Source organism: Leptonotus elevatus, chromosome 15, assembly GCF_054856555.1.
Source record: "Leptonotus elevatus isolate MCC_2025b chromosome 15, RoL_Lele_1.0, whole genome shotgun sequence".
Taxonomy (NCBI): domain Eukaryota; kingdom Metazoa; phylum Chordata; class Actinopteri; order Syngnathiformes; family Syngnathidae; genus Leptonotus; species Leptonotus elevatus.
This window is the reverse complement of record NC_141253.1, coordinates 6,296,493-6,404,865: the sequence shown is the minus strand read 5'-3', so window position 1 is coordinate 6,404,865 and position 108,373 is coordinate 6,296,493. Positions and strand designations below refer to the sequence as shown.

Genomic DNA, 108,373 nt, shown 5'->3' with positions numbered 1-108,373 from the left:
GGCCCAAAGGCTGCTTGCTGCGTGGCCATATGGCACACTTAACAAAGAGGGAGAAACAAGATGTGAGGGGGCATTTGAGGTTGAGCTCACATTTCAACAGAAAGTGAAGTTATGCTTGTTAAAATGACCGCAACATGATATGCTTCATTACTTTCATTTTTGAGGCGTATTTTCACACTGCTGGTTGATGGTTGCCATTAAAATAAATAAATGAAAACATTTAAAAGCATTACAATAGCAACATTAGCATGTCGACGCTTTCTTAAAATAATCGCCTAGGTAATTTTTTTTAAGGAAACACAATTTTTTTTTAATTGTAAAATAATGAGATGATTTATGCAAAAAAATATTTTTTGTAAAAAATTATTTAGGCAATTATTTTTACGAAGGGGACGATATGCTGTGATGCTTTTATGTAGAAGAAACAATATGACATATTTTAGAATATATGGATTCCGCCCATTTATTTACTAATTTCATGGCATTTCATAAAGTTGTCGTTAGTCCGAGATCACGATAGAAACACCTCGAGACTGATGAGTTGTGTAGAAAACTTTTTTTTTTTTTTTTACTGTTTTGAGAAATGTCAGCATATCTGGATCATGCTGGTCTTGACACTTTTAACAAAGAGACGGTATGTTCACGCTGGGTTGCAATAAACCTGTACATATTAAACGGTCGCCAGTATTGATCCCACACGTTTTCACTCCAGACAGAAGTGCTGTCCCAACACATCTTTGCCAACGCTCAGCAGCTGCGTGGCAGTTTCAAACTCCAGTGGGATGCCCTTGGTCGATCTCTTCTTCAAGTCTCGCTCCATTAGCTGAGTGGACAGAGAACAATTATTGTGCTGTGCACATGCCTACAAGGATCAAGATGTCACTTCAAATGGAAATAGACGATCTTTTTTTTTTTTGGCGGGGGACACTGTATGAAACAAATATCACCATGTATGGTGGTAGATGTCTTTACTCCAACACATACCGCCTACAGAGCAGACATTTTTTACAAGTTTTTTGGGGGAAAAAAAAGTGTTGCTAGATTACCATAATTCTATATATATATATAACTAATACCACCATGTGAAATGGTAGACATCATTACCACGGCACACGCTGCCTACAGAGCAGACATGCCATCTGTAAAGCTATAGTTTTGAAAAAGTAAATTTAAAAAAATTACACATTATGAAATGCATTACAAGCATTGTCAGTCACCCCTAAGCAATGCCTTGTACTTTCTAGCTGAGTACATGAAAAGGCTCCACAAAAGACTGCGTTTTTGAAATTCATGCATTCCTTAACACTTGATTATTCTTATATTAACTCATTCACTGCCATTGACGTCAAAAAATCATTTGAACTATTTCTATTAGTTTAACATTTTTCCCCCCACTTTTGTTAAGAGTATGAAAACGTAGAAACGTTTTTTTTAATGTACATTTAGAACAGATATAAAATGTATGATTAATCGTGAGTTAACTATTGAAGTCATGTGATTAATAACAATTCAAAATTAGCAGTGTCGGGCAATTAAAATCGTAATTAATTGCATGACTTCATGAGTTAACTCACAATTAATCACAACTTTTATATCTGCTCTAAATGTACAACAAAAAAAATCTAAAAAACTAATAGAAATAGTTCAAATGATTTTTTTACGTCTATAACTGTCAATGGCAGTGAATGAGTTAAAGAGATGACATAAAAAAATAAAAATAAAAATTATTCTTACATTAAAAAGTAGTTGTATTGGTTAACAGGTAGACACTCAAATGGAAACAGGTTTTGAAAAGCCACATCACCTCAAATGTTGTTATCTCAAGCGCCTCACTTATGTCGTCCTCCTGCTGTGACAATGGTGTGTTGATTAACAGGGCGGTTTTGGCCACATCTGGATGGTAATGCCTCTGCAGAGTCTGGGAAAATAAAACAGGAGGAACATGACAATTATAACATTCAAAGTAAAAAGAGGGTCATAATGCATTAGTTAAAATAGTCATTTACACACAATAATAAATGTACAGGCAAAAAGTCTTTCTGAACCCAACTGCGACAAACTCCTGCTTATTTTTGTCGGTCGGTGTCGGGAATGTAAGCTTACACACCTTAATTTCCCAAAGGCTACTCTCTAAGGCACGGCACTGAGCGGGGTCGTCTTCATCCATTAGATACGGGTCTTCCAAAGGCTCTGTCATTGCGAAGCACATTTTACACACAGTTAAGAGGCTTCGGTGGGTTTTTCATATGCCGTTCATGTATAAGACGCTACCATCTTCTGCGCTGGGCTTGTGGATGAGGACCCGACAGGACGGGTGGCGGCGGATCAGGTTGTAGATGACGGGCAGCACGATGAGGAGCGCTGTGGGCGGGGCCGTGAGGGCCAATCGGGCCAGGCGTTTGGCAAAAGCAGCCACGAGGTACAACGGCAGGTGGCTGGAGTCGAAATGGATCGAAAATGTTCACGTAAAGTTTCATCGAACAGACTTTCGTCACAGTTATTGGATGGCTTTACCTGGAACTAAGGAAAAGGTTGGCCAAATAGAAAAAGCGGGCTCTGTACTTGACATGGAAAATGGAAGGTTCGAGAAGATTATACAATTTCTTGTAGAAGTCAGGGTAATCTCTGAAACACAACAAAAGCCAAATATGAACTGAAGTGGTTTTCATTTTGTTGCTTTTCTGATGTTTTACAAATTTACTGCGTTATCATTTCAGTACCATTATCGTGGAACTTTATACAGGTTCGAAATACACGCATGTAGTAGACATCATTCTACAATTTGATAACAATACTCACAGGTTGTGTTCATGTATGAGGACAAAAAGTCCATTGAGGGCCAGCAGGCTGATCGCTCCACCTATTCAAAAAAGACATACAGTATGTTTTAGTAGTCTGCCTCAACTTTAGTGGCTTCTAAAACAGCATCAAGTGAAGTTTACCAGCCAAGACACACACTGCTCAGACATGATTATATTGAAAGCAATTTTAATTGCGTTGACGTCACCATGCTGAAAATTATCTGAATTTGTGCAAATGCACAGTTTGGATGTAGCAACATACAGCCGGTCCCCGACTTCGTTCTGCATTTCTGATGCAACAATTTACCGGAAGGTTGTGTGAAAGGGTCTACTTTAAAAAAATGAGCCACTGAAAAAAAAACATACCAACACCATAGGCTGCAGTCAAGAAGTCGATCATCAGTGTGGGTTTGCTCATGTGAGGCAAAATGGCATCATGGAGGATCACCAAGACCTTTTTATACATGCTACTTGGCAACTACAATGTGAAAAGAAACATAAGAGACAGGAAAGTTGAGTCTGGGTCCAAGTTTGTGCAGCGCCACATTTGATGTTACCTTATACTTAAGGAAGCCAAGCCACATCCTCTCGAAGGTACGTTTGTGTTCCTGTGGTGAGAAAATATGATGAACCTCTTGGACAATTACAATCGGGCAAACAATGTTGCAATTTGAGGAGAGCCTACATACAATTAGCTTAGCAGCTTTCCAGTCTTTCTGTTGAGCTGAAACAAGGGCACAAGTCATAATCGGTGGGATTAAAATGAATAATACAATGAAATAGCAAGTCTCACCTTCCTGTTTGACCATGAAGTTGGAAAGCTCAGACTCTTCCCTGGGCATGCTAATGTTGGACATGAGCGTGAAAACGTTGTGTTGATATATAGGCATCACTTCCTGGGGAAGAAAAAAAAACACGATAGATACATTATATTTGTGACGGTCTCGGTGTGACAATGACAGTAACTGTAATAACTGCAAAGTTGTCTTACCCCTTTGCTTCTGTCCATAACTTGGCCCATGTTCTCACGGATGGAGCTCATGACGTAGTAGCGTACATCATCTTGCTCAAGGAATTCTTGGAACCGAGAGATCAACAGAGAGTTGTCCATCGTTCGGGACAGCAGTCCGTCCACTATCGCCTATCCAAAACATGCAATACAAAAAAACTGAGCCACATCACACGGGGTCTTTACTTTATCCTGTTGAATGTCTTAAAAATTACCTGCATCAGTTCCCTGGGGAAACTGTAGTGTTCACTCCAGTCCAAGTCCTCGAGGGGATGCTGTCCTTCTCCCGCTGCAAACTTCATTAGGCAACACAGGGAAGCTTCCTTTGTTTGAACAAATGCTTATCAAAAACATGTCCAATGATTTGGTTCCTCTATATTCCATTTTGAGCCAACTCACCTGGACCGCATGAAGTTCATGACTAAGTTGCTCAAGCATCATCTCCACGCAGTTGTTGTAACGGTGTCTCATGAAGATATGGTATTTGTCTTCAGCATTATATTCACCTAGTAATGAGATGCATAGGAATGTATCAAACATATATATATATATATATATATATATATATATATATATATATATATATATATATATATATATATATATATATATATATATATATATACATATATATATATATATATATATATATATATATATATATATATATATATATATATATATATATATATATATATACATATATATATATATATATATATATATATATATATATATATATATATATATATTAAAATATATTGTACTACCGTACAACTGAACATACACTCACCACTTAGCGCGTCGTCTTCTGCTGGCAGTTTGCCTTTAAAGAGCTCCTTTCGTTCCTGTAGTGTGCAAAATAAATGGCTGCACGCATCGACAGCCTTGACAACATCTTTATCCTTTTCTGACTGCAAAAAAAAAAGACAATAATAACAGTTGAAATGACAGCGTGTTTGTTTGCCTAGCAGGGTGATCTACATACCTGAAGAAACTCAAACACATCGAAAACGTCATTGGCATGTTTTTTGCTCTCAAGTATACAATCGACTCTACTATTTAGGTCAATTTTAGCTGTTTTTACACTTTGTCCTACTGCTTTCGCCAGCTTCACGTTGCGTTTCTGGGAGGGCGCCATGCTTGTGTAGGAAGGAAGAGGGCTGTCCTTCTTCTACGCACGCTACAGAATTGCATACTGCTGCCCCCCATAGGTCATTTGTACAAGCAGCAGTTTGGTGCGAAAGAAATTTATTTACAATTGAAATAAGTAATCGGTTAATGTTAGTGCTTTACTTTCTAAGATAATATGTATGTAGTTTAACAACTGTGTACATTGATCCAAGTATATACAGGTCCATATCAATAAATTAGAACAGGTACAAAAGTTTCAGTAGTTTAATTCAAAAAGAGGGATTCAATAAAGTAAAACATTTAAATTCCTTAATGTTTACATTTAAAATGTTTTATATAATATTCTAATTTACTATTCTACTACTTATAGTGAAGTTTGGGTTCTCAACATCAAAATCACCATCCTGTGTATGTGTAGTGAACCTATGAGTTCTGCATTTTGGACTAACTACTGAAATAAATGAAATCTTCCACTACATTCTTATTTGGCCAGCACCTGTAACCTTCTTATAATTTGCATCTCTAACCTTGATAAATAATCCAGACATCCATTTCCAGCCTACTAATCCACTACAAGGTCCCAGTCGCAGGTTGATGAATAAAATAAATAAAAAATAAGATATTTACATTGCTGGTGTCTGGTCAAAACCTTGTACCCTCCAAAATAAACCCTTTTTAGGAGACCCCAAAAACTTACAATTGACATTTTTAGGAGAGTGACATTGGCATATACAGTATTGTAAATAATCAATTGGCCATGGTGGAATATTCAAATGGCTTTTATTATTTTTGTGTACAGACAAACCATAAACAAAGCCCCAATGAGGAAACCTAAATGTTTAAAAATAAGCACAATGAAATACAAAGTTTATAAGCGGAATATATATTTTTAAATGGAAAAAAAAAAGTCTGTATATTTCTTCTTAATCCGAGTCATTTGCGATATCGGCATCTTCCTGGAAGAGAATAAGCAATAATTAGAAATGACAAATGCAAATGAATATTCCTAAGTATGCTCACAGCTACCTTTTTCTGCATTCCATTGGCTGTGCCATGAAAGTCATGAATGGGCAGCGTGGCCATCCAGTTGCGCATGGAGCCCTCTTGACACTCCGTCTCCACAATGGTGGGATAAATATGAGCCTCCTTGAAGGCCTTAATGCTTTCCTCTTCGCCGTCCCATTCGAGATGCTCGTGAAGCCCGTCTCCTCCGAAGCGTTTGTTATACCTATCGAAGTGGACCCTCTCCAGGACCAAGCCGAGTCCCGGTGCTTTGGGCACGTCCACTTTGCCTTGTTCCCAACTTCGGTCCATGACGTTCTCCCCGGCGTATCCCTTTATGACTGCGATCACAAGACCGATCATCTTCCGGATTTGGTGCATCATAAAGCTTTGGCCTCTCACTTTGATGACGGCAAATTCGTTATTGCTCAGGATAAAAGGCTCTCCGCAGGACATCTCTGTGATGTAGCGACGGGCACTGGGGTCCGTGGGAGCCTTCTGGGACGTGAAGTTGTGGAAGTTGTGAGTTCCTTTGTATCGCGCAAACAGGAGGTTGACCCTCTGAAGCGTCTCCGGATTGAGTCGGAAGGATGCCGTGTCACTCGTGTTGTAGCCTTTATGAGAAAAGGCCACTGTTGGAAGCAGGTAAGAATATGTGCGAGCATCACAGTTGTTTTTTGAATTGAAGCCTTGGGTCACTCGTTTCAGACCTATGGTTGGAGGGCCAAAAAAATAATTACTGTGGTGCCTTAGGTAAGAGTTTATTTCATTGTGCGGCCATGCTCATCACTGAACATAACTAACTCTTCTATGACATTTTGCATTCTTTGTTAGCATTAGCTAAACTGACTTCTCTAAAGATAGCTATGCGGTTACTTTAAATTCACTACCTGTTGTCAAACTACTGCTTGTTGTGAAGTGAGTTGGGTTCACTGCTACCACAAGTGATTGGGAGTATTCTCTATTTAAACACTCAATAAGCACCAGAGCAAAACAATACGTAGACCTTCAAGTCCAATATGGCGGTGTGTAAATGAAAACATTTCTTACTGAGGATTTTGATTTGAGGTGGTAGTTGCTTGTTGATTTTTTCAACGATATCTTCAATCATCCGCAGTTTGAGAGACACCACTTGGCCTGCGGCTGACACACCCTAAACAGTAAACAACATCAAATAATAAAATAGGTCCGGACAGATTAGTATTCCATCACATCAAGAGACACATTAAATTTTGCATTTTGCCTTCCTGCATAAATTTTTGTTTGTCTCTAGATGCTCTGCAATTCGGTGGTGAGCAGTCCAGGATGTATACAGCCTCCCAAAGAAAGTCAACTGGGATATGCTGAATGAGGCCAAATGCTGTTAAAAAAATATATGGATAGAGATAACAGTTTTACCTTATCAGTCCTGGCACATCTTTGGAAAGACATCTTCTTCATTTCATCACCATGATTTTCAGGAATGCAGCCTGATTTGATAAGAGCTGCAACCAGATCATCTTCGATAGTCCTGAACCGAGTATTCCCCGGATTTCGCTAAAGGAAAATGTAAGGAATTAGCAACAACAACAACAAAAATGCTGAAATTTAGGAGTGTTGCTTGGTGATGTACCTGCATTCCATAGTACCCCTTGCCACAGTATGCCATAAGAAGGATCACTTTTTTCTTGGGGTATCTCCTTTCCTCCTCAGTGTTGTCTCCCTCAGATTTGGCCCTTTTTGTGGTTTGAACAACCTCATTTTCCTCATTGGATCTTTTCAAAAGGTTGGCAGTCGGTTCATTATGTGATGCTTCAATCATATTGGAAAGGAATTTAAAAAGACAACCTGGAAGACGATACATTCAACTTTATAGACATGTGAAAATTTATGTTAGACAGTCGTTTTATATGAGTGGGAAATCTTACCGTTTGCTGCTACTACTCGTCTACCGGTAATCAAATCGCACAGCAGTCTGGTTTTAAACATGTCACCTAAGCCATCTGTGGCATATTGTGATTTTGTGGGGAGTCGGGCACAATACAGCCAAAACGTTATGGTTCAAGGTGATGAAGCTAACGCGGAATAGCATAAGATACCGTAACAAAACAAAACAATTTGAGAGCAAATAAATAGCTTTGAACGCGCTGCACAAAAAAACTATTTCTTTGTCCCGCAATTCAAAGTTAAATCGTATATCATATTAATCAATTTAAGAATTATATTATTCGTCGCTAAATTGATGATATCGCCGCCATCCAGGCACACATGTATAATTTCAACTTTGACCCCAGTTGAAGATATCGCGGGATTTGTTTTATCGCGCGACTTGCTGGCGAGAGTATGTAATTTAAAAAAATGTCCACTGGAGTGCAGTAAAAGCGAGTACATAACACTTCTTGAATCCGACTTGTGGCTCTAAAAATGTTTTATAGGGCTCAGACAAAGTTGGGCTGCATCTTGAACTAAATTAGTCATGCATTGTCATGATAAATAAAAGTCTTCGCCGAGCAGTACAGTACATTCAAAACAGAAAGGTGTCGATATTTATGCTCTTTGAGTCATTCTCTCTCTTTTCTGGACTACTGAACTACTGAAAAAAAACATCTAATCTAAAGGAAGACGAGGACCAGCAAAGGAATATTTTCCACATTTTTACATCAGTAACTACAAAAGGCAAAAGTGTTCTGTCTCTTATATTGCTTCCACAAATAACCTAACCTGTCCTCTCTGGCTGATTATGCAGCAAGGTAGTGCAAGTGGGTATTTATGCTGGAACTGAGTTTGATTTGCTCCCTCTGGCGTTATTTGTGATTGAGTGGAAATACATTCGGACAGAACGGAGACCAGAACAAAAACAACATGACAACAGTATATGCACAATAAATGAGTTGGACAGTGAGGGGATGACGGGGGTTGAGGAAGACTGCATACCGTAGTTATACGAACTGCGTAAAGTAATCAGGGTGGTCCCACACCAATCAACTAAATCCCTTAGTCGTTTATCTAGGGAGACATAAATATTGATATTCATTATGTTGTTTACACTAAATGCAATCATTAAAATAATCCTTGAATTTATGTTGTGATATACAAAGGCGGTATTATAATCACCCTTTAATATCAGGAGTTATATAATATTTGTTCTTATTGTGCTGGGAAAAAGTGTGATTACTTATTCCACGCATTTCAGAATTTGAAGATAATTTCTCTTAATTTGTCAACAGATATTAGGTCGTGCGCTGATTGGCTAGTTTTGGGTTTACTTGGGTTTATTTTAGTTTAAACAGAGTACAGCTGTCGAATGGATGGGCAACAAATAATGTAAGTAGCATAGATACGTTGTCTCATTTTTAGGTTGAGAACATCTGCTTAATCCAAAATGTGTTAATGTATATAATCTTTCATTTCAAATGGAACTTTTGCTGTACAGCCTGATGATTGAGGGCAAATGATGTACGCTAATTTGGCCTTCGTCACAATTTACTAATTTAAACATTACCCTTTTACAGCAAATTTTTTAATGTTTATCAATGAAATAAAAAGTGTTTGAACGTCAATAGCTTTGGAAAACAATCGTTTGAGCTGCAGTATTGTAATGTAACTCAAGTATTGTAGTGTTGTTGATTGAAGGGCTGGTGGTACTGTAGTGACATGAGAAGTACATGCTTGTTCATATCATATATTCAACACAGTGTTCATGTTGTGCATAATGCTATGGCTTATAATATATGTGATATATGCCGGTAGTGTTGTTCGTGTGGGGGATTAGCTCAAATGGTAGAGCGCTCGCTTAGCATGCGAGAAGTAGCGGGATCGATGCCCGCATCCTCCAGTTTTTTTTTTTCCCCTCATTCACTCCCAGCCATTTTCACTAAACAATCCCCTTCACTCACGGCTGTTTTACTGGACTTTGACTGATTTTGCAAGGCACACAGAATATTGTGTTCTATTGCTATGAAAACAACAAAAAATGGATTCCTCATTCCACTTTTTTTTTTGAATCAGCTTTATTGAGCCATATAATAAGTACAGAACAGTATACATAAATAAAATTAAACATAATATATTAGTATACTAGTCTATGTACAACAAAGAAAACAAATCAACAACACAAAAAAAAACACAATAATGCCAGTGGTTTCATATACATCCAAATAACTTATTTATTTATTTTTACAAATATTGACAAACTTATTTATTTAGTTTAGTTAGTTTTTGATGTATTTATTTTTATGCCATAAATATTAACTAATTAATAATGAAAAAGACATTTTCATTAACTTACTTCCTAAAAATAATAATAATTCCCATGTCACACAAAACTACTAAAATCTTTCCAGAAAGTCTTAAGTGAGCGCACAGATCCAGAAGAGAGGTTGAACTCTCTCTGGGTGATTTCTACAAAAAGAGCAACTTGTGTCAATGTCCTTTTTGAATTTGGTCATGGTTGGCTGGATAATATAAATCCATCCATTTTCTTAACCGCTTGTCTATTCCTGTATAATTTTAAGAGATTACCAATCTCTGTTTCTAAAATACTGGGGAGAGAAAGAGGACAGAGCAATACAAAAATAATTCCTCACTCCACTCGCATTGCGCTCGAACATTTGAACGATGCTGTAATATGGGGAAGGAAAAAAACTGGAGGATGCGGGCATCGATCCCGCTACTTCTCGCATGCTAAGCGAGCGCTCTACCATCTGAGCTAATCCCCCATGATACACAGATTATGAGGAAGAGGAGGTGCAGTGCGTATCCCTGAACGGTTAGGGTTAGTATTTTTTTATTTTTTGTTGTTCAATACAGTGCTCAAAACATGTTGTAATTGTTATGCGGTATTGTTATGGCTATAGTTCGGTTTAACAACACAGAAAGAAGGCGCTTGGAGGTCGAAAATCCGTGGGCGGAGTCACCTGACGTTGAAGCACGCCTCGAACTGCGCTCTGCATCCATGGAGGCCTTACTCATGCTTAGACCGGTCGCGTAGCATGCGATAGATAGCGGATTCGATGCCTGCATCCTCCATGTAGTCGGTATTTGTGTGCGCGTGTTTGCAGAAAGGTGCTTTACTGAAATTGACTGACAGCGCTCGCATTGCATACGAAAGGCAGCGGAATCCGTAGTCTACAACTACTTTGTTTTTTATTTTCCTATGGTTTTATTTTCCTAGCGGGAAGAATAATGGGGGATTAGCTCAAATGGTAGAGCGCTCGCTTAGCATGCGAGAAGTAGCGGGATCGATGCCCGCATCCTCCAGATTTTTAAATATTTTTTGCAGCATGAGTTTCAACTTTTCACTGGTTAACACAGCCCTCTCAGTTTCGTGGTGGAAGGTTTGAATTCGGGTTCCGACGCCTCGTATAGTGCGCATAGTGCCATCCCTCCGCGACAATAAGCAAAGTGCGCATCTGCACGGTGCATTATGGGTAGCGGCGTGGTGCATTGTGGGTAGGCTAAACTACCATACGGTCAGTGAAAATGAATTGTATCTGGAATGAGCTCTTAATTTCTAACATTTCAACCGCTGGAAAGTTGCGGTTTTTTTTTTATTTAAATTTAATGTATTTTAAACATGGTTCTCTTGTTCTGGTTCTGAAGGTGGAGATGGATTCGATAGCTGTTATGTAGCAGATTATCAAATTAAGAAGAAAATATATAATAAACTATTTGATTGCTTTATTGATTTTAGCGTGTTTGATAGATTAAAGCCAACATTTTAAAGGGGCCCATTAAAAAAAATATAGTAAACAATCTGAATTTAGCGTTTAATAAATTAGTCCGAATTTCAAAGTGCGTCCTTCCATTTCAATGTTAATGGCTGAATTAACGTCAAGGTGGAATGTCACTTTGGTCTCTGTCTTGCCAACGTCACAACAACCAATCGCCACTCCCGCCCACATTTAGTTAGTTACAATAAAATATTAGTAAAAATGTGAGTAGTAAATCACACCTTACATAAATCATTATAGAATTTGTTTTATCATAGGATCAATTCAATTTGGTAGCACAGACAACGTAAATGGAGAGTGAGTTATTTTAATTTTATTGTATCCAAAGGAAATTAAGATGGCGAGTGAAGGAGTTCCGGTTTGAGTAACCAATCAGAGAAGAGACATCCGGTTTGAGTAACCAATCACAGGGTTCCACATGCGGACACCGAACACCGCATTCGACTCACACGAAGGCTGCTGCGGCGGATAAATGCAATTGATAGCGAAGAGGACGGTGGAGATTCCGCAATAATACGCAAAGCAGGCTAGGGCTGAAGCTACAAGACAACCCACATGTTTCAATAATTTGTATGTGTAGGATTTTCTCGCGATCCGTCGTTTATACAGAGAGGCGAAAGTGGTATGAATTATCCGTTGGGAGTTTTCTCGGGTGAGCGAGCAAAGCACGACCGGCGAAATCAAGCCAGAGCCGAATTGTTAGCCTAGCTTTAGCAGCTATCTCTTTTCGTTAGCACCGTTATCGCTAATTCGGCCCCTCAAAAGACACCTGCTCGCTATTTTGGTCTGTGTTGTGTACGCGCAGCACCGCCGTGAAAGGCCGTTTCCCTTTTTTATTTATTTTAAGTTAAACCCCAGTGTAGAAGGAAGGAAGGACCGTGCCAGGTCGAGGTCGCGGGATCAGTAGAGGCAAACGGGTCTCACCGAGTGGCCGTTCACCATGGACAACGCGCACACCAAGACGGTTGAAGAAGTTTACAGCTTTTTCAACGTGAACGAGAGCACCGGCCTGAGCTCGGAGCAAATCAAGAAACAACGGGAACGATACGGACCCAACGGTAAGGATTACGGCTTCTTATAAACGCTTGCCTTGTCACGTAACGTTGTATGGCCCGTGCCGACGGGCTTGTAACGGACGTCATGGTTAACAAACCGAGGGTGACGTCACGACAAAATGAGCGCTGACCTGATTCGCATTATTTTAATTTTTACATCAACAACATCCGAAAGAAGGGCTTAAGCCATGGTTTATTGATCCCCGTCCCAGAATTCTTTTAGACGCATCAATCATCAAAAAATGTTTGAATTATGAAGTAATTATCCAACAGTTTACTGCTAATTGCTAATGTACGGTGATTGACCTCAATTTAACTTGCTTTTTCTCTCTCTGCTTCCTTTTATGATAATGTGCAGAGTTGCCAGCAGAGGAGGGTGAGTACACATTTATCTTTTCAAGTATTGTGTTGAAATAGGGCTTAATTTAAATGGCATTTGTTTTCCTTTTGAAAGGCAAATCTCTTTGGGCGCTGGTGGTTGAGCAATTTGAAGATCTGCTTGTGAGGATCCTTTTATTGGCTGCCTGCATATCCTTTGTAAGTATTACCATTGGATCAATTGATTTAAACCAGAGCTGTTTTGTGGTTACAAATGGCTCTTTTAAAATTATTTTTTTATAGTTATTTTATTTTTGCGTTAAATTATATTATAAAAACTTATTTTTCACGATTTTGTTTTCTAACCAATTTTTGTTTTGATATTTAAGTTTTAAGAAATAATTAAACAAATTACACTTTTTCAAACTGATTTGATTACTGGTTAGGTCAAAGCAGATGTTTGAAAATGTTTTATCTTGATTAGACAGAACAAGCTAATCATTTTGCTTTCATGAAGGGTTACAGAACTGAACAAATAATTGAGAGTCGGAAATCAGATGATTTGTTTAATTGTAAATTACACAGCGGCTCTAAACAATTACTCAATAATTAAAATATTCTGATATTATTTTGATAATGAAGTCGTTTTTCATTACAATTATTTTTGACGCTTCTACAATTGTCTTTTTGTAAATGCAAAGAAAACATTGTTCCGTTTGCCAGGGGGGCGAGGCAACGAAGGCATGGCAAATCTCTCCACTTGACAGTTTTTGCATCAGGCAGCTACCTTTTCTACCCTTTCATGTATATCAGACTCTTCCTTTGCACCCAGAAATAAAGCCCCCCAAATTTCTCTACGGCCACATTCACACTGCAGGACATGTCACTTCAGTTTTTTTTTTGTTTTGTTTAATCTGATCTTTTTACGTTGACATTACATCACATTGCGACAAATACAACTTCTACTATGAATGGAACGTGTCCGTGATCAAACACGCATGCGCACAAAAAAAACAAAGTGCTTATGGAAGAAACATTTATTTATTTTTGGAATCCTGTTTCAGAAATTATTGTTTCCGGTCTTGTAAAAAATGCCAGTACTCGGTGGGTATTTGGAAGAGCGATTAAAAACCTTTGCAATTACACTTAAACTTGTTGACATGTACGTGAGCGTGGAGTCTAGAGAGGACAGAATTCTTCCTAGGACTTAGCAGCCCAATCCAACGATAAAAGTCTGGCTTTAGAGAGCTGAATGTCTGACAACACCAACTACATTTGAGTCACAGACCACAACCTTTTATTAGCAAATATAAATCCTTGTAGAATAAGCGTTGCTGCTGAGTGTACTAGAAAGGACCCAGGTGAAGAGTTTTCCTGCTCGTAATGCAAATCAAACATAACTATGTCTTCCCTGAGCCTGCGTTGTCTCAAAACGTGTGATGTTCATACAATTCGAGTCAGAGATTTTGCACTTGGGAGGGAAAGGCTGTCGTGTTGTAAATCAGTGAGCAGATGAATATATCCACCTCCATGTCATTGAGTTGAACAACCTGTTGACATAAGGGCCATTAAAGACTTAAGTGGCAAATACTTTAGGTACACTTGAGAATTGGTAGACTGATACTGTACAGTGTAAATGGAAAGGCAGCATACTGTCATTGTAATGTTTTAGCCATCACCGACAATTAAAGCATGTTCATTTCATATTGACTTATTCATTTTATAATTTTATATATATATATATATATATATATATATATATATATATATATATATATATATACTTCCTTAGTTTTTATGTGATTATTCTGAACGCAATTTTATTTTGTCACATATGTAGCTTAAACCTGTACTTTAATGAGTTTCCCAAATTATATTTGACTGCCCGTGCTTGAATGAATTGTCGTGGATTTCCTCTGTCGTTAAGTCTTCAAAAGTGGTTACTAATATCAGTCACTGATGTGACACACTATTTTACTTAGCCCAGTTTCCACCACCTGTTTCAAAATAGCTTTATTTTTGTCATTAAGGCAGGGAAGTGACTCATCAAATACTTGAGTTGTAGCCCAGTTAAGATGCTATGACATAATATGTGCCTCGTATTGTGTCAGCCACAGAATGGAAGGAAAATAGATGAGCTGGTTTGCACTGAATCACACTTAAGTAATTGTACTAATTACCAACGTAAGCGCCGCAGTGGCTGCATCTGTATGGGTGGTTTTAATTCCAGTGGTTCTCTTTGAGATTTATTTGTCATTGTCGTTGGCTCATTCACGTATTTGAGTTGCATTTAATGTAGTGCTGTCAAAGTTATAAAGCGTTAACCGAGTAATTAATCAAAAATATCGCATTATCATGTATTAACGCAGATTAATCACACTATTAATTTTGACCTCAGATGATCCTTTAGGTCGACAGTGGATGGTTATGTTAAAAGTAGCACAGGTTGTGTTTGTGCAATAAACATAACTACATGCATTTAATAAATGTTTGTATGAATTTCTGAATATTTGTTCATGTCAAACTGTCATTTTTTCCTCTATTTTAAATTATGCAAGATGACTAGAAAAAAAAAAGAGAAGGAGCGTGTGCAGTGGATCAAATTTTTTGAAGACGTCCTTATAACATTAAATGTTGAAAAAATTGACAAATAACAAATGCTCTTCAAATTTTAAATGTTGATTAAAAAAGCCTTTTTATTAAGTGATTAATCGTGATTATCACAATATTAAAATGTGATTAATCTGATTTAAAAATGTTATTGTTTGACAGCTCTAATTTAATGCAAATGTATTCTCTTGTAGGTGCTGGCCTGGTTTGAAGAGGGAGAAGAAACCGTAACAGCTTTTGTGGAGCCTTTTGTGATCCTGCTTATTCTTATAGCCAATGCTATTGTCGGAGTCTGGCAGGTAAATATACACAATCAAGTCAGACACTAAACAGCAAAGCATCATGTATATGAACAAATGACAGTGATTGCATCTTTCCGAGAACTGTCTGTAGAAAAAAAAATTGTGCGTGTTGCAAGCAAGTGGCAAAATGGCTGCCCCCTGAGATGGATACAATAAAATAAATTAAAATAGATGATTAAATTATACCCTGAAATTTCATTAATATAATATAATCAGTAATTGGTTCAGTTTTCTGAGGGGGGGAAATGACTTGGGCCATTATTTGACTTTTTTCGTTACAGGCTTTGTGTACAGGTGTTTTTATTCACTCCCCTCTTGTAACTCTGTCCCAATTCCCCCATTAGGAGCGAAATGCCGAAAATGCAATTGAAGCCCTGAAGGAATATGAGCCAGAGATGGGAAAAGTGTACCGCCAGGATAGGAAGAGTGTCCAGAGGATCAAGGCAAGGGACATTGTGCCTGGGGACATTGTGGAGGTCGCAGGTAAGATTATGAAAAATAAGCCTCTTGATTCTCTGCAATATTTGAGCATTTTGCTTCGGGATTTATTACTTGATCACTATGGAAATGTGCTTCCTATACAGACATGCACACATGCTGCCTATTCCTCTTCAGCATTTTACTCTCAGAAATGTGACTGTAAATAGAACAGTTATGTAATAGATTAACATGTCCCAAACTCCTGCCTGTCCATCCCACTCCTGCATATTCTTCTTTCCCCTCCACAATTATTGCTCCGTTATTGGAATATGCTGACGTTTTACTGACGGCACCGTTTATCATGTGTGGGTTGGATTGTGATGTTTCCATTAATAAAAATAGGACAAATATTCTCTTGAGGGGCAGGGTGACCCTGTGAAAGGTCATTGAAGGCTGTCGGCCTACGTGCTCGTTCTCCACTCCGGAAAGCATCATGGAACAAAACAAAAAAATAAATAAATCCAGTCTCACTCTCACTTAGACCCCCCATACCGAGTTTGCTGGCTTTTGTAGGAGGGAGATGCAAAGTTTGCTCTCTTAAAGTAAATGATATTTGCATGCTTGTGTTCTTTTTTTGTTTTGGCAGGCAGCCTAGAGATGTTCTCGGTTCTGAACAGACTTGAACGATACACAATTTGTCTTACTCCAGGGCTCAGATCAAAGATAATCTCCTTTGTTCACATGGGGTGAAGAAAGGTCCTCCTTCAGGCCAACACGTTCCCAGAATAAGTCGAGCTAAAAATATGTTACAACATCAAAGTTGGTTTAAGAAAGAATACACAGTGATGGGAATTGCAGTGGGATTCCCCGTCGTTTCACTGGCCGCGGTTGTCATAGCGTCAGCTAATCTAATCATGACACCAATGCAGGAGCAGTGCCTTGTTTGTGTTTCACTGTGCCTCGTCTGTTCAGGGATGACCTCCAAAGTTGTTAGAAGGTAGGCAGGTGGTGAATGATGAAGAGCACCTGACAGTGACCAGTATAGTAACAGGCCATATTTGGTAGTTCTGATGGTACGGTCTTGTTTCACAGTTTTCAGTTCAAGAAGCGCGTATTGGCATTTTACATTGGTGATACTCGAGCAGTGTTTCTTCATTTGATATCTTAATTGGGAAAAACTTCACCCTCCTGTCACTGCTCATGAGAATGTCGGCACATGTGTTGACAAAAATTAGTCCTGCCCCTTCAATCCAGTCGAACATTTGCAGCTGATCAAAATAGTTTTCCCATTTTTGGATGTGTGTTTTGCAAGACTCATCGAGTCTAATTCTTGTTACATCCTCCCTCCTTCTCCCTCCCACTGTCTCCTCTGGGCACTTCAGAGGCTCAAGGGTTTACATGTCCGTCTTCACTGTCCACACAAGAGTCTGTGTTGCCCCAAAGATTAGTTTTATATTGCCCCCTAGCTCATAATGCTACAATATTACTCTTAAGATGGGCAGTTTTTTCCTCCTGAAACAGATCCCTTCATTATGTGAAGAAAAATAGCACAGAGCACTCATTCTGTTTGATCGCAGTCTTGTGAGCAATATCTCTTCAGTATTTTTCTCTCTAGCACTTTCTATGGATGGAACACTATTCTGCATTGGTGTATGTTTACATTTAGGTTTACAAGGGACGGCTGAAGTTTATTGTAGCGAGAGGAATGCATAATGGATTTTAGGCCGGACTCTTCATTAATGGAACTTCAGTCGTACAATGGAGCGAAACAGACTTGGCTGTGCATTTATCTGACAAATTTATATTAATGTGTTCAGGATCAAATGTCTGAATGTTCTGAACTCCTTCCAACCTCACAATGGCAGTATTGTATTGCGCAAAATATGCTTCCTGGTGGAGCTCGGTGTTAATGTAGCTCAACTTCCTATGCTCATTTCATAATATACCTCTTTAGACAGCAAAATAGTTGAGACTATTTACAGTGGCTCTGCTGCTTGTATTCAAGGAGTGAGCTCATTTGTTTGAAGGCGCTTTCACGCAACAATCTGTTCCACACAATCAACTGCATTAACGATCGATGAGTCCATTATTATGCCCATGCATTATTGTTAACTGCAGATGGCTAAAAAATTTGAAAGAATCTCAAGTCTTCACGACTTCCCCCTCATGCTTTGCTTGTTTGCCCACTTTTGCAGTAATAATTGGGCAAAGGTATTTCTATTGCCTGTTGACATGGCAAGGGCCGTATGCATGTATAATCCTGCTAATGAATTTTCTGTGTGTTGTTTTTGTCCGTAGTTGGTGATAAAGTACCTGCAGATATCAGGCTGACCTCCATCAAGTCAACCACATTGAGAGTTGACCAGTCAATTCTAACAGGTAAAACACATTTGTACAGTTGATTGGTTTCTTGGTTTCCTCGCCCAGATTCAAATTGTTCTTGGAGAGCTGTGAGTTCACATAACCTGGTCAAAAGACCCCCCCCCCCCCCCATTTCAAGCTAAATGCTACTTTAAGAAAATGATCTGCCTCCATTTGACGCACAGACTTCATAAGCCATCTGTAGTCAATACATAACAATCAAAATGGAGGATTCGGTTGGCGGACAATTTGGACAGCAATGGAAAATATTGAAAGTGTCGTACAAGGATGGATGCTGCACGTAAGGGGAGTTTTATGTGAACCAAGGCCTTAAATCTCTTGTCCTTCCCAACTGCCTTAATTGGTCGCAAACTCCACTGGGTATTTTTAGTGTTTCAGCTATTTTTCCTCCGCTCTTCTTTTTCCCCATTCAAGGCCACATAGGGTGCGACACTGCCTGTCGCACCCTATCAGAACATGTCCAGACCCCGCTGAGTTGATTACACGCAGTACAGCGACATGATCAGCTACCCTTCCAGCTATCACATATCCCCCCTCTGAAAGGCGCCAGTTGATAGTTGTCATGCCTGCTTAGACAGCTCAAAAGACTTTTCCGCACTCTGCAGCTCTGCCAAAGTGTCAACAAAACATCACATGTGACTAATACGATTCAGTGCCACTAATTCCCCCCCCTCTCTGTGTAGGAGAGTCTGTGTCTGTTATCAAACACACTGACCCAGTGCCAGACCCCCGTGCAGTCAACCAGGACAAGAAGAACATGCTCTTTTCTGTAAGTGACGTATTTTTTCTCAAACATGTACAGTAATACAATGGAACCTCCAAGTGGATGCTCAAATTGTCACCGTTATAATAATATAATATTTGACTGGATTAGCAAGCAATAAGTAATATTTTTAACTAACTCGTACAAGGTGTTAACCTGTAGAATCTGCTTGGTAAAAATACATTGATGTAGTTGATATTTAATTGTCTCTGTCATATTGTATTGAGCAGTCAGACCCCCCCCCCCCTTTTTTTTTTTGGACGTCTTTAAATGCTCATTGTGCACAAATTTACGCTAGATCTGTATTTTTCCAACAATTGTTGGTTGGATTCAATCTTGTACTACTTTTGTTACTTGTTGGGGAAATTAATTTTTAACATATGATATTTTGAGTGTTTTTATGGTCCACAGTAGGGGTTGAATCAACAAGTTGACGAGCCCCAACTAATTACAACTTAACTAAGTGTTAAATTTGTTTATATGTATCAATGGATATTTATGTGAAACTGGCCTGAGGTGCTAAAAGGTTGAGGACCAATCAATCCACTGTGATAAAGTATCAATGATAGATTCAAGTTTCGTTACTTCATAGTCGACTACAAAAGCTCTCACTCAAATGTTAGTCATGACTACGCACTCAGTATAGCCGCCCTTCCACCCAGGAACCTAATGTATATTTTACCTTTCCCTCCAGGGAACCAACATTGCAGCAGGCAAGGCTGTCGGTGTGGTGGTGGCCACAGGTGGAAACACTGAAATCGGTAAAATCCGTGACGAGATGGCTGCCACGGAGCAAGAGCGCACGCCACTGCAGCAAAAGTTGGATGAATTTGGACAGCAACTGTCTAAAGTAATGCACTCGTGTTGTTTTGATTTCATATGAGATATGTGACGATCAAATTTATAATCACGTGCTGCTTTGTTCCAGGTTATTTCACTGATCTGCATCGCCGTGTGGATCATCAACATTGGACATTTCAATGATCCTGTCCACGGAGGCTCTTGGATCCGTGGGGCTGTCTACTACTTTAAGATTGCTGTGGCTCTTGCAGTGGCGGCCATCCCTGAAGGTATGCCGTGCGGTTTTTCTACATTGTATTTAGACCACATGTGCATCGATATAATCATAAAGGCAAGTTTTGTATTAATCTGACACTCTTTTTGTATTGTCCTTCTGTTAATTGAACATCTTCCCACGTTGTTGCTCTTCAGGTTTGCCTGCAGTCATCACCACTTGTCTGGCTTTAGGAACGCGACGCATGGCCAAGAAAAATGCCATTGTCCGCAGTTTGCCCTCTGTGGAGACCCTTGGCTGTACATCTGTCATCTGTTCTGACAAGACTGGCACACTGACGACCAATCAGATGTCTGTGTGTAGGGTAAGAAATGGCCACACACTGGGACGGCATATGGATGTGAAACATTAGTACCTAGGTCAGATCTCCATGTGGAGTGTGTTGTGGTTTATTTTCAAAGTGTAGGCAAAAGAAGAAGAAAAATTTCTCTAAAATAATTTTGTAATGTTGGTGTTAAGAGCCCTGACTCAGTTTTATCAGAACGGTGTTGAAAGAGTCAGAATATTCCAACAACTTGAAGAGAATTTCCTGGAAGATCTATGTGAAAGGTTCAACAAAAGTTGAAACCATTTCAAGGGAATGATGTGAAAACTTCTGACTCAATGGCTATTTCAAACAAAGCTCTTCTCGCTTTTATTTATATTTATTTATTATTATTATTATTATTTTTTACTGAATTTAGAAAGTTTACTTGAATTCATTGTCAGTATTAGAAATGTGTTCTGTTTTTTTCAATGGAATTCGCTCTAGTTTGTTTTGTCTTTTATTTTCCTTTGTAATTCATTCATACATATAAATGAATATATCAGTCTGCCTCCTCTGCTTACAATCAAGTTCTCATTTCTAGATTTCCCCCTCAACCTTCTTTTATCACCCTTCTCACTATGCGCGGTCAGACAGGATGTTGATCGGTATACGGAAGTCCAACACTTAGTCCCTTCCTTCTGTCGCTCGCTTTATTCTTACTTATACCCTGTCTGCCACAAAAGACAAAATTGTCAGCAACCATTATGAAAATAGACCAGATGGCATTACTGAAAATCCTAGCTCAAAATGTATTTTCGCTGTCCCAGACCACCACAGTGTATTTATTCATAATATGTGGGTTCTTAAATATGGCTGCTTCTATGCAAATGTTGACAGACTGCTGCCATCTGCTGGATACTGTCAGTCCCATTTTCCTCTTGCAGAACCCCCACAAGTTTGATCATATAATTGAAATGCTCTGTTAATGTGCGCTAATATTCTGTTTTTCAATGTTTTTGTTTTGCAGATGTTTATTATTGACCAGGCTGATGGTAAACATTGTTCCTTAAAAGAATTCATGGTTACTGGCTCTACATATGCACCAGATGGAGAAGTGTGAGTCATAAGTTGTTTTAATACAAGCAAGCAGGGTCTGACATTAAGCCTTTTTGGTGGTGGCCCAAGAGCAAGTGGATTAAAAAAGGATAATAATGAACTGCGGGTGGCCGTACACAGTCATTAATGTTGGACCCTGCAAGAAAATCATCTCTTACACCAATGTGGTCAAGCTTGGTTGGTTAACTGGCTGTTGTGTCTTTATGTATTCGTTTAGGTACCAGGATGGCAAACAAGTCAAATGTTCCAAATATGACGCGCTGGTGGAACTGGCCACCATCTGTGCGCTCTGTAATGATTCCTCATTGGACTATAATGAGGTGGGCTACTACTGCTCTGCTTTTGTGTGATGGGGTGCTGTTGTTGTTTTAATAGTTTTTTTTTGTCTCCATTTCCAGATCAAAGGTGTGTACGAGAAGGTGGGTGAGGCAACTGAGACGGCGCTCACATGCTTGGTGGAGAAGATGAATGTGTTCGACACAGATTTGAAAGGCCTTTCCAAGATTGAGAGAGCCAATGCATGCAACTCTGTATGTAACATTTACTTCCCCTTTATTGAAAATACAGAAGATGAAAGTACTAAATGCGAGTGTTGTTATTTTTATTTTATTTTATTTTATTTATTTTTTTAACATGTAGGTAATCAAGCAGCTGATGAAGAAGGAGTTAACATTAGAATTTTCTAGAGACAGGAAGTCCATGTCTGTGTATTGCACCCCCAACAAAGCTCGCTCATCTGCAGGCAAGATGTTTGTCAAGGTAAGTTAGATACAAACATGGAGCGTGGTTGTGTTTTGTTATTGACATTCTGTCCGTGGCTCAACCCACGACTTGCTAAATTAACGCAAATAACCATTATCCCATTATCAATACATATTTTGAAAACCCCTACTTGTTCGACGTGCTCAGATCCAACCCTAAAAGAACATCTTCTCCTTTTAAACAGGGTGCCCCCGAGGGAGTGATTGACAGGTGCACGCATGTCCGCATAGGTGGCACCAAGGTGCCCATGACCCCCGGCATCAAGGACAAGCTGTTGTCAGTGATCAGGGAATACGGAACCGGCCGAGACACCCTGCGCTGTCTCGCTCTGGCCACCCGAGACAACCCTGTGAACAAGGAGGACCTGGTGTTGGAGGACTGCACTCGCTTTATTGACTATGAAGTAAATGCAACTGGCTTTTAAACTTTAATCTTGCCGTTTTAGTGGTGAAGTTTAGCTTTGCCTCTCAAAACAAATCACTATTTAATCAGCTATAGAATTAGGGTTTCCGTGGGTCAATAAAAAGCATAATAAGTAATTAAATAAATTTTGCTAAAAAGGTAAGGCCTTAAATGACATTAAGAAGCATTAAATATGTCAAGAGGCATTAAGAATTACTTACAATTGTTGTTCATGCTTTATTTTGCCTACAACGTTGTGTAAAGGAGTTACTATAACACAATTTAGTAATAATAAATGTGATAAAAATATATGTATTTGTGGGAATTGGTGACTAATTGTAATAGACAATGAACAAAATGGCCTGTAGTCCATGAGTTTCTTCATGTTCCAAATATCAATTGCTCTGAGTTTGAAAATAAAAATGTAGTGTTCTGTCACCAACGTCCAACATGAAACACTAATGCCAGCTTGTGGCAGAAAATTAACTCAATACAAATCAATGACTTAATGTTTCACTGTCCTTATAACAGTAATTGTTAACTGTGTAAAGATACTAAATTTGTGTATAGTAACCTTGAGTCCACTTTTGTTAGTTAACAAGAGTATGACCAACTAGAATTTTTTTTGTACATTCAGAACAGATAGGGTTTGATTAATTGCGAGTTAACAATGGATATCATGTGATTAATTATGATTAAAAATTGTAATCGACCGAAATCCTTAATAAATAAATGGCATATGCATATAAGTCTGAATGTATATGGTTGCGTGTGTGTGTGTGTGTGTGTGTGTGTGTATATGCCGTACTTGTGAGTACAAGAAATACAATGTTTTGTCTTATCTCTCAGACGGACCTGACCTTTGTGGGCTGTGTGGGCATGTTGGATCCTCCCCGGGCAGAGGTGGCAGCTTCCATTAGACTCTGTCGTCTCGCAGGCATCCGAGTAATTATGATCACTGGAGACAACAAGGGTACATAGCGAGTACTTTTCATTTCTGTGCAATGTTTCACCCCTCATTCAAGTGAGCTTGTATTCAAAACAAAAAGTAGAACATTAATTACTGTCGACTTGCAATTCCTACAAATCTGTATGTTTCTTCCTCAAAGCCATAAGATGTAAATAATATGCTCCTTCTGGTCATTACAGGTACTGCAGTTGCCATTTGCAGACGCATCGGTATTTTTGGAGAGGATGACGACGTCGCCAGCATGGCTTACACAGGCCGAGAGTTTGACGATCTCAGCCCTTCTGTGCAACGGGAAGCCGTGGTAAAGGCTCGTTGCTTTGCTCGCGTGGAGCCGTCCCACAAGTCCAAAATTATCGAGTATCTTCAGTCCTACGATGAGATCACAGCTATGGTAAGAAGAGAGCTGCCTTTTGATAATCGCTTAGTTTGTAAGATGGTAGATTATGTTGCAAATTGCACGTTTCAGACTGGTGATGGAGTGAATGACGCCCCCGCTCTCAAGAAGGCAGAGATCGGTATCGCCATGGGGTCCGGCACAGCGGTTGCCAAGACGGCCTCCGAGATGGTGCTGGCCGACGACAACTTTGCCACCATTGTGGCCGCGGTCGAGGAAGGTCGCGCTATTTACAACAACATGAAGCAGTTCATCAGATATCTCATATCCTCTAATGTGGGCGAAGTGGTCTGGTAAGGGGTTGCACACAATCTTATTCTTCCTCTGCGAGCACACAATTGTTCTCGTTTTTATTTTATTTTATTTATTTATTTTTTGTGCCCATGTGTTGTAGTATCTTCCTGACGGCGGCCCTCGGCTTCCCCGAAGCTCTCATTCCTGTTCAGCTGCTTTGGGTCAACCTGGTGACCGACGGTCTGCCCGCCACCGCGTTAGGCTTCAACCCACCAGACTTGGATATCATGAACAAGCCTCCCCGCAATGCTCGCGAGCCCCTCATCTCTGGGTGGCTCTTCTTCCGTTACCTTGCCATTGGATGTAAGTCAACCGTTGTGGAGATAGATCTCCTATCTTTCCTATTGGACATTGAGTCAGAATAATCTTTTGGGAGCGTCAACACAGCTTTTTTTTGTCTATAAATATAGACGTGCTTCCTTTTTGGAATGGAATAGTTTTGTGGTCACTGCACATGCACAAGTAGAGAGCAATGAAATTTTACTTGACCGCCTGAAAAAGCACCCTAAGATCTTAGAATAAGGAAAGAAACAAGGGGAGGAGGAGGAAAAAGGAAAAAGTTCAAGCCATCCTCCAAAAGGGGAGCACAGTATAAGCCTGGAAAAAAATTATAAGCCTTGTGCCTATTTGCCTCTCAAGGAAATGAAACGGGTAGTAACAGAAAGTAAGCTTGTAAATGATATTTTCAGATGAATTTGTTAGTCTTACCATATGTTAGCAATGTCGCTGTTCACTATCAAAGATGATCTTGGAGACGACATATTTTTGGGCAATTAACCATGTTCATGTTTGTTCTGTGACTCAACAGTATTTTATTTATTTTTTTCTGCTCATAGTCTGCCTCGATTTGTGCTGTTTCCCTTCATTTTATTGATTACAATAATTTCTGGACTACAAGGCGCACCTGACTATAAACTGCGCTTTTGGGCTCACTTGGTTTGTTTTGCTCTGCCTGACGCTTCCTTTATAGTGCGCCCCCATTGTGATCTGATGGATAAGCCGCACCTTTGTATTAGCCGCAGGGTTGAATGCAAGTGAGAAAAGTAGCGGCTTGTAGTCTAGAAATTACTGTAGTCTTGTGTGTATGACAATGTTGTTGTGTTGCTGTGCATCACCAGGCTATGTCGGCGCTGCCACAGTGGGTGCCGCGGCCTGGTGGTTTGTTGCTGCAGAAGATGGACCGAGGATCACATTTTACCAGCTGGTATGAATTACAAACGCCTAACTTTTTTTTCATGCCAATTCAGTGCGTTAACATTGTGCCTTAAGTTCTGACAACATGTGCTAGCCGTTGCTTTACTTTTATTTTTTGCTTACAGAGTCACTTCCTGCAATGTGGTCCAGACAACCAAGACTTCCAGAATATGGACTGTAAGGTGTTTGAGTCTCCGTACCCGATGACTATGGCCTTGTCAGTGCTGGTCACCATTGAGATGTGCAACGCTCTCAATAGGTTGGTTTGTGTTTTTAGTGCGCAATTTCACAACAGTTCTATAAACATCTGGTACAAAAGATGCTTGAGATTACGCTAAATGCGTTGCTTTGTGTTTCAGCGTGTCTGAGAACCAGTCTCTGCTGCGAATGCCTCCGTGGGAGAACGTGTGGCTGCTGGGAGCAATCTGTCTTTCCATGTCTCTCCACTTCCTCATCCTCTACGTGGAACCTCTTCCGGTAAGAGGTTCTGGGTTTATACAAGTTAGCGCTTTACTGAATATCCCATTAAATACTAGTTAACTAGATAAAAGAAAATGTAGTTATCGAAGAGAACACATGCATGTGAGATGCTGGGATTATTTTTGTCAGCGTCTTTACATTCCACTGTGACTTTGAATGTGTATGGCTTGGCCCGGTGAGTGTCGTGGGCGTCACCGAATGAAAGGCTGGCTTTTAATGCGTTACACTCCACTCACATATTTTTTTCCGCTGTTACCCTGCCAGATAATCTTCCAGATCACCCCCCTGAATCTGACCCAGTGGCTGGTGGTGCTCAAGATCTCACTGCCGGTCATTTTACTGGACGAGGTGCTGAAATTCGCGGCCAGGAACTACCTCGAGCCAGCTAAAGAGCTGGAGAAGTCGGCCAGCTCGGAAGGTTGCTGCCTGGCCGCATGCATGGAGGGCATCTCCTGGCCCTTCGTGGCCTTTTCCCTCCCCCTGCTCCTCTGGATCTACAGCACCGACACTAACATGGCCGACATGTTCTGGTGCTGACTGACTTGAGCACAACCTCGACTTTTCCATCACAGCCATCACTCCCCCCGCCCCCCTTTTCGCTCCCCCACCCACTTCATCCCTCTCTGCCCGCCTCCACGTGCGTAGCTTGTGTGTTGTTTGTAGAGTTTAGTGTGCGTGCGTGCGTGTGTATGAGGAGGAGCAAATGTAACCCATAAATTGCGACAATACTCTAAAAACACTTTGATTTGAGTTGGCCTAAGGCTTAAGATGACCATCATTCACATAGACGTGAACTAGATTGTTCGACAGTTGCCATTTTTCACTTTTCTTTTTAAAATTTAATCTCAATGCCTTTTTAAGATTTATCCTTTCGGTTTTCTAAAAGTGTCATCAGTCGAGCGTCACTATAGTAACTATTATTTAGCGCAACTTCACTCATTATGAAATGAAAGTTGAGGGACTCGAAAAAATTGTGGATCTGTACAGAGATTGAACACTATTTTATGCAAGGATTTTTTTTTTTTTATGGCTTTGTAAATTTGTTGGACCAGCGTGGCTTAGACGTACCGCCTTGATGTTTCTTTTCTAATGTTAACCATTGTGTCTTCAGTGTAAACATTTTTTCAGAGGACAAGCGACGTGTGGCAGCCAAGAACAGGGGAAAGGTTTGGGAGTGTATGTTGGAATGCTCAGATTAGTTGATGTTGGAGGGAGGGGGGAAAAAAAAGTATATCTTCCCCAAAAAAAACCTAAACTGCATGTCCTGTGACCAAGCATGAACTGTATGTGGTTGCTCATTTCTAATTTGTGTGCCCCTTTTGCTCCAAATGTAAGACTAAAAATTGTCATGGACTATTTCTTTACTGCTATGATTTGAAATTGTTTTTTTCTGCACTGGGAAGATCACAGCTACCTCAATGTGATACATTTTTCTTTTTTTAAATAAAATTCCCGTTCATCACTGGATGCTTCCCCACAGTCTTGCTCAGCTGTAACATCTGAGGCGTGCCCCTTGGGTGGCCTGTGCAGAAAATGGAACAGTCTTACTTCCTTCTTAACATTTTTTTTTTTTAAGAAGAGATAACTTTCGTGTGATTTTTGACAACCCTTTGCTTTATAGACCAAATAGTTCAAGATTGTGTACATTCCCGTCTGGATGGCGTTTGATTCAAAGGACATTAATATTAATAACAACTAATATGAATCAAGATGATTTCAAATAACTACCCCTGTTTTTTTTATTTTATTTTAAGGATAAATACATCCATGAACCCTTTGATTCAAAGTGTTTGTCGTTTTTGTTTGATATAAGAAACATTACCTGTGTGTGTTGATTTGACTAAATATTTACCATACTTCTGTGTGAACATGTTTGATTGGCCGTGCAGTTGACTGCATTAACACTGGAATAAGACAACATTGAAAGCATGTTAGTGGTGGAAGAAGCCTGGATGTTTTGTGTACCACTTGACAACATTGGTGTGTTTTTCTTTCTTCAATGCCCTCCGCTGGTTCCTATCACGAGTGAGTATTTTTTTTCTCCCTCTCTCCACACACTTACTAAATTACTCTTGTCTTGGCAGACCTAAATAGCGCTTCTTAGAGTTGACGTTGCCAAGATGTGATTTGTTGCCCACATGCTTACATTGCGAATGTCACCTGTGTGCCACCCGCTCCAACCCTTGGCTTTCTTTTAATTATCCACATAAAAAAAAAATGAACATGCTCTTAAATATCGATGATTTGACGTTTGTTCTCTTTTCCTAGGTTGTCTGTCCTAAAAGTCTTGGGATACTTACGGTGGACCAAACCCATCATTCATTCCGCACATCCTGACGAACATGTATGTAATAATTGTACACTGAACAAAAATACAAACGCAACACTTGCTTAAAAGCCACTTTAAACAAGTTGAACTGAAATATCTTTTTTCTATCTATACGAAAGGCCTATTTATCTTACACATGTTTTTTTCCAACTAGTTTTTTTTTTGCCGCCGTGGTTAAGATGCTAGCTAGCATGAATATTGTGCAGGTGTGCAGGCTGCCCACAATAAAAAAGCTTAACATGTGCAGTGTTACTAAATTAAAAGTGTGTTGCTTTGTCTTAATTCCGTATTGTATTTCTGACCAGCCCAACAGTGAAACGGCACATTTAATTTTTAATTTTTTTTTGTGGCCAGCCTAAGCAGCATCTTGATCATGTCACTCTTATTAGGCGGATGGGTTATTTCCGCAAAGTGCTCACTAATATAATTATAGACAAATTTGTGAGCACTATTTTAGAGAAATAGGCCTACATTCAGCTCATTAAAAATTGGAGCGAAAACAAAAAACTGTTGCATCTTTTATTTTTGTTCAGTATGTGTGTTGAGTGGTTTTGATGCACAGAGGAACAGATTTCCACATGAAAGAGACCAAATACATGATGTATTAATAGGCTATTTATTTTACATACCCTTCCATCCAGTTTCCAGTATAGTTCGCAGGGAAGTTCAACAGCCCCCAACATGTTGCTCCCTTTTAGCATGAGGTTTGTTCCTTCCCTTTCATGGTAGTTTTGACTTAACGGGACTCCTCAACATTAGGTGCAGTGGTCTTCGCTTGCATTGTGTGTACAAACATCATGCATGCCTTGCAGCTGTATGTAGGCTTTACAGTTTGTAATTATAGATTCTAATGTATAAAAACTCTATAAAGACTTAAGGTTTTAAGATGGTTCTATAGTAGACTTTTTGGAAATCACTTTTTATTGTAATGTTTTCACAATTAGAAACAAGTCATCACAATGAACTTGGCTGTGCACTATTTGTTTTTCTTATTTACCGTAGGCCAATCCATTTTATGTCTAGTGGTTTAGTCATTCTTGAAGGACATCTCTGCAATACGACAATGTTTTTATTTTATTGCCTCTATAGGTCTTTACGATCCTGTATGTTTGGCAACTGCTGGAAAACTGTGATCTAATAAGAGGTGTACTGTGCGGTCCCTACAAAGGAACCTGGGTTAAAAAAATATATATGTATATTAATCAGCTGTATAAATATGACTATCATTTAATTCTGATAATGATTGTAGATGCATTACAGAGGTTGTGTTTTCATTTCAGGTAAATAAAGATAGTTGAACTCATGTTTAACGTCTTTACATTTGTTTTTTTAAATCTCTCAAATCAGAAGTACTTATGATTTGAGTGGAACTGGTGTCCTCAAAAAACACAAGACAACTACTAATAAAAAGCAAAGATGTCCGTTAAAAGATGTACATTTTTTGAATAACTATGATCAAATATATTAACCATGCATTAAAAAAAAAGTGTGCCTACGAGCACACCGGATTCATATAATCAGCTCATCTGCATGCCTGATAACGATCCTATCAGGTGTGTTGGTATGCGGGAACATCTCAAACCTGCTTGACTCAAGACCTCGAAGACCGGAATTGATTAACCCTGGAATAAATGAACCAACCGACAAGGGTGGGAAATACATGACCCTTCATGTGGATTCAGGCAGTGAAACCCAGTGGCATTTAACCCAGGAATGATCAAAATATGAGAAATATTTGTTCTGCCATCTAGCATTATAATCTGTTATACATTTAACACGGTGTACTAAAAAATACATTGGCCCCTTAATCTCGCGAGTGCACATGTTGGCTGCAATAAATTAATTTGTCCAATAGATGGCGGTGTTGAATTAAACGCCAAGAGAAGAAAGGCTTTTAGTCTCCTATTTTTTGTTTTATAAATATACCTGCTTTTACCGAAGCTCATTAATTTAGAACCCGTTGACCAAAAAAACTAGTAAGTCACGTTCTTACCATAAGAGCATAGTTTTAATGTCATAAGTCATGTTCCAAGATTTATTCTCGAATTTAATGTATTCATGCTCCTTTAAAATTTGAACGATCCTGAAATATGCTTTGAATGTAGTTCCACATATTTGTTGAATTAAAAATGTTTTCTATAAATATACAATACATTACTTCCTCCCAAATGAGCGCTTGATTGGGCGGGGGGAAATATCCGCGCACTGTCTCTTTAAGCAGCTGGATCAGTGAGTGTCATTGGCCCCGCCCACTCCCGCAGCCTCCACTCTTCTCAGTCTTTCACTTGTGTGAGATGGGAACGCGCACAGCCGCTCCATCACGGCCCAGCAAACAGCCCCAATCTGCCGGAGAAAAGCGGACTAAAAAACAACATTACCACACACAAGGGGTAAGAAAATGAAGCTGGTAACCGAACTGTCGACTCCCAGCGGACCGCCGCCTCGTTTTTTACACGAGTCCGATGCTGTGTTTGCTTGCCTTACGTCCTTGTGAGCCTTTCTCCGTACGCTCTGCCGGTACAAAGGCACCTGAGATTGGAGCCGAATGGTCGGCCAGGAGTGAGCGGACCTGTCGGTGCTACCACGTCCGGAATTTACCGACACACACCACCGGCAAACCAAGAGACGGGTTATTTCTTTGACATTTTCTTTCGGGATTCGTTTCGAGCTGACACTGGACAAATTATTTCTTTAAAGTGACACATGCTGGAATAATGCATGAGAAAAAAAGACAGCTTTTTCTCCTCCATTATTTCTCATTCTCCTCCATCCGGTCCTCCTCATGAACACCCGCTGTGTTGTCCACAAATGGATGTGTTGCCCACGACAAGTGTCATTCATTTGTGTTGGTGAGCAGGTCATCTCAAGGCCTGTTGAAAACACTATTTAACCGCAGGTGAGCTGTTAAGATTGTGCTGGTTTGGGCAAATAAGCCACATTATGGTAGAACCGGTGGGATTCATCGAGGCGTGGAAAGCTCAATTCCCAGAATCGGACCCCCCCAAGATGGAGCTGAGGTCTGTGGGTGGTATCGAACATGAGCTGGAGAGATGCAAAGCGTCCATCAGGAGACTGGAGCAGGAAGTGAATAAGGAACGCTTCCGAATGATCTACCTGCAAACCCTCCTGGCCAAGGAGAGGAAGAGCTACGACAAGCAACGCTGGGGATTTAGGAAAACGCCTCTCAATGAGGGGGTGGACCCCGCTGCCTCTCAGGGGGCAGAGTCTCAGCAGCCGCACATGCAGGAGACCGGTGGGGTGGGTTGCGGCAGCGGGTACGGCGCCGCTCCTATTGTGGACAGAAGCCGCTACCAGCCTCATGGAGATGGAACCGGCAGATCCAAACCGAGACCCCCGCCGGCGAGGAAGTCGGCATCCCACGGTGACGGGCTGGAGTCGGCTTTCGAGGCCCCCCAACAGGCTGAGTCGACATCCTGTGACAATCTGGATGGCCTCTCGCCCTCCAAGCAGAGAGTGAGCGTCTCCGCGTCGCCCCGACGGCCGGCGCTTCCGCCACCGGACAAAGAGCTGGCCTGTGACCCCAAAGACAAGCTTGGCATGGGCCTCGGTGTTGCTGCTTTGAGGTCCAACTTCGAGAGGATCAAGCGGGCTAATTCTCACTCCGTGGGTGATAAAGGTCAAGAGAAGCAGCCGCCATTGCCGCCGCCACCTTTCTACACCAACATGGAGTTCCATCACGACAGGGGTCTGGTTCGGGTCAATGAACGCGAAGTCTCGGACAAAATCAGCTCTCTGGGGAGCCAGGCCATGCAGATGGAGCGGAAGAGATCCCTGCACTCGCTGCCAGGTAACCTAGCAACCGTGGCGGGGGAGCTCCGCGCCAGACCCGTGTATAGGGGTCGGTCCACTGAGAGCACCTGTGGCTACGATGCAGAATATGAAGACGGAGAACCCAATCAGAGACATCAACGATCCAACGGTGGCAAACCGCCACCTCCTCCTTGGCAACCTTCGGATTTCCAAGCCTACTCCAGCGTCTACGTTGGCGGCGTGATGATGGGCGAAGGTGGCGGCGGCGACGGGCGTAGCGCCGTCCAAATGAGAGACCACGGCGGAGGCGACGACCACCTCCTGACGTGGCCCCGCCGCTCGTACTCCCCGGGGAGCTTCGAGGACGTCGGCGGGGGCGGGGGCTACACGCCGGACTGCAGCTCCAACGAGAACCTGACGTCCAGCGAGGAGGACTTCTCGTCGGGACAGTCCAGCCACGTCTCGCCCAGCCCCACCACGGCTTTCCGGCGGCCATTCCGGGAGAAGAGCCGCTCGCCGTCGCAGAACTCGCAGAATTCCCAGCACTCCTTCGACAGCAGCAGCCCCCCGACGCCGCAGTCGCAGAAGCGCCACCATCGGCAGCAGGGGGGCCATGTGGTCATGTCGGAGGCCACCATTGTCAGCGTTCGCAAGACCGGGCAAATCTGGCCACCCGCTGTTCATCACGGAAGAACGTCGCATGATAACAGTTTCCATGGAGACCACCTCGGTGAGTGTTGAACACGCGCCTTGAGTGTAAAGCGTATACGCACGTAGCCTCTTCTTCGGATGTTAGCCCGGCGTGGGAGAAAGATCTCCCGCTGCTTATTCCTGGAATGTCACTCGGGTGGGAGAACAATGCAGTCAGTCTGTGTTGAAGCAGCCTTTTCTCACATGAGATCACAGTCTGGAAATGCAATCACAGCTGCCTGTCTGACTAAATGAAGCTATTCTCCAACTTTTGGTTCAAACGTAGTATAACATTGGTGTTATTGACTCCTTTGAGAGAGAAAAAATGATCCCTAGCAATTATGCTGTGGTGCCTGGTGTGTTAATCATGACTTTTGCTCAGATAACTGTCAAGGCCGACCGTCATAATTGTTATTTTTTTGTATGAGGTTGGTTGACAAGTTTCACACACACACACATTCCGTGATTGTGATGCGAGACAGAACGATAGCTAATTAGAAAGCCACTTTAAAATCGCTATGTTGCCGGGCAAAAATCGAGAAGCACACGTTTGTTTTGTTAATAAATATGTCACTCAAGTCATTCACTATAATACAAATGACAAGGATAGTTTACAACTGTAGTGTAGTTACTACTAGATAAGCTAACAGCTAGCCTAACTTGAATCCTTTCTTCTACCACTATTCTCTTCTTTTATTATATTCTAATCTCCGGTAGTCTCCATGTCCTGTGGCATTGTGCTACCCCCGCAGGTCAGTCTTGGTACTACAACAAAAAACTGCTACACTATATGAGCAGGAAAAACAAACTATGACTTCTATGTCATGCGGAGTCTCGCACATTTAATTAAAAAAATCGGAGAAAAAACTAGACAGGGCCATCTGACTGTAGAAGATGTTAGAACGTTTTACAAATCAAAGAATCAAAAATAAAACTAATAAACTGTGATTTACCTTTATAAAACTAATACTATAATTACGTATATCAAAAATGTCCCTCACGTTAAGTCCTTGTTAATTATTTTTATGCCTGCGCTTTCGTGGTTTATTTTAAGTGTATTTATTTGGGTATTACTGTACGGCCATATAGAAGAAACAAGGTCAAACCGTTAATTGGGAATTGTAGTTTACATTACTTTATTTATTTACTAAGCGACTTACTTATTTACTTAGTGGCTTTTGTTTTTGTATCTTTCACTCCACAAATAGTCAATATAGTAATAATAATAATAATAATAATAAAAACGATAAACTACCGGTAAAAATACTAAATTAAAACAGAGCATTGTCGACAAAATAACTGTAAACACTAATTCAAACTAAAAAAGAAAAAAAAAACATATAACCCTGGAATGTGCCATACTGCCACCTATAGGTTTGGAGTGGAGCAGATTGACAACTGGACTGTGCTTTTATTTTTGGGTGTGCAAAAGTGCCGTTAATACTGAAAGTTTCGTCGGAAAGTCTACTTAATGAGACCACTATCTTGAATTATCGTCTGGCTTTGGTGGAGATTCACGCTGTTCCGCGTGTTCATTTAGACTTTTAAGTGCTAAATTTCATTAAATTATGCAGCTGCTGTACCCGGTGCTGTTACTAGCTTTGGGTTTATTGCGAGGCACACTTTATCCTAATTCCAGAGTGAGCGCATATTTATCACATCATTATTCCGGGATGTGTTACAGCCTGAAATCAGGTAGTACTCCTTGCCTAAATTTCCTGCGGATGAGAATTGATCTGTTCATCTATAATTCATTTATTTGAACAGAGGTGATGACATTGTGGCCTTGGTTGAAATCAAATGTTTTTGTGTGTGTGTGTGTGTGTGTGTGTGAGCTTTGTTTTGCTCCCCCAGGCAGGATGTGATGGGCAGAGTACAAGAGTTTGCATCCTGTATGGAACATTTGCAGGCAATGTGAAAGAAGTGATTTTCACAGGAAAAACATAGTCATTAAGATTGTGCACAGTTAGCAAAAAAAACAACCAATTAAAACACACACATACAGCAAATGGAGCTTGGTTACAGCTGCAGCGTTGAGGATTATCACTGCGCTTTCTGCTCTCTTTGTTTTAGCATCTTTTCCACCACAATGAGCCCTGTGGGGAGGAAGATGGAGGATGGGTTGGGGGGGGAGATGCGTTTCAGACTGATGTCTTTAGCGGGGATAATCTAGATTGGCCAATAAGAAGTTGCTTAGACACCCTGCAGAGATGGGCCCGGCTTTCAATGGGCGTCACGCTGACAGTGAAGGTGATGCTGATAAATGTTGCATCATTTCAGGCCCTGATGTTGCGTAGTCGGAAGCCAAGCAGGACGCTTTGAGCGCGCGAGGCAGAGCTGTCGTCTTTCGCTTGGCTGGTCAAGAGAGGCCCAGATGGGAAGATCTGGCCCGTTGCGTAACCAGAACACACACACACACACACACACACACACACACACACACACACACACACACACACACACACACACACACACACACACACACACACACACACACACACACACACACACACACACACAAACGGAGCGAGAACAAGACACACGTTGTTGTTTACTTAAACACCTTGAAGCCGCTTGGCCCTCAGCAGTCGCTGCGCGAGTATTAAGACGAGGTCGCAGGAAGCCGTGGGGCGCCGTCACCTCTCTTTTTACACGCCAAAGATGCGTAACAGAAACATAATGAGGGTGAGGGGATGTTGTCAAGGATGAAGCACGTCTTTTGTGATGACAGATAACAAGGGAGCAAAAAAATGAAAGGAAAGAAGTTTCTCTAGTGTGTCATTCAGCGGAAATGCTTTGCAAGTTAGTTAAAGGCAAGGAGAAACAAAATAGTGCGGAAGAGCCTATCTGATGTAGGATAGCATGATTCCTTTGGCACAAGTCACAATTATTATTATTTTTTTTTAATTTTAATTTTAATTTTAATTTTAATTTTAATTTTAATTTTAATTTTAATTTTAATTAAATTTTAATTTTAATTAAATTTAAATTTTATTTTATTTTATTTTATTTTATTTATTTATTTACTTTTGCTGCGCTTGAGACCAGCAGTGGCTGGATTTTGGAGCATTGGCTGGGAATCGAAACTTGGCCAGCTGCACTAAAGCCAGTAAGATGTAAGGTATTATAAGGTAGTAAAAAAACAGGCATTTTTTTTCTTTAAAAAAAAAAACCCCAGTGGAAACTGTATAGATTCGCTAGCATGCAGATAACATGGCTAGCTAGCATGGCTAACGTCGGTTTGTTTTTGCTATGACGTTATTTCACAAGCGGAGAAGAGCAGGGAGAAGTAGATAAGTACTTTTCCTTATTTTGATGTTATCTAAAAATGAATGTTTTCAGCCAGCTATGAGTTAGCGTGTGTACAATTTGTGAAATATAGACAATTCCGAGCTTACGACACAAGTCAAAATGGCAGTCTTACTCCGTGAAATGACCCTCTCCGTCCATTGAAAAGCACTGGACTTTGGATCGTTATAATTTGATTTGTGAGGATTATTTTGATTTTTAAATGTGACGAAATGTAGTTTGACTAGTATAACAATCTCCCTGGTTTGTATGCTAGTCACAGGCACGTTTGCTAGTCACAGGCACGTTTGTTTACATTGTGTAAAGTAAGGATTTGCATTGCGTTGCATTGCGGAAATATCAGAAATGCCCGGATGTTCGGAATTGTCAAGAGACACACTACCAAGGCATATAACATGGCTAACTAACTAACTAGCATGGCTAACATTAATTTGTTTCCGCTCTGATGTTACTTCAGAAGCGGAAAAGAGTAGAAAAGTAGCTAAAATTAGTACTTTTATTGTTACATTTGGATTTTATCTATAAATTTACACAAATTTATTATTATTCTTAATTTCCATTTCCATTACAAATGTAATGTACATTTACTTATGTGCCTACCGAGTGGGTTCAGTTGGAAAAAGTTATTTATCCAAATATTTCAAAGTTTTAGAGTACTAGCAGTGTGTTTGACACAAAAATTTGAGATCACTTGAGCGAGAATTGGCAAAGCATTTAGACTACAAAATGTAAAAGTATTGCACTTTTCCCAGTTATATTTCCTGGGGTTAATTCAAATGCATTGCGGCTTAAATAGCAAACTGCTATCAATTTGGCTAAACATGTGCTCAACAAACACAAAGCCAGCAGTAGCATGTCAATGTGTGCCAGGGGAGAAGATGAGATCAGATTTGTGGAAAGGTTGAAAGAAAGTGATTAAGCGTTAGGAGGATTAGCACTGTTAGCAGGCCTGTCCATCGCATTTACTTTGAAACATGATTTGACACGGACATTTGAGCAATATTGCTTCATGGTAAAAAAATTTAAAAAAGCGCACTGACTTTCTATCTTTTTGCAGCGAATTGAGTGGCAGCATAAAGGGGTCACGTTTCTGACCCTGCTCGGCTCATAGCTGCTTTTGGAAGGCGTCCTTACTGTAAGCCACCTGTGACGTTGCCTGTTTCAAGGTGAACCAAATAAGCTTTGCTGTGTCAGCATCGTGTTGTTTTTGCGTTTTTGAATGGAAGCAGCTGGGATCGCTGTAGAAAATGTATTCATGGGCATCATGTTGTTGTTATTCTTTACAGCAAACTCAAGCCTAGCTGCTATCGGTTTTGACTACTTTGAATACTTAAGTCCTTATAGTGAAGATGGTTCTTCTAACAGAGCTGGTGTTGCGTGTGTAACCGTCTCGGGCGGGTGGGGGGGGGGATTTACTTCACAAATCCTGTAACAAGCCAGCGATGAGTGTGGGTGACAGTACTGTGCAGCGGCAGTGCCAGAGCGTAAGCTGGCTGCCAAACTGGATCGCAGGAGGTCCTCCTTGCACTTCTTCACTCGGAGATTTACTTTGAGTGTGTGCAAGGTAGGGGACGAAATTGACAATCACTACGAGACGCCGAGACAGATTGAGTCAACGGGACCTGCAGCAACAACTCCGCGTGCATTACAGTAGCGGCACAATGACCCTCTTGTCGCGCTAATGGAGGATGGGCCGAGGTGTGTGTGTGTGTGTGTGTGTGTGTGTGGGGGTGTGTGTGTGTGCGTGTGTGTGTGTGTGTTTACATGCCTTGAGTGAACTTGGCACTGAAAGCCTCCCGTTACTACCAGCCAGCCAGCATTCGGGAGCTGCGGCGTCCGGTCACCTAAGCAAAAGAGTGGCAAAGCGCGAGTGGGTGTGGTGTGTTTTGAAGATGAGGAGTTAGTTGTAAATTGGGAGGACGGAATGCGGGACTTCCATGCCAGCTTTTACATGGGGCCGCTGCTCACGTTAATTATGCACTATTATGTCTTTTCAACTCCATGTTGGCTCAAACACGGAAACTTAGCCTATAGTTTGTGCCATATTGTTATTTATGCAGTGCGTATAAAAAGTCCACACGCCCTTGATGGAGTGCCAGGTTGGTGCTGACATATTTTGAACTGCTCATACATCCCTCCATTTTGACTAAGTTCCATCAGTTGAGTTCCATCTGAAGAAAACACTATTCTGCCAACCTTGGTTTAAAAAATTTGCAACATTTGAAATCTCCTAAATACATATGTTACAGTCTGATGGGGCGGGGGGGGGGGGGGGGGCTGGGGGGGGGTGTGGGGGCGTGCCTAGTAGCTTGCAATTCGATCTGCATCACGATTCGATTCGATATCGATTAATCCCGATACAAATCTATAAGTCAATTATTGTGATTTTTTACTCAAACTCAAATTTAGAAAATACTAATAAATAAACTTGTACACTGTAAGATTTGTATGAAAATGTACTCCAGGCTTATAAACTTGTGGTCCACCGTATTTAACAAACAAACAAACAAATCACATTTTAAGGTTTAATGTTCCATTAATATAACATTCTTCCATGCTTAAAGTGTGAACCCTAACTGTAATTGAGACATTTTGTTGAATATTTCCATCAAAAATTGATCTTTAAAAATCGATTCGGATGCATATTGAATCGATACGAGAATTGTGCGCTGTAATATCGCGATATATTGCCGATTTTTTTTTTAACACCTCTAGTCTGATGAAACCAAGGTTGATTTTTTTTTTGACAATGCTCATCACGAAAAGAACACCATACCTACAATAAAGCATAGTGGGGGCATTAAGATGTTGTCAAGGAATTATGAACAGTTCCAGATAAAGATAACATAACTTCAGGCTTGTGCTAGAAAGAAAAACCATGGCAGAAAAAAAGTCTACTAGAACAGCTAAAACATATTTCTTGTTAATTAGAGGCACCAAAATTGGTGGCAGGTGTTTGTTGCCCTGTCGTGTACTGGGTGTGCACATTTTGCAACTAAATTATCATCACAATTGTTTATTTTTACCTCCCTTCTCATAAATTTGATTTAAAGGACCTTTGTGCAGTTTGTCACTTTTTTTTTTTTACTCGCGACTGCCACCTCTGGCCCAAAGCGCAACTGCATCATCTGTGTCAGACTTGTTCATGGTGCGCGTGCGAGTACGTGCACGACCTTAAAGTGACAGTCACAGTTGACAAATGAAGACATGACTTCAAATGAGGTAGGAAAAACTCCGCCCCTCCCCCACCCCACCCCCAAATAAACTGTGGAGCGTGGGGGTCCGCACACTCTACTATAAAGGGACGATAAAAGCTGATAGGTGCAGTCAGAGTAAAACAGTTAGGGCTCTTCGTACTCATCTGGGCATTGGTGGAGCATGCATGATGTAGAAAAAGCTTTAACGTTACATTTTTAAACGGCACAATGCACCTTTTAAAAAAAAAATCAAATTGTTGTAGGTCACATTAATGGTGGAATAGTTTATAAAAAAGATATTTTCTTTTTTTTTTCACATCACAAAACATGGTATTTGAACAGGGGTGTGTAGTCTTTTTATATCAATCTTGCATTACTCCTGCCGTCATTCTAGATTTAATTGTTATTGTGGTTAATGTTTAATTAAGAATGTTAACTTGGGAATTTGAAAAAAAAAAAAATACTTTTTTCCCCCTATGGTATTTATTTAAAATTATAAAAAAAGTAGTCCAAACAAGGTGGCACATATTGCGCTTGAAGGCCTTACATTTTCCACTGTCAGGGGACTGGCTGGTTGTAGTTCATCTATGTTTTATAGTGGTTGAGGGGTCTGGGGGGGAAAAAAACAGCTCAATAACCCTAGTGTGTATTTATTGGTGATAAGGGAGAATAGCAGCCGAGGAGCGAAAGGAAATAATCAACACAAAACTTAACGACACGCCACTCCAAGTCTTCCAGATAAAACTCCTGATTATGGACTATCATCTGCCTGTATATTGATTGTGATAGACGACCCCTGCAATAAAAAAGTACTTGGAAAATCCCTTCTGGTCAACCAAAACCCTTCTCCTCCCTCCTCCTGGGCCCACCTCATATCAGCTGCCGAGTTTATGTGGACTGGCCACCGCAGGCTTTTCACAGTTTTTTTTTTTTTTTTTTGTGTGTATCCTTGGTAAGATGCACAGGGTCGTAAAACACAGCCAGCTCTCTAAAGGCGTGGGGGATGGTGTGGCGTATATAAAGACCTGCTTTATTTACTGCGCAGATCAGAAGCTGGGATGGCTTCTTATGAAAACGAATAACCGATTGGGCCTCGTTCATCTTAATTATCTGCCGCTCCCGTCTAGACATTAAAAAGGGGGCATTCCGCCTATTTTGCATGGAAATTTACAGCGTGTCTGCAGCTTGTGAAAACTGTTGTTGGGCCGTGTCGTCGCCTCGGCGTCTCCGAAGCTTTTTCAAGTGCAGTGGAACCAACCTCCCAAAACAAAAAATTCTCAGGAAGTAATGTTTCAATTTAAAGTCAATTTGTTATAGCCTTGCCAACATGGGGAAAAAATGGAACCGCAGATAATGTTTTGATTAATAATTTTTAACACTCTTAACTGTCATGCGAAAGTAGAGGTTCATCACTATATTATAATAAAAAAAAAAGCTACCTATCGATAGGCCGACTTTACTCGTTTTTGAAAAATGCTCAGATACTAACACACTATCATCACTTACACTTACCACTTACATTAAGCTCCTGAGCATTTATACTTATAATACCACAAGTTAAACAACAATATTTTTTTTCTTTTTACTTATATTTACTTATTTTCATTTTGAAGTTAACATGCAGATTGCTAACGCCACATGACCAAATCCAGAAAACAGGTGAGCTGTGATTGCTCGTTACCTGTTTCCTGAGCACCTGTGATGTCTTTTTCAGTCGACGGCAAGTGGCAAAAATATGTTTTTAAAGGTATTAAATACGTGAAAAATAATGACGTTATCAAATAAAATCGAGACAAATGTTACGTTTTTACTGCTTAAAAGTACCCCTTTTGACTACCTTCCAACTAAGTTTTTGATGAAAATGTACCAGTCTAGGCAAAAATACATAAAAGTTCCACGAAATGGACATAAGTATTGACTATCCAAAATATTATTATGCCGGTTTAACTTTGTAATGTATAATGTAAACAGTAAATGGATTTATCGGCTTCAGTTTGTTCAGCAAGTACGTAATTTAATGATTATAATAATTCCAACGTAATCCACTGGAGGACACGAGCAGTCAGTGCTGTGGCACACACGTCACCCACATGTTGTCTTCTGGATTGGGGCGGGGGGGGGGGGGGGGGGGTCGGTCAATACAAAAGCAGTCTAGTCATGCGAACATGTAAACTTTAATCTGCCCTCTTTTGTCTGGGAATTACTAACTAATTCCGATTAACATTAGCCTTTCTCCACCATGCTAATGCTCCATGTCCTATATATATTTCACCCGGGATTAGCACCAAGCGGCTAGCTTGTGCTGAACAACTGTTTGTTTGCTTATGCGACGTTAAACAAAATAGTAACATAACCGAGGTCAAACGAAAGGATGCTTTGTATTGATGTATCTGTCTCAGTGGATTATGACAAAAAGAGGATTTGAAGCGTTTGTGTTGTTTACAGCTCATGTACAAAGTTGCGTCTTCATTGTTAAATTTCCCTTTGGAAACACAAACTAGCTAAAGGCTTGGCGTTAACCTAACCTTGCACCTTCACCTCCATCTTACTAAGTGTGTGGGGGGGGGGGGGGGGAACAAACTCATGACCGCCGCTACAGGCCATTTTGTTACAGAACAGCTTGGACTGATTTGGTTCCCATCATCCGATTCCCCACCCAACCACACACACTTATTTTGATTTACTTGGTTTGTCATGTGACACAAAACACAGTTTATAGGCATGGAAACGCAAACATCCCTTTTTATGGTCTTTGAACACAACATGAAAGATTCAAATTGCCTTTTTGGAGCGACAAAACACATTTGAGATGAATTGGAACAGGTTGTTAGTCAGACCAGTCCAAAATCGGTTGAAAACCTTTTACTTTGAAAAATTTCAATCATAATATATAAAAAAAATCCCCATAGATGAACTCACAAATCGGATTCCCAGAAGAGTGGAAAAGCCAGCTAACTCCATATTTTCACTTCCTGTTGGTATAACGACCAGGTGTCCCAATACTATTGTCAATTTAGTGCACACAGACGCTCAGTAATTCCGCTTCATTGTGCTGTGTTAGCTGTGGGGCAGCTTGATGTCTTTGCTTAATAAATAGCGGTTGTTAATCGCCGCCGGTGCTTTTTTTGCGCGTGAGAGGTGGCGGTAGTGACTAGCGATACTGTAGGATAAAGTAGCCATGCTGTAAAAATAAAAAACACATTATCTGGCTAATGAGCAAAGTGGCTGGCTGTTGGCAGCCGACCGTGTTCCTTTGGCGAGTGCAGTGGAGCAGAGTTGGAGGAAAAAGGCTTCAAAAACAACACTGTAAAAAATTAAAAAAAGGAATTACCGTACATTTGTTCCAGGCTGGGCACAGACTTTGATTCCTGTAGCATGTCGTAACGCTGGATAATGCATAGTTTTGCTTTAAAAGGCACATAAATGCATAAAGCTGTTAGTTTTGAAGTTATGAGGTATAACTTTGACATTATTCTCAATATATAACCACCAAATTGGTGTGTTTCCTTTCTGGAGATGCTTTGCTAGGCCTTCATCTCTGAAAGTCTGAAATTACTTTCAGGGTATGTTATTGTTTATGGTCATTATCACGTTTTGCCAATATTCGGGATTTAAAAACTGATGCTGGTTCTTCAAGCTGAACATCTTAAAAGTGCTACTTCCAATCCATTGTGGTGGTGTGTAGGAGAAGAATCATAAAAACAAATGACTTCTAGTAGGAACTAACGGTAGAGTAAATTTAGACTTTGCGAGACAGCCTGTGTTGTTTTGGTTGAGATTTCGTCGTCGCCTACAAAAACAACCGCCTTTGACGTTCCGCCGATACACTAATGTAAGGCGTTGCTTTCAAATACACTCACGTTAAGACCTGTTTTGAAATGTTTTGTGTCATTAAAATAAACGGCCAAAACGGACACGTTTTTTTTTTTTAATGGATTTTCTCTTTAAAAATAGTTTCATGTAAACAGTCTTGACCACAATCTTGGTCTTGGCGGAGGTCTGCTCGCTACTGAGTGCTCTTGTTGAAATATTATGAATGAAAGCAAGTCTGTGAAAGTTATTATGGCCGAACTTCCTGGATAATTTACGGACCAGACCATGAAGAGGGAGGAAACCGCGTAAGTGGGTTCTTCAGAAGCAGGCCAGGATCGATGCGAAGGTATTTGATTAGTAGGAAAAAAAAAAAAAAGATCATTTGAAGTTGACGTTTTTATTTGTTTGATATTTGTTGAGCTTTTTTTGCTGGAGATGATGTGGACAAATGCGAGCTCCTGGGGATGATCCGATTTCATGTTGTGATCTGCCTCCCTCCCATTTCTTCCCTGAATGGCCTTCGGTAACAGCCATCCTTCTGCGATATCTCTTTTATGTCACTTTATACCCTTTCGTCAGTCCGCCTCCCCCTTTTTTGTCTGCCTCTTTCATTTGTGCCCTGCCTGCAGCAACTTTGGCAACAAAAGACGCAGATTTTTAAGCCTGATTTCCCAAAAAATGCAGGACGCTTTGAGAATGATAATATAGGCTGCGCAATTCAGCTGGAAATGATGAATATTTTGTTAAATTTTTAGGCTTCTGCAAAGTTCAAGTGTACTTTAAGCAGGTTAAGAGAAAAGTGAATGGAAGTCACTTATCTGCAATCAGTCATTAATCGGGAGGGTTTAAAAAGGCCTTTTATCCCGAGATGTCCATTGTTCTCTGCTTCTTGTCAGACAGGCAGCAGAATCCGAGCCAGCAGCTTTCAGACGTATTTTTAGTTATTCTTACCTACCCGGCAGCAAAATTTAGATTAAAAAATATGGATGGATAAATCCGTTTACGCAGTCATTGTTGAGGGGGAAGATTGTCTTAGTTGACTTTCAAATGCAGGACAAAAACCTATCATGCATATCTGGAGAAAAATATTAGTGATGGCTAATTTATTTTTCCATAAAGGGTTCCTTACAACGGTAAATGAAAAAGTGATTTAAAAAAAAGAAAAAGGTGAATAGTTTTGGGCTACAAGAAGTAGATCCATTTCCCCCTTTTCCATTCCATAATCCTGACTCAGCCCTTCTTTGTCTTTGTTCGAGGCAGTTGGTTTTCCACTTTAAAGAGTTCTACTGTGGGATATCCCACAAAACCAAGCTGCAATGAACACATCAGTCAGAGCAACAATTGAGTCGGGCAAGGGTCTCCTGTATTTACTTCTTTGGCATGTGGCTGTTGGTAAAAACACAACTTCCATCATAAAAGCGCCTGATATTTTCAATTTTACTTTGACTTTATAGTCATTGTGTGAGGGCTAGTCAGAGACTGTGGGCCCGCATCAGGACCCCCGGGCCGGTTATAAACTGATAGAAATAAAAACGCATCTAATTTCGAGAACCTTTACTGTGCAGATCTTAGCAATATGGTGCAAAATTTGCGTGGAACTGCCAATGTGGAGTAAACATTTTTGAATGGCAAGTATGTTAAAACATTTGAATATGTTTGAACGTACTAGCAAATACGTTCAAATGTACTTGCAGGCTAAATGCTACAACCATAGCACATTTTCCCATAATGCCACCTGCGCATAATTTTTTTTAGCATTTGGCTCACATTATACAAATACATTCAGAAATGAAGTAAAAAACATTGTTTATTCATAACTTCTTTGATTTATTATTATGTCTGCAGTGCACGATTTAGATTTTGGCATTTTCCCCCATAATGCAATAGGGTATTGACTTGCTCATTGGAAAATATGCTATGTTTGTAACATTTAGCCTACAAGTACGTTCGAACGTAGCCGTATGTATGTTCAAATGTGTTTGCAAGTATATTTGAATGTATTTGTGAGAAGGTTCGAACATATCAAATATATGTGAATGTGTCGAACAAAATCACCAGTCAAAAATGTTTACTGAACATTGGCAAACTCCTTCTCGCGAAGCTGTTGTATTATTTTTCCATAAACACCTAATTTATTTGCTAGTTTGCTTTTCGAGTGTTTGTAGATGGTTACTCGCCGCTGTAATGAGTGGCATACTTCTTTTAAAAGGGTACTGCCTAAACATATCTTCTAATGGTTTAGCGGCTCTACTTTTCATGTTAGCTTAGCGGTTAGCATGGCTTCCGTGTGTCTTATTCTGTTCTCCATGTCTGAGTGTCGCATGCAGCAACTCATTTTATAGTGATAATGAAACTTGTCAGAAGTTTAGTTTATATACCGCAATGGAGGCGAGGATTATAGCGACTCAGAGGAGTTGTGGTGGGACAGTGTTTAGCCGCGATAGCTAGCCAGTTGCAGCTCGTGCGGCGCCAGTTAGCTTAGTGCCTAGCATTCCCCCAGTAGTTCCTGAACAGCGGGGCAGTTTATTAGTCATTTCAAGCCTGTTTCTGTTCCTGGAAGTCTACTGGCAAGGTGTGATTAAATCTGTATTTATATATTTTTTAACTCATTCACTGCCATTGACGACTATAAACGTCAAAAATTCATTTGAACTATTTCTGTTAGTTAAAAAAAAAATTCCCCCACTTTTGTTAACAAGAGTATGAAAACCTAGACATTTTTTGTAATAATATTTTTTGTTTTTTAAAGAAAAGATTATTCAAAAATTAGGGGCATTTTTTTAATTGTAATTAATCGCATGACTTAACTAGTTAACTCACGATTAATCACAAATTTTGTATCTGTTCTAATTTGTCATACTCTTGTTAACAAAAGTGGGGAAAAAAATGTTAAACTCATATGAATAGTTCAAATGAATTTTTGACGTCTATAGCCGTCAATGGCAGTGAATGAGTTCATTTTTTCCACAAAGGGGCATTTTGTAAACCGACGGCAGAACGGGCAAACTCAATCTAAACGTGTTACGGAACACTGCAAAGCTATTTGGCATCGTTTTATCTGCCGTTGTTTGGTGTAAACAAGCAAAGTGGTGTTGATGACATCATTGTGTTATTATGGAAGAGACGCCTTTTAATGTTAACTCAACTTTTTAAGGCCATACACAAGGTGCGTAGTGAAGTATGTTTTCCAAGTAAACTCACTTTTTTTAGACATGATGTGATTGTGCATGTGTTTCTTTATGGTGGGATTCCGCGCTTCCTGCCAAGTGTCCACATGGTGTCCACATGGCCAAAACGGTCTCATTTTACACAGCTTTTCTCCTTCCCTTCCCTTCCTCTCAACTCTTCTATGCTTTCCATCACTTCATTTCATGTTTTCCTCCTCTTGTTCTCCGCTATCTTTGTGTGTCACTGTCTCTCATCTGGCCCACTTTATGAGCCTATAAATGGCAGCACTTGCTCACGGCTAATTGCTCTTGATGGCACCCGGAGACATTTTCTCTGTCACATCTGCGTGGTACAGTTAGTAGCTTGTCAAATTGGCGAGGGTTTTTCCGGGACTGCCCACGAACAAAGAAGCCTAGGGGAGGTTGGAGATGTGAAACTTAAGACTGAATGCCTTTCTCCGTCATTCATTATTGATGCCGCACCACTAGAAATTGGCTGTTGTAACACTGGGTGTCAAATTCCCGCTTTTTGCACGGTGCACCCCTGGGTCTCCTCTGCCCCTCCATTTTACACATTACACAATTACGTAGAAAGTGAAGCAGCAAAGTCATTTGATTTTCTGTGCAAATCATGCTCGAAACATTTTTTTAAATTGCATTTGTGTGTACAAATTTGAGAGCAGTAGGGTTGCACTTAGCTCATCACAGTACAATTAGAGGTTAAGATTGTTCAAGTGTTAACACCGTGGCTAACTTTAGGAAATTTGGGTTTGAATCTCTTTTTTTTTTTTTTTTTTTGCAATGAAGAAAAGAACAACATAGCTGACTGCTTGCACATTCAGCATATTGTTTTCTTCTGCCTTGCGTTATGACTCGTGTCATGATGTAAGGATAATACGGGGCCTGTGCTGGAGAAAGAAGCTGGTCCAGCTGGCGTATTACCATAATATCATCATTCACAACTTTGCATCATGTGCAAAAGAACAAAAAATGTGTGAAAATCTGCTGAAAAAATTGTTACGCGGCTGAAATGTGCTTCTTTGTATTTGCAATTTGCAGTTTAAGCTAAATTAACCCACAGCGTCATATGCTAATGAGCCGCCATGATTGCCATCACTATTCCATGTAGTGGACAAGTTGTTAAATAAAAATGAAGAGGAGGTAAAAAAAAAAAAATGCTGTTGTACAAATATGCACGCCACACCCTCAAAACTAATGACTATCGATAACTTTTTTCTTTTTTTGCTAATTCAAACTGTTCATTTCCCTCCACTTTGACTTATGCCCAATTTCCAGCTCAAGTAAAGAAGCCCCAAAGAATGATGCTGGAACTGCGGCCTTACACAAGGTGCAATTATAAACAGTGTTGGTATAAAAAAATAAAATAAAATCCCTTACGGCTTCTGCTAGAAAGCAAAATAAATGACTGAGATTAATTATGAACATATCAGGTATAAGAAACTGCACAATTGTGCAACCACATTATTCAATTGTTTATTTCTACTCTCCCTCGAAAATATTTTTTAATTGACTTATACAGGCTGTAAACTGTATTAATGTTGGAGAAAAAAAGTCTAAAATGTATTTATCTTGATGGATTTTTTTCCATATCACAAAAACCTGGATTAAAACAGGGGTGTGTAGACTTTTCATGTCTATTTAGCGGCGAACAGCAAAAAGATTCAGCCCGTGACATGTGGCCACCATGAGTCACACGCCAATACCTGGGAGGCCGGCTGGAATTCTCGCGCTGCGGGGGGGCGGTCGTCTGCTTTGGTGTGACATCCGAATCCATCATGCACGAGTAACAGGTCACACGCATTCACAGATGATTCAAAGCTGGTGTGCTCTGACCCCAAGCTGTAAATGTTCTTGTTTACAACCAAACTGTCGCAGTACGAGTCATGCGTTGTGGCAACATATGATGACACGGTAGTTTTAAATCATAGGTTCGCACCCTTATTGACGACACGGGAGTAATGTCAAACCTCTTGACGGACTGCGGAGAGGCCTCAACTGAATTCTACTGTCATACAAATATGCCTAAAGTCGAGTATAACCAACGTTTCAGCTCGAATCACTGTACAATATGTGCAAAAATAAATACTGACTCACCGTCAAGTCTGAGCCCCGAGTCTGTTTTCAAGAGAGGAGGTGGTTATAGCTTGATTGAGTAAACGTCTGTACATAGTGTATATAATATTGATCCAATTCAATACTAGGTTTTCAGGCTTAATATTAAAAAAAAATAATAATCTTCCAAAATAAAAGTAAATACAAAGCTTGTTATGTAATTAAAAGGAAACTAGGACACTGTAGTTAATAAAGGGAAGAGTTATTCAAATATTTCTCGCGACTTATTCCCATTGCATTTATTTAATCATAATATATTTTTATGTAATTTAATGTTAATAATTTTATCACGTTCTGTATGTAATTATTTACTTTTAAAAATAAAATAAAAAAAAATAACACATTGTAACTGGCCTGTATTCGCCTTCTGCTTACTTCCCAATTATGTTATTATTATGTCATTATTTTTTTTTATTTAATTTTTTTTTACAGCAATGTTGCATGTGCCCTGACTGTTTTAAACACGGCATTCTGATTAATATTGTGTTTGTGCAATATGAGTTAAGCAGCAAAATCCCCCGTTTTTATCCATCTCCGGGGGGGGCAGCCATTTTGCCACTTGCTGTCAACTGAAGATGACAAAAGAAGATGTCGATTTAAGTGCAGAATTTCACTAATCACAGCAGGCCTCGGTACCTAACAATGTCAAATTTGGGGCCTATAAAGGCTTTTGTTGTAAAATACTGTCTGTGTGGTGTTAAAGTCCCCACTGTCTGCGCCAATGAGCAGAAGAATCATTTAATCACCACAACACCCTCGGCAACAAAAATATTCATAAGCGCATTGATCATTTAAGTGGATTCATAGCGAGGTCAACCATCAGAAGACCTCTATGAATCTATCAGCAGGAAGAAGGCGGCGTGGGCGTTGCGGTCGGAAAGCTTTCACCTTCATGTGGCGCTCCGCCCCCCCTCCGGCGATGGTATTACTGCTGAGCTGCAGAAGAGAAATCCCTTCACGGATCATGAAATTGCAAAGGGAATCTATTTTTACACCATGTGACTGCACATAAAATGGCAAATATATGTCACGTGCAAGAAATGAGCAGCGCCGAATGAACGTCTAATTAAATCTGGCCTTGTGGTTTGTGGCGCTGTGCTGATGATGACTATTATATATCCAAGTCTACATGAGCGTGTAGAGCGAGCGCATAAAAAGGATCTCATGAAAATCAGATGACTTTATTTGATTAAATCCAGCAGGAGTGTTATGTGTGTTTGTTGGTTAGCACAATTACGCAATTGTAGGCAATTTCATAATATTTGCAGACAATAGGCACTAGGGTTCTTAAGATGTACTGATACACCAAAGTGTTTTTTTGCTTTTCTGATTTACCGGGAAAAAAAAAGTGCACGGTTTTTCGTAAACAAAAACTAACAAAATTGCTTGGACTAAAATTGAAAAAAATACTTTTGATTTGAATAACAGTAACTATAATTATAACAAAAATGTCTTTTGTTTTTGCCTTTTGTCAATTTATTTCATCCATTACTATACAACCGTTCAGGAAAAACAAGGTCACACAGTCATCTGTGAAATAATACTTTACTTTAGTTTCATATACTGGTACTTAGTGATCTGTTTTCGTCTTATACTCCACAAATACACCATACATACAAACATAACTTAAACTAATTCTGTCTAAAACTAATACAAACTAAACTAAAACAAAGCCTTTTCAAAAACATGCAATCTAGCAAAAAAAATTAAATCATTAAATAAAAGTATATATATATATATATATATATATATATATATATATATAATAATAATAGTAAAAAAAAAAATACTAAAACAATTTTTTTTTATAACTAAAACGAACCCTACAAAAATTAACTAAAATTAAGCATTTTTGAAAAAACTAAAATAATAATAATAATAATTATATATATATATACAATTTAAAAATTTTGTTTGACTAACTGTTTTTTTTTTAAGCAAAACATAATAAAAACTATGAACAATATTGAAAAATTCCGAAACTGTAAACCGCAAGGTTGCCTGGGTCTGAGACAGACAGGGAACCAAATCTCTGCCATCGGGTGTGAAAATGTGGAAGGCATTTTCTCACAGGTATGTATTTTTTTATTGTATTTTTGGCTTGGGTTGCCTTTGAGTAATTTAGCAAAACATAATGGCTAGCTAACCCCAGCTCGAGAGCGTCTTATCTATTTCACCTCATCATCTCCTTATCAACGGCCACATTCAAGAGACAGCATGCATCCCTTAGTGGGAAAGCACACAGCCAAGCCAGTCTGTGGAGTATAAAAGCAACATTTGACAGCGTTGTTGTCATGCCAGTTGACGCGCATGTTGTTGAGCGCTGTTAAGCGGAAAATGCGCATTGCTGGCATTTTTATGGGTCCACATTGTGGATGAAGATTTTTCCTGCAGTATTTTGTCAGATGAGAAAACACGAAGACATGCGACGGGCAATTGTCCCACGGATATGTGACCCAGAACCCGTCCTATGCGCACATGCCTCAAACATTTTGTCTTTAAGGACTTTGCAGCAAAAAACACGCAGAATTGTCTCGCTCTTGACAAGGCGTCAGATTAAAACTAACGTGGCATCTTTCTTTTTCTGTCAGCCTCAATGTTGCGATCAGAGTGGCTAAATCTTCACCACCGCCTGTGAGGATGTCTGTGTGCCTTTTAAGGACTGCGACGACTGTAAGACGATTTGCCTAAAAAAAAAACGTTTTGAAAATAATAACATAATACAAAATGATGTGAGACTTGTGTTTTTTTGTCTGACTTCTAAGGTATCATTTTCCATATATTTTCCTTTTTTTTTTTTTTGGTCATAGTTTGATAATCCCACTGTAATTCGATGCTCATCAAGCCCCGCGAGATTTGTGATACTGTTATATTTTTTTGTCTCCGTAATGGAAATACAAAAGTCCGCTGCAGTGCACAAACATGCTCAGATGAACATTTTACCCCCTTTAGATGCGTCTTCATCTCTCTACTCACTCTCTCCATCACTTTACTTTAAAATTCATATCCCCCCCTGCTGAACATCTTACATAAGCGAATTAAAAAGCAATGCGGCGCTTCATTTTTCTTGGGCTCTTTTTGTTTGCGGGAGTTCTTTCCAGCTGAGGGACCGCGTCGGATTGAGCCGTGAATCTGCACGTTTCAACACATGAATCGGCATAACCTTGATGTGATTTTTTTTTTCCCTCCCGAAATGCCTTCCATTCAGAGTGAGACTCAATGCTGTACGACTTGAGGCGTTTGCGTGTGCGGACTCAAGCACTTAAACGAGAGGTCACATGCTACTAAGAATAACCCTACTGAAACATTCATCGATCTCGCCGACTTTAACGGCCTGCGTATTTTAGAGCGGCCAAGGTTAAAGTGAATGAAAGAGTGATTGTGGGCAGTTTAAAACGGATTTGTATTGACTGCGGGACATTTTCAATTGCTATTTCCGTACACCCGGGCTCCCCTAATTTTATCATCACTATTAGGGGAAATTGAGGGGTTTTGAACAAACAATAACCTTTTTTGACTTCAATAAGATTAAATGTGTTAAAGTTAAGTACTCAGTAAGTTCAATTGTTGATACCTCCTGGATGCGCTTCACGATTTTCTTTCGCACTATTTAGCTAACAGTTGCTAGCTTCTGGATGAGCTTCATGTGGTTTATAACTATCTCTGCCTTTTGGATAAGAAATTCATTACACTCCTACATAACATTTGTATCAAATTGGATTTGGCCAAGCTAAAGTGCCGGGTAGCGCAGAAAAACAGCTGTTTTCAGGCTAGCTCAATCGAGCTAACAGCAGCTAATGATGCCATTAGCCTATGGATTTTGGAGGGTTTTAAAATAATTAGTGTCGCCTTTAGATATGACTATAGCACTCGATAATATTGTACTTTATAAAAACAACATAATTACATAATGAAATAGAATGTAAATAATTGAACAGTTTGGTTTTTTTCCACATTTATTGCGTCACTTCAGTGGACATTGTGCTGCTCCTTCTGGTGTATGTGCCTTGGCAGCATAATATGGCCATGGACAACTCACAAAGAAGAATAGTTTCACAATTTGCAGAGGATAAAGAATCTATGCTCGTGTGTGACTTTCGTCAGTAGTTTGACGCTAAACTTCAACTCGGAGAGTCGTTCTCTATTTACCGAACTACTGCTTGTAGAGAATTCCGTTTTTGCCTGCAAGTCTAGAAAAACTGGGAAGTCTGGTCGCTCACGTCTCAAGGCGCCACTGTATTTAAGTCGCTTAAGCAGACATACTTCTGCTTACGTGGTTGAGCTAAAAGTAGGTACTGTCCTCTTCTACAGTATATTTTGACACTGATCTTACAATGTCTTGTCTAAGAGAGGCTGATTCATAAAACTAACTTCAGATGGAGGGCTGCTGTCGTGGATAATATGAATGTATGATGTGATTATAAACATTGTGTACGCACGCTCGAATTAGAAAAGTTCCAAGGCGGCTGACGTGTGATGACAAGCAAGGAACGAGGGCAAAACCAAATTTAACTTTTAACGCATCAGATAAGCAATGAAGGGCTGCAAGAAGCCCGCAGCCACAAGAGGAAGTAATAATGTGGCATTTGGAGACGAGTACATACCACATAGCACAGCATGTTGAAGACATAAGCCTCAAGTGATGGAGCAGAATCCAGTTACGTCCCGTGAATATTGGCAGAACAATAACCAAATAGGCCGATTTTAAAAGATAAAAAAATATATATATATTTTAAATTGAAAAGATTATTGAAAATTAAAAAAATAATAATTAAAAGGATTTTTTTTAAAGAAAAGATTATTAAAAAAATTATAATAAAAAAAATCATAATTACAATTATTATTTTTTAAAGAATATATTAAAAATAAATTAAAGAAAAGTTAATAAAAAATTAGAAAAAATAATAATATTTTTTTAAATTGAAAAGATTATTGAAAATTTAAAAAAATAATAATTAAAATGATTTTTTTTAAAGAAAAGATTATTAAAAAAATTATAATAATAAAAAATCATAATTACAATTATTATTTTTTAAAGAATATATTAAAAATAAATTAAAGAAAAGATAATAAAAATTAGAAAAAATAATAATCTTTTTTTAAATAGAAAAGATTATTAAAAATTAGGAGCGTCTAGCGATTAAAATTTGTAATCGTAAATAATTGCATGATTTCCCTTGTTAACTCACGATTAATCACAAATGTTATATATGTTCTAAATGTACAATAAAACAAATCTAGGTTTTCATACTTTTGTTAACAAAAGTGGATTTTTTTTTTTTAACTAATCAAATTTGAGGAGTGAAATTATTCAGTCCTGCCGCACAGCATACAATTCATTTACTGTTAGCAATCATTTTTAGAGTTTTACTAGGGACCATATTAGCTCATTTAAAATGTAAACTATTATTATTATTATTATTATTATTACTTATTTATTTATTTTACAAATTAACACATCGTACGCGAATGACTTTTTCTCCCAAGATTTTCAAAATTTCCTTGTGACAAGAAAAAGACATTCAAACATTTGGTGAACGTTAAGCAAACGTTTAGTGAACGCTGCAAACTTGAACGAACCCTGACGAGAAATCAACATTCGCTACTTTCGCAAACCCTCGCAAATGTTCGCCCCCCTCACCGGGATTCGGGCTTCAATTTTACACTTCTACTGCCCGGTCATGGGACGTTCAGGCCGAGGTTTCTTTTGAAAGTTATGGCATTTTCAACTACTTGGTGTTGGGGAGTACTCAAATTTAAGTACTTGTACTTATTGTTGGTTCGAGACATATGGTAATAATGTGCATGCTGCGTGTCCCAAAGTGTCTCCCAAACAAAAGTTTGGGGATAGAATTAGTGATGAGATGAAGATGAACTGAAGCTCATGACGCTTTCCCACGACCTTCTCTATTTCTTCCTTACTCATCGCTCACCCACACACACGCACCTTTGGATTTTTGGTCATCTTTAGTTTTGGGTATCAGTGGCCTGGCCTACCATCGGTGAAAAGTGGGTCACTGGCGGTTTCTTGGCGAGCTATTATTTGTTGTCACTCGAGTGTAGCGAAGCCCCGCTGGCCTTTGTCTCACTTCTCAAAGGATAATGGGCGCCCTCTCTATGACGCCCCCCCCCCCACACTCCTTCCTCTGGTCGTCCGTCCTTGACCACTGCTTGACTCAGCGCCGCCTTGGGCTCACTGCCAAGGGCTCACTGATCAGTGGTAAAAGGTGAATTACTCTGGCGCAGTGCTTTTGACGGCACTGTCAATTTGTGCATGAGTGTCGATTTGCATGTTTGCTAATTGATGAAAACGTGGCTTGCGAGAAGCTTGTAAAAAAAAAAAAGTTTGGGGGGGAAATGTTATGTATCCAAAGCACTCAAACTGGTATCGGTGTGAACAGAATTGGTATGTCGACTACCCCCCATAAAAAAAAGTTTAACACCTCACATTGACTTGACTCACTAAAAGCAAGATGTAAATATTGCATGCGCTACACTTGAAGCACTAATTTGAGTTAATTGTTTCCATGTTGCTCAGCTTCCTCTCTTAGCCCTGGCAGTTAAAACACAGTGTGAGCTGGATATGGGTCAGACCACCTCCCCTGACATGCATTGTGTGAGTGTGAGTGTAAGAGAAAGAGGGGGGGGGGGTGTATCTCTGCAGTAGCGAAGCACTATCTGTTTCTGCTTATTGTCACGGAGACACTCACACTTTTTGGGAGGCTTTTGTCTGCAGATAGAATGGCTGGCTCTCACGGAGAAACGGTCGGCAACTCTGCAATTTGGATGGAAACATGGCTAACCACTTTCGAGTTTCTCATCATGAAATATTCACGTTGAGAAGAGACATTCGCTCTGTCTGTTATGCCCGTTGGTAATGACTCTTATTTGGTTTAACGACATTCTATCTGGTAATGTCGATTGTGTTGTCATTTTTTTGTGTCAATCTCTGAGCACATTTTCTTTGTTTTTATGGACTCACACTGCCGGCAAATTACAATGGAAGCATTTTAGAGGTGGGCGAGTACCGTTGCCGGGTATCATATTGGGCCAATACCCGGCCCTATTTTCAGGTATCGGGGCTTGTTACAAGGCCAATATCAGCAACGGCCATCCTCTTGTGGCCATTTTATGATCATGAACAGGAAATTATAAGAACACAAAATAGCCATTAAGTCATTTGCTCCCAAAAACATATAAATATGTTCTATTTTAAATGTTTTAAGTGTCCCAAAGACGTATTTATATGTTTTATGTCTTTTTTTTCTTCTTCTTTTTTTTAAATGCTAGAGCATACAGAAGGCTTTGATGCAGCCTCTCAACTGCAAAGAATGGTTGAAGAAATAGTAGTTATTACACAAACGGCCAGCAGGCTGCAGTAGTGTAAAAGAGATCAACCAGGGCCATGTTGAAAAAAACCTAATTTCTTACATTTCTAAATAGATTTGTAAGTAATGATGAAATTTAGCTATATTCTAATGCTAATTGCTGCAAAATGAAAACAGATACACTTATCACTTACACTTATCGAACATCGCAAATTTTATGTATCAAAAATACTAGTGGTATCCGTTCTTGGTATCTGTGACTATTCAAGAGTCGGGTACTCGTACTGATATCGGTCTGAAAAAAGTGATATCGAATATCACAAATTTTATCTATTAAAAGTACTAGTGGTATCGGTACTTGGTATTGGTATCGGTGACTACTCAAGAGTGGAGTACTGTACTTGTACTGGTATCGATCTGAATAAAAGTGGTAACAAACATCACTAATTTTATGTATTAAAAGTACTATCGGTATCTGTGACTACTCAAGTACTCGTGCTGGTATCGGTCCGAAAAAAAAGTGGTATCAACCATCACTTCACATCACATCACAATCTCATCTGCGTTTGAAGTTATTTGATAAAACTCATTTTAGGAAAATAGTCAAGGCTGCCAAAAAAAGATTCCGTTTGAGGTCAGAACATATATTTATATGAACAAAATGTGCCGGCCCACGTACAATTGTACATCCTTCCCCTTTTGTCTCCTTGAGATGCTTCAGCGGGCAGATTGGTGGAGTGCACAACACCCACAAGGGAATTGTTGCAGTTGTGGTCATGCAGAGTTGATTTGAGGACCTTCAGGAGTCTCGGGCTTTAATTCGATTTTTGTTCTTCGGGGTTACAGTGCTATTTTCAGCCAGTTGGTGATTTATTTTGCTTGCCTGCGCTTCACCCTTGTCGCAAACAGCGTTGCAGAGGCGCATTGTGGTCAAGTCGTCCATGTTGCCTGAGAAAAACATTTAATTCTAGACACGGCTTTAAGTGACTTTGTCAAGTTAGGTTTATTTATATAGCCTTGGAATTTTTTTTTTTTTTTATCCGAGCAGGGAATGAAGATGGGCGGAGAAAGGAGAAGTGGCAATAAAAAAGGCCAAACAACAACAGCAAATTTAACTCATAAGTCAAAGTACCACTTCATTGTCAAAAACATGTAACAGAATCGTTATGAAAACACCTGGGAAGTGTTTTAAATGGTGACAAAATGCATAATGCATCTTCTCTTTAAAAATACAAAACACGCGCCGGCAGCCTTGTGCTGAGAAAATGCTAAAAATACTTCATCCCATCCCACCGTGCTCGTGTATCTTGTTTGTTTACCTTTGTGCATACGCTTGTGTCAGCTGTTCAGGCGAATAGTTTGCCTCTGGGTCATACCAATGTGTGCTTGCAGCTTAAATGTTTGCCTCTGGTGACAGCTTAATGGTCTGAATATTGACACTGGGAAGAGAAAAATACAGTCCGCCTATCTGCTTTGCAAGTTAAGCAGGTTGACGGAAGCAAGAAAAAAAAATATGGCGGAGAAAACAGTAGGCAAAAAAAAAAAATACTATAAATGTTGTTTGAAGTTGTATGAAGAGCTGGAAAGGGAAGCTAGCTTTTTAAAAGGTCAGACGGTTATTATGACCATTTCAGTTATTGTAATTTACTACTGTATTTTGCATTTCGGAGTAGTTGATAGCGACTTCTTCCGTCTGTTGCACACTGCAAAAACAATAATAATAATTAAAACATTGTGACCCACATTTTGTGATATTTTCCTTTTTTGTGTCATTTTTGTACATTACAACATTGCATTTTTGTCTGTTTTTTTTTATTATTTTTATTGTTTTTCATTTGACATTTTAACATGTTTCATAATTTTGTGTTTCGTTAAATTATTTTTTCTGTAATTTATCTTGTCCAACATATTTTCTTTTTCCCCTATATATTTTTTTCCACTTTTGTCTTTTTTTTTTTTTGTGTGTGTTTGATTGAAATAGAAATGCAACGATTAATTGCTTATCAAAGTAATCGATCATTATTTTTGACCTATTTATCGTTTTGATACCTTGATTTAAAATTGTCCAAATCCTTCTTGATTCAGCTCCTTTTCAGCTTCTCAATAGTCATTATTTCTGAAGCCCTTCATGAAAGTGGACTGACATTCTTTGAATCTTTAAATGGTGATTCAAATTCAAACATTTGCTTTTTCGAATCATAATTAATTGCTGTTTGAGCATTTTCTGCACTACCAATTTGAAATAATATCCTGTTTTAGAATAAAGGGATTAAAACATGTTTTTTTTTAAATCCGATTCATAGATTAATCGACAGATTGATTGATTATTAAAATAATCGTTAGTTGAAGGATGGACATTTTAAGCGCTAGTGTACCTAATGATTTGACTCGTCCTATGAGTAAATTCACATTCATATTTCTTTTTCGTGCCAATGGTAATGGAAATAATTTCATCTCTCGTAACTGCAAGAACAAAAACAAAGAGCTGCTCAATACCGTTTAAGACTCCAATCAAGCCAACAATATTGAACAAAAACAGGAAGTGGAAAACTACGCTACCATAATAAAATGGACTTCAGCGCTAAAAAAACCCCAACAAAGGCTTAGTAGACCTTTGAGATTCATCGTTCGGATTTATCATGTCTTTTGTGGCTCATAGGGAGCTAAATCCTGTTTTTGACCGAATGCTTGGTATTCTCGGTCTGTTCCCCTGTGCTTCCATACGCGCACACACACATGGTGGTTAGGTGCATCTGATTCATTGTCACACATTCGCCTCAGAGGCATGATGACTACTTTGTTCTTCTACTGCAGTTCCTCCTCTTAAGCTGTCTGCCGCGCCATGTGGCATTTTCATGTCTGTGCGCTGACAGTTCTGTGTGTGTATGTACTGTAAGTGTTATTATATTCCTATCTTTTGTGTGGCGCAACCCTCGGCATTCCACTTTTTTTTATTAACTCATTCACTGCCATTGACGGCTTTGGACGGCAAAAATTCATTTGAACTATTTCTATTCATTTTTTTCCACTTTCGTTAACAAGAGTATGAAAACCTAGAATTTTTTTTAATATTTTCTTTTCTTTTTTAAAATTAGGGGCATCAGGCGATAATTAATCATATGACTTCACTAGTTAACTCAAGATTAATCACAAATTTGATATCTGTTCTAAATGTACAATACATTTTTTCATACTCTTGTTAACAAATGTGGAAAAAAATGTGAAACTAATAGAAATAGTTCAAATGAATTTTTGACGTCTATAGCTGTCAATGGCAGTGAATGAGTTAAATGGAGATTTCCATTTCAGTGGATATTTTGGCTGGAACGCACAAGAAAAATGATCCATTAGACTGCACGCGTGCTTAATGCCTGCAAGCATGTGGGACCGCGACTCTCTGCACATCTGTCTGGTGGTGGAGAAACTGTGCAGTGTGCACCATTTCCACCAGAAGTTACCCCACCCCCCACCTGCTCTACCCACTATAGTCACTACACACACGTGCACGCCCTTTGAGAATTGATCTTTGTGTGAGTGTGTACAAGAAGCCTGGGGCCCTTCCCTTCACCGTGTTTCCAATAATCTGATACATTGATTTTTTTTTTCTCTTCACATTTATTCTTTGTCTTTTCCCAGTCAGGAAGGGGTGCGCCTCTTGGCTTCGCAATGGTTCTTAAGCGCCTTTTGGTCAGGCAGCAGACATTTGAGTCATAATGACATGTTTGACGCCATGCCCGATGCCATTTCAGGGTTATTTTCTCCTCCGTAACACAATCCATTCTCAATGCCTTCTCCGCGTAAACGCGGCTTTAAACGCTTGATTCCAACTCTGTGTATTTCTCACGGATTACCATCACCGTTGTGTTTCATGTTGTTCTTTGTGACGCAGTAGGCAGACACGTGATTTATAAAGGTGGAATTCATTCGTCATTTAGCACAGTAGCAACATGTTTATATGGAGCATTTTCATTCCGTTTGGCCGTTCGGATTCATTCTAATCGGAATACATGGCTCCATGTAAACCAGGCTACTGAGTAGGGGGGGAAAAAACTGTTACATCACATGTTGTTTTTAAGCACTAGCTACCACCATTGGTCCAACTTTTATGCTCTCAAAATAATGTGTTACTATTGTTTCGCAAACTTTGCGAACTGTCTAAAAAATAATGCTACATTAGCTAAAGACACGATGAAGCACGAGCTAGCGCTCACCGCTGGTCCAATTTTTATGCTCTCAAAATAATGTGTTGCTCACTTTGTGAACTGTCTTAAAAAATAATGCTACATTAGCTAAAGGCATGAGCTAGCGCTTACCGCTGGTCCAATTTTTATGCTTTCAAAATAATGTGGTGCTATTGATTTGCTAACGTGAACTGTCTATAAAATAAAATACAATAAAGCTAAAGTAGCTAAAGATGACAACTTAAAGACTAGCTAGCATTGGCTCAACCGTTATGCTCTCAAAATGTGTTGTTTGCATGACTTTGCTAACGTTGTGACAGTGGCTAACAAAAAAATGCTAAACCAGCTAAAGATAACTGATTGCTAGCTAGCGTTGGGCCAGTTTTTATGCTCTCTAAGTAATGTGTTGCCTTGCATTGCTAACGTTGTGAAACAATCTAACAAAAAAAAAAGCTAAATTAGCTTAAGATAACAACAAAAACTTCACTTGTGTTTTTTTCAGGTTTGAGAGAGAACTTTGGAACGCCATAAACTAGAGGTTAGGCCGAAAACATTAAATACTTATCTTAAATAAGGTAATGGATGGAGAATATCTTTTTTTTTTCTTCCTCAGAATATGTTGCTGTCTTTGTTATTGCTACCTGGTTCAAGTTCCTCCATGTTATTTCTGTGCCTGTTTCCCCCCAAAATCTCAATCAAGATTTCAAACACCAGTTTACTTTACCGCTCTCCATTTATGTATTTTTTTATGTAGTGTTGTCATCTGCAGTACAGTGCCTACCTAGTAGTTTGTACTCTTGTGCATGCTAGGTCAGTCTGTCACGCCGGATATTTGCTAACATTCCCCTAAAAACAGAATGCAGTATGTCGGTGTGCCCCCCAGGCATGCACATTTTAAGCTCGGAAGTGGCCGTAGCTATCGGCGCTCTAAAAGTACTTACATGGTTGAATGCGCTCTTGTACATTCGAATGGCACCCGTGGGCGTGCATCTCTAGATGAGCGGTGCCGTGCCCTCACCTGCTTGTGGTGTCACGTTACATAAGCATGCTAATGTTACCGCTAGCGCCACAATAACATGAAAGCAAAACAAAGCGGTGAAAGAGGAGTGGGGGCAGTGTAAGGCTTAGAGGTTTGATGCGCGGCAGAAGACGATACACATGATAAGAGATTGGAAAGGACTGAAAAGGGAAAAGCAGTAGCAGTTTTGAGTGATAGTCAGTCCTTGGTGGTTTCAATTCTTCAATTTGTGTGTTGCACACAGTACGCTCATGCTAGTTTCTGTTATTTCTTTTAGCCCAATTAGACCCCCCCCCCACACACACAAAGCATCAAATAAGAAAGTCACATCGCTTCCTTTGCGTCTTTCTTTAACTCATTCACCGCAATAGACGGTTATAGACGTCAAATATTCATTTGAACTATTTATATTAGTTTAACTTTTTTTTCCTCCACTTTTGTTAACAAGAGTATGAAAACCTATAATTTTTTTATTGTACATTTAAAACAGATATCAAATTTGTGATTAATCGTGAGTTAACTCGTAAAGTCATGCAATTAATTACAATTTAAAAAAGTAAACGCCTGACGCTCCTAATCTTTAATAATCTTTTCTTCTTCTTTTTTTTTATCGCGTCAGGCGATTAACATTTTTAATTGTAATTAATCGCATGACTTCAATAGTTAACTCACGATTAATCATGAATTTTATATCTGTTCTAAATGTACAATCTTTTTTTTTTTTTGGTTTTCATAGTCTTGTTGACAAAAGTGGATTTTTTTTTTAATTAATAGAAATAGTTCAAATGAATTTTTGACGTCAATGACATTGAATGAGTTAAGCAGTTAATGCCTCCAGAAAGAATGCACTATGTAGGTACAGAACTGAGCACCACATATATTGTTTTAATAACATACACTATTTGTAAAGACATAATATCGGGCAGCACAGTGGAATAGTGACGATCATTTCTACCTCACACTTTTGAGGTTCGGGGTTTGACTCTCTGTTCCGGCCTTCCTGCTTGTTCTCCTCGTGCTCGCGGCCACATAAGTAAAGGCTTTGAGCCCTATAAATAAAGGCTTTTTACATTTATTCTATCCAACAGAGTGCCTGGACCTGGAATTCTTTGCAACCTATTTGTGATGAATATTTAAACCTCACAGGAGCACCAAGGGATACAGCAGTGGACATTCTGTCGTCGTGCGCTTAATACATTAACAATGATTTAATTCATTCATCTTTATTCATGTTTACTGTATTGGCTTTGCTGGATTCAAGGATGGCTGAAGAACTCTCCGAGTTCACACTCTGTTTTTCTTGATTCTTCAACTGCTCTGCTTTGAGTTTGTTTTCCTCAAATATTTTCGCCGGTTGAATCCATACATTATTTTTGCACGATCCACTTTTTCCTCTTGAGTGCATTATTAATGAAATTGAGAGTAGGCTTCTAAACTTGAAGTTGAACCCGCGCAAGACTTAAAAACATGCTATGGATGCTATTTTATGAGGGTTCTTCAGTTGAGAGGTTGAGAATGTTCGGGTTCAATTCTGTCTACTGCTACAGTAATTAGGGAGTAAATGTTTGAATAAATAGTCACTCTATGAGAAAATGCTGTAAACCTCAGTTACTATCCATCAATGACTCAATCCGTTTGTCTGCATGCCTTTTCGGGGGGGGGGGGGGGGGGCTTAGATAAAGAACACGCGCACACACTACGCTGAACTTCCCATGTCGTGTTGCTAAGGCGACCGGGCCTAGATTAAATGCATCCAATAATAAATGCCTTTGAGGAGAGGAGCTTCCTTCAATCATAGAGCCTTTATCGTATCACAGTGCTGCTATTGTTCGTCCTTCGATCAAACTTCCACGAGACGTATGGATGTGCGTGTGGATTGTAAGGTTTTTAGTTGACCTCATTCTCAGGACATTTTCAGCTTTGATTGACAAAATAGATGTTGCACTTGACGGTATCTTCGGTAGAATAATTGATTAAAAAAAATATTCAATTCACTTCACACACATTGCCTCCAGTGCTACTCACACTGGTGTATGGAAGGTGCAAATGTTTGGTGGTGGTCGGAGGGGCCGGAGGTGCACACTGGCAGCCATGCCAGGGCAGCTGTGGCTACTTAAGTAGCTTAGCGCCACCACAGTGTGAATGTGTGAGTCTTTGAGTGTCTAGATAAGCGCTATATAAATCCGATGCATTATTATTATTAACTCATTCACTGCCATTGACGGCTGTAGACGTCAAAAATTCATTTGAACTATTTCTATTAGTTTCACATTTTTTCCACTTTTGTTAACAAGAGTATGAAAACCTAAAAAAAAATTGTACATTTAGAACAAATATAAAATTTGTAATTAATTGTAATTAATTTAATTACACATTTTTAATAATCTTTTCTTTTTTTTATAATTACCAGGCGATTATTTTTTTTTAAACTGTAATTAATCACATGACTTCACTAGTTAACTCAAGATTAATTACAAATTTGATATGTTCTAAATGTACAATATATTTTTTTTTTTAGGTTTTCATACTCTTTTTAACAAAAGTGGAAAAAAATGTGAAACTGATAGAAATCGCTTTTGTCAATGGCAGTGAATGAGTTAACATTATATTGACATGTAAATACTGTATGTTATTTTAGGATCATATTCTTGTACCTCGTAGGTATGAATTTGCCAAGACATTGCCAGTGGGAGGGCGGGTGTGATTGCGCTACATTATAGCTCCATTATGGCTCCAAGCGAGTGTTCAGCGCAGGTCATTTGATACTGGGATGCTTGAACCGGGCAGACAATCAGACTGGCACGGTGCCAGTATAAAGAGGGTTGACTATGAGAGCAAGTTTCATAAATTTCAAAAATGACTTTTTCTCCAAACAAGTTTTATAACGGTTTGTTTACTCATTTGCGCCCAAAAATAAACTAATTAAATATTCACTTAGGATATTTTACCTAGTAATGTTTATCACTTGATTACTAATCGGCGTGAATAAAGTCTTGTCTTTAAGTCTGGGCAGGGTGCCGAATTGGAAATGAAATGCTCTGCTTGTTGGCTGTGGTAACCCCCGGCAACAGTTCCCCCGGAGACGAGCTTTGGCAAATCTCTATGGCCTGTTTAGCAAATTCCTAATTCGTGTCCCCTGAACAGCACGGGCATAAAGCGCCGGCAGTTTATGGCCCTGAGCAGCAATGTTGCGGCGCCTTGTGTTTGACCAGAGATTAAGCAGATTGAAGCCCTTTGTGCTTGCCTCGGCTGTTTGTCCGTGATAAGTGTCCCACTGCAGGCCTTCACGTCTCAGCTGGGGGGCTTTAGGCCAGGAAACAGGTTCGATGCCACACTCCGACATGAGGCATGATTTTAAATGGGATTGACAACATGGGAAGCAGTTTTGCTCAAAGGTATCGCGACACCTGTGCTGAGGCGTAGCAAAATCCACCCGTTTTTATCCATCTCAGGGGGGGCGGCCACTTTGCTACTTGCTGTCGATTGAAAATGACATCACAGCAGCTCAGGTCATGACCAATAATGGCTCAGCTTGCCAACGTCACATGACCAAACTCAGGAAAACAGGTGAGCCATGATTGGTCAGACAGTTCGTCTTCACAGCCAGTGGCAAAATGGCCGCCCCGGGCTTTATATTTTAAATAGGCAAGGACATTCAATAAGAACATATTTCGAGTATTGAAAAATCAAGGCTCATAAATCAAAATAGTACTACAGATGTGTGATTTTATTTCCCCAATATCTTCCCGTTTTCCTGCCATTAAATATGCAGCATAGCACCAAGTTGTGAGTAGATACAAATAAAGCAAGAATCACCCGATTTTGAGCAGTGTCTTCCAAATCTCTTGGAATGGATGACACAAAGTCTATTCCATAACAGAAACAATCCTATCATTTGACTGATGACACCAAGAAACAAATTCAAAAATGTCATTGCAGCCATTCTCATTATGCTTTGTCAGGAAACGAACCCGTCTAATGATGAACGATTTTTATGGACAATATAATGTAATGAAGCTCCTAATCTGATTAAGGATTATAAAAAAAAGAAAAAAAAGAAAAGGAAAACCAAATCGTTGTGCCTCGCAGACAGTCTGCGCCTGCTGCGAGCTCATTTAGGGAGGAAAAAAATATATCTTGAATATGTCTTACTTCAAAAGCAGCATGGCAGCCTGATGTTTGTCTCGGAGGTGATCTCGGAGAGCAGCAAGGCAAACGTTACCTGCGATACGAGACTCTTGGGATTCCATATGGATGACGTTGTGGGGTCTCTGAGGTGAAACGAGAACAGGAGCTAAAAAGTCAAGACAGATTTCTTTGCTGGAAGTGTATTGTTGTTTTCATTGATTTGTAGCAGGTATGCAGTGATTCGTGACGCTGTGTGGCAATTGGATTATTTGGATGATGTGGGCATGGATACACACGCACGCACACACACGACATGAAGGTCACAAAAAAACAATGTGACCTTTGTCTTCCACCCTCCAGTGCATTAACCTATAACCTTTAACCTTCACTCCATTTGGGCTCTCGAGTGGCTCAGCATCAGATGCATAAAAAAAATAAAAAAAATAGGGCTGGGTTTAAAATGATCAATATTGAATCGATTTTCCTTTTCAAGCCTGATATCGATTCATAAAACCATGAATCTATTATTTTTAATACAGTATCTATTTTTCCCCCCATAAATTCATAAGAAAACAGAATTTGAAAGGCAGGTTTTTACAGCCTCTTAGAACTCATTGTGTTCGCAAGTTGATGACTACCTGCATGTCTAAATCTTTTCATTACAGAGAAATTAAACAATGCCACTTTGCTGACATGGCAAAATGTTGTAGGTTCTTGCTCAGCCCGCCCCTCCGCAAAAGAGAAGAAAGTCAGCCGCCTCTGGCAAACTTTCAAAGTACCTCATGTTGCTTATGGTCGGTTAGTAGAGTGAGTGCAGTACTCCCCCCCCCCCCCCAAAAAAAAACCCCAAACCCCACCCACTCCCTCAGCATGATCAAAGATAAAGTCAATGTGGAAACATGCAATTAGCGTCTCAATCCGATCCATCCATTCTATTTTTACCCAGCGCATTTAAAACCCACACGAGTTGAGGAGGTTTTGCGCACAGCCGTGGAGATTGAAGTGCCAGCTTTCAGTATGTTGCTAAATTAATGAGACTGCACGCCCCCCCCCCCCCCCCCCCCCCTCCCCCGGCAGCATCACACTCCGCCGCCACGGTGCTCGTGATACATTAAAGAGGGAGGCCCTCAAAATCTCGACTCAATAGCGACTCAAACAAAGTGCGAGGAAGGCACGCTGATGCAACATGGAGCGGAGGGTTGGTAGACAAAGAAAGGAGAGGAAAGATAAAGAATGTAATCGAAGGAGCAGAGTTGCGTTTGTTGACTTTTTATTTTTAGGAATCAGGATTGTGCAAAAAGAGCAACTGTTAACAAATGTGTACAAAACGTCTTGGGGGTGGATGGACCAAAGAATCGACATTCATTTTTGCGCTGCAGAACTGCAGCTTTGAAATTCCAATTACCTTGAAAGAAAAACACAGTACTTATAAATAAATGAGGATTCCGAAGCACTTTTGTTTGTAGAGATGTATCGTTTTCACATTCTGGTAAATCTCATAATGGCTTGGGTTAGGGTTGTAAGGTTAGGGTTTGGTAGGGTTTGAGTTTGGGTTACGTTTGGATTCGAGCTTCGAGCTACGTTGTTGTTAAGTGAGATCAGGTCAAGACCAAGTGAAAAGCAACGTGAGACTCGATCAAGAAGTAGACCAGGTTAAGTTCCTGCATAATAACCCTCGGAGAATTCTAAAACATGAGAACGACCAGTAAGCAGCAGAATTAACCTCATTCCATACATATAAAATCACGTCAAACTAAAAACGTGGTATGAACGAGCAGTTGCTAAGCTACCAAAAACGTGGTCTGATGAGTCAAGGTACTAGGGGTTAATCCCAATGCGAATCTATAAATTGATTATTGCGTTTTTTTTTTTTAACTCAAATTTAGAAAATACTCATCAATAAACTTGTACGTGTACACTGTAAGAGTTTTATAAAAATGTATTTATTTATCTGAAAATTCAGGCTTATAACTGAGCCACTGCATTTAACAAACAGGTTGCAGTCTGTTTCATGTTTGAACAGCACTGAAATCAAATATTAAAGCTCTATGTTCCATTAATATAACATTCTTCCATGCTTAATGTGTGAATCCTAACCCTAAGTAAGACGTTTTGTTGAATATTCCCATTAAAAAAAACTGATGTTTAAAAATCGATTCGGCCCGCATATCGAATCGATTCGAGAATCGCGCGCTGTCATATCGCCATATATTGCCGAATCGATTTTTTCCTAACACCTCTGCAAGGTACCATGATCACTGCTGATTCTGAAATAAGACCAAGACAGCCTAAAAACTATCTTGAAAGATCAATCCGAGCACAACGCCGCCAGAAAATAAATGCTACCTAGCTCCGTGTGTACAATTGGGCCGCCTAGAAGGCATGATTTAAGGCAAATCAGCTCCTCTCTGCAGACTGAAACCAAGCATCTTCTGTATTTCACTCGCTTTGCCAGTAGAACGTGCGGACTAATGAGCGTGTTCCATAGTTGAGATGGTAATTTAGCACGGTGTATTATTAATCAGAGTCTCTGCAGCCATTTGAGCGCTCTCATAATAATGCCTCGGGCTCCTGCCGTAATGAGTCTTTTTCCCTACCGACTTTAGCGGTTGACGGGCGAAGACACGACAGACGCTTACGGAATCAAAGGTTTGTCTGGAAGCATGTGTGTGTGTGTGCGTGCGTTTCCACCGAGACAAGAGCGAGTTCTCCTCGAAAGCGATCAAAGGAAGCTGCAGCAAGGAAGGACAGCCAAACACGAGAGAGCGGTGTGACGAGGATGTCAAACGCTGTCCAGGGAAGCTGACAGGACTCCTGAATGCCGTTGCGCGTTTCTGTGCTTGGACTCACAACCCTGACGTCAGTCACGATGATCGGTTGTGTAATTATTCTCACGTGACTCGCCGAGTGTGTGATCTGCCTGCCGTAGTTAAATCTATCGTTCTTTTCATCCAAACACTTTAGCCTGTCGTCTCTTGCAGATTTTTATTACCTCTCCCAAGGAGGTTAGGTTTTCATTGATGCGGATTTGTTAGTGTGAAATACTCTTGATCTTCTTAACCTCTGTTTTTTTCATCACTAAAGTGCAGGTATTCACTTTGTGTGACCCCCCCCACCTAATGAGAAAAAAAATGAATTTATCAAATTAACAGCCTGCACACACACGGGGGGGTTTGCACCGGAATCACCGCGCTCAAGTTCATTTAATATCTTGACGGGTGTCGCCCCCCCTCCCGCCCCCAGCCACGATCTATCCTAGACGTTGCTTTCATTGCCACAGCTTTTCACTTTCACGGCCAACTCCCACTGCTCGGTGCTAAATTGTCTTTAAATTGGATACTTAGGGGATAAAAGAACCTACTGTCACTCCTCGCTCACACACACACACACACACACACACACAGTACATGCACTGTATGTGAACCCAATTTGAAGGCGCAGGGATGTAAATTACTGCCTCATTTTGGCTGGTAAATTGCCGGATTGTACAATGAAAACTGGGTTGCGTATTTTTTGTTTTTGTTGTACATCCAGGATCCAAGCTTCATCTGTTTAATAAGATGAACCCTTTTGACATTATTAATTAATTAATTACCCATTTCGGTGTCATTTGACTACCTTGATTGGCTATCGGTAAATTTAACTTCCTTTTAGAGACTAGTGTTGTATTGAACAGGCTAATACAGACTAGAGGTGTTTCCATAGTAGAACTGTACCACTGTGGTTGGGTGATTGCATTATAGTGAGTGCTTATGTGCGTGTAAGGGGTTGCGCTATATTAGCAGCGTTAGGATGACAGGTTTCCTCCCAGAGTCCAATAAAAGGTGACGGCGCCTAGAAGATATTTATGGAAGCCATGTTGAGTGCCTGAGGGCGTGGGTGACGGAGGAACCCCCTTGAGAGCACCCCCCCCCCCCCCCCTGTGCACCCCCGCAACCCCCCACGTCTTTCAATTTCTCTCAAGCTTCATTTTCTCCATCTTCTCTTTGTTAATAATCATTTCCTCGCTGATGAGCAAATTAGCAGCGGCGCCGGCTTGCGTTGTCGCCTTCTGCCATCTTTCTGTTTACTTTCCACTTCTTTTTTTCCCTCCCTCCAGGCGACGGTTGTCTTCTTTTGTGCGAAGGTCACAGCTCTCTTGGTCTCAGTTGAATTCAGACAAGCCCTTTTATCTCATTTATCGCTTTACATTAATGCACTTTTGTGAGTATGTATATAACAATTTGGGCCGAGAGCCAAATACGATTGTGGCGCAACCAAAGTAAAAAAACAAAACAAAAATATGATCTCATTTAAGCTTTATCTTAATGAAAATAGTACACTGAGAATGAAACTGTCGGCATCTTATGAATAATCACAGCTAGCTAGTAGCTCCAACTCAAAAAATTTTGCGACCCGGTATTAATGGTATCACTGAGATACAGTATGTTGCTAACATTTAAAATGAATCTTATTCAAGATGCACCTTATTATAAATAACATACATTTAAAATACTAATTTTTCTTTGTTTTAACTAGTTATCTTTTCTGAAGTAGCAGACAGCTGCTTTAGCTTGGCATGAAAAGCTGCTAGCTAGCTTTACTTAGTAATGAACAAATTGTTTGATTCAATCCAACAAAGAACACCAGTTACGCTAGATACTGTAGGTATATATTTTAGCAAAGTAACAGTCTTTTATATTAGTTTTAAGGGAATGGCCAGGATTAGCAGGCTAGCCGCACATAGCCTGCTAGGTAACTAATGCTAGACTAATCATTATCTTACTATGACTCGTTGTGGTTAAAGCATATGTTGAGTACAGATATGTATCCCTGAGGAATCTGGTTACTATTCAAACTTATTAACCCCATGGTATAAAACGTGATTATTATTATTTTTTTAATCTAGTAGTCTTTGCATGAGTACAGAAAGAAAGTAGCTATTTAACTCACTCATCAACAGATTGGTTTGTTTTAACAAAGAGCATTTGGGTAAGTTTATAAATTGTTATATATCAAGATTGGATTTTTTGGGGCGTGTCAGTTTAAGGGGACAACCTGTTTATATGGGTATTGCTAGGCTAACCATTAGCTAGCACCAACTAGCTTGTAGCTACTATGTAAGTTAGGAACATATAGTAATAGTATCATTGACATGCAAATCTCAATTACTGTCTGCAGTACTTTGTTTTCCTAGCAAGAAGCTTTATTTTATTTATTTATTTATTTATTTTTATCTCTGGCTGTGGTTGAAGTAGTTACAAACCCGTTATGAACAACTATGCAATGATACAGGGCATCGCGTTTGTGGGACGAAACCATAGACCAGATTGTTTTGAGGGGAAGATGTATTGCCATGACAGTCATACTCCACCTATTCCCAGTGTGATTGTTGTTTGTCCACCTGCAGCAGGAAAAAAAAAAGGCCTGTTCCCTCCCCCCCAGTGCTTTTTACCACGTAAACATTGTACAAGGAATGTGGGTGTGTATGGACATCGGTACACTGCTTTTATTTTTGAATTTGGCTAGTAGCTCTAGGAAGAAATCAATGCTTTGGCGGTCTTTCATGCAATCTCTGTTGGGAATCTGTGTGTGTTTTCCTTGCTCTCTAGGCTTTTCTGTTACATCTGTAGAGGGGGGGTGGGGGGTGGGGTTTGCTGTTCGGGAAAGGGAGGAGGAGGGGAATGTAAGGAAGATAATGTGCTGTGAGGAGCATGAGGATGCCAGCTGTATATGCCGCAACATCAGAGGATACTCGGGCGGGTTTTATAGCAAGGAAAAACAACAACACAAGGGATCAAATCAAAGACGTTCCAGTGAGATATTTTGTGTATGCATCGATGCTTAAACACGCAGATATGCAGCGTGAGAGATGAATGGTTGACTCGAGGCAGTGTTAGGGGAAGCTTTAGGGCGAAATGAGGTCAGACGTGGACAGACTGAAGCCTAGTGTTTTCCTGGCGGAGGTCGGTTACTCTGTCATTAGAAATTCCAGTTTACACTCTCATGTTTTCGGCATGTCGAGTTTAATACATTGCAGGTTAAAAAAAAAAAAAACAGAGGTACTCAGAAGAACAAAGTCATCTGGCAAGGCTGATCATTAAGATAGTAAATTACTCCCTCTAAGCTTTGGGTTTAGTACTACAGCAGGAAACGGCTAAGTGTTGTTATTAAAACAAAAATAATAATAATAATAATAATAATACAAATATGAATGTGTTCTCATAGTACATTCCAGCATTCTGTCAAGTAGTTTTGGGTATTTTTGCTTTCTAAGGAAATCATTTATCTCCACATTTTCTCTTGCCTGCTTTTTGTTCTTTATATCATATATATGTACATTGGATTTTTTTTTTAATAATGTACATCTGGGGGGAAAAAACTTTTTTTTTTACAAAGACAAATTTTTTTCTGAATTTCCCCTTTAAATAGCAAACAAATACATACTTAAAATAAGAATAAATAAATAAAAATTCTGAATAAAAAAGACAAGAAAACAATATTTCCCACAACAAATAAGAATATATTTGATTTCTGAATAAAAAAAACGTTTTTTTAGATGCTGTTGTATGTATGTAGCGTTATCCTTGTCCAATGAAAACCTTTTCATCTCAGTTTTTTTCCCCCATTTAATATGTTTCTCAAACACTTTTTCTACAATTACTTTTCTCATCATTAGATATTAAATATTGGAGGGATTTTAGAGTGACAAGCTTTTCATTGGACAACAGTCTTATGCTACGTCCGTCAATACAAAAGCAAATTAATTGATCTTAATTTGTTTACATAAAGAAACTTCTGGGTGGCGTTGTCACTCGTCTAAGACAAAAAGTCTATAGTGTGTTGAGCTTTTTCTCGTTTCCCTGGAGAGGCGCATAAATATTCCCGCACTGTTATTTAGTCAACACCGCCATGATTCATTTGTCACTATTTCTTTCCATATTTAATTGACACTCAGGCTTTATTATTCACGATTGTGGTTGAAGCTTTTATTTTGTGCTGCTTTATAACCAAGAGGTGGTCACTGGCTGAGAAAAAAAAATGTTGTGTGGATGCTCTGTTTTTGGCCTGCGGGCACTAAAAGGCATTCCACTCAAAAACACACACACAAAGCCTCAATGTGTCCCGTGAGTAAATTTTTCCAAAACAGCTAGGTGGATGGAATATGAAGTTGTACTGCTATTTTGGAGAAACGGCAATAGGCTGATATTTCCAGACCCACATTCATGTTTTATAAATTCCACTAGTTGGTTCTAAAACCACGATTTCAATTTAAATAACATGTTATTCTCTGAGTCGTGAGAAGTAATGCTTGCACTCCTGTGCATATAGTTTATATAAACAACAATAGAATGAACAATTAGTACTCGTCTGTTTGGTTTGGTTCGGTTTGACTTTGTGGTTAGAGGCTAACTGCACACAGCCTCTATGTTGGTCCTGCACGGCAGACCTAGTGGGCAGCCGCCACCCACAGCCAGACGCGTTTTGGACCAAACATTGGGTGGGCTGAAGGTCACATGTCCCCTGGACACACACACATTGTTTTTGTGTCTCTTTTGGGTACCCAACATTAAGGAGGCGGAGTCATTTTTTCGCCAAGCTCTGCGTTGGCGGCTCTATCCTTGCATCCCTATGACTCTGTGTCCTTGAATAATACACTTTGGGGACATTTTGAATTGAAAACGGACACAAATTGTGTTGTTTTGGCCCTTCGTTTTTTCAAATGTAAAGAGGACGTTTGTTCAGCCCTTGCGTTAGCAGTTTTCAGAGGACGTACATGTTAGATGTTTTCTTTGGGCATTATAGTACTCACGGTCAAATACAACTTATAGTACTTGAACTTTAATTTGTGCTTCTTCCCCTCAAAGTGTTTATTTACATATTCACTGAGTTGGATAACTTGAGGCTATTCAGAAGACAAATGATCATTTGTGCGGCGTTTCTAAAACACTACCAACTACTGGTGTTGTATGCATATTTCACTGCGTGAACGAGTATTGACAACATTGACATTGCGACGTAAAACTTGCAACCGCTTACAAAAACATGGCCATTTTTATGGTGCCGTAATGTTCAAGCCGCTCAGCATTTTTTCCAGCTACAAATATATATATATATATATATATATATTTTTTTTTTTTTACTGCTATTTGTTAACGCAAAGAGTACTAAGACTCATAAAACATTGTGAATGTGTGACGCATGTGGCAATGAGGGAATCTTAAAATCTTTGAAGATCAAGTAATTTTCAGTTGTACGCTGGGTTCTTTTCTTGGTGTACCAAGGTCCAGACATTTGAGACTTTGAGGCCACAAATGGTACGCAATGAACTCGTTAGCACAATGGTGTGTTTTGTTTATTTAATTATCATGACGTAGAAGTGTTTTTTTATACAAATATTGACAGTGCTACTACCGTATGAGTTTTCTACTCAGCGTAGATAATAGACTACATTTTGTTCTGACTTATGTACAAATAAACTGAGAACTGTATCAAGATTGGTCGAGAAGGAATTTTCTGCTCGCCTTGATTCTTATCAGTGAAGAGTAAATCTTAACAGTTACCTTGGTTCCAATCCAATTTTGGATTTCCTTCGCTTGTTGAAGGTCTGCGCTCTACTTAGTTCTTGCTCTTATCTGCGTAGTGTTTATGTGTGATTAGTCAGCGCATGGGCGGCCTGGCCAGATTTTGTGAGAAGTGATGCTTTGTTGAAAGTAGAGTAGTGGGAGGCGGTGAGCAAAATATTGTCGGTGACTCTCTCAAGGATACTTGAAGTCTTCCCCTCAGCTGTTACACACCCGCATTCCCAGAACTGCTGACTCTCGCCTCCTGGAGTTTGGAACGGTTTAAACACAGCAAAAACATTGGGTTTTTTTTTTTAATATTTGTGCGGAAGCACACAAAGCCACAACATTGAGCTCCAGCGATGATAGTTGTGACACAATAAAGAGGTTGTAGTTTGTTCTCTTGCCTATTTTTCTTTGTACTAGCTAAATGCTTATTTTCATGCAGAGAAAACATGCCGAAGGAGTTTAGAGGCAAGTTTTCCTCGAGAAACAGAGCTCACTCAAGGTTGAGGTTATTTGAAGTACCTTGTCCTTGACCCACCTTGCAGTTGGTCTTTGCACGTTCCGCTCTCAAAAGCTTCTCGAGGCTTTACATGTTCATATGGAAACAACTACAATCGGTCTGTCGCCAAGGCTAACCTGTTTCTGTTTGTCCTTCCATATGTCAAGTTTGTATCCCACTGAAGGGCGAACGTTTGCGACGCTAGCGAATGTTGATTTTACGTCACAGTTTGTCAGGTTTCCTAAACGCTTTCTAAACAGTCTTAAAGGTTCTCCAAACAGTCTTAATTGTTCTCTAATCAGTCTTAAGGGTTCTCTCAACAGTCTTGTTGTTCTTGTCACAAGGCCCCTTGCCACAAGAGAAACTTTTAAAACTCTAGGCGAACGTTGAACGAACCCGGGAGCGCGCATTCTGTACCTTTCGCCCTTCAGCGGAATCCGGGCTTTAGCCATTGTCAAAAAGGGCAAAAAATGTCTGACAAAAGTGTAACTCCTGCCTCATGTTTTACAGCTTTATTATTTACGTTTACCTTCTATATCCTTACCAAGGTTTGTTTCTTGTTTGTGTCCAATGACAGATGGCCATTACACCGGAACTCCGCCGTCTTACGGCTACGACGCGGACCGCGCAGAAGAGCAGCGCAGGCACCACGACATCCTGCCGTACATCGACGACTCGCCTTCTTCTTCACCTCACTTGAGCTCCAAGAGCCGAAGTAGTCGGGACACCCTCTCCTCGGGGTCGCTGGAGTCCTCCAAGTCGGTCAGTGTGTAACTTAGTGTTTCCCTATTTTATTAACTCAGCTTCAGGTTCAGTTCCCGTGAACCTCAATATGTCAGTTTGTTTGTTTCACTGTGTACAATTGCCTGGTTTTTCATACAGTTTTTGACTTAACAACCTGGATTTTTTAATGATGTGTAGGGATCCTTACCATGATTGAAGCCATTTTACTTGGTTTGTTGTCTAGAGTTGAGGAATCCAGGTCCAGAAAGTAAGAACCTGCCACAGATTGGCTTTAGCCACAGGTGCTTCTACTTAACTTACAGGTAAACGAGCTCGTAGAAGCACCTGTGGCTCAAGTCAAACTGGTTTGTTCTCTCTGGACCTGGATTCCTCAACCCTGTTGCTGTCACACGTTTTTTTTGGGGGGGGGGGGGGGGTACCATGTGGAATTGATACCAGAGGGGAAAGACCAAGTTTAATAACCCATCAACTGATCAGGACTAGTTAAAATAGATCTTTGACATCTATAGCCGTCAATGGCACCGAATGAGCGCCCTGTAATATCCAGATTACTGAGAGCTAAACCCTATAGCCGTTTAACTGTACAGTTTTGTCATGGCTTCCTCTTAAATTATAATAATTGTCAGCACTTTGACCTCAATACATTCAGGAAGTAGGCTAATGTATTTTTACAGGAATCCTTTCCCATCAAAAAGCTATAAATTGGCAAGGAATCGAATCTGCCATTTGGGAGGATCGCTGTCTGACTCGAGTCTCAGGAGCTGCCATGTGCAGATGGAAGTCATCCCTTCTCAGAGGCGGGCACAATGAGCAAATTTACGGCTGCCTCGGTTTCATGTCCCAGAGAGAAAACCATCTATGACATTTGTTGAAAAGGTTGCTAAGGAAATGTATCTTAATGCCAGATCAGCATACATTACAAACATGAAAGTACTTCCTATTTATCTTGGGAAATTTTATTTGTCTCTCATATGACTTTGGGGTTTGATTTAATCATTCCCAAATGAGCATGAGCTTCCTTAAAGATGGGAGGGGTGTCATGGGAGATTGGAAAAGGCTAATAGCGCATCTCTCTGGCGTGCCCTTGGAAGAAGTAATCGCATCAGTGGTCATGAAGCAATATCAGTGACGCCGCCCCACTGTCAGCCTCCGCTCGCTTTGAGGCGGCAAACTTGATTGATGTCTCGCTTCTGCCAATAAATGATGAGTCTGAGTGCAGTCCAACTTTGACCTGTCTCGTGTTTTCTAACGTGCGTGTGTATAAGCATGCAGTGAGATTGCGTAGGGGATTTAGCCTACATAGCTATACAAATATCCATCAGATGGAATTCCCACTGTAGCCTGACACTCTTTCAGCCAGTGTCACGAGAGTGGAGTTAGCGCATCCTTGATTTGCCCTTGTCCAGACGCCGCCCACGCCTCCACCAGTATGCTTCTCAAACTGAGTCAGAGCAAGCAAGCTGCGATTGGCTCGTTGAGTTGAGCCTTTATGACGTCATTGTGATGAGTCATCAACTGATCTGAAATAGTCCTCGTGTCATTTTTAACTGCGGCTGCTCCCCCTCCTCGCCATAATCTGAGAGAAAAGCCATGGTCAGATGGTCTATATAGTCTCAGTGTTTTTATTCAGTTTTAATTCAAAAGTGTGCATCTTTCATGATGACGCCAGGTAACATTTAAAGCATGAAACCGTGTCGTTTTCCTCCTTTTTACGAAAGGTGGACACTCAGAAATAGAAGACGGTTTCAAATCAATGAATTCATGTGACAGACAAATCTCGTCTGTTTATTCAAGCAGCTCATCAACTAGTCGACTAGTCAGTGCAACCCATTCCTGCCTAGTTGCATTGCAGTTAGCATCCCATTCGGCGGTATTTTCGTACACATCTGCTCCTGAACAGCCTTTCCAACATCCACTGTAAAATATGCGGTGCATATGAAATTATATAAGCAGAAGTAATGCCACGCTGAGGAAAATATCACCACTGCAGCTGGCTCTGTGACGGCTCCATTACAGAGCAGACGCGCCAAGAGATGGGAAGCAATCTCGTTAGGGATTTCGCCAAGCACGGGCTGTCAGAATAAGGGATGCTAAACAGCTTAGACTACAAGAAATAGAAATTTTGAACGGTTAATAAAGTGCATAACGGGGCATGGGTTGCAATTTGAGTGTTTATCGGAGCTGACGTTCTCCTGCACTCTGCGGGAAACGGAGGCAGAGGTTGGGAATAATGTTATTACAATCGATGCTGGTCAGTTTCCAAATGCGCCTCCTGAGCTGAAGCTGCTGTGCACAGCACATTTGAATACATTGCCTCGATTGAATATGGTGAAAGATACTAATTGATTTTTTTTTAAACACGATTTGTAATTAGATGGTAGACAATTTGTATTATTTTGATTACTGTGTATGTCACAAAATGACGGTATATTCTTTTTCACTTAACCATCCATCTAGGGCTGGGCGATATGGTCTAAAATTCTTATCACAGCTTAAATTGAATCTATTGATGGCAATGGTATATATCACATTATAAACATAAGTGTAAAAATGATAATGGAAGTATTTATGAATTGGTTGTGTAGTCACTTAGCTAAGCTAAGCTATTAGCTTTGATATAACCATAAGATTGTCTAATGTCAAAGCTCAAAATCAAAATAACAAATATAACATTGCTGATATTTAATGTACTATGCGTATGACCTTACAGATTTCTCCTGGTTGACAAATTCATTCATGCATGTTCTCTGTTAACACTTATTAATTTACCTATCAATTTGTTGTTTAATAGTTAATTATTATCTGCTGTAATGCAGCTCTTCTGTAAAAAGTGTAGCGTACCACTTTTTCTGGTGTTTCGCTAGTCTGCATTTCACAATAGCTTAGCGGTTAGCATGGCTTCTCTATCTTCTCCTGTTATTTCTTCTTACTGGGTCTATCACATGATTAGCTACTCCTCTTTCCTTCTTGAGAGATAACGATACTTGTCAGGAGTGTAGCTTATTCGCCACCATGAAAGCGAGGATTAGTAACTCAGAGGAGAGGATAATGTTTGTCCGTGCCAGCTAGCAAGCCGCAGCTCAGAGTAAGTTAGCTTAGCGCCTACAATTCTCTCCTCGTAGTTCCAGGCAGCTACTCCAGCACCCGTTGTCAGATGCGCTTGAAGCTATTTTCACACTGAGGGAGACGATATCGCCATATCGTGATTGTTCAGTCGAGTCCAAATCTGTTTTGTAAGCCAAATTTATTCCATCTACCCGCATATACAATGTACCCCTAATGGGTTCACAACTGAAAACATTGACACGCAAACCTAAATATACACCAATATTGTGGTTTATTATACCATGATGATGAAGAAGAGGTCAATGAATAAAAGATATGTCTGGAAACGTGGGTATATCCTCGTCGGTGTCTGGGCTCTCTCTGGCCCCCTTCTTTGTTATCACGCTTACTTGTGGCTGGATATTCCCTCCTAGCGCTTACTCCGGATCGTCTCAATGCTTCGAGTGGACTCTTGTGTTCCTTTGCCAGTTGTTGCAGTTCTGTTGAGGTAATCTCATATATTGCTCTAGCTTGACTAGCTTAGCAAGGCTTACATTCATTTTTCACAGAGTCACATGGTTTTGGTACCATCATATATTTACCCTTCACTTAAGGGAAGAATAACAAAAGAGAATGGGGCAAAAAATGACTATATGAAGCCGTCAAAGCTAATGTAAACTGAGAAAGAGTGGTGGATGATTTCATTGAACTTAAACTCTACATTAGCCGTTCTTGAATGTATTGCACCGAACACCACACCAAAAAAAATGCTTCTGTCTCCGAGTACCATTGTAATGAACAGCCCGTATCGAGCGGCGAAAGCTTGCTAGGGTGTGTGCACGTAGTGAATGTTGTTGTTTTTTGTCAGGGTTCGTTCAAGGTTGCAAATAAATTTGCCAGGCGTCCGGTATTGAAGACTGAACTTCCCTCCGTGGCACTATACACGACATTCATTCACCGTTCCACAGCCCACAATTTAAATGCCATATGGATGGCAAGTAGGTAACAAGGTGAAAGAATGTGTCACTAACAGAAACATTTTCAGAATTAGATGAAAGAAGATTTACATAATTGTTTAATTTCACATATGAGTGTGAACTGTGAAGAGCCAAAATATGTAAATATAAGCAATTTAAAAAGTCAATTTTGTTAATATTTCCACATTTGACTTTGAAGAAAGTTATTCAAAATTATGTCTTTAAAAAAAAAAAAAATTTACTCACATAAAAATCATTACAGAAGTTAATCCCCAAAGACAGCAACATTGTGTTTTTGCTCATATTGTAGAGAAGAAAAAACAGAACATTTCTGTCGCCACCATCCATTCTACATCATCTTGACCCCCCCCCCAAATACATACACCTTATGTGATGGACGTGTAAGCAAATATCCGCAATGTTTCTTGTGGTAACTTCTGGTGTATTTCAGAATGTATGCACCCCCGATAGTTGGAGATAAACATTTTTGAGCTGTAACTCTTGTCGCCTCTGTTCACAATGCAAACAGTAAATCCCGGAGGTGGACTTTTAAGTTCAGCTGTCAGTCCTCTTTCTTGCGCTTGTGTGCCGTCCCAACTGTTCTTTCTTCCGTGCGTGTGCGTTACTCCGTTTCATTCTCTTTCATCCTCTCTCTTTCGTCTTTCCTCTTCTCGCAGCCCAAAGCACGGGGACGCATCCAAACTGAGTCGTGTGTTGTATCTATGCTCGTTCTCATTCAGTCCCGCACAGGTATTTTCTACACCAACCTTCCTCCTCTGGGACATCCTGCCTGTTTGACTTATTTCAAAGTTGACGGCTAAGCAAGGCAGCCTGAGGAATCTGGCTATCTTGTCTGTCTGTTTTCTTTCACGATCGCTCTCCTCGGCGAGCTTTGACTGGCCCTGCGGCGGGGGAGTCAGGTGGAGGGATTTCTAGAAGAAGTGAAGACCTTCTGATTATGTCTAGCTGTTATTTATTGAACAGTGTTAATCCCACATGTTTTGTCAAGAAAAAACAAAAACAAATCCTAAGGCATGCATTTGAATGTGCTGTGTTTGTTGCAGACGGAATGTGACCTGGAGAAAGGTTTGGAAATGAGGAAGTGGGTCCTGTCTGGGATTTTGGCCAGTGAAGAAACATACCTCAGTCACCTGGAGGCACTGCTACTGGTAAGAGCGCACGCACACACACACACACACGCACTACTCATTTCCTCTATTTAGCTATCTCTGGTAGATCAGTTACTCGTCTCGTCTGCTGTAGTCTGGAATTATTTTAAAAAACGAATTCTGACCCATGTTCATGAAAAAGGTTGCAATTGAAAACGTTGCAAAAGATGCGTAATGCTTGTACTTTCAGCACGAGTACTCTATAACTCTGTAGACATTAAGGCACCCACATTCACACACAATTTAGAGTCTTCAATGAACATGACGTGCGGTTTTTCAAAGGAAGCCCGCACAAGGACGAGGAGGCCATGCAAACTCAAACTCAATTCGAACCCAGAGGCCAGAGTGTTCGAACGGTGAGGCAGACGTGCTCACCAAATGTTCCCCCGTGCTGCTCTTGATACAAACCAGTGACAGCGAGCTACCAGACTTAAACAAAAAGGTCCCTGCCATCAAGTGTCTGTTCCAGGTACGAGTGGTCTCTGGCGATAATGACAGCAAGGCTTCATGGTCTAAATCAGGGGTCTGCAACCTGCGGCTGTCCCTCTCCTGTGGCTCCCTGTTCGTCTCAAAATAATGTTTACATATATTTACATATGCATAAAATATTGTTTAAATGAATGAATTAATGATTTAAATAAAAATGAATAATTAAATATATTTAAAAACGTCACAGTCCACGTTTGTAAGTTGTCAGAAAGAGAGATGAAAGGTATATACAAAAGTTTTAAAAAATGACCAAAAATTGTCCAAAAAGTGACCATATAATGCCCAAAACGTGAGAGAAGCAGAAAAAATTCCATAAAATGCCCATGAAATTGACAAAAATGTCAGAAAAAAAATAAAGCAGAAAAGAAAAGGTTCAAAAAGTAACCATAAAATGTCTAAAAACAATAGAAGACATCCCAAAAATGACCATAAAATCACAAAATCGAGAGAAAAAAAAGGCAGAAACAAAGCTCAGAAAATAGCCTTAATATGTTCATAAAGGGAACAAGAAAGGCAGACAATGGCCATAATATGTCCATGAAATTGCCAAAAATGTCAGAAATTTTACAAAAAGAGGTACAAAAGTTTAAGAATGTATGAAAACGAAGTCTGAAAAAATTACCCCCCAAAAAACGGAAGGCGAAAGGTAGAAGAAAATGAATCTTAAAATATTAAATGCTGCATATTTTTCTGTTATGGTGCAGCTCTAATGAACTCTTGGGCCCTCAGTACACACAAACTAAAACTTTATTTGTTCATCACAATGTTCAAATGTTTTGTGGCTCCAGACAGATTTGTGAGCATTTATTTGGCCCCAAATGGGCTCTTTTGACAGGAAAGGTTTCTGAATAAATAAAAAAGGAAATACAATTTAAAAAAAGAACCCAAATAAATTCCATTCCTTGCTTCCTCATGGCCGCCACATCCCATAACGTAATGTGAGCTTCCCACCACGTAACAAACAACCATGACCTCGATTTGCTTTCGTTTCGGGTTCTTTACTGGTTGGTCATTTGTTATTTGCTAACAGATGGTCATATGTATCAAACCAAACCATGTTCGCACCTCTTTGCTTCCCTCCCTTCCAGCCCATGAAGCCTTTGAAAGCGGCGGCCACAACGTCGCAGCCCGTGCTCTCCTTGTCCCAGATCGAAACCATCTTCTTCAAAGTGCCTGAGCTCTACGAGATCCACAAGGAGTTCTACGACGGACTCCTGCCCCGCGTCCAGCAATGGAGCCACCACCAGAGAGTCGGGGATCTCTTCCAAAAACTGGTGAGGCTGAGCAGAATGAAAGCGTGACTGAAGTCCGTGTGTGTTTGCTTGCGGAACTGCCTGCCACCGCTGCTAATCAAAATGGCAGGTTTGATCGGCCAAAATGTTGACAATGCGGACACTGACCTGATCTGTGAACACTGTAAACCAAAATGAAAATACTCTGCAGTTATTCATAGTCATATTCAGGGGAGTTAGAAGAAATCGATTCGGCAATATATCGCGATTTAACAGCGCGCAATTCTCGAATCGATTCGATATGCGGCCGAACCGATTTTTAAACATGCATTTTTTTTATGGGATTATTCAACAAAACGTCTTACTTAGGGTTGGGATTCACACGTTAAGCATGGAAGAATGTTATATTAATGGAACATTAAGCCTCAATATTTAATTTCAGCGCTGTTCAAACATGAAACAGAGTGCAACCTGAATTGTCAGATAAATAAATAATTTTCATACAAATCTTACAGTGTACATGTACAAGTTTACTGATTAGTCTTTTCTAAATGTGAGTTTTTAAAAATCGGCAATAATCAATTTATAGATTCGTATCGGGATTAATCGGCATCGAATCGAATCGCGACCTATAAATTGTGATACCAGGTACGAGGCAATTCACGCCCCCTAGTCATATTGGAATGCGACAAAACTGGTTTTTGCTTTGCAAAGTGTCATGCTAACTAATGCGCCTGCCCTCTACTTGCTTCCGCTGCTCTTCTTAATCACTTGCACAGCGGCTCAATTAACCCACAATGAATTGGTTGTTAATTCGCTCCAAAATGCTGCTGCTCACCCACTGCTGTTGGCCTCATTCGCCCCTCTTTTTTGTCTCGCCCTCTCACACTCACGCTCATGCTCTGGCGCACATGCATTTGAACACACACACACACACACACCCCCCCCCCCCCCACACACACACACACAGAGGAACAAGCTCGTTTCACAATGCTGCCCTTTTTGCCTCTTGCAGCTGAGACCATCGTTGCTCCAGTGTGCTTTGTGTCTCAAAATACAATCTCTCTCCCTCTCGGAAAATTTGTTTTTCTGCCATCTAATAGTGACATTACCTTACTTCCTAATGAGATAGTCTTCACTCAGCCAGAATTTAATCTCAATAAACCGTATGAGGGCTAAATTGCAGCTTAGTCCGAAAGTGACGACGCAGTACTAAAATAATGACATCTCCCATCTTCATTGGCCGACTGTGCAAAAAAAAAATTTTTTTTTTAATAAAATGAAAAAAGCCAGGTCTGGTTTAATGACCTTGCCCTCTGTGGAGAAGACGTACTAAAATGTAATGGCGTAGAATACGACCTGGTTTCTGCTGAACAGACGGCCCGTGACCCATAGAAAGTACTAGAAAACGCTCGTACCTGCGAATGGATCTGAAAGCCGTGGTGGTTATTGGCTCTACGGGGAGTCCTCAGTTTACGAGGCTCGGCATAAGTGAACCGAAAATGCGCAAGAAGGCACAATCAGTTACTGCCTTATTTACAGATTTGCATGAATTGATTGTTTTAATCTTAATGCTCTCGATGTGTTACTCATACAAATAATTACTGTAATTCTGATTTGACCACACTGTAATCCGTCTCACTCCATTGATAATTTAATAACTTGATTACAAAAATAATAATTGTAAGACTCATTTGTCAAAAGGCTCTCAAGTGAGAGTTATGTTTTTGTTTTATTTTCTACTTAAACAGAGAAGGCATACGTTAAAATAGTTACATAGTACTTTGACGCCGGGCTGAGTTTCTTCTTTTTTGAAAATCTGATTATAGTCATCCTGTAGTATATAAGGTTTATTTCATAGGAATTTAGGGAAACAAGACACGACACACTTTTTCTAAATAGATTCAAAATAATGATGGACAAAATGGAGTTTAGCATATCTGCAAGCGTTCCAGTTTTGTATGTTAAATATAAAAATAATTGATTAATTACAATTAATTGCCCACCCTTGGGCTAAGCTAACATTAGCATTCACTGTATGTTAAACGTTTTCCCTTTTCGTCCATGCATTTGCAAATGTTACAATTACAATAATCTGCTCAACCAATGACAGGCACAATCGGTACCTGCCTTTGCCGATTGATTGGTTATGGTTAAGCGGCCATTTTACAATTTTACACTCAAGCATGGCATAATTATTGCAAGCCTGAAGATTGCTTCAGTCGACACAATGTATAATCATTCACTCCTCTTTGACACACAAAAACATGTGTTTATGCTCGTTGTACGCATTAGTTCACCCACGTACTCGCTGACACGCATTTACTCACACGGATTCTTCCTCTCTCCTTTCAGCTACTACTCATTTGCTCATTTTACCAGAAAAAATAAGAGTCTATACGGCAGTGGCTGTATTAGAGGATAAGGTTCGACGCGAGCCGAGGAAGCGAGGAACGTAGGCGGAGATTTTAAGCAAAGTCATCTGGAGCCGAGTAAGGATGGCAAGTGGATTTAAGGCTCATAGCTTTGACAGGCTTAGGAATCATGAAACATCAGAACCAGGAGGAAGAAGAGGCAAAGCGTTGGTGACAGGTCATAAGCGCGAGTGTCAAAGGCGCGTGTTTGAAGGCTGAAAATAGGGTTCAATTACAACGTCGCTGCTGCTCCTCGGAGGATACGCTTCACACAGTGCGGTAAAGTGAAGCTTTAACACGACCCAGTCGAGCAGGAATCTGCATGTCGGCTAAAGTGAAATGTTTTTTTTTTTTACTCATTCACTGCCATTGACGGCTAGAAACGTCAAAAATTAATTTGAACTATTTCTATTAGTTAAATTTTTTTCCCCACTTTTGTTAACAAGAGTATGAAAACCTAGAATTTTTTTATTACACATCTAGAACCGATACAAAATTTGTGATTAATCGTGAGTTAACGAGCGATTAATTACGATTAAAAACTTTAATTGCCTGACGCCCCAAAATTTTAATCTTTTCTTTTTTCTTTTGTATTCATTCACTGACATTGACGGCTATAAACGTCCACAAATAATTTTAACCATTTCTTTTAGTTTAACATTTTTTTCACTTTTGTTGACAAGAGTCTGAAAACCTAGAGTTTTTTTATTTTACATTTAGAACCGATATCAAATTTGTAATTAATCGTGAGTTAACTAGTGAAGTCGTGTGATTAATTACAATTTTCAAAAAAAGAATCGCCTCTTGCCCCTAATTTTTAATCATCTCTTTTTCTTTTTTTTTTTAATGAATTTATGGCAGTAAATGAGTTAATGTTTCTTTCCAACAATGGTTGATATATCTCACTACATAATGTTAAAGTGTTTCTCAAAGGTTGCGGTTAATTGAGCAGATAGTGTTAAGGACCTTTATGTGTTTAAATTCAAATGTATATATTTTTTTTTTAATGAATTGGTCCCTACTAGGGTCCTGCAGTTTTCTATAAAGTACGCAAGTTTGCTTATATAGAAAGAAATTAACATTGTCTAATGTGATGGTTATTTATTGGTCAAATATCAGTGTAAAAAAAATAAATAAATCCCTTCAAAGGCTCTGCCCAGAAATCCAAGCATTTATTCCCAAAAATGCCAGCCACGATGTTGACGCTGTAGCCACGCACAATTGTGTTGAAATATGGCTGGTAGACAGTCCGGCTCTCTCCACACTGAAATTGTCACAAAGAAATTGAGACAAAGCATCATAAAATTCTCCCGCTTCTTTTATAGTGATGCATGAGTGTTGTGCTAAATTCTACCAGCCTCTGCCAAAACACAGGAAATAAAAAAAAATTGCCGCACTCGGCGGGATCACCTAAAACTATTGTTTATTTCCGTGCGATTTTGTTGATGTAGACCCGTATATGGGCATTAAACTAAAAGAAGGAGGGTACTCCAATTGACTTTTTATGGGCGTGTCTTATGGTTTTTTGTTTTTTGTTTTATTTTGAAGTGTGTAGCACAATTAAAGTGAAACATACAACAGAGCTGTTGTAAATATATGTTTTTCCACTGAACCTGTATTGATCCCTTTTTGTTTTAGCTATCGTGGGCCACTTTACTTGAAGCTCCTGCTCAGCAATGTGGAAGGAAGCCAAGACAAACTTGAAATTTCTATGATTGCTCCTGCTTGCATTTTACGACTAGATCAATACTCATTTCTAGCTACAGTTATATTGTGCTCGTTTTTGCACCAGGTAAACCAGTTGACCTTGCATGAGCTTAGTTAACGGTATAAAAATAAACTTAAAAGGAGATAAAACATGTATTTATTACTATTTCAAAGAAGTTTCTTAAAAAAAAAAAAGACACATGATGTGTATCCCAGAACCTCTGGCCTTCATTATAACATAATGTATTGATATATCTACCCACGCTTACAAAATGAGTGCAAACATTGTGTCGAAAACTTGTGACCACGCATTCCTGCCTAAATCAATTGTCACACACTGCCATGACGGCAGGCGGAGGCTGGGTAAGATTGGGGGGGGCGAGCCGAGAAAACTTTTGTTCTGAGCAGTAAAATCACATGCAGTATATAGCGATGGACAAAATGAAGCTTCATGAAGCACTTGTGATATTTTTTTTACTCTTCTAGATGCACGCTTGCTTTAAAGATCCCGTGGAAATGTAAACAATTTTAATTGCACCAATCTTTATATTTAAAGAGCACCATCTAGATGAGCAAAAAAAAAAATAGCGCAAGTGCTTCATGAAGCTTCACGAGGCTTCATTTTCTCATCACTAGCAATCCGTAGTCATCACAGGGCCAACTCTTAATTGCAACAGTCCAGAAAAATGACCAAAATGATGAGTGAGCTCCCAATGAGTGTGCACTTACTGCAGATTATGTTGCTAAACCGTAGTCTCTTTTGCATCCTGCCATTTCCCTGATTACTCCCATTTTATGCACAGTCAGGTTTTTAATCGCGAGCAAATACTCCGCCGGGCGCAGCGGTCCGGCAAACGAAATAAATCAGACACATCCCGGCTCATTTCCAGCCCGAGAAACGCAGCAATTAGTTAAATGATGTTGGTCGATACGCTCATGTGGGTTTCTGTGGTATTGAGGTTCTGGTATCAAGCTGGTCTGCGCTGCTCTGCTGTCTCATTTTGCCTTTTGTTCTGCGCAATGGATTGTCCTTTTGTTGGCTTTCGAGATGAATTTCAGCTGGCTAAATGTGCTTTTATAGCTTCAGTCACACATGCTTGTGAGTCACTATTGCAGTGGACGCCCCGTGAAGTTGCCGTGGTTACACGTTGTTGTCGCGCATATGTACATAAGAAATGACAATTAGGAAGGCATGACTGTCAATGTCCAATCGTAGATTTTTCTATAATATACAGGCTACAGTTATTATAATAATATGTTATTTGTATTTGTTTAAGTCTGGATTAACAAATCCAAATGATTTAACACTAAAAAGACGATAACAACTTAACGTCTGCTGTCTTCCTTTCCAGGCCAGCCAGTTAGGCGTTTACAGGGCGTTTGTGGACAACTACGAGCTGGCGGTGGAGACGGCCGAGAAGTGCTGCCAAGCCAACACGCAGTTTTCCGAAATCTCAGAGGTAAAAATTAAGTCGCACTTGAAGCGGGTTTTAAGAATCGGGACCTAAATTGACATTGAGAATATGGAAAATGTGTTATTATTATAAGTACAAGTAGTCAAATATGTTTTACTGTTTTTGAATGATAAGATGGAAAATGGAATTTTTTTTTAGCCTTGACTTGTTTTAAGTAGCCTTGTTTTAGTGCAACTTGCCTACCTCGACAGTATATTTAATTATTTTATTTATTTTTTCCAGCCTAATGGCTCACTCATTCGGCAATATGGCTCCCAGTTTTCCAAAAGCATGTGACACTTTTATACATTATCCTCTGTGGCTTTTAAGATAGCAGCGGGGGTCGCTGTCGAACATGCACAATGAAGCATTTATCTCCCAGCGTTGTTAATGGTCCGATGCGGTGACGCATGACTCTGAGCCACGCAAGCAAGATGGCGGCGCTGAGGGTGGGATTGTTCACGTGGGAGCGGATGAAACTCAGAGCTTCACTGAGCAAGCCTGCCCAACGCATTGATGTCATATGAACGAGCTCAACGACTTGTTTCTCATCTCGAAAACAGAATTTAAAGGTGAGGAGCCCCAAGGACTGCAAGGAGCCGACAGGAAAGAACTCTCTTGAGGGTCAGTCATCTTGATTTGGTGCGTTATTGAATTAAATATGGTTTTCAAATGTTTTAACGTCTGCTTTTTTTCTCTATTCTTGGCAGCTTTGCTTTACAAACCAGTGGACAGAGTGACACGTAGCACGCTGGTGCTTCATGTGAGTAAAGCAGTGTCCGCCCACACGGATAATGCCGTATTAATGTCTGCAAATCAAACGTAATTAAATTCAATTAATGCGCTTCAATGAGTGTTTGTTTGCCTTGTCACAATCTCCAGAAAGTAAGTAGGATAGTAGTTAATTACTCCAATGTCAGATTACCTAACGAATAGTCTCTTGTTCAATTTCATGTGTTTTTACAGAAAAATGAAGACCATGGGAATCTGTAATGCTAGGAATTATCATAATATTTGTATTTTTTTTTATGTTGGCAAACACTCATAATTTGATTGAGCTATTGCGTGTCAACATAATTGCATAGTTGCTCTGCTCTTTGCAATGAAAACCAAAATGACAACCAAAGAAAAGTCATCACAGAATGCAATTATTTTCAGCTCCAACTAGTTTGCTGCCTAAATTGGTTGTAGTATACTTCTTTGTAAATATGAAAATTAGGGCTGGGCGAGTGCAGATACCAGGTATCGGTGTCGAACCGATACTAGGCCTTATTTCAAGGTTTTTGGCACTCAGGACGCCTTTTGTGGCTGTTTTATTATCAGGAACAAGAAATGAGAAGAATAGAAAATTGCCATTAACTCATTCACTGCCATTGACAGCAATAGACATCAAAAATTAATTTGAACTATTTCTATTAGTTTAACGTTTTTTACTCATTTTTGTTAACAAGAGTATGAAAGCCTAGAATTTTTTAGAACAGATATAAAATGTGTGATTAATCGTGAGTTAACTAGTGAAGTCATGCGATTAATTACGATAACAAATTTTAATCGCTTGATGCCCCTAATTTTTTCTAATCTTTTCTTTTAATTTTTAATAATCTTTTTTTTTAGATTATTAAAAATTAGGGGCGTCAGGCGATTACAATTTTTAATCGTAATTAATCACATGACTTCACTAGTTAACTCACGATTAATCACAAATTTTATATCTGTTCTAATACAATAAAAAAAATTCTAGGTTTTCATACTCTTGTTAACAAAAGTGGGAAAAAATGTTAAACTAATAGAAATAGTTCAAATTAATTTTTTACATCTATAGCCGTCAATGGCAGTGAATGAGTTAATATCATGTAATTTTAAGGAAAAATACTATATAGGCATTTATTTAGAATTATAGTCATTTTTGGACTATAAGGCGCACCTGACTATAAGCCGCGCTAGCTAAATTTGGGGAATACTCGAGTTTGGTACACATATAAGTCACACCCGACTGTAAGCCGCAGGTGTTTTAATGTTACCGCACCGGGTTCCCATTACTTGCTTTTCCATAATGAGGGCGCAAATTGTCTCGCTCTCGTTCTGTCTCTCTTACTGTATTTGGGCTCACTTGGTTTGTTTTGCTCTGCCTGAAGCTCATTCACTTCCTTTATAGTGCGCCCCTTTGTGATCTGATGGATAAGCCGCACCTTTGTATTAGCCGCAGGGTCGAATGCAAGTGAAAAAAGTAGCGGTTTATAGTCCAGAAATTACTGTATTTATCATTGTTTTTTTTGGAAGGGTGACATTTTATGTATCAAAAGTACTAGTGGTATAGGCATCGTATTGGTCTGAAAAAAAATACAACTGCATTCCCGCTACTTCACTTCATTCTTAGTGGTGTTGTCACTTACTGAGACAGTACAACTCCATGAAGTACCTTGATTGATACCGGTCATGAAAGGATACCACGGCAAAGATAAAAATAAAAAAAACATCAGTAAAAGCAGTGGAATAATAGCTCACAAAACTATTCTTCAAATTGTTTGTATTTTTATTCAATTTTAATTATATTGTGCCATCGCATCATTTTTAGCACCGGAGTACTGTGGTACTTTTTTTTAGTACTGGTATACTGTGCAATCCCAGCAATCCTTACAATTACATTTTATGTGAGGGCATTTGTCCACGGGTAAAAACTTTACACATTACACATTAGTGCATGTGCTTTGCTTTTAAATGTCAACTTTCCTCCACTCAGGACTTGCTCAAACACACTCCCACAAGCCACCCGGACCACCCGCTCCTCCAGGACGCCCTGCGCATCTCCCAGAATTTCCTGTCCAGCATCAACGAGGAGTCCACGCCGCGACGCCAGCTGATGACTGTCAAGAAGGGAGAGGTGAGACGAGCTCTATCGCCACGTGTTCGCTTTCACAGCCTTGCACGTTCAGATAATTAGATTCGCCCAAGCGGCGACAATTGCTTTCAACTCAAAGGTCTGTGGGGCAGTTAGTGTCAGCTGTTAAAATTCACACTCTGGTCATAACGTATCTTTATCGCCTTGTACCACAGGTGTCAAACTCAAGATTCACCTGCGAAAGCATAGATGAGTTTTACACGTGTTGATTATCTACCACTGGCATTTTTTTTTCAATTCAAATCCTTTTATTCCATTATGTGCAACATGATGATGTCATGACCCCTGCCATCCAAATGACCTTGATGATCAAAAAGCGAGTAGCTTGGAGCTTGTCACCAATCTGCAGCCTAAAGCGGAGCTCGTGCCCTTATATGGTCACACTGTGGTTGGCTTGCTTGAAGGAGAGGCGGCTCATCCTCCACTTGGCCATTGTGGTTCCCAAGCGCTTATATTAACCCCCGCCCCCCACCCCCTCAACACACACACACCGAGCTCCCCCACCAACACTGTCTGTCATCCCCTGAGATGACTTGATGCACATGATTGGATGCTTCTTGATTGAAAGCGTTTGCGACACGGCCGTACATAATGTCGGTAATGAGCCACCAAGCCGCCGCTCTTCCCAAGTTAATTATTCATAAATGGAGGGTGGGAGCCAGTGGGCAAAAAGAAAGAAAAACGCTGGGGCTGGCTCCTCCCTCTGCTCACATGCGGGTCATTACTGCGCCCTCTACAAAGACACACTTTATTCACACGCACACACAAACGCGCTTGATGCCTGCCCCGCCCCCTTCCTGCTGGACTCACTTCCATCCCAGTCTGTCAACACCAACCACACCAGGCATCAAATATTTATGATAGATACATGGAAGCTGCACATGGAAATCAATGGCGCTCATTATTTTGCTACTCACTGTAGCTTGAGTACAGTATTTGATATGCCCGAGGTTATTAGAGGTTCGACAGATACCAATTATGAAGAAAAAAAAAAGTTGTAAAAAAAATCATTTTAAAAATGAAACAAATGACTTTTTCCCCCCTCTTTTTTATTTTTGGAAGGCACGTCTGTTTATGCCAAACTTGCTTGGACTTCTTCCATTTCTTGTCTGTGTACATTTTCTACTAAGCTATCAGAAAGCTCACTGGTTAAAATAAGACTGCCATAAATCCCCCAAAAGTCATGTGAGTTCAATTACAATAGCATATCAGCCTATTTAGAAAGGCATATGGCAAGTGCTCATGTTGTCAACAATTTAAACCTGTTATTTTAAAGATAGAATGTAGTGTGTAACCTGTCTTTTGTCAGGTCATCCCGGAGCAGACAAGTGCACGAGTGGTCCCCAGAGACCCTTGGTCTGACCATATTAGAGGTTGGGGGGGCAAACAAGCAGATGCCGCTTAATTAAAATGCAAACAATGATTTTGCCAAATTCTCAGTTTGCCCTGTCACTCAGCTTTGTTTGCATTTTCAGTGTATATACTCCATTGACTTTGGTACACATTTACAAGGATAATGCAATTACGCAATGCTTTCATTAAGAGGATTCAGTTGATCAATGTGTTCCTCATTGTTATTGTAACTATTTGAGATGCCAAAAAAGGGGGTGGGGGGGGGCATAGTTATAAACCTGGATTTTGGCAAAATATTCCATTTCTGTGCAGCATAACAGCTAACAGCTGCTTCACCAAGTTTGTGACCAGAAATGTGAAATATGAAAAAAAAAAAAAATGCAAGACTTAAAACGAGTTAGACACCATGTGAATGAATTAAAGCTGTATTATTTTCACATCATTATTCTTAGGATCAAGTACTCAGGAAGCTCGAAAGGCGTCTCAGCGCCAACCAGTGGCTTTTTTTTTCTTTCTTTTTTTTTATATGTTTTGATCCGGAGCCAAGTCCTCAAGATTTATTGCTGACCCTTATTTATGTTGTTTGTTGCAATCAATTTTCTATTGGCTTTTTTATGCAGTCTCTTAAAAGGAGGAATCTCCAGGCGTAACGCCTGAATGAAGATTTATTAGACGTATAGATGTAATTAAAAAGTCTCCCTTTTCCGTTCGCGCAGGTAGAAAACTGCAAATCTGTCTCTTTTTTTTTTTTTTTTGTCAATACGACATCAGCATTAGAGCGATTTACACTGAGGCATGATGGGTAATATTACTCAACAGATCATATGTTTCAGTGCTTTCTAAATATTAACACAGCCTAATCACCATACCGTCTTTAATGTATGATAGTCAAATCAATAATTAATGTGATAAGTTCAATATGTCACATTAATTATGCATCTAATTCATTTTCCTTGTCGAAAGTGCTTTTAATGGATGATTTTTTTTTGTCTATACACAAAAATACAAAAACATGTTTGGATGTATGTATATGTATATAGGTGGCCAACATTCTAGGGAAGATCATTAGGGCAACAAAAAAAAAGAGTCAAAAAATAGCATATGCTATTATTTTACCAAGGCACTGATTTGAGCTAATTTAAGTTAACATAGTCCAATGCTACTTCAAAAATATTGTAAACCCGCCACAAGAGATCAAATATTGACGCAAGCCGTTGGTGCACTTTCAGTCGCTTTATTGAACAAACATAAACTGCCGAAGACCACAACTGACTGCAAATCGCTCAACACGCAGACTGGCCAACGGCCAGCCAACTCTACACTCTCGTTTTCCGCCATCCACGTCACTCACCAGTTCAGACCCCGCCTTTTAAAGCCATACACACTCAAAAGTCACAGATACTACAGTAGAAGGTGACCCCAAGTGGACAAAAATAAGCCATTAAATGAATAAAATAGGCAATTTTGTAACCAAGATACCAACATATATATTTTTTTAATCCATCATTTATCTTTGTATGTACAGTGTTGTGTTGATGTATTTTTTTTAATAATGGCCCTTTACTCGGAACACTTATTGTTATCATAGCAGCAACCGTATTGCTTTTCAATGATCGACGACGTAAAATGGCCACAGAGATTACAGACTGTATCCAAAGATGATGATGATGATGATGATGCTTCGTTGTCTTTGTCTAAGACCTCCCTCCCATCATTTCCATCTCCTCAGGCGGTAACACTGCGGCGGAGCTCTTTTGTCAGCTGTTTGCTTTTATAAACAAAAACAGACACATCGTATGCTCTTCAGTATGTTCTGGCGGTGACAGTATGTGTTCTTGAAGGAGGGGGTGGGGGGCAGCACCGTGGAGTGGGGGGGAGGAAGAGAGGATGGTGGGAGGACGCTAAGATGAAGATGGTGATGTAACCACTCCTGAACATGTGTGATGTCATCTTTTGAGACAAGGAAAAGAAACATAGGGGGGTAATTGGTTAGTAGCTGGACATAAAAATAAGAGACAAAAATCAGCCTAGATAAAAATACAGAAGGTAAAGAAAATATGCTGCATCTTTTTTCTTTATCTATTTTTCTTTTCATTCTTCCTCCATCATAGCACTTTGAAAGCCTAAACGCTATATTATAAGTGCTCAAATGTGGACTTATTTTCTTCTCCTGGCTGTAAATGTCATCCCTGTAAAACGTTAATCTTGACATCACCGCCCTCTTTTGGTCAAGCGTAGTATTGCAGCCTCATTACATAGTCTGACATCAGTGATATGGCCAGAACGCAAAAAAACAAAAACTCCATACCTAGTTTCATTCTTCCCTCACTTCAAAATTGACACTCCATTCATGAAGGAATTAAATCATATAAATTGCTGTATTAATTAGTTGAACGTTCTGTACATAAAAATGTTATTTTCAGTTATTGCTTTTTTCTAGTGTCTACGACTAGTGTGTTGCATGCTGCACTTATAAACAAAGGAGTTACAATAATCCTATTTTTCCTCTTAATTCCTGCGTGAAGAAGCGATAATGACCCGTTCAAGAGTATTTATCTTTTGTTCCAAATCAAACAGAATCGCCAGCTGCTGAAGGACAGCTTCATGGTAGAGCTGGTGGAGGGAGCCAGGAAACTGCGACACGTCTTCCTCTTCACCGACCTGCTGCTCTGCGCCAAACTGAAAAAACAAATTGCAGGGTAAGAAGAAGAAAAAAAACGGACAGATTTTCAAGAAATTGTTCAACCAGCACGTCAGCAGAGCTTGAAAACAAAATGGAGAAAGCGATTGTTGTGTTGGGAAAAAAATGGCCTTTTTCTTTTTTGCCTTTCCAGCTTCAATTTCAATTTAGCATATTTCCTCATTAACAGTCATCTGCTATAGCGATGTCTCGATCAATTGTCATGAACCAGAAAAAAAAAACTAATATTACAAAGGATGATTTTTCCTTTTTTTATACAAATATCAACAATCTAACCGTAATGCTTGTCACTTTACTCCATCCACTAAAGCAATCTTTTTTTTTCCACCCCCCTCTTTCTTCCTCCAGTAAAAACCAGCAATATGACAGCAAGTGGTACATCCCGTTAAGCGAGCTCACCTTCCAGGGCCCAGAGGAGGCCGAACCCCTTACCATCCCGCAGGTCCCGGATGAAGAGCTGGATGCCATGAAGGTGAAGATCTCACACCTGCGCAGTGAGCTCCAAAGAGAAAAGGTAAAACAAAAGGAATGAAGAAAAAAGGAAGGTGTTTACTGAAAGCTTTCGTGCTGAAATATGGCTTCACCCTCATTTCAGAGAGCCAACAAAGGTTCAAAGGTCATTGACCGCCTCAGGAAGAAGCTGTCCGAGCAGGAGTCGCTTCTGCTCTTAACATCTCCGAGCATGCACCTCAGAGTCTACAACAAGAGTGGCAAGGTAAAGAAATTCTCTGTCTTGATTGCGTATTGATTGGCATTTGCCTGTGATCATTGGTGTTCCTCAAGGCTCTATGCTTAAACCCCTGCTGTTTACGGTATATATATTTTTTTTTAATCTCATTGGCCATCATTTCTTATTTCAAATGATTATTAGCCCTGAGAAGGAAAATATATAATAATAATAATAATAATAATAATAATAAAAACAAAAAATGCCTTCTTTTTTATGCTTCTTGACTTCTTATATTTAGACTTTGTTTTCCTAATACTTAACGTATCATATTTTTCTTAAAAAAAAAAGAAAACGGCTTTATTTTTCATTAAAATACAACTTATTTTCCTTTAGACTTTAGACCTTTTTTTTTTTTTTTGCAATTTTCATGTTGAAGCTGCTTCAGTAAGAGATGTGATTACACGTCTGTCCTTAAAAAAAATTGTTGTGGCATTTCAGAGCTACAGCTTCCTCATTTCATCCGACTACGAGCGTGCTGAGTGGAAGGAGCTCATCAAAGAGCAGCAGAAGAAATGTATGTTTTCATTGACCCAAATACAGTCTGAAGATGTTGTCCTTCTTAAATGATTTTTTTTTAAAACCTCCCCCCCCCCCTCTTTTTAAGGTTTTAAAGCCGCTTCCTTAACTTCCATGGAGCTCCAAATGTTGACCAATTCGTGCATCAAGCTCCAAACGGTCCATCATATCCCGCTTAGTATCAATAAAGAAGGTGAGGGGCTCGCTGTTGCTTTTTTTACAACTAGTCATACTCTGACTAAACTCCTATTTTCAAGGCATATTAAAAAGGACAAATAGGCCCTAGTGATAAATGATTTCAGTCTAATAACGGTCAAGTCAAATGTTTGATACAGTGCAGGAATGTTATCAGCCCTCCCTCCTCTCCCATGTCTGATCTAGTTCCAGCACAAACACAGATCGGCATGTTTTTCTAATCCTTCTACTCTGTTTATTGTGTGTTCTTTTTTTTTTTTTTCTCTCTCTTCTCTGACTATTTTTCCAGAGGATGAAGCCCCGGGTCTCTGCGGGTTCCTGAATGTAATCGTCCACTCTGCCTCCGGCCTCAAACAGAGCTTGAGTGAGTCACACAGGCAAAATCACAACAGATCAGACCAAATTAATGTTAAGGTCGAAATCATTCTCGTGACTGAGGACTTCGTGTGCTGCTTTGACCGTCGTCATTAAATCATCTTTAAGGGCTTGACTGTCTTAGTTGAAACCATTTTTACCACTTCATATAAATGTGCTTGTATCATGTATTTCTTGCAGATCTCTATTGCACATTGGAGGTGGACTCTTTTGGTTTCTTTTCAAGTAAAGCCAAGACGAGAGTGTATCGATACACCACTGAACCCAAATGGAACGAGGTGAGTGAATAATTCAGGACTTTTTTTCTTTTTTTTTTAAAGCAGTTAAAAATTGCCCCTAAATCATAATTATTTATCTTAGCAAGCTATTTTGGACAATTTCCTAGTGGACAAAAGTATTGGGACATACCCACCATTCATTTTCTACCCTGCGGCTCATCCCGTTCACAACTTTAAATCATCCCTAAAATATATCAACAGTATTCCCGGCTGCTTTCGTTCATGCTAAACTAAAAATGGCGCAAATGGTATCCATTGTTGTTGTCATACCATTTAACATTCTATCCTTGGAATTCTCGTTGACATTCATGGTGCGACATTAATCTTAACAGGAATCATCTCAAATAACCCAAGCGTAGCATACGCAGCCCCTGCGAACATATAACACCCATAGCAGACATTCACGTTAGCGGCACAGCTGTATGCGGGAGGTCAGACACAATCAGCTGCTCGGGGCATCTGCAGTGAAATGTTTTGCCGTCGCGGGCCCAAAGTCTCCGAGGAGTTTGTTCAGCAGAGTGGAAGTAATGGCAGCTAATGAGGATCTGCTGGTGATGACTCGCATCTGTCCTAATGTGAAGTCAAGCGACGCCATGTGCCAACCGTATGCAGAGGGCTCCCTCGAAATAATTACACGGGAATGTTGGTGGGCATCACGCTGATTCCGTATGGCACTGAGGACGACGTACAATACGTTGTTTTCTATTGCACTCATCCTTTCCTATCTATCTATCTATCTATTTCTTACTAGCTACTTATCAGAATTAGCTAGCTTCTCTCTCTCTCTCTCTCTCTCTCTCTCTCTCTCTCTCTCTCTCTCTCTCTCTAGCTACTTATTAGAGCTAGCTAGCTTCTATCTATCTATCTATCTATCTATCTATTTCTTACTAGCTACTTATCAGAGCTAGCTAGCTTCTCTCTCTCTTTCTCTCTCTCTCTCACTCTCTCTCTCTCTCTCTCTCACTAGCTACTCATCAGAGCTAGCTATTTTCTTTATTTCTATCTCTCTATCTATCTCCATCTTTCTCTCTCTCTTACTAGCTACTTAACAGAGCTAGCTAGCTTCTCTCTCTCTCTCTGTCTCTCTCTCTCTCTCTCTGTCTCTCTCTCTCTCTCACTAGTTACTTATCAGAGCTAGCTAGCTTCTATCTCATTTTCTCTCTCTCTCTCTCTCTCTCTCTCTTACTAGCTACTTTTCAGAGCTAGCGAGCTTCTATCTCTCTTTCTCTCTCTCTGTCTCTCTCTCTCTCTCTCTCTTACTAGCTACTTCTCAGAGCTAGCGAGCTAGCTTCTATCTTTCTATCTATCTATCTATCTATCTATCTTACTAGCTACTTATCAGAGCTAGCTAGCTTCTATCTCTCTTTCTCTCTCTCTCTCTATCTATCTTACTAGCTACTTATCAGAGCTAGCTATTTTCTTTCTTTCTATCGATCTATCCATCCATCCATCCAACACAATTTCCTCACAGATGCATTTTCTCGCCCTCGCCAGGAGTTTGAGATCGAGCTGGAGGGCTCGCAGACCCTGCGGCTGCTCTGCTACGAGAAGTGCTACAATAAGAGCAAGCAGAACAAAGAGGACGGCGAGAGCATGGACCGCATCATGGGGAAAGGACAGATCCCGGTATGACATGACGTCACCTTCTATTCCGCAGAGCCGCCGTGACTCATTACAGGCAGTTATCTGCACCGCTGCCACAGAGCATGAAATCCACGTTATTGTCCTGTGAATGACTTAAACCAAGCGTGAATTGTCTGATTAGATCACTTTGCCGTCATTATGTAATGAGAGGACACTTGGGGGCGGATGGACGGGGAGGAATTGCTCTCACAGAGGGTGATTCAAACGTTAATAAGTGGGTTTCTTTCGGGTTACAATGAGGCAGGAAAATCGGAACTATTTCTAATAGAATCGTTGATAAGAGGCTTGGATTTTCATTTTGTGGAGATCCCACATTGAGCCGTCTCGTCTCTCTCTCTCTTGCATTCCAGTAAAGCAACAGAATAATAGCAAATACTATATATAAAAAAAAGGAGTCTTGCAGAGAAAGAAGTGAAATTAATTAACTGTAATGTTTTACATAGTCCAAACTGGATCCACTGTTTTACACAAAATGTCTGAAACATCTTCATCAACAAAGAGGAGAACATATCTGCTGTATCTGATATCTAATAGGATCTAGCTTTTCACTAATGCAGTCCCTGCGTTGCTGAAAGTGTGAATGACAGCGCCATCTAATGGTCTCTCCTGTCATACAATCACTGCACAGATGATGTCATTCAAAACACAATGATCTGCTGCATAAACCACAGCATTGCATGTTTGTCAATTTCAAAAAACTAAATGCTTCTTTACAAACGTATTGGAAAAGTGCATTGTATGTAAGTAAGCATTTGTAGAAAACCAAAAAACACTCGTTTGTTTTAGACAGTAAAACAACACCATTGAGGTGTAACAATAGAAAATACAGCTGACACAGGCAATTTCTGATATTGTCTTGTACGCCCGTCTTGAAAAGGTTTTATTAAGTCCACAAATATGCAATTTGTTGATTGTTTAGATTACATTTACATAACTGAATAATTTTCATTAAAAGATGAAAATGTTTGAAGTAGATTCGACTTTTTTCTCTTCATTTTTACACATATTGTTGCGAGCAGATGCCACAACTGTATCTAGCCGAGTTAAACATGCAACAACCTACAAATAATGTGTTTGTGATAAGACAATAGACAATATTTTAGTCTATTTGTGAAAACAAGAGTAACAAAAAGGATTTTATTTTAGTTTTAGATAAAGAGAAAAAAAACACATGACAAATGACAATCGTTATGGCAAGAAAGAGATTAACTCATTCACTGCCATTGACGGCCATAGGCGTCAAAAATTCATTTGAACTATTTCTATTAGTTTAACATTTTTGCCACTTTGGTTAACAAGAGTATGAAAACCTAGATTTTTTTATTGTACATTTAGAACAGATATAAAATTTGTGATTAATCGTGAGTTAACTAGTGAAGTCATGCGATTAATTGCGAAAAAAAAAAATTTGCCTGACACCCCTAATTTTTAATAATATTTTCTTCTTCTTTTCTTTTTTTTAAAGTAATTTTTATTATTAAAAAAATAATAATTATATGTTCTTTTTTTTTTTAAATAATTTAAAAAATATAAAAAATTAGGGGCATCAGGCGATTAATTTTTTTTTAATCATAATTAATCACAAATTTGATATCTCTTCTAAATGTACAATATTTTTTCCCCTAGGTTTTCATACTCTTGTTAACAAAAGTGGGGGAAAATGTTAAACTAATAGAAATAGTTCAAGTGAATTTTTGACGTATATAGCCGTCAATGGCATTGAATGAGCTCATTTGACCTTTACTTTCGTCGGCATCAGGGGGCGGTGTGCCTCAGTGGTCGAGTGGTTGTCTTGCAACCCAGAGGTTGTGGGTTCGATCCCATGCCATTGTGACCATGTCAAAGTATCTTTGAGCAAGATACTGAACCCCCAAGTTGCTTCTGATGCTGCGTCATCAGTAGGTGAAATGAGTGTTGAGGTGGAAAAGCGCTATATAAATAAAGTACCATTTAAATGGGACAGCTTTACTCTTGTCAATTGCAAATGTCGTGATCATATGAATTCAAATGTTGTTTGATATGTGTTCCTACCACTCAGCTGGACCCGCAGGCTCTCCAAGGAAAAGACTGGCAAAGGACTGTCATTCCAATGAACGGGGTACGTCAATAAAACTCGTACTTTCCTCTAACTTTTCTCCCATTCTTGTTACGGTTATATTCTATAGACAAGCTGAACTCGGCATAAAAAAAGCAAAAAAAAAAAAGCAAAGCAAACTCCTTCTGTTGTTTATTTATAACGCATGTCCTGATTTCCTTGGACAGATTGAGGTCAAACTGTCCATGAAGTTCACCAGCCGTGAGTTCAGCCTGAAGAGAATGCCCTCGCGGAAACCCATGGGCGTGTTCGGAATCAAGATCTCCACTGTGACAAGGTGAGTTTAAAAGTCGACTTGAATAAATGATCAAATCAAATAATCATTTTGGTAACTTTTGTGCATCTTTCTCTCCAGACGAGAGCGCTCCAAGGTGCCCTACATAGTCCGGCAGTGCCTGGAGGAGATCGAGAGGAGGGGCATGGAGGAGGTGGGCATCTATCGAGTGTCTGGAGTGGCCACCGATATTCAGGCCCTCAAGACGGCATTTGACACCAGTGAGTAGACCTCATTGAAACAAACCAACGTATTGTCTCTGTCGTTACAAACGTGTTGCCTTCTTGCGATTCTTAGATCACAAAGACGTCTCGGTGATGATGAGCGAGATGGACGTCAACGCAATCGCCGGGACCTTGAAGCTGTACTTCCGAGAACTGCCAGAGCCGCTTTTCACCGATGAGCTCTACCCTAATTTTGCAGGCGGCATCAGTACGTTGACATTAAGTCAGTTTACCTATTTCAGCATTTTGGTTTTTTGGATAGTTCGTTAGGGTCTTGAGCAGCGACCGCTGCAAAGAATTTTTTTTTTTAGGTCTGAACATTTTTCTGGCTAAATAGCGCCCTCTACAAAAAAAATTTGAAAAAACATTGAAAGGCATATCTATCAACACAAGACCTACAAAAAAGTATTTGTCAGCCATTTTGAATTTATTTTGGGAGTTGTGCACCATGTTTGCCCTTTTATTGTCTGTAGCGATGCATTGTTTGCGCAGAAAAATTCAACATTAATATTTTACAGGATTATTTAGCTGTTTCTTAAAAATGTCTCAATAGTCCCCCTCATATTTTTTTTTGCAAAGCATCCCTGGTTGAAAGTTTAGCTTTTATCTACGAAAATTGGAAAACATATGTAGCAGCTCAAAACCTATGCTAAACCTAACAGGAAGTCCGCCATTTTGAATTTATTTTGGAATTTTGGAACCATTTTTGCCCTTTTATAGAGGTCCTAATTTTAACGAGCTCTTCCTGCAAAATGTATCCCATCATCTTCAAACATTGGCTGTTTCATCGAGAGATGTTTTAAGATGTCCGTTGCATGCTGTTGCCGCGGCGACAAAAGATGCTGTTTTTGAGGGTCGAAAAATAGGTGAATACTCGTGAAATTTTGCACACATATAAGGCCTGCCAAAAAATATGTATATATATATATATTTTACTATGTAACAGTACCCCAACTTGGCCAGGGTTGCGAGGGTCCTTAATAGCTGCTCTTAGCTGTAGTTTGTGATTGTCTTTTTTTCTGCAGCTCTGTCTGATAGCGTCGCCAAGGAGAGCTGCATGTTAAACCTGCTGCTGTCACTTCCGGAGCCCAACTTAGTCACCTTCCTTTTCCTCTTGGATCACTTAAAGAGGTATGAGAGAGTTTGTAAATTGACACTCAATGTGGTTGAATTCAAAAGACCTGATACTTTTGTTTCTACCTTAATGCTAGCACATTGTGGTGAATGACGGAGCAGCTTTTGAGGATTTTTTTTTCAATCTGAGATTTCATACATGAGCAGTACAATTCAAAGTGTGTATCAAATGACACCTGCATATTATTTTCTGGTTACCATGGAGATTTTGCGGGGGCGTAGTACAATGCCGGTACTACTGCGAAGTGGATGGCGCAAGATGGTCGCTAGCCTTACAAAGTAAACAGCACGATACATTCCCATCCAGTGACATCGTGTCGTTCCTCCTCTTCTGTTTCAGGGTGGCAGAGAAGGAGAGCGTTAACAAGATGTCCCTCCACAACCTGGCCACCGTGTTTGGCCCGACTCTTTTGAGGCCTGCCGAAAAGGACAGTAAGATCCCCACGAACCCCACCCAGCCCATCAGCATGGGGGACAGCTGGTCCCTGGAGGTTATGGCACAGGTCGGCCAACCACTTGTCGCTTTATCTCTTTGATTGTGAAGAATCGCTGAAATGTTGCTGTTGTTGTTTTTTTAATCAGGTGTCAAAAGTTTATCAATATGTGCCTTTTTTATTTATTTTTTTTGAAATTTTCTTTACCTGCCCTAACAACATACATTACACCCGCTTTTATCCATCTATGGGGGCGGCCATTTTGCCACTTGCAGTCGACTTAAAATGACATCACAGTTGCTCAGGGATCAGGCAATGACCGATCACGGCTTTGGATTTATGTTTGTGCATTTTTGAATGTATGTATAACATCCAATTGTGACAATTGAAAAAATACAAATAAATCACGGCTCACCTATTTTCTGAAGCTAAACCGTGATTGGTTGTTACCAGAGCACTGAGTAGCTGTGATGTCATCTTCAGTCGACAGCAAGTGGCAAAATGGCCTCCCGCAGATGGGGGGATTTTGCTGCTTAATTTATATTCCACAAACACAATATTAATCCGAATGTCGCGTTCCAACTAGTGGGGGAATTTTGATTAAACGTTTCTTCCCCAAACTGCGTTTTTCAGGTCCAGGTGCTGCTGTATTTCCTCCAGTTGGAAACGATCCCGACTCCAGACAGTAAACGACAGAGCATCCTCTTCTCCACGGAGGTATAGAGACGACTCGGTTTATCTTGACCACGACGGAGTGACGACCTGAAGGACTTTGGCTCCCAGCGAGCCTTGCTGTAGTATGTTTTTGAATTGACCGTGGGGAGGATTTTTTTTCCCCAACCACAAGAGGATGCCATTGAGCCTCCAAACGTGAGTGAGTCTCTTGAGTGTCCATACATTCTTGGGAATCCCATTTTCTTCCATCTACATTCCTCTGTTTTCTCCATATTAGACACAGGAAAACTAAATGTCTCTTCCTGCTTGGAATTGCGTGTGGGTTTTTTTTGGGGGGGGGGGGGGGGGGTCCATTATCAGACAATGGTCAAGTGAAGACCTGGACAAAATGTGTCTGTCCATCTCAAGACTTCATCTCAGCACATTTTCCCAGAAGGATGAGAGGAATCGGGGAACTGTCTTAACTTTTCTGCTCCATGCCAAGCCTACAGTCGTCTTACACTTGTGTACTGTAAGAAAGACTTGAACTCGAAGGACTTATCGAAGGAAGCTGTTTGTTCCTTATGGACCACAATTTCACTGCCTGCATTTTGTTTCCGACCACTACGGAGCATTCCCCCTATTTGTGACTCCAGTTAGCTGAAATTTCCGGGAAGCAATATATTTTCTATCATGGGAATTTTCCCTTCTTCTTGTCACATTGGACATCCTGTCAAATGTTTCTCATGTGATTCTTGTTGTACATAATCTTAAAAAAAAGTTGTTCTTTTAATGCTATAATCTAAATTGTTAAATGTAATTTATTCCGGGGTCCTGGAGGAGAGGCTTTTTTTTCTATGTGTACTTTAGGCGGTTTGATTGCGGCGGCGGCGGCGGCTAGCAGTTAGCCTTGACTTGAAGCCTCGCGGTGAATGAGCAGGATTTAGCCTTTTTGTTTTAGATACTCCCGTCCTGTGCAGCCTTTTCTTGCTTGTTGGAGAAGGCGATAGTGGCATACCGGCATGCTGCTGTGGAAGGGAAAAGGCACGAGCTTCTCTTATAGTGTCTGACATCCTGAAAAGATCACCCTGCGTGGCGGTGAGTCTTAACACCGTAACACATTCACATCCAAATGACATCCTCTTTTTTTGTATTATGTCATCTCTGATGGTAGAAGTGCTCTCGTGCAATTGTTTGAGTATCACAGTTCCGGTTCACTCACGTTTTTCGTCGGCTCACGGGCTGCCCCTACTTTTAAAAGCGTTGTGATAAATACCATTATAATGATATACGTGCCCGATGAATGTATGTGCAGAACAAAAATGAAACTGCACCGTTGTCAGATTATGTAGCTTGTGGAAAGTTTGTACAGTGGAATCTTGAAGGAGGTATGTCGTAACTATTTTCACTTATTGTCTAAAAAAAAAACACACACACAAAACATCCAGACTTTCAATCTTGAGGCAATATAATGCTGCACGGCTCTTGTAAATTGTGGGAAGAGGCGGAGTTTTACGACATTTAATTTAAATTAAAAAATAGATTTGTTCTCAAGCTTTTACCACACACATTACATTTGTTAATAATGCCTAAAAATAAGTTACGACAAGCAATAGTATTGATTTGTGAAAAAATATCCGATTAACCATATTTGGACATGCGGTTTCCGCCATAAGTTCATCTTTGAACTTGCATAGAAAGCAGCAGCTTCCATTGCTAACAGCTAGCCAGGCAGTGGCTAGCTGCTAGCAATGGAAGATGCTGCTTTCTATTCTATTGAGCTCGCTTGTTACATTTAAATCTACACACCTTCTCCTAAGTAGTTCAAAAAAATATGAAATGTTAAGTTTGATTTTGTGTATCTCACACATTCTAACAGCTTGAGTTTGAAGGTTCCACTGTACAATCAATTGCAAACATTCCTGAAGGCTAACAATAGCGCTCAGTGCTAACACATATGATCGCCCACTCAAGCCTGTTTACCATCCAAGCAGTATTGATGCTTTAAAAAGCCATTTAAAATGTAGATCTTTTTTGTAACATAATGTTATTGCCTTGTATTTACCCCTAGCACTAAAATGTCACTGTGACAAGTCCATGATTAACATGCAGGCATGTTATTTATGTTTTTGTCCCTGTCGATTTGATGACAAAATGTCCTTACACTATCATTACTGAAGCTGAGGAATTAGCTTTGCTTAAAACTATTTGTCATAATTTCACAGAGCAACGCCCCCCCCCCTTTACTATTAGTTAATTAATGTGTGGTTTCATGTTATTTATGTATTTTTTTAAATTCCTTTTACATACACATTTTAACTTGTTGCGACCTAGCCCATCTGTCCATTTAAAAAAAATCCAACGCACAAAAGTTTGCACACCCCCGCTGTAAACTTATTTGTATTAATACTACAGCATTGTTTGTGTTGTTGAGCAAGGGAAAATATGGATACGTATCTCACATTTCTGTGCTTCAACTTGATCGTTCAAGCATATCAAAACTACAAAAAAACGCATGGATATGAATGACTATGACGTACCCCGTCGGACATTTCCAAGTGGGTGAAAGCACAAATTGCAAATTGAGAGTCCGTCACGTTCACTTCCATGATCATCACACGTGTAAGATGCCACCGTTGTTTACTAGCACATATTTTGGCCTTGTGTAGCACGCGCACACCGTTCCAACATCCGCATCGGAGGGCACGCAGCGGCATCCGTCCCTCCGTCCCGATTGCCTACACCGCTCTGACCCTGTCGTGCCTCAACGCAGCTTTTTGTTTAGCGAAGACGCTGACAGCGGATAATTTCCTGTTGCCTTTTTTCGCCGAAGACAGCCACACGTCTCTTCTCGACTAAGACAGGACCTTAAAAAAAACAACAACTCAGTCTTAGCTCCTAACGACCCTCGTTCTCACGCCGATGCTGTAAATTGAACTCTTAAGTGTTAACGGGACGAAGGATAGCGAATTTCTTGCCTGTGTCTTTTAGCTCCTTTTATGCCTTTTACTTGTATTTATTTAAAGCTTTGTTCAAGTCTTGAAATACAGTAGAACGTCTGCTGGGTCTATTTATTTGTAATATCTTGAAAGAATAAATTAATGTAAAGGTAAATGGGGCGGGTGTACTTATTTGGGAGTGTCACTGCTTGTTTAAATGACTGAAGTTCGTCACTTGTTTGTCCCACCTGACTGCCCCTCGAAACCTCATTTTATTGGCTCGGCCTCGTGACTTGTGTTGAACAACAGACTGGCCACTGTGATTGTTCAGTGAGAAGAACGTGCCGTTTTTTTTTTTTGTCGGTGTAAAGGGTATAGAACTCTTCCGAGATGTTTGATGGTTGTTTTTTTACGGTAGCGCAGGGGTCACCAACGCTTTGGAAACTAATAGCTATGGGTACTTATTAACCAAATCGTTTTACTTTCAAATGTACCATCCTTGAATCGTATTTCGCCGGATGTCCCCATGTATCGAAATACATGTTTTTTTCGAACAGGCATGCGGGTTACTCGTGATCCTTGGGGGCCACCTGGTGCCCGTGGGCCCCATGTTGGTGACCCCTGAAGTAGAGAGTAGTTCCATTTGTTGTGGCATCCACTATCAATTAGGGCCAAGCTGAAAAAGCAAAGAAATTAAGAGAAAAATAACTGTGATGATAATAATTTAATAATTGCAACAATTTTTTTTTGTAACTATTGCTATATTGTTAGCACTCCTGCTAATAATAATTACAAAAATAGTAATACTTTTATGAAAATACTGTTAGGTGGAAAAACGTGACAAGTTTTTAGATACTGAACCATAACAATTTGAATATCATTGTTCTTATAATAATAATAATAAAATGGAATTATTATTATTATTATTATTATTTTTGCAGGAAACAAACTTCTGGTATCACTTTAGTAAAAAAAAAATTCACATTCATTACCTGTCTCCTCGTAATATTACTTTTCCAAGAACAAAAACTGGATAAAGTTTTTTCTTTTCTTTTTTCTTACAAAAGTGTTCTCCATCAATCCTAAATTATTTTTCTGCCTTTTTTTTTTTTTTTTCAGTGTGGCCCTAATATTTCTTCATATCAGAGGTGGATGCATATTAGAGGAGTTTTGAAATACAAATAATTGTTTGGGGTCTGTTTATGCTCGTTCTAACTGCATGTGCCCTCCTCAATGCACACTCACTACAACCTCAAGCATACTCGTGTACATAATGACATCAATAGATTAGAAGGGTTTAGTTTTCTGCGGGAGAAGCAGGCTGAAAATGGAACACGGGTGATTTATAAATAATTTTACAATTCCAATTCCAATTGTTCTCAGCTTGCCGCCTTTCTGCTTCTTCACACATCAACCTTGTGTGCTTTTTGGCTGCTTTGACCTTTCAAATGAGCTCAATCTGTGGATGAGACTTGCTGGCCAATCACAAAAAAAAAAAACGTGTCTTTTGTATCCCCCGCCCCCCTTGGATTTTTGGACTCTTGTTCTCTATTTGCCGTTCTGCTCGTAGAACTGTTCAAAGTAATACTGTACTCTGAGGACGAACATGTTTGAAAAGAATTTGCAGCCAATGTTTGTACACAAATGTTAAATAAAAATCTCCAGTATCTACGTACATAGCGTACGCTGCTTGTTCTTCCGCTCAGGTTTCCATCTCCTTTTTTTTTATGATTGTTTGTCATTATTGATCTAATAATCCCGAAGCGTCAGTGTATGAGCAGCACTTTACAGACTGATGCTGCTGCACGCGCATTCTGACCTACTTTCTACTGCAGTGTTTGTCATGGACCCACTCCAAAAATAATTCTTCATAAAAAATATATTTATTTATTTATTTATTAGGGGTGTCAAAATGAATGCATTAATTTTGAGTTCATTTCAAGTTCCTTTAATGCCATCCAAAAAAAAATGTACGCGCGGTTAAAGACCGCCCCTTACTTGGAAAGCCTGTATTGGGGGAATTCCAGTCACAACACAGCAGACACGTCCTTGTCAAAACTGAGACTGGAGGGGGAGGGGGGGGGGGTCCAGTTGTATTTTATGATGTTAAAAATGTGCAGAATTTCACAAGTTACTTCATGAGA

General features: G+C 39.8%; 4 protein-coding genes and 1 non-coding gene across 7 annotated transcripts; 2 read left to right on the top strand and 3 right to left on the bottom strand.

Annotated features, from left to right (window-relative positions):
- Window positions 1-541: 541 nt before the first annotated feature.
- On the bottom strand, window positions 542-4,960 carry noc4l (nucleolar complex associated 4 homolog). The gene is made up of 15 exons (XM_086096976.1): window positions 4,799-4,960; window positions 4,604-4,724; window positions 4,210-4,316; window positions 4,026-4,133; window positions 3,793-3,942; window positions 3,595-3,697; window positions 3,491-3,525; window positions 3,359-3,409; window positions 3,168-3,279; window positions 2,800-2,860; window positions 2,515-2,625; window positions 2,272-2,435; window positions 2,108-2,190; window positions 1,805-1,918; window positions 542-823 (listed from the first exon to the last, which is right to left on the bottom strand). Exons 1-15 carry the CDS (start codon window positions 4,949-4,951, stop codon window positions 704-706), a joined length of 1,593 nt encoding a protein of 530 aa, XP_085953102.1. The 5' UTR covers window positions 4,952-4,960; the 3' UTR covers window positions 542-703.
- Window positions 4,961-5,707: 747 nt separating this feature from the next.
- On the bottom strand, window positions 5,708-8,222 carry pus1 (pseudouridine synthase 1). Of its 2 annotated transcripts, none has more exons than XM_086097699.1 (6): window positions 7,854-8,222; window positions 7,559-7,773; window positions 7,345-7,482; window positions 6,997-7,099; window positions 5,971-6,656; window positions 5,708-5,900 (listed from the first exon to the last, which is right to left on the bottom strand). In XM_086097699.1, the coding sequence occupies exons 1-6, from the start codon at window positions 7,912-7,914 to the stop codon at window positions 5,868-5,870; spliced, it is 1,236 nt and encodes a 411-aa protein (XP_085953825.1). In that variant the 5' UTR covers window positions 7,915-8,222; the 3' UTR covers window positions 5,708-5,867. The 2 variants fall into 2 exon arrangements, with proteins under 2 accessions (XP_085953825.1, XP_085953824.1); XM_086097698.1 differs by having other exon boundaries at window positions 5,708-5,896.
- Window positions 8,223-10,570: 2,348 nt separating this feature from the next.
- On the bottom strand, window positions 10,571-10,643 carry trnaa-agc (transfer RNA alanine (anticodon AGC)). The gene has a single exon. It is a non-coding gene; the product is annotated as a tRNA-Ala (tRNA).
- Window positions 10,644-11,951: 1,308 nt separating this feature from the next.
- Window positions 11,952-30,073, top strand: atp2a2b (ATPase sarcoplasmic/endoplasmic reticulum Ca2+ transporting 2b). 2 transcript variants are annotated; one of them, XM_086096098.1, is made up of 24 exons: window positions 11,952-12,715; window positions 13,071-13,088; window positions 13,167-13,249; window positions 15,835-15,939; window positions 16,287-16,425; window positions 18,661-18,741; window positions 19,428-19,513; window positions 20,202-20,357; window positions 20,436-20,577; window positions 20,720-20,886; window positions 21,857-21,945; window positions 22,163-22,265; window positions 22,344-22,475; window positions 22,585-22,704; window positions 22,892-23,110; window positions 23,959-24,082; window positions 24,259-24,470; window positions 24,546-24,766; window positions 24,868-25,070; window positions 25,886-25,971; window positions 26,087-26,220; window positions 26,321-26,438; window positions 26,706-26,859; window positions 28,710-30,073. In XM_086096098.1, the coding sequence occupies exons 1-24, from the start codon at window positions 12,598-12,600 to the stop codon at window positions 28,721-28,723; spliced, it is 3,024 nt and encodes a 1,007-aa protein (XP_085952224.1). In that variant the 5' UTR covers window positions 11,952-12,597; the 3' UTR covers window positions 28,724-30,073. The 2 variants fall into 2 exon arrangements, with proteins under 2 accessions (XP_085952224.1, XP_085952222.1); XM_086096096.1 differs by having other exon boundaries at window positions 11,954-12,715; window positions 26,706-28,466.
- A 970-nt stretch (window positions 30,074-31,043) lies between these two features.
- Window positions 31,044-103,628, top strand: bcr (BCR activator of RhoGEF and GTPase). The gene is made up of 23 exons (XM_086096466.1): window positions 31,044-33,271; window positions 75,131-75,315; window positions 80,384-80,488; window positions 82,066-82,251; window positions 87,683-87,790; window positions 88,348-88,408; window positions 88,495-88,547; window positions 90,525-90,665; window positions 94,614-94,735; window positions 95,086-95,251; window positions 95,333-95,452; window positions 95,906-95,981; window positions 96,072-96,176; window positions 96,468-96,542; window positions 96,734-96,831; window positions 98,326-98,457; window positions 100,514-100,573; window positions 100,738-100,847; window positions 100,926-101,065; window positions 101,142-101,276; window positions 102,094-102,199; window positions 102,543-102,705; window positions 103,270-103,628. The coding sequence occupies exons 1-23, from the start codon at window positions 31,711-31,713 to the stop codon at window positions 103,357-103,359; spliced, it is 4,098 nt and encodes a 1,365-aa protein (XP_085952592.1). The 5' UTR covers window positions 31,044-31,710; the 3' UTR covers window positions 103,360-103,628.
- The last annotated feature ends 4,745 nt before the right edge of the window (window positions 103,629-108,373 follow it).

Excerpts from the sequence above, each read along its gene's own strand:
- noc4l (XM_086096976.1), bottom strand. The coding sequence starts at position 4,951 with ATGGCGCCCTCCCAGAAACGCAACGTGAAGCTGGCGAAAGCAGTAGGA. Across the intron at positions 3,410-3,490 it reads GGAAAGCTGCTAAGCTAATT|GAACACAAACGTACCTTCGA; the intron begins GTATGTAGGCTC and ends TTCTCACCACAG. Across the intron at positions 1,919-2,107 it reads GTAGCCTTTGGGAAATTAAG|ACTCTGCAGAGGCATTACCA; the intron begins GTGTGTAAGCTT and ends TTATTTTCCCAG.
- pus1 (XM_086097698.1), bottom strand. The coding sequence starts at position 7,914 with ATGTTTAAAACCAGACTGCTGTGCGATTTGATTACCGGTAGACGAGTA. Across the intron at positions 7,100-7,344 it reads GATGTGCCAGGACTGATAAG|GGTGTGTCAGCCGCAGGCCA; the intron begins GTAAAACTGTTA and ends TTTACTGTTTAG. Across the intron at positions 6,657-6,996 it reads ACCTCAAATCAAAATCCTCA|GTCTGAAACGAGTGACCCAA; the intron begins GTAAGAAATGTT and ends CTCCAACCATAG.
- atp2a2b (XM_086096096.1), top strand. The coding sequence starts at position 12,598 with ATGGACAACGCGCACACCAAGACGGTTGAAGAAGTTTACAGCTTTTTC. Across the intron at positions 13,250-15,834 it reads TGGCTGCCTGCATATCCTTT|GTGCTGGCCTGGTTTGAAGA; the intron begins GTAAGTATTACC and ends ATTCTCTTGTAG. Across the intron at positions 22,476-22,584 it reads GAGCCAATGCATGCAACTCT|GTAATCAAGCAGCTGATGAA; the intron begins GTATGTAACATT and ends TTTAACATGTAG.
- bcr (XM_086096466.1), top strand. The coding sequence starts at position 31,711 with ATGGTAGAACCGGTGGGATTCATCGAGGCGTGGAAAGCTCAATTCCCA. Across the intron at positions 95,252-95,332 it reads GTGAGCTCCAAAGAGAAAAG|AGAGCCAACAAAGGTTCAAA; the intron begins GTAAAACAAAAG and ends CCCTCATTTCAG. Across the intron at positions 102,200-102,542 it reads CTCTTGGATCACTTAAAGAG|GGTGGCAGAGAAGGAGAGCG; the intron begins GTATGAGAGAGT and ends CTTCTGTTTCAG.